Source organism: Oncorhynchus gorbuscha, linkage group LGY (genome assembly GCF_021184085.1).
Source record: "Oncorhynchus gorbuscha isolate QuinsamMale2020 ecotype Even-year linkage group LGY, OgorEven_v1.0, whole genome shotgun sequence".
NCBI classification, from domain to species: domain Eukaryota; kingdom Metazoa; phylum Chordata; class Actinopteri; order Salmoniformes; family Salmonidae; genus Oncorhynchus; species Oncorhynchus gorbuscha.
In genome coordinates this window covers 406,410-550,588 of record NC_060199.1, presented here as the reverse complement: position 1 = coordinate 550,588, position 144,179 = coordinate 406,410, and the positions used below count along the sequence as shown (strand labels likewise).

Below are 144,179 nucleotides of genomic sequence, written 5' to 3'. Positions count from 1 at the left end.
TTACAACAATGTTGACTGCCAACACTGCAAACATTGGCTATTGAGCAAACAATGGATGATTTTTTTTTACTGTTGCTATTACTCAATCCACAATGGACCAGGACTAGAATATTCTCTGCCTCCAGCCAAATGGGATTTGATGACAACGCAAAGACCGTCAATAACCTACAGAACTTGAGACAAATATGGTCAACAGTATTAAGACATGGAATGCATTGAATGGCCAGTGAGTGGAAAGCCCTCCTCACACCTAGAACTTGTTTATTCATCAAAACCCAGCCCTTTCGCACAACCACCAGACTCTGTTCATAATTCCAGCTGTGAAAATAGCAACAAATATTTCTGACACACCCCCGGACCTATAGCGCTAACACCAGCGTTTAGATTTACTATTGTGTAGGTTTGTTAAAAAAGAGTCACTGGTATGACATACTCTGGGATGTGTTATATAATGAATTGGATAACTGTGTTGAGCCCCCTTTTTTTAAATTTTCCCCTAAAATGACATACCAAATCTAACTGTGTCACGTTCTGACCTTAGATCTTTCATTTAGGTCTTTGTTTTAGTATGGTCAGGGCATGAGTTGGGTGGGTTGTCTATGTTCGTTTTTCTATGTTGGTTTTTGAGTTTGGCCTGGTATGGTTCTCAATCAGAGGCAGGTGTCGTCAGTTGTCTCTGATTGAGAATCATACTTAGGTAGCCTTTTTCCACCTGTGTTTCGTGGGTGTTTATTTTCTGTCTAGTGTGTTTTGTCACCTTACAGAACTGTTTCGGTTTTGTTTCTTTCTCTTTGTTATTTTGTTTAGTGTTCTGAGTTTAAATAAATATTATCATGAACACATACCACACTGCGCTTTGGTCCTCACCTCATTCCAATGACAATCGGGACAAACTGCCTGTAGCTCAGGCCCTGAAGCAAGGATATGTATATTCTTGGAACCATTTGAAAGGAAATACTTTGAAGTTTGTGGAACTGTGAATTGAATGTAGGAGAATATAACACAATAGATCTGGTAGAAGAAAATTCAAAGATTTTTTTTTCAAACAGCATATTTGAAATGCAAGAGAAAGGTCCCAGTTCTAGCCATCACTATGGTTGTAATTCCGATGGTGTCCACAAGATGGCATCAGTGTATGTGCAAAGTTTCAGACGGATAACTTGAAGTATGAGCGTTGTCCATGACATTTAGTGTGAAGTCACCCAGAACCATTTGGCAAACCATGAAGGAGAAGTTGCATTCATATTACATTTTTTCTGCAAGAATATCATCAAATCTGTGTACTTGGACTTTGATTTAGCTTTTCCAGTATTAGTAGCCATATTATAAGTTGAACATTTGCAAAACAACCAGTTTTCATAACTTCATGAATATTCTTATAATTTTTGTCCAAAAGGAAAAGGCATGCTGTCGCAAAAGGTTAGCACCTACATTTAGGAGCTCTCCTCAAACAATAGCATGGCATTTTTTTCGCAGTAATAGCTACTGTAAATTAGAGAGTGCAGTTATATTAACAACTATTTAAACTGTCAGCTGATATAAGACATTTATATGTACCGACATTTGTTGTTTCTATAAAATCTGCGATCTTGACACAAGGCGCTGCATGATTTACAACTGTCCCGTTGATGGGACGCCGATCCCTAAGAAGTTTTAAGGGGAAATCTGTAAATGCATTCAGAGAAAAGAAATAATAAGTAAACCCTTCTGGACTAAGTAAACAGATGCATTGTGGTCATAGATTAGGTTGTGTGAAGAAAGGTTTCTAATGTGAAACGGAAATAAAAAGAAGGAAGAGCTACGAAATTAATTTAAAGCTTGTCAATATAATTTTTTGAAAAGATTACAATCTATAAAGCGTAGATTTAAGTGTAGATTTAGGCAGGCATTATAGTTGGAACGGTTACAGACCAATAACCCACAACCGTTTTAGACTTAAGATAAATAAGTTAGCCCTTCTATGTTTGAGTTTTTGAAAGAAACATGCTCTTGTAAGGTTGAGTTAGAGGAGGACATAAAGGATTCTTACAGCCATAACCACTCTCTGAATTCCAACACTAGAGGACATAATGGTGGTTGAGCTGGCAAAAGCAAAGAAAGCCATAGGAATCAATGACTTATCTAATGAAGTTTTGAAGTCACCTGTGTACAGGTAAATGACATGAGGACTGGATGGTTTCTCACTCTGTTTGCAGTCAAACAAGGTGATGTGCCCTTTTAGTAAATGACTTGGCCCAGCAAATCAAACATGCTAATTTATGGGTTAATGTACATGACACAACTCTGGGGATACTAGTGTCCGTAGACAATATTGTTTTCAATTTCTTGCAGAGACTGAGCACGATTTGCAATGTATGTTGAACACTGTCAATCTCTGTTGTACAAAGTAGATATTAATGATCAACCAAGTTAAAACCCAGATGATGCACTTCAGAAAAAAGGGTAGTGTAGGAAATATGAATTACTTTTCTTTGGAGCAATACCCTAAGATATCCTTTTGGATGAATATATGACCTTTGAGGAGGGTATAAAGCCCCTTCTGCAAGTAGAGTGTTGGGGTCTGTTGTTATTTTACATATTCATGGCTCTATAATTAATGTGTGAGTGTGTCAATTATTGAACTATACTGCTGGAATCTAGGGTTGTAAAGAAGCCAAAACAGCTAAGTCTATTCAAAACAGAGCCATAAGATGTTTCCTTGGAGTGTATAAGCTTGCCCCAAATTAAGATGCAATCTCAAAATTATCAAAAACAAGTTAACACTTACTGTAGTTACAAAGAAAAATGGTCAACTGATATATATGACTAAAGCCACAGGTAGTGGGTCGGGTGGTTTGCTTTGATGTGCTTTGTCATAGAGAAACTTATAAGAAGGAATATAAACCTCTTACCAGATCATATCTTATCACAGTCATTAATGTTGAAACCCTAACTTTTTTAAATCTCTGAGATACACTTTACCTCAACCTTTACGGTCTTCTAGTGCAACTCTAAAAATTACATTTCCACTGAGCCATACTCAATGCCACACAGTACGCACAACACAGTCACTCCTTTGGGCCATCACACGTTGTTCATGACACAAGGCAATGAAGGCATGAGCCTAACTGTATGAGTCACTGCCCATGTTTCTAGTCGTCGCATTTGTGCCTTTGTTATGTAGGCTATAGATCGTCATTGGTTATTTAAAAGTGAAGCGTTTTAATTCGAGCAAAACATTTCAGACAGCACTAAAGTCATATAGCCCCAATCTAACGCATTACATCATGCTGTCGACCAGGTGTGTGTGTGTGTGTGTGTGTGTGTGTGTGTGTGTGTGTGTGTGTGTGTGTGTGTGTGTGTGTGTGTGTGTGTGTGTGTGTGTGTGTGTGTGTGTGTGTGTGTGTGTGTGTGTGTGCGTGTGTGTGTGTGTGTGTGTGCGCATGTACTGTATGTGTGCGCCATAATCCATGAGGGATGATTCAGTGCAAGGTAGTTCTGTCTTCACACTGATGTGTACACCGGGTAATGAAATGTTCCCTTCAACTCAGCGTCAGCTATTTTTTGTTTAGCACACACAACCATGGACTGCAAGGGGTATTCTTTCCAGTTGGTTAGCTCCAAGCCTATGGCAGATGTAGTCTCCCAAATAGCACCCTATTCCTTATATAGTGCACTACTTTTGTCAGGGCTCTGGGCAAAAGTAGTGTACTTTATAAGGAATAGGGTGTCATTTGGGACGTAGCCTGAAACATAATTAATACATTATACAACGGGTGGGTCTAATCCTGAATGCTGATTGTTTAAAGCGCATTCCAGACGGTGTCTATTCCTCAAGTTACCACCGGCTAAATCTATGATGTTAATATGCCTATTTACTCTGTTTCTCCATCTGAATCCATTGTCTCATCAACCCAGGCAGGGAAGTTATAAACTTGATCTCCACTATAAAAAATAATCTAGACATTATCTCACATTTCTTTTAGACTAAAATTTCAACAGCAGGAGATTTGTATAAAACTGACTGTGTCTCTCCGACATTTGCAACATTGTTTCAATATTCAAATTCGATCTCCAACTGTCCCATAGTATTGAATGTGTCGGGAGTCGGGACGAGAAAGAGGCAGGCAGCGTTTCTCAGCCATTTGAAATCATGAATCAGTTGGCATAATTTTATGGATATATACAAAGAAATGTCAATAGAAAAAAGGTCAAACGAAGTGCAGCTAGATTGCAGTCTTACCAGCTTCAGTTTGAAGTGATTGTGTTAGCTGTTTTGTTGGTTAGCTCCTCTGATCAACAGTGTCCTGATGAGAGAGCACATTTTCTATGCCAGTCAAAATCGTGCCTCAATAGCTCATTGTTATGGATGTATCCCAAAAATTTTTACTAGAAAAGAGCTTAAACAAATACAGCTACTGTTGTTGTTTTGTCTGCACTGTTTGACGTGACTGTAAATTAGCCATAAGTTCAAATCAATTGTTATTTGTCACATGCGCAGAATCCAGGTGTAGACCTTACAGTGAAATGCAAACAAACAAAAAAATACTTACGAGCACTTAACCAACAATGCAGTTAAAAAAAAAAAAAAAAAAAGTTTCATTAAAAAAATTAAAAATTAAAGAGCAGTAAAATAATAATACAGAGGCCTTATACTGAGACACATCTCAACATCATCTGCTCAGAGGAGACTGCGTGAATCAGGCCTTCATGGTCAAATTGCTGCAAAGAAACCACGACTAAAGGGCACCAATAAGAAGAAGAGACTTGCTTGGGCCAAGAAACACGAGCAATGGACATTAGACCGGTGGAAATCTGTCCTTTGGTCTGATGAGTCCAAATTTCATATTTTTGGTTTCAACCTCCATGTCTTTGTGAGACGCAGCGTAGTGAGACGCAGAGTAGATGAACGGATGATGTCCACATGTGTGGTTCCCACCGTGAATCATGGAGGAGGAAGTGTGATGGTGTGGGGGTGCTTTGCTAGTGACACTGTCTGTGATTTAGCTTAGAATTTAAGGAACACTTAAACAGCATGGCTACCACAGCATTCTGCAGCGATACACCATCCCATCTGGTTTGCGCTTAGTCCCACTATCATTTGTTTTTCAACAGGACAATGACCCAACACACCTCCAGGCTGTGTAAGGGCTATTTGACCAAGAAGGAAAGTGATGGAATGCTGCATCAGATGACCTTACACAGCATGGCCTCCACAATCACCCAATTGAGATGGTTTGGGATGAGTTTGACCGCAGAGTGAAGGAAAAGCAGCCAACACTGTTGGAAAAGCATTCCAGGTGAAGCTGGTTGAGAGAATGCCAAGAGTTTGCAACGCTGTCATCAAGGCAAAGGGGTGGCTACTTTGAAGGATCAAAAATCTAAAACATATTTTGATTTGTTTAACAGTTTTTTGGTTACAACATGAATACTTATTTTCCACCATAATTTGCAAATAAATTCATTAAAAATCCTACAATGGGATTTTCTGGATGTTTTTTTCTCATTTTGTCTGTCATAGTTGAAGTGTACCTATAATGAAAATTACAGGCCTCTCATCTTTTTAAGTGGGAGAACTTGCACAATTGGTGGCTGACTAAAAACTTTTTTGCCCCACTGTATATATATATATTGTTAATCTGTAGTCTAGGACCCTATAAATGTAGATTTGCAGTTGACACAAGTGGTAGGCCTGATCACCGACAACAATGAGACCGCCTATAGGGAGGAGGTCAGGGACCGGGCCATGTGGTGCCCAGGACAACAACCTCAACGTGATCAAGACAAAGGAGATGATTGTGGACTACAGGAAAAAGAGGACCAAGCACCCCCCCTTCTCATCGACGGGGCTGCAGTGGAGCAGGTTGAGAGTTTCAAGTTCCTTGGTGTCCACATCACCAACAAACAATCACCAAGACAGTTGTGATGAGGGCACGACAAAGCCTATTCCCCCTCAGGAGACTGAAAAGATTTGGCATGGGTCCTCAGATCCTCAAAACAAAACGTTATACAGCTGCACCCATCTCTTTAAGGAATCACATGTGGTCATGTGCTAAAGACTAAAGGTGGTAGTAGCCTACAATAAAGAAAAATTCCAGGTAAACAAAGTGTCCAGATAAAAATATTAGATGACTCTTACCCAGACACACGTATCTAAGTTGATGGGTCATGTGAAAGAAACGCTATAACCCCCAGCCACATCTAGTGGTGGAAAAATGACTAAATTGTCATACTTGAGTACAAGTATAAATCATTTCAAATTCCTTATTAAACCAGACAGCACAATTGTATTTTTATTTTATTTTTATATCCAGGGGTACAATGTACTTGTGTTTAGTGAGCCTGCCAGATCAGAGGCAGTATGGATGACCAGGGATGTTCTCTGTTTAGTGAGTCCTCCAGATCAGAGGCAGTAGGGATGACCAGGGATGTTCTCTGTTTAGTGAGTCTGCCAGATCAGAGGCAGTATGGATGACCAGGGATGTTCTCTGTTTAGTGAGTCTGCCAGATCAGAGGCAGTATGGATGACCAGGGATGTTCTCTGTTTAGTGAGTCTGCCAGATCAGAGGCAGTATGGATGACCAGGGATGTTCTCTGTTTAGTGAGTCCTCCAGATCAGAGGCAGTAGGGATGACCAGGGATGTTCTTTTGATAAGTGTCTGAATTGGACAATTTTACTGTCAAAATGTAACAAGTACTTTTGGGTGTCAAGGAAAATGTATGGAGTAAAAGTACATTATTTTCCTTACAAATGTAGTGAAATAAAAGTTGCCAAAAATATAAATACTTAAGTAATGTACAGATAACACAAAAAACAACTTAAGTACTTCACACAACTGCCCAAATGCCTCCACACCAGTACATTAGCATACTTTATATACTGTTACACACGCACTTATCACATAGTATTCTATACATAAGTTAAGGTCATGCAACCTGAGTGAGGTGCACATGTAGAGTACATAAACAGATGCATGCGCCATATATTTATGAGGTGGACACTTGATACGGTCACATGATATTGTTGTGGTGTGTCACAAAATCATGTTACGACCACACATATCAATATGAATTGTATATATCGATATTTTGCTAAGTCTTGCTAAGTGGATGGTCTCTACAGAAGGTATAAACGGTACAGCCGAATGGTTACTTGCATAGTACAAATATCAGAAATAGTGTCAATGTAAATAAAATATACAGTATGTACAAGAACAATATCAGTGATAGACAAGGTGCATACAATCAGGGGTAAAGTGGCTGAGCAGCAGGATAAAAAAAATTATGCAGAAACGTATGGCGTGTGTGTTAGGAGAGAGTAATTTGAATAGAGTCACTGCATATAGTGATGATGACTGGTCAGTCCAAACCACGCATGAATAAGGGAAGCTATATTTGGAGAGCCTGTTTCTGTCCTGCCCTTGACTTTGGTGCAGGGCATGTGATGTCCGTAGCTTCCTCGTAGCAAAACTCCCTGATCTTATCAAAAAGATAGTTTGTCTAGTTGTGTCCAGTCCAGGTGGTGCTTGTACAGGCAGACCGTCTTTGGGAGGAAGGATGTCAGTGTTGCGCAGCAGCTGAAACCTGGTCCCGACTGAGTCCGAACGCTCCTTGGCGACAACACCAGGCTCCAGTGATGTTGACCGTCACAGTGCTGTCCTTCACAACACCAGCAATCTTAGAGAAAGTGTTCACTCTGGTCTTTCTGAAGCGCTGCTGGATGAGGCCAAAGCACAAGTCAGGGGCAAACTTGGTGTGGCCTGTCATCAGAAAGTGAAGGTCCAGATTGTGGTGGAGCTTGTGCATGGTTCACCAGGCACAATACCAGAGCAAACTTGTTCTTGTTTGGCAACTGCAGGTCCACAAGTGTTTTCCGTAGTTGAATAAATGGTGCATGTAGTTGATGACTGCACTGCTGTCTTTGCTTGGTGAAAAAATGGTGCAGCCGGCTAGCTAACAGCAAGCTTTAGCTTGCACTGAAAACAACTTTCTGACCAAATTAGAAACGTATAATATCTGTAGCTAGATTCATACCTGTATACATGGATGAAAGATTAATGGCAGACTGCAACTCCTTTTATAAGACATCCGGTGTTGTTTCCATTTAGTTTGCACAGCTTGTTTGGCTCGTTGTGTTCCACTAATTTCAAAAAGTGTTATGGAACGACGATCGTCCAGAAAGTAGTCCATCACATCATTTTCCCCACTGACATTTGCCGATAGCTCCTGATAAATCCAGGGCAGCAATGTTATTGAGAGCAGTAGCAACATACTTGCAGTTCTCCATGGCTAACATAATATATATATATTTTTTTAAATAGTACGAGCAGCTCATTTTATAGACACAAGATACAATGTCCAGCCCACTCATTATCTCAGCCAATCATGGCTAGCGGGAAGGTTGCTGCTTTTTCTGTGGCTAAACCAACAAGGCTCGTAATTTAACAATTGTATTCGTATTTACAGATGACATACAAGTTTGATATTAAGGCACATGAAAGTTCACATGTTCGAGAAGCCATTTCTGCCAAAAAAAATGTTTAGTTCAAAAGGCTCTCCTGTGAAGTCGTGACTTGCGACATACGCCTAGTTTCCTGAATCGGATCACATATTACCTCGACTAACCGGTGCCCACGCACATTGACTCTGTACCGGTACCCCCTGTATATAGCCTCGCTACTGTTATTTTACTGCTGCTCTTTAATTATTTGTTATTTGAATTAAACATTTTACTTATCTATTTATTACTTTTTCTTAAAACTGCATTGTTGGTTAAGGGCTTGTAGGTATGCATTTCACCTGTTGTATTCGGCACGTGACAAATAACAATTGATTTGATTTTGATATCCCATTACAGGCTCTTCACAGCATCTGTTGGCTCTTCCTAATTTGCTCTAATCTTGAGAAATAGTCACATTGGGAAAAGCCTATAGTGGCCATCTTGGCCTATTTTACTAGCTATGTTAGTAGATCATAATAATTTTTACTGCATTTTTTGGAAATTAGACAAGTGGCTTAGGAAATTAGGTGTGTGCTTGCTGTAATGGTTGGAGATCTAGTAATATCAATGTTAATTTCTGACCGTAGTTAGGCTTCCATCCTATTGGCGACAGATTTTCATGTCAACATTCTAAAATCTGCATAAAACAACATGTAAATTATTCCACCAGAGATGTTTCCATCAAACTGACTTATTGAGAATAAAATACAAAAAATAACTTCCATCGCATTTTCAACTCTACTGATGGTTTTGTCACAAAACTGATGACTTTTCACATTTTTTTATGTTACAGCGTTATTATAAAATGTAACCTCATAATGACAAGGCAAAAACAAGTATTCATACCCTTTACCCTGTACTTTTTGAGGCACCTTTGGCAGGAATTATAGAATTGCGTCATGTTGGGTATGACGCTACAAGCGTGGCACACCTGTATTTGGGGAGTTTCTCCCATTCTTCTCCTCAGATCCTCTCAAGTTCTGCCAAGTTGGATGGGGAGTGTTGCTGCACAGCTATTTTCAGGTCTCTTCAGAACTGTTCGATCGGGTTCAAGTCTGGGCTCTGGCTGCTGGCTGGGCATTCAAAGACATTCAGAGACTTGTCCCAAAGCGTCTCCTCCCTTGTCTTGGCTGTGTGCTTAGGGTCATTGTCCTGTTGGAAGGTGAACCTTCGCCTCAGTCGGAGGTGCTAATGGCTCTGGAGCAGGTTTTCATCAAGGATCAATCTATACTTTGCTCTGTTCATCTTTCCCTCGATCCTGACTAGTCTCCCAGTCCCTGCTGCTAAAAGATATCCCCACAGCATGATTCTGCCTCCACCATGCTTTACTGTATGGATGGTGCCAGGTTTCATCCAGACGTGACGCTTGGAACTCAGGCCGAAGAGTTCCATCTTGATTTCATCAGACCAGAGAATCTTGCTTTAGGTGCCTTTTGTCAAACTCTTATGTCTTTTACTGAGGAGTGGCTTTCGTCTGGCCACTCTACCATAAAGGCTACCATAAAGTCCTGATTGGTGGAGTGCTGCAGAGATGGTTGTTCTTCTGGACGTTTCTCCCATCTCCACAGAGGAACTCTGGAGCTCTGTCAGAGTGACCTTTGGGTTCTAGGTCACCTCCCTGACTAGGACCATTCTCCCCTGAATGCTCAGTTTGGCCAATCGGCCAACTCTAGGAAGAGTCTTGGTGGTTCCAAACTACTTCAATTTAAGAATGATGGAGGCCACTGTGTTCTTGGGGACCTTCAATGCTGCAGAAATGTTTTGGTACCCTTAAGCAGATCTGTGCCTCGGCACAATCCTGTCTCGAACCTCCATGGACAATTCCTTCGACCTCATGGCTTAGTTTTTGCTCTGACACGCACTGTCAACTGTGGGATCTTATATAGACAGGTGTATGCCTTTCCAAATCATGTCCAATCAATTGAATTTACCACAGATGGACTCCAATGCAGTTGTAGAAACATCTCAAGGATGTTCAATGGAACAGGATGCACCTGAGCTCAATTTCAGTCTCATAGCAAAGGATCTGAATACTTATGTAAATAAAGTATGTGTTTATTATTTTCAATAAATTTGCAAACATTTCAAAAAACCTGTTTTCGCTTTGTCATTATGGGGTATTGTGTGTAGATTGGTGAGGCAAAAACATTTATTTCATTCACTTTAGAATAAGGCTGTAACGTAACAAAATGTGGAAAATGGAAGGGCTCTGAATACTTTCTGAATGCACTGTATATAGCAAATGTGCCCACTCTTGTCTTTGCACGTGTGCTGTAGCCAACAGCTACGGGTAGGCTACCTACATAATTAAATTATTATGCTGCGAGTGTGATTATTTTTATTTGTCAATTGGCAGCCAAGCATCAATCATCATGTCAAAAGAATAAGTACCTTGATATTTATTGGAAAGGAACATCAAGCTCATCACTGTGAGCTTTACCAGCCTGTGAAGTTCATCATCAATGATTTAATCTGTAGCCTAATACACTGCATGCTTTCCCAAGTCATAATGGGAGGATCACACCACATATCATTGAGTGACTCCAAGTTTACTTTAATATGGTGGTTATTATACTAGTATTTGCACATACAGTGGCTTGCGAAAATATTCACCCCCCTTCGCATTTTTTCCTATTTTGTTGCCTTTGTATCATTTGATTTAAACAACATGCCTACCACTTTGAAGATGCTAAATATTTTTTTTTGTGAAACAAACAGGAAATGAGACAAAAAAAATGAAAACTTGCCCTGGTCATTGCCCTGCTGGAAGGTGAAACTCCATCCCAGACTCAAATATCTGAATTTCCCTGTATTTAGCACCATCCATCATTTCTTCAATTCCGATCAGTTTTTCAGTCCCTGCCGATAAAAACATCCCCACGGCATGCTGCCACCGCCATGCTTCACTGTGGGGAGGGTATTTTCGGGGTGATGAGAGGTGTTGGGTTTGCGCCAGACGTAGCTTTTTCCTTGATGGCCAAAAAGCTCAATTTTAGTCTCATCTGACCAGAGTACCTTCTTCCATATGTTTGGGGAGTCTCCCACATGCCTTTTGGCAAACACCAATCGTGTTTGCTTATTTTTTTTCTTTAAGCAATGGCTTTTTTTCTGGACACTCTTCCGTAAAGCCCAGCTCTGTGGAGTGTACGGCTTAAAGTGGACTTATGGACAGATACTTCAATCTCCGCTGTGGAGCTTTGCAGCTCCTTCAGGGTTATCTTTGGTCTCTTTGTTGCTTCTCTGGTTAATGCCCTCCTATCCTGGTCCGTGAGTTTTGATGGGCAGCCCTCTCTTGGCAGGGTTGTTGTGGTGCCATATTCTTTCAATTTTTTTATAATGGATTTAATGGTGCTCCGTGGGATGTTCAAAGTTTCCGATATTATTTTATAACCCAACACTGATCTGTACTCCTCCACAACTTTCTCCCTGATCTGTTTGGAAAGCTCCTTGGTCTTCATGGGGCCGCTTGCTTGTTGGTGCCCCTGGCTCTGGGGCCTTTCAGAACAGGTGTATATATTGAGATCATGTGACGGATCATGTGACACTTAGATTGCACACAGGTGGACTTTACTTATTAACTAATTATGTGACTTCTGAAGGTAATTGGTTGCATCATAACTTATTTAGGGGCTTTATAGCAAATGGGGTGAATACATATGCACACACCACTTTTCTGTTTTTAATTTTTTAAGAAGTTATATTTTTCATTTCACTTTACCAATTTTGACTATGTCCATTACATGAAATCCAAATATAAATCCATTTAAATTACAGGTTGTAATGCAACAAAATAGGAAAAATGCCAAGGGAGATGAATACTTTTGGAAGGCACTGTAAAGGTGTTTCTACCGCCATTTATCGCATTTTAACAACAAAAAGATCCCACCATATCGAACCGGCAAATTTTCCGTCGACATGTATAAAATTGGACCGGCATTTCCTGTTTCCATCATCCCAGTCGTGATTATTTTCACGAGTCAGGTAATTCATGAAATGTTTGGAAGGAAACCTGGTTAATGTGCTGAATTGTTTACTATGTTTGATATCATTTTTATTTTGTGTAAAAATCATTAAATGCCAAATGTATTTGAAAAAAAATATTTAAAAAAAATCAGAACAAGGACTTTGCATTTTCTTCATCAGACACCTAGGACAGCTTGGTGACATTGAGCATCATATCTCCTGACTGAATGGTGCAAGATTATGATAATAAAGTGGCCTTACATAAGCATTTAAGATATCTCGGCATTAAAATACACCAGTAGGTATTTTTCCTGTTTTCTATAGTGTGACTAGCTGTTGAAAATATTTCCTAGTCAGACCATTACTCTGTTTCAGCTGGCTGATAGGCATTTTTAGATTGGTTCTGTTTGGCGTAGCACAAACATTTTCAACCAACCTTAAAAATACTTCCTCAATTCCCGACTTGGAAGACAACCAATGTCTTCTAAACGCCCATGTCTAGTTGCAGGGGGTTTGTTAGAATTCCTTATTAAATTGAATAAATGTTTTGGTCCATGAAGTAATGGGTGGGTGTCCACCCCAAGTCCCGCATGTCATGATAACACTCATCTGTCTCGATCAAATAGATAAGATTTGAAATAGACAAGATGGCGGTGTACACATTGTTGGATTACTTCATGGAGCAAAAATGTATTTAATTTAACAACAGGGCATTTCCTAGACATGGACATTTAGTTGTCTCCCCTGTGTGGGATCAACACTCAGTTTTCTATAGAAATTTCATTGCTGAGTTGCCTCTGAATTTGTTCTTTATATTTTTCATAGTCTAAAACAACAACAGCACCCCCCTTATCTGCAGGTTTAATAACCAAAGATTAATCTTTCATTAATTCATTAAGTGACTGTTCTGTTCTAGTGAGATTCTTCTGAATGTAGTTTGTTTGTCTCCTATTTACTGACATGGCTTCTTGTTCGATTAACCTACAATAGGTATTAATCGAGGAGTTGTTTACCATAGGACAGAATTTGCTTTTGGGCTTAAAATGGGTACCAGTTCTTTGATGTGTTTCTTGAGCCGAAGCAGTGTTTTGCGAAAACACATGCTTAAGTTTAATCTTGCGAAGGAATTTAAACAGATCTACTTTCGTATTGAATGGATTATCTGTACATGCAGGTACAAAAGAGAGGCCCTAGCCATTAGACTAATATAATCGTATAAAGACGAAGGTATGAAGAATGGTGCTGGAGGGGATGGCTGACGTTTTACGGGCTTTTAACCAATTGTGCTATTTTGTATTTTTTTTCTCGCATTATTTGTAACTTATTTTCTACATAATGTTGATGCTACACTCTCTTATGACCGAAAAAATCTTCTGGATAGCAGAACAGCGATAACTCACCTCGAACTGGACAAAACATTTTTATTTAATGAGTCTGACGCAAAGGATATAAGGTCCAAATCCCCATCAATCACATGAAGAAAATAAGGAAATACAGAGGGCGGAGATCAGGGTGCCTTGTGAGAATTCATTAATGAATGGTTTACCACTGGAGAATAAACTGGATGAGTTTCCATGCATCGGCTGGACAGAACAGCTAAGTCCGATACGAAGAGGGGTGGGGGGTGTGTGTCTATTTGTCAATAACAGCTGGTGTGCGATGTCTAACATTGAAGTAGTCTCGAGGTATTGCTCATCTGAGGTAGAGTACCTCATGATAAGCTGTAGACCACATTATCTACCAAGAGAGGTTTCATCTATATTTTTCGTAGCCATCTATTTACCACCACAAACCGACTGGCACTAAGACCGCACTCAACGAGCTGTATCAGGTCATAAGCAAACAAGAAAATACTCATCCAGAAGCGGTGCTCCTAGTACCTGAACTTTAATGCCGGCAAACTTCTACCAGCATGTCACATGTGCAACCAGAGGGGGAAAAAAAAAACTCTAGACCACCTTTACTTCACACACAGAGACGCGTACAAAGCTCTCCCTCGCCCTCCATTTGGAAAATCTGCCCATAATTTTTCCTCCTGATTCCTGCTTACAAGCAAAAACTAAAGCAGGAAGTACCAGTGACTCGCTCAATTCGGAAGTGGTCAGACAATGCAGATGCTACACTTCAAGACTGTTTTGATATCACAGACTGGAAAATGTTCCGGGATTCATCCAATGGCATCGAGGACTAAGATTGAGCCCTTCTACACCGGCTCTGACTCTCGTCGGATGTGGCAGGGCTTACAAACTATTATAGACTAAAAAGGTCAACCCAGCCGCCAGCTGGCCAGTGACATGAAGCAAGCAACACTGAAGCATGCATGAGAGCACCAGCTGTTCCAGATGACTGTGTGATCATGCTCTCTATAGCCGATGTGAGCAAGACCTTTAAACAGGTCAACATTCACAAAGCCGTGGGGCCAGATGGATTACCAGGACGTGTACTCTGAGCATGCGCGGACCAACTGGCAAGTGTCTTCAATGACATTTTCAACCTCTCCCTGACCGAGTCTGTAATACCTACGTTTCAAGCAGGCCACCATAGACCCTATGCCCAACAAAGCGAAGGTAACCTGCCTAAATGACTACCGCTCCATAGGACTCACGTTGTTAGCCATAAAGTGCTTTGAAAGACTGGTCAAGGCTCACATCAACACCATCATCCCGGAAACCCTAGACCCACTCCAATTCGCATACTGCCCCAACAGATTCACAGATGATGCCATCTCAATCGCACTCCACACTGCCAGTTCCCACCTGGATAAAAGGAACAACTATGTGAGAATTATATTAATTGACTACAGCAAAATGTTCAACACCATAGTGCCCACAAAGCTCATCACTAAGCTAAGGATCAGAGGTGTGGACTCGAGTCACATGACTTGGACTTGAGTCACAAATATGATGACTTGCAACTCGACTGACTTTAACACCAATGACTCGTGACTTAACTTGGACTTGAGCCTTTTGACTCGAACTGACTTGATACCCTCCAAGCCCAAATATGAAAAATGATGCTTTAAAAAAAAAGTGTGCAGTGCATCAACTCTTAATTTTAACGGATTACAGTTTGAATCGTAAACAGCAGCCAATCAAATTGTGGCAGTTGAGAAAATGTTGCATATGGCAGTGCAGAGGAACGTCGGCGAGTTAATTCAGATGGATCCCTTGGAAAGATGATACCAAAAGTTATTATTTTCAGATATAAAGATTACGCTGTATCAACAAAAAAACGGATTGCAACTTGCAAAAAAAAAAAAGAAGAGCTACAACTGGTTAGGCAGTTGGTAGCCTAAATCCTGCCTGATGTTACTGCTGTTCCTAAAGCCATTGACATATGTTAGCCTAGTGTGTGTGTGTGTGTGTGTGTGTGTGTGTGTGTGTGTGTGTGTGTGTGTGTGTGTGTGTGTGTGTGTGTGTGTGTGTGTGTGTGTGTGTGTGTGTGTGTGTGTGTAAGGTTGGGCGATTGTGTACAAGCCTATGTAACAGTTGTTAAAGTACTTTGTGAATTTAATTTATTTCCTCACATTCCCAGTGGGTCAGAAGTTCACATACACTCAATTAGTATTTGGTAGCATTGCCTTTAAATGGTTTAACTTGAGTCAAACGTATCGTGTATACTTCCACAAGCTTCCCATAATAAGTTGGGTGAATTTGGCCCATTCCTCCTGACAGAGCTGGTGTAACTGAGTCAGGTTTGTAAGGTCTCCTTGCTCGCACATGCTTTTTCAGTTCTGCACACACATTTTCTATAGGATTGAGGTTAGAGCTTTGTGATGGACACTCCAATACATTGACTTTGTTGTCCTTAAGCAATTTTTCCCCAACTTTGGAAGTATGCTGGGGTCATTGTCCATTTGGAAGACCCATTTGCGACCAAGCTTTAACTTGCTGACTGATGTCTTGAGATGTTGCTCCAATACATCCACATAACCTTCCTACCTCATGATGCCATCTATTTTGTGAAGTGCACCAGTCCGTCCTGATGCAAAGAACCCCCACAACATGATGCTGCCACCCCTGTGCTTCACAGTTGGGATGGTGTTCTTCGGCTTGCAAGCCTACCCCTTTTCGCTCTAAACATAACGATGGCCATTATGGCCAAACAGTTCTATTATTGTATCATAAGACCAGAGGATATTTCTCCAAAAAGTATAATCTTTGTCCCCATGTACAGTTGCAAACCGTAGTCTGGCATGTTTATGCTGGTTTTGCTGAGTGGCCTTTCAGGTTATGTCGATATAGGACTCATTTTACTGTGGAAAAAGATACTTTTGTACCTGTTTCCTCCAGAATCTTCACAAGGTCCTTTGCTGTTGTTCTGGTATTGATTTGCAGTTTTCGCATAACGCCAGGGTAGTGGGTTCGATCCCCGGGACCACCCATACGTAGAATGTATGCACACATGACTGTAAGTCGCTTTGGATAAAAGCGTCTGCTAAATGGCATATATTATTATTATTATATTATGTTCATCTCTAGGAGAAAGAACGGTATGACGGCTGCGTGGTTCAATGGTGTTTATACTTACATACTATTGTTTGTACAGATGAACGTGGTACCTTCAGGCGTTTGGAAATTGCTCCCAAGGATGAACCACACTTGTGGAGATCTTCAATAGTTTTTCTGAGGTCTTGGCTGATTTCGTTTGATTTTCCCATGATGTCAAGCAAAGAGGCACTGCGTTTGAAGTTAGGCCTTGAAATACATCCACAGGCACACCTCCAATTGACTCAAATGATGTCAAGTAGCCTATCAGAAGCTTCTAAAGCCATGATACAATTTTCTGTAATTGTCCAAGCTGTTTTAAGGCACAGTCAACTTAGTTTCAATAAACTTCTGACCCACTGGAATTGTGATACAGTGAATTATAAGTGAAATAATCTGTCTGTAAACAATTGTTGGAAAAATTACTAGAGGTGAAAGGAACGCACACCTATTTAGGCATGTCCAACGTTTCAACAGACAAGCTGTCTTCCTCAGGGTATAATGACAAACACTGTGGGGTGACTCATTTATAAAGTGTCAAAAGACACAGACAGGTGTCTGTAATCATGGTCGGGTGTGGCCTGATATCATTGGTTAAATCTCATATATTAAAATAGCATACAAAAAACATGAATGGATAGCATACGATCATAAATTCAATTTGGCTACATAAGCCTACAAACATTTACAACAGCAAAATCACAACAATCACAAGAATGGCTTCAGATCAAAGTCTACGTTGAGACCGGAGGGAGAAAGGGTCTTTAAATTAAAGATCCAGGCAGCCTCCCCTAGGGAGGGTGACATTCGATGCCAATGTTCGATGCTTCCGAAACTGGGTAAGTCGAGTTTTAGCACCTAATGGTGCTACGATGCTCCGAAATTCGTACTTTTAATTCGCACTTTGTTTTACCCACATAATTTTTAGCAGAATGACAAGTTATAAGATAAATAACTGCCCTAGTGGAGCACATGATAACAGCTTTGATTGGAATCTGTTTCCCTGTTTGGGGGTGTTTGAAGGATCTACATGTATAAGTGCCATTGCATTGAGCACAGACATTACACTTGTAGTTTCTATCCAGTAGGGGTGCAAATAGAGGTTGTGCAGGGATATCTTGGAGTGGTAAATCAGAGTTTACCAATTGATCTCTGAGATTTCTGCCCCGCGAGAATACGACCGAGGGAAGGTCCGAAAACACATTACCGATACTATCATCGGATCTTAGAATGTGCCAATGTTTATGAACGATTCCCTTCATTTACCCCTCTCCTTTAATTTTCTTTGTGTCTCAGCCATAGTTCTGTCAAAATCGGATTGTTTTTTGCAAATTCTTTTGATTCAACAGAATTGGCTGTAGGGCAAACTATTTTTCAAGGGAAGGCAAACAATTTTTCAACTATCAGCCCTCAACAAACTGTTACGATCAGTAGGTTTCCTGTAAAAGTCAGTTTATAGAACACAAGATCAGAAGATCAAGAAAACTGATTTGACGTGTATCAGTTTGCATAGTAAATCTCAGATGATCAGAACAGGAGTTAAGAAAAGCATGGAACGCCTGGAGCTGTTTTGCATCACCCCTCCATAGAACAAAAATATCATCAACATACCGTTTCCAAATAATGATGTTAGGCAAGAAAACATTTTTGAGGTTTGAAAATGGACTGTTTCGCCATGTTACCCACATAAAAATTAGCATTGTTACGAGCCATGGGGGATCCCATAGCAGTACCCTTCGTCTGAATAAAGAAATAATTTAGAAACACGAAATAGTTATGTGTGAGTACTATTTCAGCCAATGTTACAATGCATGCACTGGAAGGTAGTTCATTTGGGTCACGTTGCAGAAGAAAATGTTCCATAGCTTCAATACCGCCCTCGTGTGGAATATTTGTGTATAACGACTCAACATCAAAAGTAACTAACAAAGTTAGTTGGTGTCCCTTTTGGTAGGCCGTCATTGTAAATAAGAATTTGTTCTTAACTGATTTGCCTAGTTAAATAAAGGTTCATTCTTGCGAATTGAAGTTAAATTATGAAACACAAAGAGAAGAAAGATACAGTTTTGTATGTTTTTTTTCTTGGTACATTTTTTGGGAAAGCCTGACTTCGCTAGGCATCCATGTATACACACCACTGTTTATCTACTTCGTTCGTCCTTCACTACCCTGGCTGAACAGTCATTGCGTCCTGTGAATCCAAAATCATAAAACTGGCTTTTACTTTGAAAAAAAGTGAGCTTGACCCGGAAAACCATTGCTAAGTAGTCGGAAGAACGTTTGCAGAAAAAGTTTGCAACATAAGGCATGCATCCATAGAGAATGATAGAGGTAGTGGCCAAAATAACATTATAGTACAGGCAGCGCAATTGAGGGCTTCCACCAATTTTAATGTCGTCAACTGGGTGGGACTTCCGACTTCATTGGCTGATCCGTCCTGGTGACCCTATTGGAGTCATGTCCAACCGGGTCACGAGGAGGGCTAAGGCAAACGCGAAAAAGAAAATGGACTACTTCAAAACGGAGATTGCCTCAATGGCGCGGCCTAATTTTTGTCACAGACACTAGTCCTCTATGTATCTCTATGGCTCCAGCCATTACCTCAGTGGGTGCATCCATCGAGCTAGATTGGATTTAGCTAGCTAACGGTAGTAAATGTATTCATCCACGTTTAGGTAAAACGTGACTGTATTGGTGCGTGTAACATTACCTATCCGTTAACTTCGGAAAGAAGCAGAGTCCCTCATTCCAGCTAGCTAGCCAGCCAGAAAAGTTAACGTAACGTTTATTTTCTAAGCTGATAAACGAATGACCTTCTGGCATCTCGCAAGAGGAATATTCTGATAGTTAAGTAGCGTTGTTTTGTTTGTAGATCTCAGAATACCAGGTGTTCCTGTCCGCTAGTTAGCACAATACCGCCCACAGATACGGGTTCTACGGGAAATGGTACGTCGTTCTACGGTTAGTGTACACTGCACCTTACTGCTGACACGCTAGCTAGCTTAGCAACGTTAACCCTGAGCTATAACTTTAACTAAAAGGGGCAAAGCCAGCTAGTCACAGTAGATACTCAGTACAACAGGCAGTGATGTCTACGCTAGTTAGCTAAGGACTCATGTTGCCCTAAACGTGTGAAGTATGTAACGTTAGCTAGCTAGGCCCAAGTAAACGATTGAGGTAGACATTTGCTGGTAGTGTTAAATAAGTATTGTAAACGGTCAAAGGTGATCTTTGAGAATGTATTAATTACACTTTAAATGTGAACTCAGCGAAATGACGTTGCCACGAGCAGCACTGCAGTTATTGACATTGGCGATAACGAACACATTATCGATATACAACACATTATCGATATACAACACATTATCGATATACAACACATTATCTACCCATGAGCACGGATTCGCTTCTCGCTGTTAGTTTGGTAGCCACAGGACCAAAACAACCGAGAAGTTGAGTCTCGCGCTTCAACACTCTTTGCTGTTGCAGAAATGTACCAACTAAGTTGTTTGTTTACTTTCTGCATCTACGCCATGTCGCTGAGTCTACCTTTTAAATACATAATAATGGTATGTAACGTTAACTAGTCATCGTTACTGAACCCTGTAAACCGCAGGTCGACGTTCTCATGTGTCCATGGAGAAGGCGGCCTTTGAGGGGTGGCTGGAGTCGGTCTCCGCCTCTTTCCTCACACTGAGCGACCAGCAGCGCAACCAGTCCCTGGACCAACTCATCTCGCTGAGCGGTGCAGTCCAGCTGCGGCACCTGTCCAACGGACTGGAGGCGCTGCTCAAGCGGGACTTCCTGCGACTGCTGCCCCTGGAGCTCACCTTCTATTTGCTGCACTGGCTCGACCCGCAGACCCTGCTCACCTGCTGCCTGGTGTGCAAGGGGTGGAATAAGGTCAGGCTTTCTCTGTCATGGTGGTTGGATCTCTGGTGGTGTATAAGCAGTACGACAAAGGTCTGTGGCGCATTCAGCAGGACACAACATTTTGGAACGTTCAGATAGAAAAACATGTTATGTAGGACACACATGAACAAGGAATGGCTCTATTCATGTCATTTCTATCTGCAATGTTTGGAAACTGAATGTGGCCCAGGCTTCATGTTATACCCTTTTCACACCATTGTGCTGACCTGAACCATATTGTGCTGGCTTGGTTCTTTTTTCTTTCACCTTTCCAGTGTGGTTCTGTCAACTGTTGGTGGATGCATAACCAGGCCAGCACAGTACAACTCTATGTTTGAAGGGGTATTTGTTAGTAGCTGGTGTGCATGCAATTGAATAAGGCCAGGGTTTCCCACATGTGACACTAGCTAGGTTTCCAGCCAATTGGTGACAGATTTTTATGGGAATATCTTAGAATCAGCATAAAGAAAATGTGCATTCTCCCACCAGTGGTGTGTTTCCACCAAACATACCTGTTGTGGATGACGAGAGGATACAGAATTTTCTTTTTGCAAAAGTTTTCATTTACCTAATAAAAATCAAAAGTTCTCAATGTGTTTCCACCTCCTTTTCAACTGTACTGATAGTTTGGTCACAAACTGTTGTGAAAATGGCAAATGTGCCTACTCTGATCTTGGCGCGTGTGCTCTAGCCAACAGCTGGCAGATACAGTGCAGGTAGACTAGTCTACATGATGTTATAATGGTTGAGAATATTTTTATTTGTCAAGCGTCGATCATCATGCCACCAGAATAAGACCCTCTATTTATTGGAACGGCACATCAAGATCACCGTGCACTTCACCACCCTGTGAAGTTGAACTTATTTCATATGTAGCCTAATAAACTGCATTGTTTGAGTTGTAGTACCACACATCCATATCATCATGTGACTATAAGTTGACTTAGATATCAATATTTGAGCGTAAAGGTGTTTCTGCTACCATTTCTTGCATGATTAATTTTACGGACATAGATGTGTCTATATTTATTAAATTGAACCGAAACTTCCTGTTTCCATCACAGCTGTTATTATTTTTTGAATGCTATGACTTTACTCGCATAACTGGATGGAAATGTGGTTACTGATAATATTTTGGATTGAGAAATGTACTAGTGGTGCAAGTAAGGATCTATTTTAATGTGTGTTATTGAGGTTAACTTTGAACCTTTCCTCCTAAGATTTGCCTCGGTTAGTTAGATTTGACATTTCTTTGGGTTGCTTTGTCCTCGGTTCCGGTTGAACTATATAATCCTTTTGATAACTCCCGTAGGTGATAAGTGCGTGCACGGAGGTGTGGCAGGGTGTGTGCCGGGACCTGGGCTGGCGCATCGATGACTCCATCCAGGACGCGTCCCACTGGAAGGGTATCTACCTCAAGGCCAAGCTACGCATGATGCAGTTGAAGGACCAGGAGGCCTTTGAGACCTCGTCGCTCATCGGGCACAGTGCGCGCGTCTACGCCCTCTACTACAAGGACGGCCTTCTCTGCACAGGTGGGTTATATGCGTATGGTCATTCTGGGGTGTGGTGGAGTGGTCTTCAGTGTTCTCCTACTATCCATTTGGCCAGGTGGCCTTTTTACTCTTTTGCCTGTTAGGTTGAATTTAAGGTTTAGGTGTTAGCATCTGTGAATAATGCTTCAATTGGCACTTTTGTGCAAAATGTAGTATCTGCAACAATCGCTAGTTTGCTGGAGGTCTTTTGTCTTAAAATGTTGTCGTTACATTCATACATGTAATTGTTTAATTCCTCATTGTAAAACTCACATTATTTCGTAGGCTCTGATGACCTTTCTTTAAAATAAAATCTTAAAGCTGCAACCTCGAGCTCCGATGCAATAATTTAATTCACCAACGTTTCGACAGCCAGGCTGTCTTCATCAGGCTATCCTCATTGTAAAATGTACAAATGATCTTGTAGGCTCTGATGACCTTTCTGCCAAACTGTGGGACGTCCGCACCGGGCAGTGCATCTACGGCATTCAGACGCACACCTGCGCCACAGTGAAGTTTGATGAGCAGAAGCTGGTGACTGGGTCCTTTGACAACACTATCGCCTGCTGGGAGTGGAGCACCGGTGCCAAGATCCAGCAGTTCCGTGGGCACACTGGTGCAGGTCAGTGTACCGCTGGGGTCCCTACCTTTCCCAGTTGCTGAGTTAGGGGTGTTACGTCCATTGTTCATTTGGGTTTTAGGAAATAACTTGTGAGTTAGGCATTGTTTCCTAGAGACAGCTGGACTGTGCTGATCTGTGGGTCTTTTGATTGACAGGCAGATATGAACTCTGATTTTATGTGTGGGAGCTACCACTCCAAGTAGCCTCCATAGAGACCTTATCAGTGTCTAAATAGCTCTATTTTACAACAACAACAAATTCTTAAGGCTACGAATGATTGTCACAATTGGCAGAGCCATGTGTGTTGGTGTACTAAAGCCAGGTCTCTCTCCTTGCCTCTGGCAGTGTTCAGCGTGGACTACGAGGATGATCTGGACACGCTGGTGAGCGGCTCTGCCGACTTCTCTGTCAAGGTGTGGTCCCTGTCGGCAGGCGCCTGCCTCAACACCCTCACGGGACATACTGAGTGGGTCACCAAGGTAAACCTGCCTAGCAACCTCCTGTCCTTGGTCATGTTAAGGATCGCTGGAAAATTGAATCGGCATGTTTATGGGTATCCGTTGAGGACCTGGGGCAGAATTTCACAACATGTTTTGCTGATCTTGAGTAGATATCTGGGATGCAAGGTGATTTGTAGATCAGTGATTGTGCCCATTGTCTTGTGCAAATGCCTGTGAAATGGATGAAAGGAGAAGGTTTTGCAGTGTTGCAATCTATAGCAAAGCCATATCAAGCATATTCACAGATTATTTTTGTTTTGTTGCTGGTACATTTTGTTTTGCAAACTGCAAGCTACCCAGTGTTCAATAAGAATACTAGATGAAGGACCCAAACTCGTCTCGCATATTAAGACTATCAAACCATTTCCCCTGCGTAGGTGATTCTTCAGAAGAGTGAAGTAGAATCCATGGTGCACTGTCCTGGCGACTACATTCTGTTGAGTGCTGACAAATATGAAATAAAGGTAATATGGTTAATGTTATCTTCTTTGCATCTGCTGCCATTCAACTTTCATGCAATAATTTAACCCTGTGCTTTTTGTCTTTTGTCACTGTAATACTTAAGATGGCTCCATACAGTGTCCCCCTCAGCACAGTTTGACCACAGTGCTTTTTTCTCTACAGAGATGCATATAAACAAATGAATGTGCGTGTATCATTGGTTATTTTGCAGGTTTGGCCTATAGGCAGGGAAATCAACTGTAAGTGCTTGAAGACCTTGTCTGTGTCAGAGGACCGTAGTGTGTGTCTGCAGCCTCGCCTGCAGTTTGACGGCCGCTATGTCGTTTGTAGCTCGGACCTGGGGATCTACCAGTGGGACTTTGCCAGCTTCAATATCCTCAGGTAAACTGCCCAGGGCCTTGTTTCTATCAGGAAACAGAACTTTAACCCTCAAAACGACCAGGTTGTAAACTACTTGATTCCTTGCTAGACTTGCTGTGAATAAGCCACAAAATCCTCAGAATGTTGGTGTATATGTCTCACAATATCCATGGTAGCGAACAAAAGGAGTTGTGTGGGTGTTCATACATGGAATGTAACGGAGCCCTTCATACCTGCCAACAATCAGTTGCTGAATCTCGTTCTTTCCAGGGTCATCAAAACGCAGGACCCCGCCAACCTTTCCCTGCTCAGCTTCGGTGAGGTGTTCTCGCTCCTCTTCGACACCGACTTCTTGTATGTCATGGACCTGAGGACAGAAAGGATAACGGGTCGTTGGCCTCTGCCTGCCTACAGGAAGTCCAAACGAGGTTCCAGCTTCCTGCCGGGAGTCACCTCCTGGCTCAATGGGCTGGATGGGCGAAATGACTCTGGCCTCGTGTTCGCCACGAGCATGCCTGACCATAGCATTCACTTGGTTCTGTGGAAAGAAAACCGATAAAGAAAGCTATCGGCGAAACCTACGAGAGCTAGATTGTCAATTGCCATGTAAAACCAGGTGCTCTGACTTTCGAAACCCAACATCAAGTTAGATAATGCATGGGCCAAAGTTGTTTTCCCTTTTTTCTCTCGACACATGCTCTCATACACGCATCATGTGACATGCTGTCACCAACCATAAGACACACCGAAACGCTGCTATGAATACAAGGGGAAGAAAGGCCCAGTTCAGAGTGCCAAGGAAGCAGTTGGTGTTAGTCCAACCCTGCCATGGGTCTTCTTACTTTGAAGGAAATACAAGGACTGGGACGGTGGCTGAATGAAGACCGAACTCTCAAAAAACTGCATGGTCTACAACCATTGGACTGACAATTTTACAAAAAACATTGCAAAACAAGTCAGGCTCTACAGCTGTAGACATTTCCCCTGTATTACCATGTATCAGAACTTTTCAACTTCGGACAAGGTTCTTCAAGCAGTTACGAGGCGGGAAGTTGCCTTAACACAATACTTTGTTACACGAAAGTACATCTATGACTTTGGCACAGTTTTTCCTAGACTGTCAACTACCATCCCCATGAGAGTTTTATGTTGAAATGTTCAAAGTGGTTTGGTGCATCGGATTTGTACCATATTCAATGTAAATCCATTGTTTGATAATGCTTTTCTTAAAAGTCAACTTGACATTAAGTTGTGCCTTTTCCTTTGATTTGAATATTCACCTAGGTGTGACAAATCAAACTAGAATTTCATTATTACCAGGCACATTGCAATGAGATAATGAATGTTGTAATTGTATATATATTTTTATTATCTTTCGTACTCTCCATACTATAACCAACCGCATACAATGTATTTCTAAACTTACTAGGCTTGTCATGATACCAACATTTTACAAACCATTTTTACATCAGGCCAAGTATCATGCCGCAAACTAATAATTAGCAACCCGGGATTAGTTTAAAATGGCCCGCGACATGGTTTGTGAAATTATATAAAATGCGCGCGAATCCTGATAGAAAGGGAAAAAAGGGTAATATTTTTTGAATGTTTAGGCCAACTAAAGACTAGACTTTTTTTGTTGTTGCTGTAAAGCATGCCTGTGGAGAAAGGGTGCTCCATTTCACCTCTCTGACATGCCGACCAGGCCAGACACGTCGCGGACGCCGCAAAATAAAGTAGAAATCCATGTTATTCAATTAATCGCCGTTCTCGCTCGCCACCGGCTACGCGCGTGCGCTATCGTGCATAAATGTATTTTGTCCCCCGACACCAAACGCGATCACGACATGCAGGTTAAAATATCAAAAACTTTGAACCAATGACATTAATTTGGGGACAGGTTGAAAAGCATTAAACATGTATGGCAATTTAGCTAGTTAGAACGGCCAACCGAATCGTTTCTAGTCATCTCTCCTCCTTCCAGGCTTTTTTAATCTTTGAACTTATATGGTGATTGGCATCTACACTTACCACGACAACCGGCAAAACATTTCGTCTTTCAATCGCCCATGTGGGTACAACCAATGAGGACCTGCTTCTATAAACCAATGAGATACGACCAATGAGGGCTCTTTAGATCGGCAGGGCTGAACAAGTCGGTAGTATCGTGAAATGGTACAATGGTGTTCTAAAATGTTGGTATTATAAAGATCATCCGTTTTGGTACCTTTTATTACCGTGGTACCGGTATACCGTGCAACACTAAATCCTGCTGCCATTTCCCCTACATGATTCACTTGAATATTTATTGTGAATTGCGGTATTGAAGTATAGACCAGGTAAATGTTTTTTTTTTACAGGATTTGAAGTTAGGAAGTTTGCACAATGTGAATGAGAGTGAGCAATTGGTTTTCAGCTTGGGAGTCAAAGCAAGAGTAGACTCTCAGCTATGTTTTACAGTGACATTCAGTTCAGCAGTGTACTTAGGCCATGTCACTAATTTAAGAGCAAATACCCATCCATGCAGTTTTTAAATGTCCAAATGTACTTACATATGTGATTTTCTCTAAAGGTCACATTGGTTGCTCAGAGGTGAATTTAGCCCAGAGATGTTTTAATACTCTGAAAGCGTATTAAGAGACCAGTTAAGTGGAAAAGACCGGATAGATTTTACACGATGGCTGTTTCTGAAAAATGTAATAGTTGTTAAATGCATGCTTTTTCCATTCTTGTTTCATCAATTCCTTGTACTATTTCTCAAAGATCATTGGGGAGGTCTGAGGGTGGGACCTAGGATCTTCTCCAAAACACATTGAAAGGTAAAGAGGTAGTTGAGGAAACAAGGATGGAGGCAGCAAGGATTTGAACGCTAGTAACATTTTTAGACAGTCTATGCTTCCCTTCTCCCAAGGATTCCTGATTCGCACTCTGAAGTTCTGTAATATGACAAGTAGCTCTCCTGCCATTCTGTTGATGCCTTACTAAGCAGATGATGAATGGTACGGTAAACCTAGACATTTTTGCTGATACAATCTCATGTTTCATTAGTTCAAACAAGGCCTCTGAGGTCAGACCTCTACATGCATTGCCTCACTAAACTGTATTGCACTGTAATAGCATCACACACCCAACCAATCTTTTTTTCACTTGCAATACATCAATCAGCTTAATTCAGGTATGTTGGTTGTATATAACAATATTGCAGTCTTTCAAATAAATGGAAGTTGCTAACCTTAATGATAGTTTGTCTTTTTTCCCCTCCCTATGTGTTAAATAGGGAAATTAGATATGTTTCCTTACCTTGAAAGTGTCTATGTACTAGGATAAACTGTCATTTTTGGCCAACACATTTTGGAGAAAAAAAATCTAAAAAAGGCTTGCTATTTCCTTAGAGAACATGATGTATTGGCTGAGCTGGCCAATCAGTGGTCTCCTGGCATGAATATTTTTAATGACCGGTTTACGCCTACACCATTCTGTTGGGGTACACACACCATTCCAACACAGAAAAGCTGCTTTTAACATGATTGAATTCAGCCCTTAGTTCTGAAACTCCATAAAACCGTCTCATGTTGTGTTAGATCTGCTTTAAAAATGGACCTCTTACAGACATTTTGGAAGAACTGAAAGAATTGACAATTCCGTGGAATTTAATAAGCACTCTGATAAGAGAAGATTCTATAGAATGTCAGCTTTTGCTGACTTGAGGGTAAGACGTTAGAGTAATTACTGCAGGGCAATTTGCAGTAACAGAATTATGCAGAGACTCCGATTTTTCACTTTCAAATGTATGCCAAACAAAAACCGCACAATGACTACTTTGAACAATTTACACAGTAGAATATGTTCTTCCAAGAGTAGGTGATCCTAGCGAATCCCCTATTTGTAAAATATCTAAATGAGAACCATTGATTTCAAAGTTAAATAAACCATAGAACTCTATGCACAAGGATGACCCTAGCTCACACAGGAAGCAGCGCTAGTGACCTAATCCAGGCACTTGTCATGTCCTGTCTGGACTACTGAAACTCACTGTTGGCTGGGCTCCCTGCTTGTAACATCAAAACCTTGCAACTTATCCAGAACACTGCAGCCCACCTGGTGTTCAACATTCCCAAGTTCTTCCATGTCACCCTGCGCCACTGCACACTTCACTGGCTTCCAGTCGACGCTCATATCCACTACAAGAGTGACTGCTTCTCCCTACCTTCAGACTATGCTTAAACCCTACACCCCAACCTGAGTGCTACGTTCTGCCACCTCTGGTCTCTTGGCCCTCCTACCCCTACAGGAGGACAGTGCCCAGGCCAAGCTCTTCTCTGTCCTGGCACACCAATGGTGGAACGAGCATCCCCCTTAAGCTAGGACAGCAGAGTCCCTGCCCATCTTCTGAAACCCTACCTCTTCAAAGAGTATTTTAAATAAATACATTACTACATTACTGAGCTACATTACTGTAGCTCTCCTCAGATCGAGTTTAGTTTTAGTTTAGTTTATTTTATTTTTACAGGGACAGTGCACATTAATCAACGTTTCAGTAAAAGTGCCGGTTTTAGCCAGCCGGCTAATTTTCAACCGCAGTCCCTGGGCAGGTTATTAAAAACAATTACAATATAGACAATAGCAACATAGGACAAGCAAGACATAGCATACAGACAGAGCAACATAGGACAAGCAAGACATAGCATACCGACAGAGCAACATAGAACAAAAAGCAGCAAAACAAAATTCATAAAAGCAACAAAGTGTTTCCACACCTCACAAGCTACAGACAACAGACAACATGGAAAGCGGCAACACACAGCTAGGGACCATGTTCACAAATCTGATTGACCTTTAGCCAGGTCTTCAAGCATTTTGTGAAAGTGTGATATGTGGTGCAGTTATGTGTGTCTGATGGCAGTGTATTCCAGACATGGGAAGCTCTCACAGAGAATGCAGATTTACTAAAGGTGCTTTTCCTTAGGGGAACTATACAGTCACCTCTCATGGCAGACCTTGTGGATCTGCTGCCATATGTCTGGGTTTTCTGTTTAACAAAAATATTGAGTGGGGGGGAGCCAGGCCATTAAGGATCTTGAATACAAGACATGCGTCGGTGTATTGCACAAGATTTTCCCAACTCAAGAGCTCATGCTTTCTAAGGATGTGACAATGATGATGGCTATTGGGCTTCCTATCAAGCACTTTGAGAGCCTGTTTGTAGACAGACTGAATAGGTTTTAATGTTGTACAGCAAGCTTGGGCCCAACTAGTCAAGCAGTATGTTAAGTGGGGGAGTATCATAGAATTGAAGTACAGTTTTGCCACCTCTGTAGTCAAACAATTTCGTATAAATCGGAAATTAGCTAGGTTGAATTTGGTTATTTGAATTACCTTTTTCACATGCTTTTTAAAAGAGAGGTTGGAATCAAGTATGATGCCAAGGTACTTAAAATCGGATATCACCTGGAGCTTCTCCCCTGACACATAGACATCTGGCTCAGTAGCATCTGTTGCCCTCTTTGTGAAGAACATGCAAACAGTTTTTTTCACATTGAGATGCAAACACGAGTCACTGAGCCACTTTGTAACCTGGACCATTACAGTAGTGAGTTCTTGTGCAGCTTGTTGTTTGCTCTTTGCATGCACATATATCACTGTATCATCTGCATACATTTGAACTTCAGACCCAGTACAGACAGAAAGCAGATCGTTAATGTACAGGCTGAACAGGAGGGGCCCCAGTATGGACCCTTGGGGCACGCCCACATCATAGCTATGAGTGGGCGACAGCTCATTGCTCACTCTGACACACTGAGTTCTGCCTTGAAGGTATGATTTCATCCATCTCAAGGCATCAGGGGAAAAGTTGAACTTGGACAATTTTGTGATGAGAATCTCATGGTTAACAGTATCAAAAGCCTTCCTTAGGTCCAGAAACACAGCCCCAACAGCACCCCCTTTGTCCATCTTGGACTTCACATTTTCCAGAAGAAAGCAGTTGGCCATTTCTGTGGAGTGTTTCGCTCTGAAGCCAAACTGCATGGAGTGTAATGTGAAGGGGCTGTTGTTGAGGTGGGCAATCAGTTGTTCTGCTACACACTTTTCAACAACCTTTGACACCACAGGTAGTATACTAATGGGCCTGTAGTTACTCACGTCAGCAGGGTCGCCTGATTTAAAGATGGCTGTTATTATGGCCGACTTCCATACCCTTGGAAACACACCGAGACCAATAGATGTGTTGGTGACCTTAGTAATGGGGCCAATGAGTGACTCTTTGTAGTTTTTAAGAAAGGTAGAGTCCATCCCAAACACATCTTTGGCTTTAGAGTTCTTTAGTGAGCTAATCACCTTGTTCACATTTGACTCAGAAACCTCCCTTATGATGAAGACAGGTTGAGTGTCATTCACTAGCACTGAGCCCAATAAATCAGTGGAGGGGTTCTGTGTCAGTAACCTGACAGAGTCAATAAATTAGGAATTGAAGGCTGTTGCTATTTCAACTGCATCCTGTGTTAGATTGTTATTCACCATGATTTCTAGTCTTTTTGCAGTGTTACTATGGTCTTTCCCTGTTAACTTTTTTAGATTCTCCCATATCAATTTAGAATTTCCCTTTGCTTCACCAATTATGTTAATAAAAAAGTTTGCCTTGGCCTGTCTGATTTCTTTTATCACCTTATTTCTCAACATGGTAAACCTACGTCTGTCATGCTCCAATTTAGATTTTAGGGCTGTTTTTAGAGCATAATCTCGTTCTTTCATCAATTTCCAGATTCTCCATTTAGCCAAGGAAGAGTGCTCTTTTGGCCAGGTTTGGATTTGATTTTCTTTAGGAAGCCATTTATTGTAGTCTGGATTGTGGATAGAAAAACCTGACTATCAGCTTCCACGTCTGTATAGGACAAGAGATCATTCCAGTTTATTCCCTTAATTGCTTTTTCAAAATAGTTTAATTCACTCTTAGGTATTCTGAGTTGATCCGGCTTTCTAACAGTAGAGAGGTTAAACCTGCTCTTAGACAGCTTTCTGGCTATAAGTGTCAGATTATGATCAGACAGTCCAGTAACCATATTGAATGATTTAGTCACTCTCTCTGGTTTATTACTGAACACCAAATCAATCTGTGTTTTAGAGCAACAAGTCACCCTGGTTGGCCCTTTAACTAGCTGTGTAAGGTCAAAGGTATTAGTGATACGTTTGAGCGTTTTCCTACAACACTTGTCTTCATAATTAATGTTAAAAATCTCCCATTAAGATGACCTCTTTCCCAAAATCACATTCCCTAAGCATGGTATTAAACTGATCAAAAAACACGCTTTTGGTGGAAGGTGGCCTATACATTCCAATGAGGGTAAAAGACATTTGGGGAGACAGTGTAACGTTCAGGCCGATACATTCTAGTTCATTATCACATGACCACTCAATTTGTTTACATCGGATATGTTCTTTAATGTAAATCATCACACCCCCTCCTCTTCCTTCAATCCTGTCTCTCCTGAAAACATTGTAGCCAGGCACAATCAAAGCAGCATATGGAGAGTGTTTATGGAGCCATGTCTCTGAGAGGCAGAGGAAGTCAAGGTTGGAGTCTGTGAGTAGATGTTGAATTTGATCACTTTTTGGAATGACACTACGAATGTTCAAGTGCCCCCCTAGTAGTCCCTTGGGCTTAGCTCGTGGGTCCCAGATGACTTGAGAGTGATTGACACATTGAAAAATATTACATTTTTTGTGTTTTCTGACGGCTGGGTTTAGGTCGTTTTGTTTCGTTTTGATTAGGGGCAGTTCGGTAGCGCAATTAACAATCCCTCCCACCTGCACTGGATGCGGGGAACTAATTAAAATAGCTTGCGTACCAGAAGCAGAGTCAGGGATCGCATATAGCGAGTGGTTCCATGTTTTCCTGCTTAACTGCTCACAAGTGAACCGTGAAGATATCGCTGCCGATCATAGGTCTTCAGTACTGACCGAATGGTTTTCTTTTGTGTAGAAATGGCTTTTCTACTTCTCAGTCTCTATTGGTAGCTAGCTTCATGGCTAGCCCATCAGACTCAGTTAAATCAAATGCTATGTCACATGAATACAATAAGTATAGACTTTACCATGAAATGCTTCCTTACGGGGCCTTTCCCAACAATACCGTTAAGTAAGAACATTTGCAAATGGATAAAGAAAATAGTAACACAATCCCAAGGCTATATATACACAGAGTAAAGGTACAAAGTCAGTATACTGGTGTATGAGGTAGTTGGGTTGATTGATTTGAGGTAATATGTACATGTAGGTTTGGTTAGGTGATTGATTGAAGTACTATGTACATGTAGGTAGGGGTGAAAAGCAGAAAGTCCAGGCAGCCATTTGATTAACTGTGCAGCAATCTTATGGCTTTGGGTATAAGCTGATCAGGAGCCTTTTGGTCCCAGACTTGGCGCTCCCGTTCCGCTTGCTGTGTGGTAGCAGCAGAGAGAACAGACCAACTTGGGTGGCTGGAGTCATTGACAATTCTTAGGGCCTTCCTCTGACACTGTCTGGTATAGCCTTCCTGGGTGACAGGTACCTCGGCCCCAGTGATGTACTGGGCCGTACGCACTACCCTCTGTAGTTTTTTTAGTTTTTTATTTCACCTTTATTTAACCAGGTAGGCTAGTTGAGAACAGGTTCTCATTTGCAACTGCGACCTGGCCAAGATAAAGCATAGCAGTGTGAACAGACAACACAGAGTTACACATGGAGTAAACAATTAACAAGTCAATAACACAGAGAAAAAAGGGGAGTCTATATACAATGTGTGCAAAAGGCATGAGGAGGTAGGCGAATAATTACAATATTGCAGATTAACACTGGAGTGATAAATGATCAGATGATCATGTACAGGTAGAGATATTGGTGTGCAAAAGAGCAGAAAAGTAAATAAATAAAAACTGTGGGGATGAGGTAGGTGAAAATGGGTGTGCTATTTACCAATAGATTATGTACAGCTGCAGCGATCGGTTAGCTGCTCAGCTAGCTGATGTTTGAAGTTGGTGAGGGAGATAAAAGTCTCCAACTTCAGCGATTTTTGCCATTCGTTCCAGTCACAGGCAGCAGAGTACTGGAACGAAAGGCGGCCGAATAAGGTGTTGGCTTTAGGGATGATCAATGAGATACACCTGCTGGAGCGCGTGCTACGGATGGGTGTTGCCATCGTGACCAGTGAGCTGAGATAAGGCGGAGCTTTGCCTAGCATGGCCTTGTAGATGACCTGAAGCAAAGTGGGTCTGGCGACGAATATGTAGCGAGGGCCAGCCGACTAGAGCATACAAGTCGCAGTGGTGGGTAGTATAAGGTGCTTTAGTGACAAAACGGATGGCACTGTGATAAACTGCATCCAGTTTGCTGAGTAGAGTGTTGGAAGCAATTTTGTAGATGACGTCGCCGAAGTCGAGGATCGGTAGGATAGTCAGTTTTACTAGGGTAAGCTTGGCAGCGTGAGTGAAGGAGGCTTTGTTGCGGAATAGAAAGCTGATTCTTCATTTGATTTTCGATTGGAGATGTTTGATATGGGTCTGGAAGGAGAGTTTGCAGTCTAGCCAGACACCTAGGTACTTATAGGTGTCCACATATTCAAGGTCGGAACCATCCAGTGTGGTGATGCTAGTCGGGCATGCGGGTGCAGGCAGCGATCGGTTGACAAGCATGCATTTGGTTTTACTAGCGTTTAAGAGCAGTTGGAGGCCACGGAAGGAGTGTTGTATGGCATTGAAGCTCGATTGGAGGTTAGATAGCACAGTGTCCAATGACCGCCTTGCGGTCGGATGCCAAGCAGTGATGCAGCCAGTCAAGATGCTCTCAATGTTGCATCTGTATAACATTTTGAGGATTTGAAAGGGAAGAGGCATTGTCATGCCCTCTTCACAACTGTGTTGGTGTATTTGGACATTGAGAAATTTGAATCTCTGGATCGTCTTCACTACAGCCCTGTCGATGTGAATGGGAATGCGAATGGGAATGCTCAGCCTCTGTTTCCTGTAGCCCGTGCTGCAAAGCTAACTTGGCTAGCTCACTTTGAGGCGAGTTAACCTCATTAGCATACCCCGATTGTAACACTGTAGCATTGCTAGCTCCCGTCTCTCGTTAGTTAAAACATCTCACAGCGGAATACACTAACTGGTCGCGGAATACACTAACTGTCCCGACGTGGTTTCCTTCAGCCAGCACTGAGCTTGAAATGGCACACTTTCACATCAAGGTAGCTGCTAATTATTTAGTGCATTACTATGCTCAACTATCTAACATTAGCGGTGAGGCTTCTAACTAGCTAGCTTATGGTGGCAAGCTAACCACACTAGCACATACGGTTGCATAAGCATGGCTAGATAACTTGGACATTAGTTCTCTACCTGCTAAGATGGTAGCGTTGCTAGCTCCCTTGTTTGTGTTGACTAGACTGACCAGTTTAGCCTCATGGCATTACGGTTGTGGGAAATTTTCAGCTTGAATTCAAATGCACCACACTGTTCCCATTTTTATTTTATTTAACCAGGAAAGTTTGGCTAGGACTGTGCTAGCTATAGCTTACCCATAGCCCCACTAGTTCAAGGCTGAACGAAGTACTGCAGGCATAGTCATAATAGCGGTCAAACAAGGAAATGGTTCCAATGGTTTTTCCATCATTCATTTTTTTTCCATAGAAACACTTAAGGGCTGTGTTTCCTGTAGGCTTACCCTGGTGTGACGTTTTGATAACCGTATAAATCTTTCTAGGACAATCTGTCTTTCGCCATTCACTGTGGCCTTTTTCCCTCTGACTTATTGTGCAAGCAATCAGTCAAGCCAGCTCTGAGACACGCTGCTCAGGCTTTCCCGCCAGAGGGCGCTGCCACTATAGACAACAAGGCAGGAGAACTCTAGCCATATTCACTTCTCCGTTCTACAGCAGAACAGGTTTCCAGGGCTCACTGTGAAACCCCCTCAGCCCTTTTTAGGTTCTGAGGAGCATTTTGGCAAAGGCGACTTGGCTCTGTTATTAAGGAGAACACCCTCCATTGAGCTAAACATCTGTTGATATAGTAATTATAGTAATTATTTACGGCGACCTCTCCAGGCGTCAGAGCCCCAGACAGCTATATGGTACTCCCGAGTCCAAAGCTTCAGCTTTTCCTCATCCCGGTATTACTGTGACTGGTTCATGGAACCGGGCCACTGCCTGCCATGCCTCCCTATCTTACCGTAAGATCGGGAGGCATAGCAGGCAGTGGTCCGGTGAGTGGCTTTGGTGTAAAATACGGTTCAAAAGTTGAACGAGCACGAGATGGCGCGAAACAGAGTCAAGAGAGAAGAAAATTGTCAACGACAGCTCCGCAAGTGCAAAGGTCAGTCAAGAGCACAAATTAAACTTGAGAGCTTGGAAGTGTGACTTTGAGCGAGCATAACATCAGTCACAGATCGAAAAGAAAAAAGTATTATAACAGTACATATTAAAACATGTTAAAAATAAATGTGAATGCATTAAATTGTCCACCAGAAAGTCTACTTTTCATTGTCAAGTCTTGGCATCTTTGGGTTTGGATTTCAGGCAGGGGGGGGGATTAAGGCGGGTGTCAGTCTAAAGACCTTAGATTGGTCACTTTCACTGGAATGATGGACGAACTAACAAATTCTTGCCAATGGCCAGTCCAGTGTTGTGATTGGCTATAACGAGCCGTCTGTTTAGTTAGCGGTTTGATCAGTAAGTGCTGAACAACTTGGGAAACCCAGCAGCTTGATAACCAAGTAAACTGAGAAATACATTCTAATAGGTTTACTATACCTTCAGTTGAGTGGAATCTACTTGCTAAAGTTAGCTAACTTTTGTCTGTAAAACGAAAAGCAGACGGTCATCTCTAGCAAACACCATAAAACAAGTACATTAATTGCACGCAGGAGCCATTATTTAAGGGTATTATGGCCAAGGACACACACACAGCTCATGGGAATTATATGAAGACACAAAGGGGAGGATCTGCTACCTGCTACAGTTCATTCAGTTTATAACCAGTCCCAAATAATATAATGTAAACTGACATACAGTATGATAAACCAGCTAAACTCTGATTAACATGTCAGAATCAGCTTTATTTGCACTTTACCCTAATTGGTCCTGGATAAGATCATCTGCTAATTGACTAAATTTGTTATTTAAATAATGATAGTGCAGGGTGCATAGTCTGGACGCAGAGTGCAAAGTCCATGCATGAGTGGACCAGGTGGACAGTTGGCGAGGGCCACGTCACAGGGGAGAAACTGTTCACGTCGTGATTGACCTGAATCGTTTGCCAAAGGGCAGTCTTTGAAAGAGCGGGGTGGAAGGGGTCGGCGATGATCTTTCCTGCACTCTTCCTTGCGATGGAGTTGTGCAGGACCTCGATGGAGGGCAGGTGGCTGACCCTCTCAGCAGACCGGACGATCCGTTTCAGTGATGGAGGAAGTGAGGAGGGACTCTGATGGTCATTTAGAACTGAATTGGTACACAACACTCAAAGGAGGACTGAGGACAAAACACCACCATGCATTCACCAAACATTGCACTGAGGAAAACATATTTTGTAATTTTCTGAATGGGAACTACCATCGTCTATCAATTACAAAATCCCAAATGATTTATATTTGACATGGGACATTTGATTGAATAATCAGTAATAGAGGAGTCAAATCACATAGGGAGTCTCATCAGATCAGAATATCAGCAATCTGTGGAAAGAGCACAAGTAGAACAAAGAAGTGCATCATTCAACATAAGATTCCACCTAAAACAATGACATGAGCTCTCTGCTCAACTCCTCACTTCCCCTATACTCGCATCCTTCTTAAAACCCATTGGAGGGGCAAGGAACCTTGGGTTGTCTCCTCCAATGGGGTTTTAGAAGGAGGCGTGATGGTCAGTCCTTGCATCCATAGCTCGATGAATTTGAGTGGTTACATTTCTCCAGCCATATCCCTCAGCTTTTTAAGAAACAGGGGGAGGAGAATACTTTGTTATTGTTTCAACTGCTGATTGTCGCTTAAAGAAACACACAAATGAACATAAGTATGTTTAAGCATATCAAATCAAAATCAAATCAAGATTTTGTGACAGATGTCCTTGACCACCCTCTGGCTGTCCTCCAGACATCGGTAGCGCTGGAAGCTGTCCCAGGTACTGTTTATGGCCACGACACCTCCCTCAGAACCAGTTTCGATTTCCAGAGGGTCTAGTTTGAGAAATAGACACCTCACATGTCATCAACTGGCAGCTTCATTAAATAGTACCCATAAAACACCAGTCTCAGCATCAACAGTGAATAGGTGACTAAGGATATTCCATGTGAGAAATTGCCAAGAAACTGAAGATCTCGGGCAGATGCATTATATATAAACCCCAGAACACCCAAACAATTGAAATAAACCTAGAACACTAAACAAAAAATTAAACATGTTTCCTAGGCCAATTGTAGGTGTACTTTGTGCCTCGTGTCAAGAACACAATGACAAAAACATCAAGGACATTCTGTGTGAGGACCCTGAATGTTTTAATGGAGTATGGATGGACATATGGGTTACATTTTCCAACCGGAGGATTCAACTGTGAAGATTTTCACAGACAGCAGCCACAGCCCCCTTTATCAAACAAAACACGGGAGTTTCTCCTCCGCTGCATATGAGAGAATGGCTTAAGATACGGCTTGGGCTATGCCAGATCGAACACGCCCTGAGTGGGACAACACTGCCCGGGTATGCGTTGGAAGAGGAAGTGTGTAGGCGAGATGATTTTAAAGCCATAACAATCTCTTCAATGGCGTTGTTACGCACACCTCTATGAAGAGGGAACGCAACACCCTGCTACAACTCAACGTGAAGTGAAAGAGGTATGGGACTGTAGGTGTAAGGATGACAAAGGCAGAGAGAGTGGTACCGTTTACTAGGAATTTATTCCATCACATGGTAATATGGGGAAAGGGGGCTGGACGGAACCAAAGCAATGAAAGTAAATGTAAAAGCCCCCTCTCCTATCTAACCTGCCCAACCAAAATACAGGGGGTGGTCCACCCAGGTCTTACCTAGTGTGCCTAGAAAGTGAATATACTATGGGTATATGCATTTCCGCGGGCCTCTTGCCTAAGCACTCCCTAGGTGCCTTCCCCCCTGGGAACAAATTAAACAGAATATTATAAACGATTTCACAAACACACTGAGAAACACAGGACATCAAATAGGCTCTGACTGAGCAACAAACTCACACAGAACATGCCAAAGCTGCTCCCATATACAACAAACATAGTACATACCAACTGCTTGAGAAACAACCAACCTATACTATAACCATTAACCTCCTCTCTCAGCAATCCTCTTTCTGCAATGAATCTCCCAACAATTCTCTCTCTCTCTCTCTCTCTCTCTCTCTCTCTCTCTCTCTCTCTCTCTCTCTCTCTCTCTCTCTCTCTCTCTCTCTCTCTCTCTCTCTCTCTCTCTCTCTCTCTCTCTCTCTCTCTCTCTCTCTCTCTCTCTCTCTCTCTCTCTCTCTCTCTCTCTCTCTCTCTCTCTCTCTCTCTCTCGGCTTTTATCTCTCTCTCTGGCTTTTATAACTGGGGAAGGAGTCTAATGGGATACAGCTGTAACTTGACGAGGGAGCGGGGTCAGCTCCAATTAGCCGTGGAGTCGACCAATCAGCTGCTTGGGGGATTTCAGGAAGCCATCTCCTGAAACACACACTCAAATACACAAACTACAACACAGAAACTGGGGAACGTAACAGGCGTATAGTCCAGACTCCAAAGTGATAATTTTAGCATGTGCCCAATTCAGTAGTTCAAATGCAACAAAATTAGTTTGTATATATTTTCAAAAGCCTGCATGGATGTGAAATATTATGTGTCTTTAGGTGGGGTGATTCCCATATATTCCTGGCCATTATGAAACAGTTGGACAATCTTTTCCAACATCGTGAACAATTACGCCGCTGGGCAATTCTATCCTTAAGCCACAACCAGGGCCTAATTGCAAGAAGGTTGATCTATCCAGGGAAAGACAACTTACGGAACGTGGAGTGTGCAGGATATCTTGCGAGGAAGAGACAAGGTCTGATCAGGTCACAGCTTGAAGATGGAGAATTAGAAACGGATGGATGTCTGGGTTAATCATATAGCTGCCCCCTTTATCTGTAAGAAAGGAATAGTACAATTGCTTAACTAATTATAACATGTTTAAAAAGGTCTGTACTAAATATTTAGAATTAAATAAAGGGTTTTAAAATTGTATCTCACCTTTTAACAAAAGGAATCTATATTTTCTCTCTCCCAGTCTGTCTCAGAGAAAGGCTTTCAGGAAAGACGTGTGTGTGTGTTTCAAAACAATGTTATTTTCAGGTGTGTGTCTATGCGTGTGCGTATGTCTTCAATTGTGCTTGAAACAATTCAAAATTAGGGGTCATCTACATATAAGCCTCTCAAAACACACGTTTTACCCTGAGGATGGGGGTTACGTGTGTGTGGGTTGTGTGTGCGTCTCTTCAATTGTGCTTGAAACAATATCGGATCATTAGCACACAGGTTGTCTCCAAAAAAAGGAGCTCTATTTCAAACATGCAAAGATATATATTTGATACAAATACCCTGTTACAAACTGGTGTTAAAATATCACTTCTCATTGTGTACATTTCAAGGTTTCACAAACATAAAACTATCTAATGAATGTTTCTCTGACTAACACACTGTTGAGTTCCCTATTTACTAAAGAACAATCACTAAGACAAAACACAAAGAGTTTTATATAATCTGTATAAAAAAATAATGAAAAAGAATGGAATCCCCAATTACATAATATACAATGAACTACTGACTTTTTCATTTGTAAGTCATAATTATAACCCAAATGAAACCTTTGCTTAATATAGCCATTTATATAACCATGATAATGTGAGTTACCAATGATATAGCCCTGGTTGAGCTTAAAACGGATCAGAACTAAAAATATTGAAATTACTTATGGTAAAACGATTGTAAAACTCCACTTTAGACCCACCAAAACCTATCTACATATTATTAGTATTATATATATATATATTTTTTTATAAACATAATACAAATAAATTAAAATGGTTATGGAACACAACCACCATCTCGACCCTAACCGATATGTCTCATACTATGTTGATGTTAATGGGTTCCCCGGCTATCATGGCCCCGACCATGTACGGTTCGGGGATAGGAGGCATATTTCGTAACCTCTTTAGGATGGTTTTACCGTTTATGAAGAGAGGCCTCAGCATGGCCAAACCATATTTAAAATCAGCGGCTAAAATATTATAAGTGAGGTTGTAGCCAATGCTATGACCAGAAGGGCTTCATCAGATCCCGAGTATCAAGAAGGCTGTTGTCTCGAAGGACTATATTGTGTAAAAGCTCGGGCAATTTCAGGATGTTCGCTACCTGCAAATCGCATATCGTCCAAAACCATCAGATTGTTTTTATGAGGAGTTAGAAGTTCATCGTCAGACAGGGATGCGGGTCCTTCAACAAACTTGATTTTTATTTTCTTCAACAGCTCATCATACAAAGACTGATAACATGAATAACACCACACAATATTGTCAGGTTTCTGAGATAATACATGTTCATCAGAACTCTGTAAAATACTTGTTACAAAACCAGTGTTACCACTATTGGATGGGCCTGCGATTAAGGCCGTAAATGGTAGTCGCAACCTGGGATCGAAACCTTCTACCGCAGCCATTATATCTTAAGGGTTAAGGACAGGACTTGTAACATAAGTCAGTAGCCAAAGGGCAAGGTGGTCCTGTCAGGTAAAAGCAGTCTCTTGTCATAGACTACCTGGAATCTTTCAGTAAGTGGGGCATTCCTTAGATGGAAACCCTTTTTATCCCTAACACTATTTTTTGTAGTAGTTCAAAATTTCCAATTCACTATTCGGGTCATTTATGAACCCCTCGACCAGGCGTGTGATTGATTCCAAGTTAACATGTGGGGCATTTTCATAGTTTTGAGTCACGGCTTTGGCTTTCAACACCACGTGAATGTCTTTAGTCCTAAAAGCATAGCTTTAGGGACCACAGGAGGACCACTCTGTGATATGGTCACCATCTTCGAGTTCACTCGTTAAACCACCCAGATAGTTGCTAAGAGGGGGGTTCCAATCACTCTGTTTACTTGCATGGACCACAGAGTCTGTGTCATGATAAAGAACACGACTCTGCAACTGTTCCATGAGCGTGTACAGTTCAAGTCGACCATAGGCCGTGGTAAATGCTACAAGAAACACATTTACATTACCCGGGGGTAGAACCCACTTCTTGTATTGTCTCCATTGCACCAGTGCAATGTCTTGACTCAAAAATTAAAAAATGTGAAATTTCACATTGTTCCAATAAAACAAATTCCAAAAATTCTTCGGGGAAATTCTCTGGGAAAGTTTGCCCCAAATTGAGTTGAAGTACAATTTCGACAGATTTATTTTGGTTTTGTTGACCTCTATTCTGTCAGAGACAAAACCTATACCTTCTCTGTCGTGATAGTCCTGAATGTACCTGTCTTTGCTCTCGATCTGTGACTGATGCAGGATAGCCTGAAGCCATTTGTCTTTGCTCTCGATCTGTGACTGATGCAGGATACCCTGAAGCCATTTGTCTTTGCTCTCGATCTGTGACTGATGCAGGATAGCCTGAAGCCATTTGCTTGCATCTCAAGAAGGTCTTGATGTGCTCTTCAAAAAGAGTGTCTGATTTCCTGGAAAAGTTCCACACTTCAAAGATTTTGGCCACACGATACCCCATCTCTAGAGCCTTAGAGAATTCAACGGTGACCCATAGGGCTCTTTCTTGATCTGAATGATCACAAGGGTTTTCCTGGTTGTTGTTTTCACTGCAGGTGCGACAAGGGTAAAGAAAAGTTTTCCTTGAGGTCCCTTGTAAGGCACACTGGCAGAAACAAACCCCGGGGAGGGTAAACTGTTGCTTTAATAATCAGATCAAAATAGTTTTGGGGTAAGTCAAAGTCACAGTGAATAATTTCAGGATGCCCCACAGGATAGCATGAGGTATTCATTACATGAGGATAAAGGGATGTAAAATCTACATATCCTATTGTCTCGTCGGGTTGTGCATTGGTACGGCCTCCATACAAGGCCTGTCATGGTTCCAAGGGTTCTTTCTGGTGTGTCAAAGCTGGAAAGGAAGGCTCGAACACGGGGATCAGACTTTTTGAGTTTGGGCCACCCATGCTCCCACATCACATTCACTTTACACCCATAAGTAGCCTGTAAAGACTCCAATTGGTCTTGGAACTCCTGGTACATATCCCCAAAAGTATTTTGGGTTAGGACACACATGGCCTGGGGCACAAATTTACAACCGTGGAAGAAACACCCGTTGTACTCAAACACTGTCTCAACACCGTCAATCTGTGTGTATCCATCTACGTGATACGGCCCAACAGCCTTCTCCCCACTATTCAAAGCATGTTGAATAAAAATGTTTTTATCCTGGGCCAAGCACTCCAACCATTGAATGGACCCGCTAGAGTATGACTTGAATTGGCGTCGGTAGTTGTCAGGCGATGTAATAGCAATAGATGCTGGAGGTAAAAAATGGGCACGTTTTCAAGCATGCCGATGCAATAGTTGTACAACTCCAGAGGTCAATGCCTGCATCTTTGATTACCTCTTCTCTGAATCTGAGGCATCCTTCACGAAGTATAACCACATCATTGTCACAGTATGACTCCATCTCTTTATGGAAATCAAAGGTGTTATGATATACTGTCTCATACCATGTCATGAATCTCTCTCACTCTTAGGGAGACATTTGATCACACCTGTACATTTCAGGGCTGGGATAAGATCCAATATAATGTAGATTCTCCTCAGATGTGAAGAAATGAGGAAACCAACCTTTCACAGAGTTTTCAAAACCCAAGGCCTCAGGCATTTGAGCCAATCTCACGGGTAAGAAACTTAAACTGTCAATGTATCTCTGGTTGAAGGCGGGGTCTACAAAACACAAGATTTTACTACCTTGCGCTATGACACTGGGTGCAATGCCTTGTTGTATCAGGGGGTTCAAAAGAAGATAGGAATCATAGGCTCTAGAATTGTGAGCTATAAACGTGAAGTTTCTGCACTAGGGTTTTCTGAAGTGTTTTAGAAAGAGTACTGCACAATTGGGTCCCTCTGCCGACCACTTTTCACCCTTGAAAGTCATGGTAGATACAAAAATAGGCAAATGAACCCCTGATTGCTGATTAGTCTCAAAATCATAAAACACATTTCTCTGAATGTTTATCTTCAGCCAAGGGCTGAATATAACACTCGTGTGGCACTTCTTGAACCACTTCAGCGTCTCTGCTTTTCAAAGGCCCTTTACAGATTGGACAATGTATGATTCCACACACATGCGGTTTAGCGCTGTCTATTTTAAGGTTGTCATTGCATTGGCATTTCTTGTTAATGTCACAACTGCTTACAGATGTACATGCCTTGGGGTGCCATGTTTCAATTTTGTGTTTTTCGTAGCAGTATGCCGAACGACATGTGCGTTGACAATCCACACACACATGTACCATGATCATATTTTAACTTGCACAATCAAGTTTGATTTTAAATTAATTCCCCATAGCCAGCAACTTTCTTCGTGCAAAGGTTGCATGTTCAGATCTCATCACGGACAACTTTAGCATTTTAGCTAACTTTGCAACTACTTACTAGTTTAAAACTTCTTAAGGATGTAGCAGAATACAGTTCCCTGGCAGGAACACCACTCAACGGAGTTTCAGAGCGCCATCTATAGTTTTTGATAAAACTCAAACTGTCATTAAACTTTCATTAAAATACACATTCAAGGTAGTGAATTAAAGCTACACTCGTGGTGAATCTATCCACCAAGTCAGATTTGTAAAATACTTTTCGGCGAAAGCATGAGAAGCTATTAACTGATAGCATGTACCCCCAAAATACTGCAACGTCACCTAACGACAGATTTTGCGGTAGCCGGGGCTACCCAAAACGCTACCCAAAACGCAGAAATAAAATATAAAACATTCATTACCTTTGACGAGCTTCTTTCTTGGCACTCCTAGATGTCCCATAAACATCATTTTGGGTCTTTTTTCGATTAAATCGGTCCATATATAGCCTAGATATCGATCTATGAAGACTGTGTGAACAACAAAAAAAATTGCGTTTTCTAACGTAACGTCATTTTTTAAAATTAAAAAAGTTGACGATAAACTTTCACAAAACACTTCGAAATACTTTTGTAATGCAACTTTAGGTATTAGTAAACGTTAATAAGCGATCAAATTGATCACGAGGCAATGTATATTCTTTAGCTGTCCGTCTGGAAATAATGTCCGGGTAAATCTCAACCAAAATATCCGGTCGGAGACCTGAACAAATGGCTTGTCTCTTCTTCGTTTGACCAAGAAACAAAGCCGAGGCAAATGACAAGACTGTTGACATCGTGTGGAAGCTGTAGGTATTGCAACCTCAGCCCCATTTAATGTGGTTCGCCTTTAACAATGGGTTGACGTGGCGGATGGATATATTTTTCCATTTTCAGTGATCATTTCACTTTTCGATGAAACGCACGTTCTGTTATAGTCACAGCCGTGATTTAACCAGTTTTAGAAACGTCTGAGTGTGTTTTATCCACACATACTAATCATATGCATATACTATATTCCTGGCATGAGTAGCAGGGCGCTGAAATGTTGCGAGATTTTTAACAAAAAGCTGCGAAAATTCGCAACAGCCTGAAGAGGTTTTAAGGGTTGCATCGGACATGTTTCATCCAGACATAGAGTGCCCCCCCCTTTCGTGTATAGCCTGTATGACATGATGGACACACATATGGCGCTCCTAAAAACGCTGTGATGTTGGTAATAGCATAATAATGGGCGTTTTGCACATAAAAGTACAGAAGTACCAGGATTGTGAACGTTTATGAGATATGCCCTTTTATTGTTTATGATTTCTGATCGCATGAGACTATCAAGTTTCCTTCTCTGACCCCCTCCACCTAAGGGTTGACGTACGATTTGTACAATGAGCTCTAAGGTCCTATCAGCTATGATGGAAAAATTACATTGAACAAGTCGTTCCAGCAGGGCTATAAACTGTTCAAGATCTGCTGCGCCATTGGGCAAAACAAGAGATAAAGTGTTTTGCATACCATCTCCACAAATTTCAAGCGTAAGACATCACGAGGTTCGGCAAAATCTGTTGTCCTCTCTAAAAGTTTGCTCAGCGTATCCAAGATCATCACATAAAAAACTGCATAATCAAGGTTCTGATTCATCCATGTGAAATTAAAAAACTGTCGAATCTCTGTATTGCTGAACTTATTTCGGTACATAACACGAACACTTCTATCAATACCATCGCCACTCTGATTTATGACACAATTTTACAATTCCTTAAAAACATTGTGTGGCTGCTCTGACTCCTCGGACATGGGAGTTAAAGGAGGTGTGTGTGTGTGTGTGTTGGATGGTGTTGACGATGATATGCTCTCATTCATTTTGTTAATTAAGGATATGAGTTCTGCTGGGATCTGCGATAACAGGTTTTCATCTGTCGGAATTATTGATGAATCTGTTTCATTAATTTGATTAACCATATGAATGAGTTCTACTGGGATCTGCGATAACAGGTTTTCACTCTAGCAGGTCCATTCAATGGTTGGATTACTTGGCCCAGGATAAAAACATTTTTATTCAACATGCTTTGAATAATGGGGAGAAGGCGGTTGGGTCACGTAGATGGATACACACAGTTATGTCTTGATTGTATTACACCTGGTTCCCATTAAGTTATTATTATTTCCCCCTCTGGTTCCCATTATGTTTTGTGTGTGATTGTTACTGGTTTTGTGTTAGTCTTTTGTGTTAGGGTTATTTATCCCTGCATGGATTTATTGGCTGATCATTTTTTCAGAGTAAAGTACGTTATTTTACTCAGCTCTTTGTCCTGCGCCTGACTCCGTCCTTACCTCTGCACAACTGACACATGACAGAATCACGCACCTTTTTAATGGAGTCAGCAGGTGCACCCAGTCCTCTGGTACCAGTGGAGGAACACGTCCAGCAGCACGCGACGATGCTCTAACATCTTGGCACAGCCATGGATCGCGTGCTGCTTGTGGGTTTTTTCCCACAACCCCATCAACTTCACTCCAACCAACACCACAACCCACACCGCTGTCCACCCCTCCGTCACCTGGACCCAGTGGGATTCGGCTATCGCTCCCGAGCGCATATGATGGGACGGCTGCCGGGTGCCAGGGGTTCCTGCTCCAGTTGGAGCTCTACCTGGTGACCGTCCACCCAGCTCCCTCGGGATACGAGAGTGTATCAGCCCTCATCTCCTGTCTGTCGGGGAAGGAGCTTGAGTGGGCCAATGCTGAATGGGGAGGTATAGACGCAGTGTTGGTCCGCTAAGAGGATTTCACACGCCGCTTCCTGGTGGACTTCAATCTTCCACCTGCTGGGGAAAGCTTTTTCCATCTCAGACAGGGGATGAGGAGCGCACAGGAATTCGCACTGGGCTTCAGGACCCTGGCTGCCAGCGTGGAATGGAATGAGAGGTCCCTGATCGACCATTACCAATATAGTCTACGTGAGGACGTTCGTCGGGAGCTGGCCTGCAGGGACACCACCCTTACCCTCGACCAGCTGGTGGATTTATCCATCCGGCTGAATAACCTGTTGGCTACCCCCGGATGTCTGGATCGGGGTCCGTCCATTCCATCCCCCAGTGTTGCTCTAAGGGTGACCAAAGGGGGAGCTGTTTCCTGCACTACCTGTGGCCTCCGAGAACACACTGCTGGTCGGTGCTGGAGAGGTTCCCCAGGAAGTCGAGTATCATCCCAGGTGAGTATGCACCCAACTCACCCATAGCTTCCTGTTGTGCACATGTCTTTTTCTATAGAATTTTCTGAGTTTTCCCCACATTTAGTACCACCTCTGGGCACAGCATTTAATACCACCTCTGGGCACTATGAGTACCTGTAGACGAGATTTTCAGGGACCTGCACTGGCAGGGTGTAGTGGTGTAAATAGATGACATTCTAATATACTCCGCTATACGAGCAGAGCATGTGTTTCTAGTGCGCAAGGTGCTTGGTCGACTGTTGGAGCATGACCTGTACGTTAAGGCTGAGAAATGTCTGTTCTTCCAACAGTCCTTCTCCTTCCTAGGGTAACACCTGTCCGAGTCAGGGGTGGAGATGGGGAATGACCGCATTTCAGCCGTGCATGGTAAAGGAGGTGCAGCGGTTCTTAGGGTTTGCCAACTGCTACCGGAGGTTCATCCGGGGCTTTGGTCAGGTAGCGGCTCCCATTACCTCTTTGCTGAAGGGGGGACCGGTGTGACTGCAGTGGTCAGCTGGGGCAGATAAGGACGTGAGAGTGTATGTTTCCTCCTGCTCGGTGTGCGCCCAGTGCAAGGCACCTAGACACCTGCCCAGAGGGAAATGACAACCCCTACTCGCTCCACAACGGCCGTGGTCACACCTATCGATGGATTTCGTGTCAGATATCCCTCCGTCACAAGGGAACACCACGTTTCTGGTTGTTGTGAATCGGAGTCCTGCCGTCTCATTCCTTTGCCCGGTCTCCCTACGGCCCTACAGACTGCGCAGGCCCTGTTTACACACATCTTCTGGCACTATGGGGTACCTGAGGATATAGTGTCTGATCGGGGTCCCCAGTTCACATCAAGGATCATGAGTGCGTTCATGGACCGTCTGGGAGTCTCGGTCAGCCTGACCTCAGGGTTTCACCCCGAAAGTAATGGGCAGGTGGAGAGAGTTAACCAGGATGTGGGTAGGTTTCTGCGCTCTTATTGCCAGGACCGGCCGGGGTAGTGGTCGGCTTTCATCCCCTGGGCAGAGATGGCCCAAAACTCCCTCCTCCACTCCTCCACTAACCTGTCGCCGTTTCAGTGTGTACTAGGTTATCAGCCGGTTCTGGCACTGTGGCATCAGAGCCAGATCGAGGTCCCTACACATCAATCACATTAAACAGCTTCAAAGGAACAGATGCAGTATCTGGTTAAATAAACACCCTTCCCCTACCGTGAGAAAGGAAGGCAAGATGTCCTGCAGCATTCCCATATATGGGCATACACACCTGACCCATCAAGTAGGGTCATAAATCACACCGTTGACGTGTGCCGTCTACTGTATTCTCTCTCATAGGTGAAAGTGCACAGATCTGGGGAAGAGTACCAAAAAATGTCTGCAGCATTGAAGGTCCCCAAAAACACAGTGTCCTCCATCATTCTTAAATGGAAGACGTTTGGAACCACCAAGACTCTTCCTATAGCTGGCCGCCCGGCCATACTGAGAAATCGGGGGAGAAGGGCGTTGGTCAGGGAGGTGACCAAGAACCCGATGGTCACTGACAGAGCTCATGAGTTCCTTTGTGGAGATGGGAGAGCCTTCCAGAAGGACAACCATCTCTGCAGCACTCCACTAATCAGGCCTTTATAGTAGAGTGGCCAGACAGAAGCCATTCCTCAGTAAAAGGCACAAAACAGCCCGCTTGGAGTTTGCCAAAAGGCACCCAAAGGACTCTGACCATGGAAAACAAGATTCTCTGGTCTGATGAAACCAAGATTGAACCCTTTGGCCTGAATGCCAAGCGTCACATCTGCAGGAAACCTGGCACCATCCCTACAGTGAATCATGGTGGTAGCAGCATCATGCTGTGAGGATGTTTTTCAGTGGCAGATATTGGGAGACTAGTCAGGATCAAGGTAAAGATGAATGGAGCAAAGTACAGAGAGATCCTTGATGCGCTCAGGACCTCAGACTGAGGTGAAGGTTCACCATTCCTTACAGGACAACAACCCTAAGCACACAGCAAAGACAAGGGAGGAGTGGCTTCAGGACAAGTCTCTGAATGTCCTTTAGTGGCTCAGCCAGAGCCCGGATTTGAACCCGATCGATCATCTCCGGAGAGACCTGAAAATGGCTGTGCAGCGACACTCCCCATCCAACCTGACAGAGCTTGAGAGGATCTGCAGAGAAGAATGGGAGAAACTCCAAATACAGGTGTGCCAAGCTTGTTGCGTCATACCCAAGATGCGAGGCTGTATTTAAAAAAACAAAACTGTTTTTCCTTTGTCATTATGTGGTACTGTGTGTAGATTGAGGCAGAAAAAAAGTATTTAATCCATTTTAGAATACGGCTGTAAAAAAACGTGGAAAAAGTCAACAGGTCTGAATACTTTCCAAATGCATTGTATGTAGAAGGGTGAGTGACTGTGTACTGTTTTGGCAGAGTCAGTGTACAAAAGTGTGCCACATAAGAACAGACTCACACACACAAGAGACACCCAAATGAATCCCCCAAGACAATGCTCTTTTGGAATCAGTCCTGGCCGCTGCATTTGTTAATGACCAAGCTGAAAAACGAGGCCAAATCAGGATGTTCAGCCCCCCTTTACATATCAATCACGCTATAACGCTGAACTTCAGCGATACAGGTTGAATCCAGCCCTTTGGCTAAGATCTGGCAACGGAAATGTTAGCTGTTGTGTGCTAAACGCTCTGAGGCTTGGGCAGAGGAACAATGGCTGTTTAATGAGGGAGATAATGCACTCATTTAGCTAGAGACAGAGAAAGGCTTGCCAAGGGACAGGGCACTCAATGGCCAGCTTATGCTCCATCTACCAGTAATCATCTGTACTAGTGAGTAGGTGTTAAAGGAATTTAACAATTCCTATATGTTCATTAACCAATTTAATTATAACAAAGCATAACACTGTCCGTTTCATAAAATAGACAAAGATCAGTCTCAAAATCAATTAATAGCGTTTATTCCCGAGAGCTCTGAACATAATCACAATGTATATTAGTTTATATATCACACATAACGTTCATAGCGTCTTAAAATGTCCCTCCTCCTCTCCGACAAGGACAAAGCTGCTTCAAAAGTCCAGTCCAACCCACTAACACACATTACACACTATATCTGGATTAACTCCTGAAGTTTCACCACAGTTTATTACCACTTAGCTGACAGTTCCAGTCCCCCGCAGATACGGAAAACCCGGAGGGGCTCTCGCTGTCTTATTCTATCTCCACAGATACAGTGGGGAGAACAAGTATTTGATACACTGCCGATTTTGCAGGTTTTCCAACTTACAAAGCATGTAGAGGTCTGTAATTTTTATCATAGGTACACTTCAACTGTGAGAATCACATTATGATTTTTAACCTCTCTGCGCTCGGAAAGTGTCTCACATGTATCGAAAGCCTAGAATCTTGCTAATCCAACTGCATTGTCAGATTTAAAAAAGGATTTACTGCGAAAGAATACAATGCGATTATCTGAGCATAGAGACCCATAAAAAAAAAACATTTCAACCAGCACAGGCGTAACATAATCACAAACTGCATTAAAATAAATAGTTTACCTTTGACGATCTTCCTCTGTTTGCAATTCCAATGCTCATTGTTACACAATGAATGATCTTTTGTTTGATAAAATCCATTTTTATAGCCTAACACGAAACATTTTGTGAACCACTTGCGTCGTGAATTCTGTCTCATCCCATTATCGACGACACATTCCAGGTAAATAACCCACACAGAACGTGACTTTTCCAGTCATGTTTGGTTTCACTGCAATCAACTGGTTTGTTTGTTTGTAACACAATCAAACCTTATGGGCCATTTCGCTGGATGTATTGACTGAAAGAAACCGATTTGAAGACAACAAGTCATGACATCATTGTGCACCAATGATTTGCCCGCTGTTTCGCTGCTTGACTGTCTTTTAACCCAATGACCACTGATCGTCTTGAAATCTTGCTGGGTAGATAGCCAATGATCTGAGCTAAACGGCAATAGTTCATGTTTATGTGTTGCAAGACCAACGTAACGAGAGTCATTCGCTATTGAAGTTTCGTACCGGAAGGAGAAACACATATTACACACTGCATTGTTTGGTAAACGCACAGATTCAGCGGTTTATATGTCAATAATTATAGCGACTAAGTCAGGGAAAGCTAAATCTAAGTCTAGATATACAGATGTACACACAATTTTAGAATAAATTGATTGGGAAAGTGAGACAGAGATTGTTGTAGGATGATTCATTTAGCGATTGTGGAGGAATATTTTTTGAACGGGAGAGGACATCGTTTTGGACTGGTAAATTCTTATTATGCTAATGCCCTTGTTTGAAATTAATAATATAAAATATTATTTGTGATTTTTTTTATTTTTAGAAGCAATATATAAACATGTAATGCCATGAAATGTGAGATGCGTGTGTCTGCCTCCCCACCCCAACCCACATGAAATAGCCTATTTGAGGCTGTTGAGGGGAGGGCAGGCCCACAACAATGGCCAAAGTGAAATGGAGACAGTAGATACAGCTGGTCTGTCATAATATAATAGAGACAGTAGATCTAGCTGAAATGTAATAATATAAAATAGACAGTAGATCTAGCTGGTCTGTCATAATATAAATGAGACAGTAGATCTAGCAGGTCTATAATAATATATTCAACCTTATGTTCCCTGTACTCTATATATATATGTTTATTATACCTGTTGATACAGGGCTCATATGTGAAACTATTCTAACTGAACATTTTCTTTCACAGTGACACTGACTCCGAATGGGAGTCTTATCCGGTGTCCTGTGTGAATTTAAGTATGCTCTCTCTAATTCTCTCTTTCTCTCTCTCGGAGGACCTGAGCCCTTGGACCATGCGTCAGGACTACCTGGCATGATGACTCCTTGCTGTCCTCAGTCCACCTGGCCTTGTCGCTGTTCCAGTTTCAACTGTTCTACCTGCGGCTATGGAACCCTAAACTGTTCATTTTTACTCTTGAGGTGCTGTCCTGTTGCACCCTCTACAACCACTGTGATCTTCAACCCGGCACAGCCAGAAGAGGACTGGCCAACCCTCATAGCCTTTTTCCTATCTAGATTTCTTCCTAGGTTTTTGCCTTTCTAGGGAGTGTTTCCTAGCCACCGTGCTTCTACACCTGCATTACTTGCCGTTTGGGGTTTTAGGTTGGGGCTATATAAATTGATTTGATTTGATAGAGGACTGAGGGTCTTCCAAATATTGAAAGTGTGTAAATAGTTACTCATGTTATTTTGTAAATGTATATATATATTTTTTGTCCATATACATTTTTAATCAATAATTATTTTTTTCCCATAATTTTTTTTTTTTTTGGGGGGGGGGTGTTAGAAAACCATTTTGGTATTTTGTATATAGTTATTTGTTTCAAAATATATACATTCACCAATTTGGCCACTTGGGTACATTTGGGCTACTTGTGTGGGACACCTGGGTGAGTTCATGATAAATGTCATGTAGCACACTCATTTTGGAAGTTATCATTCTGAAACTTTGCACAAGTACTGTTGCCCTCTTATATTTTTCACTGAAATTGTCCCCATCATCCTATCTGAATGTTTGTTTTATCTTGTTCATTTTAAAGATGATAATACAAAAATAAAAAAATTAACGTATGGTTTTTTAAATTGTTTTATCTAAACCAGAGCTATTGTGTTATATTCTCCTACATTCAATTCACATTTACACAAACTTCAGAGTGTTGTCTTTCAAATGGTACCAAGAATATGCATATCCTTGGTTCTGTGCCTGAGCTACAGGCTGTTAGATTTGGGTATGTCTTCAGGCGGAAATTGCACAAAGTAGGGGGGAGCTCTAAGAGGTTTTATTGCATGACATAAGTATTTGATACATCAGAAAAGCAGAACTTAATATTTGGTACAGAAACCTTTGTTTGCAATTACAGAGATCATACGTTTCCTGTAGTTCTTGACCAGGTTTGCACACTGCAGCAGGGATTTTGGCCCACTCCTCAAAACAGACCTTCTCCAGATCCTTCAGGTTTCGGACTTTCAGCTCCGTGCAAAGATTTTCTATTGGATTCAGGTCTGGAGACTGGCTAGGCCACTCCAGGACCTTGAGATGCTTCTTACGGAGACACTCCTTAGTTGCCCTGGCTGTTTCGGGTCGTTGTCATGCTGGAAGACCCAGCCACGACCCATCTTCAATGCTCTTACTGAGGGAAGGAGGTTGTTATAATAATAATAATAATAATAAATGCCATTTAGGAGACGCTTTTATCCAAAGCGACTTACAGTCATGTGTGCATACATTCTACATATGGGTGGTCCCGGGGATCGAACCCACTACCCTGGCGTTACGAGCGGCATGCTCTACCAACTGAGCTACAGAAGGACCAAGGCCAAGATCTCGCGATACATGGCCCCATCCATCCTCCCCTCAATACGGTGCAGTCGTCCTGTCCCCTTTGCAGAAGAGCATCCCCAAAGAATGATGTTTCCACCTCCATGCTTCACGGTTGGGATGGTGTTCTTGGGGTTGTACTCATCCTTCTTCCTCCAAACACAGCGAGTGTTTAGACCAAAAATCTCTATTTTTGGCTCATCAGACCACATGACCTTCTCCCATTCCTCCTCTGGATCATCCAGATGGTCATTGACAAACTTCAGACGGGCCTGGACATGCGCTGGCTTGAGCAGGGGGACCTTGCGTGCGCTGCAGGATTTTAATCCATGACGGCGTAGTGTGTTACTAATGATTTTCCGTGTAGTTCTGGGCTGATCCCTCACCTTCCTCATGATCATTGATGCCCCACGAGGTGAGATCTTGCATGGAGCCCCAGACCGAGGGTGATTGACCGTCATCTTGAACTTCTTCCATTTTCTAATAATTGCGCTAACAGTTGTTGCCTTCTCACCAAGCTGCTTGCCTATTGTCCTGTAGGTCATCCCAGCCTTGTGTAGGTCTTCAATTTTAACTCTGATGTCCTTACACAGCTCTCTGGTCTTGGCCATTGTGGAGAGGTTGTAGTCGGTTTGATTGAGTGTGTGGACAGGTGTCTTTTATACAGGTAACGAGTTCAAACAGGTGCAGTTAATACAGTTAATGAGTGGAGAACAGGAGAGCTTCTTAAAGAAAAATTAACAGGTTTGTGAGAGCCGGAATTCTTACTGGTTGGTAGGTGATCAAATACTTATGTCATGCAATAAAATTAAAATTAATTACTTAAAAAATCATACAATGTGATTTTCTGGATTTTTGTTCTCGATTCCGTCTCTCACAGTTGAAGTGTACCTATGATCAAAAGTACAGACCTCTACATGCTTTGTAAGTAGGAAAACCTGCAAAATCGGCAGCGTTTCAAATACTTCCCACTGTATATAGCTGGGTAGGTTCAAACATAGGTTAAGAAGTCTCTTTGCTTTCTTTCAGTACACACATACATTCCTTCTTCCACAATGGTTATCATTTTCAATCACCCCTTGTCCATGTTACATAACTTCTTTCTTATGAACTAACATTATTAATTAGATATAACCTCTTTCTTATGAACTAACATTATTAGATATTGCGAAACAGGGTAGAATTCAGTTAGTTATAGTTGTAATTTAGTCATTATTCATACAATTCATAACAGTAGGACAAAGCACTTAAAAAAGTATTTTTATTAAGTGTGAGGAGGGTTACAATTGTTGCAGACTGTGTTTGGCAATGTATTTACACTGCATAACAGTTTAGGCAGGCTGCACAAGTGGGGCAATTATGCTTGCTAAATGAGCTGGTAAATATACCCAATTTCCTTGAGTGGGAGGGCTGGCCATCTTGGCTGTAAGTGGTTGTGGTGAGTCACAATTAGCCTATATGAAAGATAAGTTGTATAAAATGAATCATTTGCACGTAATTTCTTGGCCTGCATATCTAGTAAAAGTTTGGGTACGTACTGTTGGTTTGCCTTCATGGTAAATTTAACTAATAAGACGTTTCTATTTAGCAATAATCCTCAATGTTTTAGGATTGCAAAACTACAGTATTCAACAAGATGACTATCATGTCTTCAAAGACAGAGCTTGTGAACTGAGCACATCTGAGCACTAGATGGTGGTAGAGGTGTGGTTGCGTGCACTGGATATTTCTCAGCCAGGTTTTCAAACTGAACAGGTCTCACCATGGGGGATTATAGTTTCTAAATCAAGTGTCAACTCCCTCCAATCAGAAAGTATTCACACCCCTGGACTTTTCCCACATTTTTCTGTGTTACAGCCTGAATTGAAAATAGTTTAAATTGCGATGTTTTTTGTCACTAGCCTACACAAATACTCCATAATGTCAAAGTGGAATAATGTTTTTATACATTTTTACAAATTCCTAAATGTCAAGCTGAAATAACTTCAGTATTCAACCCCTTAGTTTTGTTATGGCAAGCCTAAATAAGTTCAGTGACTGAGTGTATTGATACACCATCCAAAGTGTAATTAATAATTTCACCATGCTCGAAGGGATATTCAATGCCTGCTTCTTCAGGTGCCCTTCTGTGCGAGCATTGTAAAACCTCCCTGGTCTTTTTAGTTGAATCTGTTTTTGAAATTCACTGCTCGACTGATGTGTGGGGTACGGAGATGAGGTAGAAAAAAAAATGAACACTATTATTGCACACAGTGAGTCCATGCAACTTGTGACTTACAAAGCATTTTTACAAATTCATAGATGTAAAGCTGAAATGACTTATTGAATCAAGTATTCAACCCCTTAGTTTTCTTATGTCAAGCCTAAATAAGTTGCAGGCGTCCTTCCTAACTCAGTTGCCAAAGAGGAAGGAAACCACTCAGGAATTTCACCATGACCTTTTGCACACATTGTATATAGACTGCCCATTTTTTTTCTACTGTGTTATTGACTTGTTAATTGTTTATTCCATGTGTAACTCTGTGTTGTCTGTTCACACTGCTATGCTTTTATCTTGGCCAGGTCGCAGTTGCAAATGAGAACTTGTTCTCAACTAGCCTACCTGGTTAAATAAAGGTGAAATAAAAAATAAAATAAAAAATGAGGCCAATGGTGAGTTTAATGGCTGTGATAGGAGAAAACTGAGGCTGGATAGAAAACATTGTAGTTACTCCACAATACTCTAATTGACTGAGCCTGTACAGAATACACATATTCCAAAACATGCATCCTGTTTACAATAAGGCACGAATGTAATACTGCAAACAATTTGGCAAAGCAATTAACACTTTGTATTCAGGACAAAAGTTATGTTTGGGGCATATCCAATACAACATCATTACTGAGTAGTACTCTCAATATTTTCAAGCATAGTGGCAGCAGTATCATGGTATTGGTATGCTTGTAATCTTTAAGGACTGGGGAGTTTTTCAGGATAAAAAATAAACTGAACGGAGCAAAATCCTAGAGGAAAACTTGTCTGATTTCCACCAAACATTGGGTGATGAGCAGCACAATAACCTAAAACACAAGGCCAAATCTACACTGGAGTTTCTTACCAAGAAGACAGTGAATGTTCCTGAATGTCCAAGTTACAGTTTTTACTTAAATCTATTTGAAAATCGATGGCAGGACCTGAAAATGGTTGTCTAGCAATGATCAACAGCTTGAAGAAATTTGAAAAAGAATAATAGGCAATTGTTGCACAATCCAGGTGTGGAAAGCTGTTCGAGATATACCCAGAAATATTCACAGCTGTCATCGCTGCCAAAGGTGCTTCTACAACAGTATTGACTCAGGGGTGTGAATACTTATGTAAATAAAATATATTTCTACATTTCATTTTCAATACATTTGCAAAAAATTCTAAAAATATGTTTTCACTGTCATTTTTAGGGCAGTGTGTGTAGACGGAGAAAAATACATTTTTAATTCAGGCTGTAACACAAAATATGGAAGTCCAAGAATATTTTCTGAAGGCACTGTACAAATCAAGCACTTCTGAAGGTGCTACCTTGATTAAAATGCTAGTTATTGGTGGATAAAGAAGGAACCTAAACAAAAGTACAAAAATACCCAAGTGCATCAATGATGATTGATTTCATTTGATTTAATGCAATAAACATGTACAAAGTATGTTAAAATGTTTGAAAAAAGCATATCTGTGACAGTTAACAATACAGCATATCAATACAAATACAGAGGAGGACGACGTCTCAACATGGCTAGGCCACAAGTTACAGGCAACATGTTTTGGTCTCATGGACAGAGCACAGTAGTGTCAGGTTTCGGCTAAATAATGACGTTTTGAGAACGTTATAGTATTCCTCTCCTCACACCTATACATAGATGGAAAAAAAGAACACACTCATGACAAAAATCCCCACACATTGTGTTATTTATATATTTAAATATAAATGTAGAGTAACCCGTGTTTTGTTTGTAACATTGTTGCTTTGTATAGTAACTGAGGGTTGAGTGGTTTACTCACCGATACACAGAACAGATTTGGTAAGTAAGATTGTACCATCTGGGTTCTAAAAAGCTTTACAATCCTCCACCCATTTAAAAAAAAGTTTTACATGCTTTGTACATATTTCAAAGAAATATAATTTTATACACGAGTATATTTACACTATATGTGTATATATTCATTCACAATCACATGGCGTAGTCATTCTCTAGATAAAGGACACGGAACGGTGAGATACAGTCGTGTGGGTGGGAATAGTTGATTGAGCCTGAAATACAAAGCACACTGCACTTGGATTTCCATGTGGGACTGAAATCTAAAAGGATGTAGCTTTTAGCAAAAACATTGAACTCGGCACTGTAGAAGTAAAAAATAAAAGTAACTCTCCATTTAGTGTTTATCAGATTTACATTCAACTGACCCAAACCTCCTGCCTAAAAAGTCATTTTTTATTTTTTTAAATTGCATAAAGGATAAGAACTAGGGAAGAGAGGGGCAATGACGTGGTTGGCCTTAAATGCTATGACCTATAGACAGCGTGTTGGGTAAGGCGTGGGCAATACTGTACATTATAAATGCAAATAACCCTGTTTTGATCCAGTAGCTTTCGGGCAGTTATTATAAAACCCTCATTCACAAGTTAAAGAAACAGTTAACATGACCCTTTGCTTCGGGACATTTCACCCCTGCGAGAAAGGCCCCACATGGTACGCACCACAACTTTAATTCTCCCGGAACAATGGCAAAGTGTGCTGACAGTAGGTATATGGGCCAGCCTAAATGGTCCAAAAATGAACTGAGGGACCCTTCAAATAAACCATGAATTTTATCCCAATACCTTATTACAGTAGCTCACCTGCTTAGAGGTATGTATCAACAATTTCCCTTCTTTTGAGAACACCCAAAAAGAACAGCCACGGAAAAATACTCAGCAAAGTGCCTACTCATCTACACAGACCAGACAGAGTGGGAGTCGTTTCTGCATTGAACAGAAACGAACAGAGGAGAATTGAGGCTACTAGTCCAATGTACATCAGGGCAAGCAGACAAACAGTCAGACATGTGGGCATGAAGGACTCCGGTCCACTGTTTAGTGGAATACGTAAAAACAGTCTACACCAGAGTATGTTCAGGTACCATTGTCTGAGGCAGAATGAGCTAATGCCACCACTACTGGAGAAAAGACTGACACGAAACAGCACTTTTCTATCAATGGTTGAACCTAAAGCAAGCACAAATTCCAGACTGTTCCATGTAACAGACTAAGGGGGGCTTTCTTGAAATGGAAACAATAATAAAATGGTACATACATATACAGAATTGTTTTTAAAATACTGGATAAAGTAGAGTGACAGTACATTCTTCTTTTTGCAATACTCCTCTATAGCTACATCTGCATTGACCCACTAGTTCAATCATACAGCCAGTACGGCTTATAAGAGAAAGACAATGACAACAATCATTACTTCTAGCATTAAGGCAAAGTCTAATTCGCGGTTGTAAGGGCTAGACCAGTTCCTTCATAGAGTCACTCCAATGTGGGGAACCCGAGGGGCCGTGTCCTAATTTGAGATATGCATAAGTAATTCACTTTCAAGTCTCCTATGAACATCGGTACACAAATTCCGCAAAAAGTTTGAGTAAAATTGGAGCATCTGAAGTTAGGATTCAGCCGATAGATTCCAATATGGTGACAGACTTTAATGTGGGGACCTACTTGACTCCAAAGGAGACTTGTTTTTGGTTGAAACACTTGTTTGTGTTAGCAGCTGTTGTGAGACAACTGGCTCTTTAGCATGGCAAAGCTAATCAGAAGCTAAGCCCAATTCTAGCCAACTGCAGTCATTTCTGACACAGTGTGGAAATAAGAACCCTAGAACTTCAAATTCTAGACCCGTGGATGCTTTCTGTTAAGAGACAATTCTTCGACATCATCCAATCAACTTTCAGAATTGAAGCAGATTGCCTCTAGTATTAAGTAGAGGGTACTGCACTATAAACTGTTTCATTTACACAGCTTAAAGGAAGACAAACAAACTGATAGACAATAAAGTCAGAGGCCATTAAAAAAAACAGGAAACAATTTAGGGAAAATAAACACCAGAGAAAGCTTTTGATGCCATCAAGTGGAGACTCTGCTAACCTCCTACAATCAATCCACTACCATAAAAATCCTCACTAAAAACAAAGATTACATTTAAAACCTAATAAAAATAGCTATTATACATTTTTCATACCGTTCAATCTGGGTAGAGCGATTAATAGTTTAATTATTGATTTCAACTGGAAGGCACATACATAAGGCAATAAAAAGTGTTGCAAAGCATTTGACATGCCTTTCTCCAAACACAAGAAAAGGAAATATAAGAGGGCGATTATTGCTGCATTGAAAAAAATATAAAATGATCTATAACTTAACATGATATCAAGAAGAATCGGAATAATAATAACAATATTAATAGTAATAACAAAATAGTGCGAAGCATGAACAGGCCCTTTCAAGCCAGAGTGGAAATCAACTTTGTAAATTAAATTGTGCACTTCTTCTTTTCGCGTTAGGTTGAATGTGTTAGCCAGGGGTGCAGGAAATAACTCCCACTTCAGTCTCCAGTTTCAAAAGAGTAGTGGGGACTTCACTGACTGACTGCCCTTTCACATACATTATATTCAAAAGTATGTGGACGCCCCCTTAAAATGAGTGGATTCGGCTATTTCAGCCACACCCATTGCTGACAGGTGTATAAAATTGAGCACAGCCAAGCAATCTCCATAGACAAACATTGGCAATAGAATGGCTTTACTGAGGAGCTCAGTGACTTTCAACATGGGACCGTCATAGGATGCCATCTTTCCAACAATTCAGTTCGTAAAATGTCTGCCCTGTTAGATCTGCCCATCAACTGTAAGTGCTGTTATTGTGAAGTGGAAACGTCTAGGAGCAACAACGGCTCAGCCGCGAAGTGGTAGGCCACAGTGATGAAGTGCGTAAAAATCGTATGTCCTCAGTTGCAACACTCAGTATCAAACTGCCCCTGGAAGCAACGTCAGCAAAATAAGTGTTTGTCCGGAGCTTTATGAAATTGGTTTCCATGGCCGAGCAGACTCTAGAGCAGTGGAAACTGGAGTGATGAATCACCATCTAGCAGTCTGACGGACAAATCTGGGTTTGGCTGATACCAGGAGAACGCTACCTGTCAACTGTTAGTTTGGTGGAGGAGGAATAATGCTCTGGGGCTGTTTCAAGGTTTGGGCTAGGCCCCTTAGTTCCAGTGAAGGGACATCTTATTGCTATAGCATAAAATGACATTCTGTGCTTCCAACTTTGTGGTAACAGTTTGGGGAAGGCCCTTTCCTGTTTCAGCATGACAATGCCCCTTGTACACAAATCGAGGTCCATACAGAAATGGTTTGTTGAGATCGGAGTGGAAGAACTTGACTGGCTTGCAAAGAGCTCTGACCTCAACCTCATTGAACACATTTGGGATGAATTGGAATGCCGACTGCGAGCCAGGCCTAATCGCACAACATCAGTGCTCGACCTCACTAATGCTCGTGGCTGAATCGCAGGAACAGCAATGTCTTCCCGTGGCTGCAAATGGTGTAAAGTCTTCCCAGAAGAGTGGAGGAATGTTCCAACATCTAGTGGAAAGCCTTCCCAGAAGAGTGGAGGCTATTATAGCAGCAATGTTCCAACATCTAGTGTAAAGTCTTCCCAGAAGAGTGGAGGCTGTTATAGCAGCAATGTTCCAACATCTAGTGGAAAGCCTTCCCAGAAGAGTGGAGGCTATTATAGCAGCAATGTTCCAACATCTAGTGTAAAGTCTTCCCAGAAGAGTGGAGGCTGTTGTAGCAGCAAAGGGGGGTACCAACTGTATTTTAATGTCCATGATTTTGGAATGAGATGTTTGACGAGCACATACTTTTGATCATGTAGTGTAAGAGGCTGGATGTCCACAGCAACACCATATACTTTATCATTATTAATATTATCATCAATTGCTACCATTTCTACCTTCATTGAAGAATATGTGTGCGTGTCTTAGTTAGGGCTGGGGTAGGGATGGGAGGTCCCAAAGGCAACATGTGTGTGTTTATGAGTAGAAGGTGAGGACGCTCTGGTGGTTTCCGCGCACCAGGAGGAGGGGAGGCAGATCCTTGGACAGAGTCTCCAGCCAGGACATGTAGAGAGCACTGGACACTGCTCCCTTTCTGGCCAAGGGCATGCTCCTGTAGATCGAGAGAGAGTGTGATGTGATGAGTGACAGAAATAGCCCTATCCATTTGCATCCTTTCAAATCTCACCCTCGTGCCCCGTATATCAACAGCACAATAAACTCAATACCACACATATACTTCAATAAAGTGCAGTATGACTAACAGAGCATTGAAACACCCTATTCTACACATCCATTAATGAGACACAAAATGGAGGACCAGTGACACTGAGGACAATGGGTTTTTCTATTGCTGGAGGTGAGGAGAGCAGTAGTGCTGTGGTGTTGTGAATAGGATAGGACAGCAGGGACCGAAGCAGAGCCAAGCCAGTGGTGGAAAGAGACAACACTAGGGTAATTAACCCACAGCGCTACTGAATGAGTGCGAGTAGAGTATTGTGTGTGTGTGCCCATGCATAGAGAGGGAAGGATGAGTAAGGAAGCAGAGGGAGAATAAATGAGAAGCAGGACGATGGGAGGAAAATGTAGAGGGGGAGAATTGGAAGAGGTAAATGTAGCAGAGACAAAAGAAGATGAAGAGTGGATTGAGAAAGAGAAGGTAGAGCAACAGAGAGAAAAGATAAAAGAAGTGTCAGGGAAATGGAGAGAAGACCTAAACGAGACGAGGAGGGTGACAGAGGAGAGCGAGGGAGTGTGAGGATGGCTGGCGTCTCAGTTTACTGGGCACCCAGCTGATTCACTTAGTGGCTGTTATTACAATTTACATTTTAGTCATTTAGCAGATGCTCTTATCCAGAGCAACTTACAGGAGCAATGTGGGTTAAGTGCCTTGCTCAAGGGCACATTGACATATTTTTCACCTATTCGGCTCGGGATTCAAACCAATGAACTTTCGTTTACCAGCCCAAAGCTCTTAACCCGCTAGGCTACCTGCCGGCCCCAAACATGAGGCCTCAATACTTCTGTGCCACACACACCACACAAAAAAAGAAATCCTCTTAAATATACTTGCATGACAATGAGGTTAGCTGTGCTTGAGTGCTCCTTCAGCAGTTCGTTCAGTCTGATCTGACGATTAGTCTGAGAAGAACCAAAACAAAAACACAGGTTAAAATGGATACACGTTACGAGATTACCATCTAAAGCAGCAGCCACACTTTGCTGTAGGATAGGCAGATATGGGAGCACTTTCATCCCCATATATCTCAAAGACATTGGGCACAATACCCGACTCTGGAGGACCCCAATTTAAAATGTTTTATAGGCTTGATTCTATTTGGCTCCTAGCATCCTACAGCTAGCCCCTACCACTTCCATGTTCACAGATCTGAAATAACTGGATAGGAGTAAGTAATATGGTGATGGCTAGAGTGGTTAGATTTACCTTGGCCCTGTAGAGCTCCAGCTCGTTGTCGGTTATCCTCCAGGGCTCGCTGGCCTTCTGTGCCTCCGCCGTATCCTGCTCCATGTCGTCCTCCTTCAGCCGGTATGGCTCGATCATCTCTTCAAAAGCAGTAACACTGCAAAACCATAGGGGATCAAAGGTTAGTAAACGATTAGTTAGAAACTTTAGTACACACGCACAGTATATATAACAGGCCAGTATATTTGAGTATATACACTGAGTGTACCAAACATTAGGAACACCTTCCTAATATTGACTCACACCCCCCAAGAGCCAACACTGTCATGATTATTGAAGGTGTCAAAGTTCAACCCAATGCTATGTGAGGGCATAGGTCATCACACAACAGTCGTCATCAGAGAGGTCTACACTCGGTCTGATATCATTTCAACGCAAGAGGAAAAGGTGGAACTCAAATGAAGATGAATTCTTTGTCTGTTCCAAATGTATCATCATCAAACAGCTTAGTGAAGAGATTCTCCGGCTGCTACCTCAACTGTGGAAAAACAAGATGTAATTTGTAAGTACTTGGATGCAACTCAGGCACACAGAATGTCAGTTCTGAATGCCTCATACAGCCAAGGGGTTCGATGAGTCTGGCAGGACTGACCTGCTCCAAACCACTGGACAGATGGCAAGCTTAACTCCGCAGCCAGTGGGAGACACTGGCAATGTGAAGGACTCCCTCCTGCCCACAGTTCTATCCAACTAATCTAATATTAGCACTATTGTCACTCACGTTGGATTTAACGACATTCACTTTTGGCAATCTGAGGAACTGAAGAAGAGCTACAACATTCCCTTGAACACCCTTCTTTGCACAGGAAAGAGAGCAGTCATCCCTAGTCCCCTGCCGTGCTATAGAAGGGGGTTCGAAAAACGTTACAGCTGCCTCGCTGCCCTAAATTAGTTCCCGAAGAAACTCTGTAAAGACAGGAATGTCTCCTTTTTTGACAAATGTATCTTGCTGTGGGAGCAACCAACACTCTTTAAAAGTCATTCACCCTGACCGCAGCTGTTCCAGGATTATCTCCAACATAGCAAACTGCTTAAGAGACTGATGGTCTAGGTTTGATAGTGCTCCAGTCCTCCCTGTCATACTAAGCAACAGAGGACATGGAAATCATATTATATTCCAGAGAAACGGAAGTGCAGTAAATGTAATCTAATTTATGTTTAAGTGTTACCTCCGAGGGTATTGTCTGCAATAATTATATGCACATTTAATTCCACTGTTTGCATTGAAATAGCCAACTGTGGGCAGCCCACTCACCACCATTGATCCAAATGTAAATGTCACTGACATGTCTAACTCAAAATCAGCCTTTCAGAATAGCACTAAAAACAAACCAGAAAATGAATAAAAATAGCCCATATTAACATATAAACTCAGCAAAAAAATAAAAGTCCATTTTTCAGGACCCGTCTTTCAAAGATAAATCCAAATAACTTCACAGATCTTCATTGTAAAGGGTTTAAACATTGTAAAGTGTTTCCCATGCTTGTTCAATGAACCATAAACAATTAATGAACATGCACCTGTGGAACGGTCGTTAAGACACTAACAGCGTACAGACGGTGATGTCATAATGGGGTCGGTTGACAGTGCTGAGCACATCAGCACATGGTAAACATTCATGAAACATTTTTGATTCCCATTTAAAATCATAAATGTGGTGAATTTGTAAATACTATATATATATATATATATATATATATATATATATATATATATATATATATATATATATATGATGAGTTGTCTTCACTGACTTCGTGGTTTTGTCTCTTCGAGTTTATCGTCGAAGGAATGAGTGTTACACTGAGGCCTGTGCTCTGGAGCGGGATCGATTTGGAGGTGGGGGCTCCGTCATGGTCTGGGGCGGTGTGTCACAGCATCACCCGAATGAGCTTGTCATTGCAGGCATTCTCAACACTGTGCATTATAGGGAAGACATCCTCCTCCTTCATGTGGTACCCTTCCTGCAGACTCATCCTGAAATGACCCTCCAGCATGACAATGCCACCACCCATACTGCTCGTTCTGTGCGTGATTTCCTGCAAGACAGGAATGTCAGTGTTCTGCCATGGCCAGCGAAGAGCCCAGATCTCAATCCCATTTGCATGTCTGGGACCTGTTGGTTCGGAGGGTGAGGACCCCCCTTTGTTCAGGGACACATTATTCCATTTTTGTTAGTCACATGTCTGTGGAACTTGTTCTGTTTATGTCGCAGTTGTTGAGTCTTATGTTCATACAAATATTTAGACATGATAAGTTTGCTGAAAATAAACACAGTTGACAGTGAGAGGATGTTTATTTTTTTGCTGAGTTTAGTATGTAGCCTGAGAAACAAGGTTCAATGAAATGTATTATCAGAAAACATTAATTCTGGCCATCTCTGAAACACACTTAGATAATTAATTTGATGCAATAGTAGCTATACATGGTTATAGAATATACAGTGCATTCGGAAAATATTCAGACCCCTTCACTTTTTCCACATTGTTACATTAGACTTATTGTAAAATGGATTAAATAAATGTTTTCCCTCAAACACACAATACCCCATAATGATGAAGCGATGCTCCACATCCAACCTGACAGAGAGGATCTGCAGAGAAGAATGGAAGAGAAACTGGAGTTGAAATTGGAGAGAAACTCCAAACAGGTGTGCCAAGCTTGTAGCGTCATACTGTTACAGGAATTATATTCCTCTATTTTTTAATACCCAAATAAAATGACTCACTCTGTCAATTCATAAGAATCTGTATGACTCTTATTTGTATAAAATGCACAGAGACCAGTCTTAAAGTCAACCAGCAGCTTTTATTCTCGAGAGTACTGCCCATTATACATTTTACCACAGGTTATAAACTGAAAATGACGTCATTAGTTTTAGTACTAGCCAGTCTCATCTCCGCTCCAGTACAATGGCTTTATGGTTCTCACATAGTCTCTCCCTATTAAGATCATTTATGGATAGAGCCAAGATCTGCCTGTGTAGATGAACATTCTAACCAGTCTGGCTATAAGTTCATTCATTTCTACCATGGAACAGACAGACATTGTTCTAATTCTTGATTATATTTACACACGTTATATTCAGTACTAGGATTATAAAGAAAATTCATACATATACAGTAATATAATAGTATTCTGATTAGTCAGTCCTGATTCTAATGTATACATAAGCACATTTTTTATCAATAATGACTAATTAACACATACCCAAGTAGACTCAAGGCTGAAACTGCTGCTAAAGGTGCTTCAACAAAGTACTGAGTAAAGGGTCTGAATACTTATGTAAATGTGATATTTAAATGTTTTATTTAAGATATTTAAATAAAAAGACTCAATGGTTGCTAAATTTAAATAAACGTTTTTTCCCTTGTTATTATGGGGTATCATATGTAGATTGATAAAACAACGTTTAATCACTTTTAGAGAAAGGCTGTAACGTAACATTTTGAAAAAGTGAAGGGGTCTGAATACTTTTGTAATTCACATAAACGGAGGAGGTATTGCCATGTACAGTGGCTTGCGAAAGTATTCACCCCCTTGGCATTTTTCCTATTTTGTTGCCTAACAACCTGGAATTAAAATAGATTTTTAGTATCATTTGATTTACACAACATCCCTACCACTTTGAAGATGCAAAATATTATTTATTGTGAAACAAACAAGAAATAAGACAATAAAACAGAACTTGAGCGTGCATAACTATTCACCCCCCAAAAGTCAATACTTTGTAGAGCCACCTTCTGCAGCAATTACAGCTGCAAGTCTCTTGGGGTATGTCACTATAAGCTTGGCACATCTAGCCACTGGGATTTTTCCCATTCTTCAAGGCAAAACTGCACCAGCTCCTTCAAGTTGAATATATTCCGCTGGTGTACAGCAATCTTTAAGTCATACCACAGATTCTCAATTGGATTGAGGTCTGGGCTTTGACTAGGCCATTCCAAGACATTTCAATTTTTCCCTTAAACTACTCGAGTGTTGCTTAGGGTCATTGTCATTATGAACCTCCGTCCCAGTCTCAAATCTCTGGAAGACAAACCAGTTTCCCTCAAGAATTTCCCTGTATTTAGAGCCATCCATCATTCCTTCAATTCTGACCAGTTTCCCAAGTCCTTGCTGATGAAAAACATCCCCACAGCATGATGTTGCCACCATGCTTCATGGGATGGTGTTCTGGAGTGATGTGAGGTGTTGGGTTCGCGCCAGACATAGCGGTTCCTTGTGGTCCTGTGTAGCTCAGTTGGTAGAGCATGGCGCTTGTAACGTCAGGGTGTGGTCCTGTGTAGCTCAGTTGGTAGAGCATGGCGCTTGTAACGCCAGGGTAGTGGGTTCGATCCCCGGGACCACCCATACGTAGAATGTATGCACACATGACTGTAAGTCGCTTTGGATAAAAGCGTCTGCTAAATGGCATATATTATTATTATTATTATTATTATTGATGGCCAAAAAGCTCAAATTTAGTACCTTCTTCCATATGTTTGGGGTGTCTCCCATATGCCTTTTGGCGAACACCAAACGTGTTTGCCTTTTTTTTCTTTAAGCAATGGCTTTTTTATGGTCACTCTTCCATAAAGCCCAGCTCTGTGGAGTGTACGGCTTAAGAGTGATCCTATGGACAGATACTCCAATCTCCGCTGTGGAGCTTAGCAGCTCCTTCAGGGTTATCTTTGGTCTCTTTGTTGCCTCTCTGATTAATGCCCTCCATGCCTGTTCTGACAGCGGGATTTTGTGAATTTTGACAGCGGGGTGGGCAGCTGTCTCAATAATCTTTGGCCAGGTTTGTTGTTGGAGAAACATATTCAGTATTTTTCCATTTTTTAATAATGGTTTTAATGGTGCTCTGTGGGATGTTCAATGTTTTGGATATTATTTTATAACCCAACACTGATTCAACTGTGACAGACAAAATGAGAAAAAAAATCCAGAAAATCACATTGTAAGATCTTTAATTTATTTATTTGCAAAAATATAGTGGAAAACAAGTATTTGGTAAATAACAAGTTTATCTCAATACTTTGTTATATACCCTTTGTTGGCAACGACAGAGGTCAAACGTTTTCTGTAAGTCTTCATAAGGTTTTCACACACTGTTGCTGGTATTTTGGCCCATTCCTCCATGCAGATCTCCTCTAGAGCAGTGATGTTTTGGGGCTGTTGCTGGGCAACACAGACTTTCAACTCCCTCCAAAGATTTTCTATGGGGTTGAGATCTGGAGACTGGCTAGGCCACTCCAGGACCTTGAAATGCTTCTTACGAAGCAACTCCTTCGTTGCCCGGGTGGTGTGTTTGGGATCATTGTTATGCTGAAAGACCCAGCCACGTTTCATCTTCAATGCCCTTGCTGATGGAAGGAGGTTTTCACTCAAAATCTCACGATACATGGCCCCATTCATTCTTTCCTTTACACGGATCAGTCGTTCTGGTCCCTTTGCAGAAAAACAGCAACAAAGCATGATGTGCCCCCCCCCCATGCTTCACAGTAGGTATGGTGTTCTTTGGATGCAACTCAGCATTCTTTGTCCTCCAAACACGACGAGTTGAGTTTTTACCAAAAAGTTATATTTTGGCTTCATATGACCATATTACATTCTCCCAATCTTCTTCTGGATCATCCAAATGCTCTCTAGCAAACTTCAGATGGGCCTGGACATGTACTGGCTTAAGCAGGGGGACACGTCTGGCACTGCAGGATTTGAGTCCCTGGCGGCGTAGTGTGTTACTGATGGTAGGCTTTGTTACTTTGGTCCCAGCTCTCTGCAGGTCATTCACTAGGTCCCCCCGTGTGGTTCTGGGATTTTTGCTCACCGTTCTTCTTATCATTTTGACCTCACGGGGTGAGATCTTGCATGGAGCCCCAGATCGAGGGAAATGATCAGTGGTCTTGTATGTCTTCCATTTCCTAATAATTGCTCCCACAGTTGATTTCTTCAAACCACGCTGCTTACCTATTGCAGATTCAGTCTTCCCAGCCTGGTGTCCTTTGACAGCTCTTTGGTCTTGGCCATAGTGGAGTTTGGAGTGTGACTGTTTGAGGTTGTGGACAGGTGTATTTTATACTGATAACAAGTTCAAACAGGTGCCATTAATACAGGTAACGAGTGGAGGACAGAGGAGCCTCTTAAAGAAGAAGTCACAGGTCTGTGAGAGCCAGAAATCTTGCTTGTTTGTAGGTGACCAAATACTTATTTTCCACCATAATTTGCAAATAAATTCATAAAAAATCCTACAATGTGATTTTCTGGATTTTTTTTCTCATTTTGTCTGTCACAGTTGAAGTGTACCTATGATGAAAAAATTACAGGCCTCTCTCATCTTTTTAAGTGGGAGAACTTGCACAATTGGTGGCTGACTAAATGTCCCACTGTATGCACGCACCACTTTTCCATTTTTTAGAATTTATTGAATCAAGTCTTTTTTTCATTTCACTTCACCAATTTTGAATATTTTGTATATGTCCATTACATGAAATCCAAATAAAAATCTAAATTACAGGTTGTAATGCAACAAATATGAAAAATGCAAAGGGGGATGAATACTTTTACAAGGTATGTCCAGAGTCATATTCCTTTTAGGCTGAGAGATTATCTCATGTCAGATGATGTGGAAATAATATGGCTACAGGTTCATCTGCCTCACAGTAGTTTAGATCTAATGTTGAATAATGTGGCTATTGGGAAATTTGAGGAGAGTAAACTGCTGGGTGTAACTCTTGATAGCAAGCTGTCATGGTTAAAATAAATCGACTCATTGGTTGCTAAAATGGGAAGAGGTTTGTCCAGGCGTTGTTCTGCCGTCTTGACATCTCATATGACCAGACTGGTCCTACTGGTCCTACTATAGTTGTCACACCTGGACTACTGCCCAGCTGTGTGGTCATGTGCGGAAAAAAATGGACCTAGGCAAATTGCAGTTGGTCCAGAACAGGGCAGCACATATCACACTTAGATGTACATGGAGGGAAAATGTCAGTCTCTCCTGGATCAAAGTTGAGGAAGGCTGGACTGCATAACTATTGTTCTTTGTGAAGGTACCGAACTGTCTGTTCAAGCAGTTAGCACACAGTTCAGACACTCATCGGTACAAGACATGCAATACAAGACAGTAGCCTCTTCAGTTCCCAGGTCCAAAAAATAACACCTTACTGCACAAAGGGAGAGCCATTAAGAGAGAGCCATTTGATATATGTGGTATTGTAATTTGCACTGTGCTATGTATTAGACTTAGATATTGTGTGTATGTATTGATGCCTCAAGCACTGTGATGCCTTAGACCGATGCGCCACTCGGGAGGCCTTGGCTTTTTGCCTTGACATTTCAATTTAGAACCACAACCCGCCCGACAACCTCAGAACTGTCATATAAGGGAGAATCAATCTTGAGAGAAAAACAACATACTTCTCTTTCTTGGGCTTGGTGTTGATGTCTCCTAGTACGTTGATGTCGGAAAAGTCTATCCTGAACTTGCTGAGCAGGGTGGCCATCCTGAGGAGGAAATGTAAAAACAAACATATAACACTAAGGCAGTTTTCATGCCACTTCCATCCAAGAGCTTTGGAGAGACCGCACAAGCCACCGAGGGCATCAAGAAGCCATTTGAAAGGATTGCTGCTGTTTGAAGTAGCACAGAGAACAGGTGCGAGCTGAAATCAATATTTTCCAGATATTTGAGAGAGAAAAAGCTGTGGTGGCTGTTAAGAGGCTTTCTCTTTATGACACTCATTTCCCTAGTTTTTTATTTCTAATCAAAAGACGGGGATAACTTCTCCTCAAAACATCTTCAGCGAATCCAAACATGTCATGTCCGAGTAAGTACATTGACTTTTATATACAATGACTTTCATATCAAAGGGATACTTGAACCCTCAATTCCATGCAGAGTTTGGATGGGATATTATTGCAATAATGAGGTCCAATTATTGAACAAAGTCCAAAAATATAGTTTTCCAATACTGAAACTATATTTTAAATTAGCAAGGAAATGTCTGTTCCTGGTTTTACAAGTAATGAATGCACAAACATATGGCATGTGACACACACACACACACACACACACACACACACACACACACACACACACACACACACACACACACACACACACACACACACACACACACACACACACACACACACACACACACACACACACACACACACACACACACACACACACACACACACACACACACACACACACACACACACACTCTAAAATGGAAGGCCTGGGTTGCCAGTGCTAATTCTAGCCAACAAAAGGAGGCAGGAGGCAGCTGTGAGGGACAATGAGAGTGAGGGTCAGGACATTTGTGTTGCCGCCACAATAACACAGAGAGAAAAGAGAAAGAAGAAAGACAGATGAGTGGGAGAAAGAACAACAGAGAACCTAACCTGCTTCTGTGAAGCAAATACAACAAATTGTTATATAGAAAATCATGCAGATTTAATGTGGTGGTGGAACAAGGTGGGTTTAATCCTGACTGTGTCAGTCAGTGACTAAGCTGTATTTTTAGAAGGCAATGTAGCAGAGGGCTAAGAGCAGAGCTCATCCTTTGAACCTGTAACACACTGATCTTATTTAGCATTGGAGGAATTAGGGGTTTGAGGGAATTTGCCAGACAGACCTAAATCTAGGATGTAAGATAATATAAAAATGTTTTACTCAATATGGAATGTAAAAAATGGAAGAAGAGGAAAACGCATATAGTATTACAATTTACACTATATATAGACATTATCGTTCAAAAGTTTAGGGTCACTTAGTAATGTTTAACATCAAATTGATCAGAAATACACTGTAGACATTGTTAATGTTGTAAATGACTGTCATGGCTGGAAAGGGCAGTTATTTTAATGGAATATCTACATAGGTGGAGAGGACCATTATCAGCAACCATCACTCCTGGGTTCCAATGGCACGTTGTGTTAGCTAATCCAGGTTTATCATTTTAAAAGGCTACTTGATCATTACAAAACCCATTTTGCAATTATGTTAGCACAGCTGAAAACTGTTGTTCTGATTTTTTTTATTTCATCTTTATTTAACTAGGTAGGCCAGTTGAGAAGAAGTTCTCATTTACAACTGCGACCTGGCCAAGCTATTTACAGATGGGCTATGTACAGGTGCAGCGATCGGTTAGCTGCTCAGATAGCTGATGTTTAACTTAGTGAGGGAGATATAAGATATAAGATTTTTGCAATTCGTTCCAGTCATTGGCAGCAGAGAACTGGAAGGAAAGGCGGCCAAAGGGGGTGATGGCTTTGGGGTTGACCAATGAGATATACAGTGGGGCAAAAAAGTATTTAGTCAGCCACCAATTGTGCAAGTTCTCCCACTTAAAAAGATGAGAGAGGCCTGTAATTTTCATTATAGGTACACTTCAACTATGACAGACAAAATGAGAAAAAAAATCCAGAAAATCCCATTGTAGGATTTTTTATGAATTTATTTGCAAAATATGGTGGAAAATACGTTTGGATCAAGGAATAACCCGCAGAAAGAGCGACATCATTGATATATATGGAGAAAAGGGTCGGCCCGAGAATTGAACCCTGTGGTACCCCTATAGAGACTGCCAGAGGTCCGGACAACAGGCCCTCCGATTTGACACACTGAACTCTGTCTGAGAAGTAGTTGGTGAACCAGGCGAGGAGGTAATTTGAGAAACCAAGGCTGTTGAGTCTGCCAATAAGAATACAGTGATTGACAGAGTCGAAAGCCTTGGCCAGGTTGATGAAGACGGCTGCACAGTACTGTCTTTTATCGATGACGGTTATGATATTGTTTAGTACCTTGAACGTGGTTGAGGCGCACCCATAACCAGCTCAGAAACCGGATTGCACAGTGGAGATGGTACGGTGGGATTTGAAATGGTCAGTGATCTGTTGGCTATCGAAGACTTTGGAAAGGCAGGGCAGGATGGATATAGGCCTGTAAGCTTGGGTCTAGAGTGTCTCCCCCGTTGAAGAGGGGGATGACCGTGGCAGCTTTCCAATCTTTAGGAATCTCGGACGATACGAAAGAGAGGTTGAACAGACTAGTAATAGGGGTTGCAAAAATGGCGGTGGATAATTTTTAGAAAGAGCGAGTCCAGATTGTCTAGTCCAGCTGATTTGTACGGGTCCAGGTTTTGCAGCTCTTTCAGAATATCTGCTATCTGGATTTTGGTGAAGGAGAAGCTGGGGAGGCTTGGGCAAGTAGCTGCGGGGGGTGCGGAGTTGTTGGCCGGGGTTGGTGTAGCCAGGAGGAAAGCATAGCCAGCCGTAGAGAAATGCTTGTTGAAATTGTCGATTATTGTGGATTTATCGGTGGTGACAGTGTTTCCTAGCCTCAGCGCAATGGGCAGCTGGGAGGTGGTGCTCTTATTCTCCATGGACTTTACAGTGTCCCAGAACTTTTTGGAGTTAGAGCTGCAGGATGCAAATTTCTGTTTGAAAAAGCTAGCCTTTGCTTTCCTAACTTCCCTGAAAAGTTGCATATCGCGGGGACAATTCGATGCTAGTGCAGTACACCACAGGATGTTTTTGTGCTGGTCGAGGGCAGTCAGGTCTGGAGTGAACTAAGGGCTATATCTGTTCTTCATTTTTTTTTGAAAGGGGCATGCTTATTTAAGATGGTGAGTAAATTACTTTTAAAGAACAACCAGGCATCCTCTACTGACGGGATGAGGTCAATATCCTTCCAGGATACCCAGGCCAGGTCGATTAGAAAGGCCTGTTCGGAGAAGTGTTTTAGGGAGCGTTTGACAGTGATGAGGGGTGGTCGTTTGACCACGGACCCATTACGGATGAAGGCAATGAGGCAGTGATTGCTGAGATCCTGATTGAAAACAGCAGAGGTGTATTTGGAGGGCAAGTTGGTCAGGATATTATCTATGAAGGTGCCCATGTTTACAGATTTATGGGTGTCCCGGGTAGGTTCCTTGATAATTTGTGTGAGATTGAGGGCATTTAGCTTAGATTGTTGGACGGCCGGGGTGTTAAGCATATCCCAGTTTAGGTCACCTAGCAGAACAAACTCTGAAGATAGATGGGGGGCAATCAATTCACACATGGTGTCCAGGGCACAGCTGGGAGCTGAGGGGGGGGGGGGGGGTCTATAACAGGCGGCAACAGTGAGAGTTTATTCCTGGAGAGATTCATTTAAAAAAATTAGAAGCTTGAACTGTTTGGGCATAGACCTGGAAAGTATGACAGAAATTTGCAGGCCATCTCTGCAGTAGATTTAGGTTATGGTAGGGTGCGGGTACAGTGGCGGTAAACCCGGGCATTGAGTGATGATGAGAGAGATTGCATCTCTAGTTATGCTAGGTGAGGTCACCGCATGTGTGGGAGGTTGGACAAAATAGGTATCTGAGGCATGTTGAGTGGGGCTAGGGGCTCCGCAACAAAAATAAACGATGATTACTACCCTAAACAACAGTATACAAGGCATATTGACATTAGAGAGAGACATAAAGCAATCACAGGTGTTGATTGGGAGAGCTAGCTAAGTCAACAGCTAAGACAACAACAACAGGTAAATGGTGATGAATGGGCAGAGGGGGTCAGTTAACTACACACAGGGCTTGAGTTCAAGGCTGGGACCGACAGATCAACAAAATGGAGTACCGTGATTAATGAAAAGTCCAGCTGGCATCAGCTATGTAGCCAGATGATCATAGGGTTCAGTGAACAGCAATAGATGAAACAAGGAAGCCATTAGGTAGTCGTTACTACGCTAGCAAGCAAGACACACAGCGTACATAAAGATAGCAGGCCGGGGCTAGCAAAAGCGTCTTCACCGACGTCCGGCAAAGGCCGGTTGAGGGCACAACGGACGGAATTACGTCGGCAGACCAGTCGTGATGGATCGGTGGCGCTCCGTGATTAAAGAAGCAATAAAACTGGCCTTCTTTAGACTAGTTGAGTATCTGGAGCATCAGCATTTGTGGGTTGAATTACAGGCTCAAAACGGCCAGAAACAAATAACTTTCTTCTGAAACTCGTCAGTTTATACTTGTTCTGAGAAATGAAGGCTATTTCATGCAAGAAATTGCCAAGAAACTGAAGATCTCGTACAACGCTGTGTACTACTCCCTTCACAGAACAGAGCAAACTGGCCCTAACCAGAATAGAAAGAGGAATGGGAGGCCCCGGTGCACAACTGAGCAAGAAGATAAGTACATTAGTGTCTAGTTTGAGAAACAGACGCCCCCACAAGTCCTTAACTGGCAGCTTCATTAAATAGTACCTACAAAACACCAGTCTCAACGTCAACAGCGAAGAGGCGACTCCGGGATGCTGGCCTTCAAGGCAGAGGTGCAATTAGCCTTTTAAAATTATAAACTTGGATTAGCTATTGGAACACCAGAGTGATGGTTGCTTATAAATGTGTGTTGACATTTCTAAGTGACCCCAAACTTTTGAACAGTACATATATGGGTATATTATACATACAAACATATATACACACACACATATATATACACACACACACACATATATACAGTTGAAGTTGGAAGTTTACATACATACCATAGCCAAATACATTTAAAGTTCTTCACAATTCCTGACATTTAATCCTAGTAAAAAGTCCCTGTCTTAGGTCAGTTAGGATCAATACTTTATTTTCTTCTATTTCTTTCATCACATTCCCAGTGGGTCAGAAGTTTACATACACTCAATTAGCATTTGGTAGTATTGCCTTTACATTTTTTAACTTGTGTCAAACAAGGGATGCCTTCCACAAGCTTCCCACAATAAATTGGGGGAATTTTGGCCCATTCCTCCTGACAGAGCTGGTGTAACGGAGTAAGGTTTGTCGGCCTCCTTGCTCGCACACGCCTTTTCAGTTCATAACGATGGTCATCATGGCCAAGAAGTTCTATTTTTGTTTCATCAGACCACAGGACATTTCTCCAAAAAGTACGATCTTTGTCCACATGTGCAGTTGCAAACCTTAGTCTGGCATTTTTATTGCAGTTTTGGAGCAGTGGCTTCTTTCTTGCTGAGCGGCCTTTCAGGTTATGTCAATATAGGACTCATTATACTGTGGATACATTTACATTACATTTAAGTCATTTAGCAGACGCTCTTATCCAGAGCGAATTACAAATTATAGATACTTTTGTACCTGTTTCCTCCAGCATCTTCACAAGGTCCTTTGCCATTGTTCTGGGAATGATTTGCACTTTTCGTACCAAAGTACGTTCATCTCTAGGAGACAGAAACGTGCATCCTTCCTGAGTGGTATGACGGCTGCGTGGTCCCATGGTGTTTATACTTGTGTACAATTGTTTGTACAGATGAACGTGGTACCTTCAGGCGTTTTGAAAATTGCTCCCAAGGATGAACCACACTTGTGGAGGTCTACAATGGCTTTTCTGAGGTTTTGGCAGATTTTCCCATGATGTCAAGCAAAGCGGCACTGCGTTTGAAGTTAGGCCTTGAAATACATCCACAGATAGACCTCAAATTAACTCAAATGATGTCAAGTAGCCTATCAGAAGCTTCTAAAGCCATGATACAATTTTCTGTAATTGTCCAAGCTGTTTTAAGGAACAGTCAACTTAGTGTATTTAAACTTCTGACCCACTAGAACTGTGATACAGTGAATTATACGTGAAATAATCTGTCTGTAAACAATCGTCACCACACTGTCTGTGTGGGTGGTCCATTTCGGTTTGTCCGTGATGTGTATGCCGAGGAACTTAAAACTTTCCACCTTCTCCACTACTGTCCCGTCGATGTGGATAGGGGGGTGCGCCCTCTGCTGTTTCCTGAAGTCCACGATCATCTCCTTTGTTTTGTTTTGTTGACGTTGAGTGTGAGGTTATTTCATGGACCCCACACTCCGAGGGCCCTCACCTCCTCCCTGTAGGCGTCTCGTTGTTGTTGGTAATCAAGCCTACCACTGTAGTGTCGTCTGCAAACTTGATGATTGAGTTGGAGGCGTGCTCGGCCACGCAGTCATGGGTGAACAGGGAGTACAGGAGAGGGCTGAGAACGCACCCTTGTGGGGCCCCAGTGTTGAGGATCAGCTGCGTGGAGATGTTGTTTCCTACCCTCACCACCTGGGGGCGTCCTGTCAGAAAGTCCAGGACCCAGTTGCACAGGGCGTCTTGGTTAATGACGATTCTTACATAGGTATTCCTCTTGTTCAGATGGGTTGTGTGTAAAGTGTATGTACATTTCCGACGTGTATATACACATACATATTCCAAAGTCGTTGCAAAATGGCTTAAGGACAACAAAGTCAAGGTATTGGAGTGGCCATCACAAAGCCCTGACCTCAATCCTATGGAAAATTTGTGGGCAGAACTGAAAAAGAGTGTGCGAGCAAGGAGGCCTATAAAACTGACTCAGTCACACCAGCTCTGTCAGGAGGAATGGGCCAGAATTGTTGGAAGCTTGTGGAAGGCTACCTGAAACATTTAACCCAAGTTAAACAATTTAAAGGCAATCCTACCAAATACTAATTGAGTGTATGTAAACTTCTGACCCACTGGGAATGTGATGAAAGTAATAAAAGCTGAAATAAATCATTCGCTCTACTATTATTCTGACATTTCATATTCTTAAAATAAAGTGGTGATACTAACTGACCTAAAATAGGGAATTTTTACAAGGATTACATGTCAGGAATTGTGAAAAACTGTGTTTAAATGTATTCACACGCACGCACACGAAGTATGTGGACACCCCTTCAAATGAGTAATTTGGCTATTTCAGCCACACCTGTTGCTGACAGTTGTATTAAATTGAGCACACAGCCATGCAATCTCCATAGACATACATTGGCTATAGAATTCCCTTACTGAAGAGCTCAGTGACTTTCAACTGTAAGTGCTGTTATTGTGAAGTGGAAACGGCTAGAAGCAACAACGGATCAACAGCGAAGTGGTAGGAGACACAAGCTCACAGAACGGGACCACCGACTGCTGAGGCACGTAAAAATTGTCTGCCCTCAGTTGCAACACTTACTACAGTGTTCCAAATTACCTCGAAGCAACGTCAGCAGAACTCTTCGTCGGGAGCTTTATGAAATGGGTTTCCATGGCCGAGCAGCTGCAAACAAGCCTAAGATCACCACACGCAATGGCAAGTGTCGGCTGGAGTGGTGTAAAGTGTGCCGCGATTGGACTCTGGAGCAGTGGGAATGCATTCTCTGGAGTTATGAATCACACATCACCATCTGGCAGTCCAAAAGACGAATCTGGGTTTGGTGGATGCCAGGAGAAGACTACCTGCCCCAATGCATAGTGTCAACTGTAAAGTTTGGAGGAGGAGGAATAATGTTCTAGAGCGGTTTTTCATGGTTCGGGTTAGGCCCCTTAGTTCCAGTGAAGAGAAATCTTAACGCTACAGCATACAATGACATTCTAGACGATTCTGTGCTTCCAACTTTGTGGCAACAGTTTGGGGAAGGCCCTTTCCTTTTTCAGCATGACAATGCCCCCGTGCACAAAGTGAGGTCCATACAGAAATGGTTTGTCAAGATCGGTGTGGAATAACTTGACTGGCCAGCACAAAGCTCTGACCTCAACCCCATCGAACACCTTTGGGATGAATTGGAAAGCCGACTGCGAGCTAGGCCTAATCGCCCAACATCAGTGCTCGACCTGAGTAATGATCGTGGCTGAATGGAATCAAGTCCCTGCAGCAATGTTCCAGCATCTAGTGGAAAGCCTTCCCAGAAGAGTGGAGGCTGTTATAGCAGCAAAGAGGTGACCAGCTATAATAATGCTAATAATTTTGGAATGAGATGTTCGATGAGCAGGTGTCCACATACTTTCAATACATTCCCATTGGTAGTATAGATCTACAGCGAATAGAAAGCTAAATAGATCTGTAGTGAATAGAATGTCACTCACGCTCTGCGGTCGTGGTCGATCCTGTTGATCTTGCCTCCTATGAAGACGCGGATCTTGCAGTCCTTCCACTTCTTCTTGTTGGTGAGCAGGTAGGGGATGAGCAGGGTAAGGCCTGGCACAGTCACATTACAGAGACACAGTCAGTCACTACTCTGTCTTTGGTGCAATGCGGCAACACCAGTCTCTTCTTACTGATGTGCAGAGTTATGGTCGCGCTTTAAGGTCTCTTTAAATGTTTCCAAAGTGTCTACATGGCTGTTGTGCCTACTCCATTCATGTTGGTGCAATGTTAGTCTCTTGTCCAATGTAAATTTGTCTAATTTCTCAGTGGCATGTTACTCTCGTTGCATATGTTACTCACTGGTGATATTCACGACCAGTAACCAGTAATATTCTCAACCAAAGATATATTCTAGTTCCGAGTGCAGCACGCTTTAGACTGCTAAGACCTCTTCCTGAATTGACTGTCCTCAATACAGTGTTTGTCAAACTCCAAGTTGCTCTGGAACAGCAACCAATAGGCACAAAGTAACCAGAAACCACCCCCTTGGTGGTCTGGAGGGCCAAACTTACCACCATCGTCAAAGAGCCACCACACGTCCACGGTGCCCTTTCCCTGTTTCCTCTTGAACAGCTGACTGGCGTCCAGCAGCCTCTGGTCAGCCACGTTCAACCTCTGGGGGCTCTTGTCTGTGTGGCAGAAAAGTGCTATGTCAGACACTAAGATCAAGACAGGACAGGAAGCTGCATCCTCAAAGAGGGAGATGACTTAGCTAGGAATTCCTCTGTGTGACTCAGACTGGGCCCACATTCATAAAGTGTCTAGGATCTGTTTGGTCTTTCAGATCATAATGAATAAGACTATACGGACAAGGGGGACCTGATCCTAGACAAGCACTATGGTCATTAGCAAGACAGCCTAAATAGATCTGGCACCAGGCTGTGTGGGTGTGTGATAGAAATCAAAGGAAGTGGGGATCTTATGTGGCTTTTATCTAACAGTCACGGTACAATGGAAACGATCTCTTAAGTGGGGCTCAGTGTAGTGTGGGCTCAGTGTAATGTGGGGCTCAGTGTAATGTAAAGTGTGGGCTCAGTGTAATGTAAAGTGTGGGCTCAGTGTAATGTAAAGTGTGGGCTCAGTGTAATGTAAAGTGTGGGCTCAGTGTAATGTAAAGTGTGGGCTCAGTGTAATGTAAAGTGTGGGCTCAGTATAATGTAAACTGTTCTGCTCAGTATAATTCAACCATGCTGGGCTTTATGAACATTTGAACATGTGGGCTCAGTGTAATGTATAATCTGGGCTCAGTGTACAGCCAGAAGTGTGGGCTCAGTATAATGTAAACTGTGGGCTCAGTATAATGTAAACTGTGGGCTCAGTGTAATGTAAAGTGTGGGCTCAGTACTACCTGACATGATGGCTCAGTTGCTGTCCCCAGTCCACCTATAATGTGCTGCTGGGCTCAGTGTTTAAACTGTTGGGCTCAGTATAATTTGACCATGCTGGTCATTTAGTGAAATTTAAACATCTGGGCTCAGTGTAATGTAAAGTGTGGGCTCAGTGTAAGCCAAAGTGTGGGCTCAGTGTAATGTAAAGTGTGGGCTCAGGTTTAATGTAAGGTTTGGGCTCAGTATAATGTAAACTGTGGGAGTGTTTTGTGGGCTCAGTGTTGTAAACCTGGGCATTGTTTGCTGTTTGGGCTCAGTTTTAAACTGTGGTTTCAGTGTAAGCACTTTGAGGCTCAGTATAATGTAAAGTGTGGGCTCAGTATAAATAAATTTGATTTGATTTGATTTCAGTGTAATGTAAACTGTGGGCTCAGTGTAATGTAAAGTGTGGGCTCAGTGTAATGTAAAGTGTGGGCTCAGTATAATGTAAAGTGTGGGCTCAGTATAATGTAAACTGTGGGCTCAGTGTAATGTACGGTGTGCAGTCAGTGAGTGTCTTTATTGTAACATTCCCTTCTCTACTATCTGAGTGCATGTCTGTGACTTGGCTAAGGTGACAGAATGGATATCAAACAGATGTACCTGAAAAGCACATGACAATTACAAAAGGAGAGCGAGACACAGGCAGAGAGGGAGAGAGAAAAACAGACAAACCCAAAGAGCAGCCTGCTAGAAAGGAACAGATTGAGACAGTGACAAAGTACTGAAGACTGTCACCTCTGCAGAGAGAAGAAACAGGCACTTAGGACTGAGGAAGTTCAGGAAAGAAAAAATTGAAAGAAAATACAACATCAGGGCACACACACACACACACACACACACACACACACACACACACACACACACACACACACACACACACACACACACACACACACACACACACACACACACACACACACACACACACACACACACACACACACACACACACACACACACACACACACACACAGCTAAGAACAAAGAGGAAGACCCTCTCACAGTGCCACAGAGCAGATGTACACACACAAAGCTAAGAACAAGAGGAAGACCCTCTCACACTGCCACAGAGAAGATGTATACACACACGCATGTGCAACGGCGCTTCAGAGACTGTGCTAGAGCTACAGGTAGACGGATTGAGTTAGGAGCAGAAAGAGGACAGGAGGAAAAAACAGTTATTCCCAGAGCCAGGCAGCTAGCAAGGCAGTTAAGACTACTAGATGACAGAGTAACAAAGAGTGAGAGACAATGTGTGCATGAGGGTGAGGGCAGGAGAAGAGAAAAAGAAAACCAAACTCAACCAGGTTCAACGGCTTTTTGAATGCTCATGACAGAGTGAGAACAAGAAACATGTTGTATTCAAATACGGTTACGTGACAGACAAAGAATGAGTATGTGTGCAAGTGAGTGAAAGTAATAGAAGGAGAGAAAAGGAAAAGTAAGGCAACTCAAAAAGGTGGACTGCCTGCCTTTTTTCAATAGGGGCTTCGTTGCGGCTTTGCATTCGTCATCGTCATCTGGATCATGTAACAAAAAATAATTTAAAAAAGAGCGAGAGAGAATGGAGAGGTTAACATTTTTGCTGCTGTCGCCATGATGGAAAACATGTGTCAATAGCACCGCTACAATGAGGGGTCTGTTCTGGGGGTGGTGTGTCAGGGGGCCGCTGTCATTTATCCCTGCGCTAAACGAGATGGAATAGGCTCCAATGGAAAAGGCATCAGCGGTAACACACAAGCACACACACTTGGGGTCCCTCAGGAAATAAATGTTGAATCCAGGCAGTGGTTAGAAATTGTGTAATCGGAAAACTCCACCACTGCCTTAGTAGTGGATGAACACTTTGTACATTTCTTGGGACACGCCAAAGTTAGCGAAACCAGTGTTTATAGCCAGGACACACTCTTTAGTCTTCACAAAGACAAAAATTATTGGCTGCAAATTCAACCATTTGAGAAACACTGCTTCACGAAAACTTGACAGTTTAACCCACAAGAGTCTAAACCAAGTCTAAGCCGGGGGATTGGGGGGGGTTGTTCTACTAATCAATATACAATTGTTTGAAGGGAAGGGCATACCAAAGAGTATTTAGCTGTTTGATTTAGAATTTTAAGACACCTTGAAGTAAAAACATTTTTTTGGATTGAAAATGTATTTTGGCCTTACTGCTATTAGCCCAAACAAACACATTAAATAACAGATTCACTCACTACATGGATAGTCCCCCAAAAATCCAAATAAGTTTGTTCTCTAGTGTCTGCCCTATATCTGAGAGATGTAAGAAATATCAATATTTTTTTGGTTGCTGTTGTTGACATGTTTTTAACACATTTTTTGGCACTAAACAGTCTCCATATATACTTCCATAAATTCTTTCGACTGGTACCACGGGACCTTCAGACGAGTCTTGTGAGGCCAGTGGGCGTCTTAGAGCAAAACAACTGACGTGCATGTTCGTGAGAGTCTCACCTTTCCACAGAGGGATCATACTAGTGTGTAGCCCAGACTTGGACGCTACAGGCAGAAGTTGGCAGATCGGCTGTACTAACTTCAGACAAGTCCTAAGTCAGGTCGTAGAGCAAACGGAGAACACCATCGTGTCCGTGAGAGACTCATCTTTCCATAGACATAATCATTTGTAAGCCAAACCGTTTCCAGAAGATGAAATGACTGATTTTCGGGATCTCTCATAGAGCGGTGTGTCAGACTATTTCTGCAGATGCGTAAATGCAGCATAGGGGGATGCAGTGGATTGAGTCGCATTCAATGCACAAAAAAACATCTCTAGTTTTAAACTGACAGATTTTACAGGGATATTTTATTATGCTAATTAGAATTCTGCGGGGACGCAGACATCAACCTTAGAGGGTTAAAACATACAAAGCCTTGGCCTGAATCCCTCACTACTAAACTATTTTGGAGAGGTTTTCTGGTCGAGGTTCGCAAGTGTGAGAAGATGGAGAATAATGTTGTGGAAAATGACTAAATAAATAAATAATCTGGACAAGTTCTGAGAAAATAATAAAAGGTTCCGGCATTAAGCATTGCTTAGTGCTAAGCCGATTACAGAAATGACCATCTTCATTTGACTGTTTTTGTCACTTGGCCCACTATGTTCACTATGTAGTGAACACCAGGGTTTCCTTTAGGGAAAACGTGGTGCCGGACAACGTGACCAGGAAGATTTTAATTTACCGACCGGACCCATCATTTTTATTTTTATTTACCAGCCATTTGAGAAATTGCATTTGGTGCATAACCTATTAGGGCGCCCATGATCAGAATTACAGAAATCACATTTAGATTATGTTAATGAATCTTAACAGAACACGGAACTCTGTAAACATTTGCCAAAATGCAATTAGCGTGAAAAGACCATTCTAAACAGGTCACCTGATAAAGGTTCCATGTGTAACAGACAAACATCTCTTTTAGAAACTTCTCTGTTAGAAAAATCTGAAGATGCAACAACTAGGATGGGTTGCTAATACGACAAGGATTGTGCCTTTGGCTTCTGGACAACGAAAGAAAGTTGATACAAAAACCAATAGAATAGGAGAGAAATGGCATAGCGGTGGGTTCAATAGAGGAGTAAATGGACATACATTTGCCAAAATGATGTAATTACTCCTGTTTCTACAGAAACGGACTAATATTTTTTTTCACCAGAAAATACTAGCCACAGAGGATCATTAGCTCAGAATTCCTCAACTTGGGCAGCGTGTGTGGCAATAGGTCTTGGGCAGCGTGTGTGACAGGTCAGAGGATCAGGTCTTAGCTCATTGGGCAGCGTGTGTGGAATAGGTCAACTTGGGCAGCGTAGGTCTTGTGGCAATAGGTCTTGGGCAGCAATAGGTCTTGTGTGTGGCAATAGGTCTTGGGCAGCGTGTGTGGCAATAGGTCTTGGGCAGCGTGTGTGGCAATAGGGCTTGGGCAGCGTGTGTGGCAATAGGTCTTGGGCAGCGTGTGTGGCAATAGGTCTTGGGCAGCGTGTGGCAATAGGGCTTGGGCAGCGTGTGTGGCAATAGGTCTTGGGCAGCGTGTGTGGCAATAGGTCTTGGGCAGCGTGTGTGGCAATAGGTCTTGGGCAGCGTGTGTGGCAATAGGTCTTGGGCAGCGTGTGTGGCAATAGGTCTTGGGCAGCGTGTGTGGCAATAGGTCTTGGGCAGCGTGTGTGGCAATAGGTCTTGCTGATTTATGGAGTGGCGGCAGTCAATGAAAAGCATCTAAAATGTGTGTGAAATACAGTGATGGAAAAAGTACTCAATTGTCATACTTGAATAAAAGTAAAGACACCTTAATAGAAAATGACTCAAGTAAAGTCACCCACTAAAGTACTACGTAAGTAAAAGTCAAACTATTTGGTTTTAAATATACTTTAGTATCAAAAGTAAATGGAATTGTTAGAATGTACTTAAGTATCAAAAGTAAAAGTGTAAATCGTTTAAAATTCCTTATATTAAGCAAACCAGACAGGACAATTATTTTTTTATTTTTAACTGATAGCCAGGGGCACACTCCAACACTCAGACATCATTTACAAATGAAGCATTTGTGTTTAATGAGTCTGCCAGATCAGAGGTAGTAGGGATGACCATGGATTTTCGCTTGATAAGTGAGTGAATTGGACAATTGTCCTGTTCTGTTAAGCATTCAGAATGTAATGAGTACTTTTGGGTGTCAGAGAAAATATATGGAGTAAAAAGTACATTATTTTCTATAGGAATGTAGTGAAAGTTGTCAAAGTAACAAGTAAATTACAGATAACCCAAAACACTTCTGAAGTAAAAATACTTTAAAGTACTACTTAAGTACTTTACATCACTGGTGAAGTAAAATTTAAAATCTCCCAGAATGCACAGCTGTCTCCCGCCAATTCATCGTTTCAATGTGAATGGTTTGCCCATTGATTTAAAAAAATCACTTCCCCATTACATGTCACCAGTAGTGAATGTACAGTTAATTCCATACATTTCTGTTAATGCATGTCTTAATTACATTCATTTACAGTTCTCGTTATCTGAGTGGAAACGTTGTTTGCAGAGTTCACAACATGATACACTTGTGAAAAACAAGTTTCTTTATTTCATAATCGTCATTTCTTACATCTTCTTTTGTTTGGAGGGCTCCATGTGAGCACGTGTCTGGTTTTTCTGTACTTATAAATGTTGATGATTGTGTGGATCTGAGCACCCATAGAAGTACCTGGTCTGCTGCACAGTAATGTGTTTTTAAATTATCATGCGAATGATAATACGGTGCCTTAAGTATTCAGACCCCTTGACTCTTTCCACATATTGTTACTTTACAGCCTTATTCTAAGATGGATTTAAAATAAACTCAGCAATCTACACACATTTGGATATAAGAGCAACGTCAACTCACCAACATTACGACCAGGAATACGACTTTCCTGAAGCAGATCCTCTGTTTGGTCCACCACCCAGGACAATGGATCGGATCCCAGCCGGCGACAAAAAACAATGGTGCCGCAGAAGGGGCAGACGGAGCGGTCTTCTAATCAGGCTCCGTAGACGGGCACATCGCGCACCGCTCTCGAACATACTACTAGCCAATGTCCAGTCTCTTGACAACAAGGTAAACGAAATCTGAGCAAGGGTAGCATTCCAGAGAGACATCAGAGATTGTAACATTCTTTGTTTCATGGAAACATGGCTCACTAGGGATACGTTATCAGAGTCAGTACAGCCACCTGGTTTCTCATCGCACTGACAGAAACATGGCTCACACGTCATCAGAGTCAGTACAGCCACCTGGTTTCTCCAGAACTGACAGAAACATGGCTCACTAGGGCTCTCAGAGGTACAGCCACCTGGTTTCTCCAGATCGCACTGACAGAAACATGGCTCACTAGGGATACGTCATCAGTGTACAGCCACCTGGTTTCTTCACGCATCACACCGACAGAAACAAACACCGCTCTGGTAAGAAGAAGGGTGGGGTGTATGCCTTATGATTAACGAGACGTGGTGTGATCATAACAACATACAGGAACTCAAGTCCTAGAATTCCTTACAATCAAATGCCGACCGCATTATCTACCAAGAGAATTCTCTTCGATCATAATAACTGTCGTGTATATCCCCCCAAGCAGACACATCAACGGCCCTGAAATAACTTTATTGGACTCTATGTAAACAGGAAACCACATATTCTGAGGCTGCATTTATTGTAGCTGGGGATTTTAACCAGGCTAATCTGAAAACAAGGCTCCCTAAATGTTATCAGCATGTCGAATGCACGACCCGGGCTGGCAAAACCATGGATCATTGTTATTCTAACCTCCGAGACGCACATAAAGCCCTCCCCACCCGACTTTCGGAAAATCTGACCACGACTCCATTTTATTGCTCCCAGCCTATAGACAGAAACTAAAACAGGAAACGCCCGTGTTCAGGTCTGTTCAACGCTGGTCCAACCAATCGGATTCCACGCTTCAAGATTGCTTCAATCACGTGAACTGTGATATGTTCCGCATAGCGTCGGACAATAACATTGATGAATACGCTGATTCGGTGAATGAATTTATTAGCAAGTGCATCGGTGATGTTGTAACCACAGCGTCTATTAACTTCTTTGGGGTAGGGGGCAGCATTTTCACCTTTGGATGAATATCGTGCCCAGAGTGAACTGCCTCCTACTCAGTCCCAGATGCTAATATATGCATATTATTATTAGTATTGGATAGAAAACACTGAAGTTTCTAAAACGGTTTGAATGGTGGGAAATGGAAGGTTTGTGGGAAATCAGAGGTTTGTAGTTTTTAACTCAACCTATTGAATACACTGGGATATTGGTTATGTTGCACTTCCTAAGGCTTTCACTAGATGTCAACCATCTTCAGAACGTTGTTTCAGGCTTCTACTGTGATGTGGATGGGAGCTCCTGGAGTCAGTGGTCTGCCTACAGCCTCGTTCTCAGTCACACGCTTTCACTTGAGAGGCAGCTGTCGTTCCATTGCTTTTCTACAGACAATGGAATTCTCCGGTTGGAACATTATTGAACTTTTATGATAAAAACATCCTAAAGATGGATTCTATACTACGTTTGACAAGTTTCTTCGACCTGTAATATAACTTTTTGAATGTTTCGTCCGAATGGACCAGATCGCGCATTTGGATTTGTTTACCAAACGCCCTAACAAAAGAAGCTATTGGACATGAATGGACATAAATGATGGACATTATCGAACAAAACAAGCATTTATTGTGGAACTGCGATTCCTGGGAGTGCATTCTGATCATCAAAGGTAAGTTAAAATTTATAATGCTATTTATGAATAATGTTGACTACCCAACATGGCGGATATTTCTCTGGCTGGTTTGGGCTCCGAGCCCAAAGTTTTAAAAAAATCTGACACAGCGGTTGCATTAAGGAGAAGTGTATCTATATTTCCATGTCTAAAAATTGTATTTTCATCGACATTCATAATGAGTATTTCTGTGAATTCATGTGGCTCTCTGCCTAATCACTCCATATTTTGGAACTACTGAACATAACACGCCATTGTAAAATAAGATCTTTGGATATAAATATTAACTTAACCGAACAAATTATACATGCATTGTGTAACATGAAATCCTATGATTGTCATCTGATGAAGATCATCAAAGGTTAGTGATTAATTTTATCTCTATTTCTGCTTTTTGGCTGGAAACATGGCTGGGTTTTTCAGTGAGTTGGTGGTGACCTAACATAATCGTTTGTGGAGCTTTCACTGTAAAGCATTTTTGAAATCAGACACTGTGGCTGGATTAACGAGAATTTGATCTTTAAAATGGTGTTAAATACTTGTATGTTTGAGAAATTTGATTTATGAGATTTCTGTTGATTTGTATTTGGCGCCCTGCAATTTCATTGGCTGTTGGCGAGGGGTTCCAGTCCTAGACAGGTTAAAACATTCCCCAACCAGAAACCGTGGATTGATGGCAGCATTCGAACCACTGCTTTTAATCAGGGCAAGGTGATTGGAAACATGACCGAATACAAACAGTGTAGCTATTCCCCCCGCAAGGCAATCAAACAAGCTAAGCGTCAGTATAGAGACAAAGTAGAGTCGCAATTCAATGGCTCAGACACGAGACGTATGTGGCAGGGTCTACAGTCAATCACAGACTACAAAAGGAAAACCAGCCCCGCCGCGGACCACGATGTCTTGCTCCCAGACAAACTAAACAACGCTCCTCAAAGCTAACTTTGAGGACAATACAGTGTCACTGACACAGGCCGCTACCAAAACTTGTGGGCTCTCCTTCACTGCAGCCAACGTGAGTAAAACATTTAAACGTGTTAACCCTTGCAAGGCTGCCGGCCCAGCGACATCCCCAGCCGCGTTCTCAGAGCTGTGCCAAGGCACAGAAGGGGACCAAAACATTTCTGCAGGATTGAAGGTCCCAAAGAACACAGTGGCCTCCATCATTCTTAAATGGAAGACGGTAGGAAACACCAAGATTATCCTAGAGGTGGTTATCCCAGCCAAACTGAACAGTCGGGGAAGAAGGGCCTTGGTCAGGGAGGTGACCAAGAACCTGGTGGTAACTCTGACAGAGCTCTAGAGTTCCTCTGTGGAGATAGGAGAACCTTCCAGAAAGACAACCATCTCTGCAGCACTCCACCAATCAGGCCTTTATGGTAGAGTGGCCAGGCAGAAGCCACTCTTCAGTAAAAAGGCACATGACAGCCCGCTTGGAGTTTGCCAAAAGGCACCCAAAGGACTCTGACCATGAGAAACAAGATTATCTGGTCTGATGAAACCAAGATTGAACTCCTTGGCCTGAATGCCAAGCGTCACGTTTGGAGGAAACCTGGCACCATCCCTACGGTGAAGCATGGTGGTGGCAGCATCATGCTGTGGGGATTTTTTTCAGCAGCAGGGACTGGGAGACTAGTCAGGATCGTGATGAACGGCGCAAAATACAGAGAGATCCTTGATGAAAACCTGCTTCAGAGCGCTCAGGACCTCAGACTGGGGCAAAGGTTCATCTTCCAACAGGACAATGACCCTAAGTACACAGCCAAGACGTCGCAGGAGTGGCTTCGGGTCAAGTCTCTGAATATCCTTGAGTGGCCCAGCCAGAGCCTGGGCTTCAACCCGATCAAACATGTCTATATAGACCTGAAAAAAAATCACTGTGCAGCAACGCTCCCCATCAAGTCTGACAGAGCTTGAGAGCATCTGCAGAGAAGAATGGAAGCAACTCCCCAAATACAGGTGTGTCAAGCTTGTAGCGTCATACCCAAGAAGACTCGAGGTTGTAATCGCTGCCAAAGGTGTTTCAATAAAGTACTGAGTAAATGGTCTGAATACTTATGCAAATGTGATATTTCAGTTTAATTTTTAAAAATAAATTAGCAACATTTTCTAAAAACCTGTTTTTACTTTGTCATTATGGGTCATTGTGTTTAGACTGAGGAAAAAAAACTGTTGAATCAATTTTAGAATAAGTCTGTTTTATTTATTTAACTTTTTATTTAACTAGGCAAGTCAGTTTATGAACAAATTCTCATTTAGTCTAAGGCACTACATCTCAGTGCAAGAGGCATCACTACAGTCCCTGGTTCGAATCCAGGCTGTATCTCATCCGGCCACGATTGAGAGTCCTATAGGGCGGCCCACAATTGGCCCAGCATCGTCCGGGTTTGGCCGGGGTAGGCTGTCATTGTAGCTAAGAATTTGTTCTTAACCGACTTCACTAGGTAAATAAATAAAATATTGTTATTCATCCTTAGGTCTGAAAATAAATCTACATTATTTTTAGGCCATATCGCCCAGGCCTACCCACAGGGTCACGGACATGGGACTCCCTATGGGAGGATTCCATTAAACGTGACGTTAGTGGCATAAATAGAATTCCATGTCGGGAATCAACTAAAGATCCCAGCCTGTCTGTAAGACATGTGGGAACAGTTTCCCTGTTTATTTGTCCACAGTTTAAGGAGGCAGCAGACAGACAACATTTTGAAGCCATCTGTGTGTGAGCACATGCGTATACATGCATGAGATGTTTTCGTGTATGTGTGTGTACATGCACAAATGTGTGTGTAAACAAACAAGGAACACACTCTGTAGTAAAGCCATCTGTGTGCTGTGGACAGACTGGGCCCAGTGGGAAGGCTGGGGGTCACAGTGTCAGAGTCCACTTCCTCTCTGAGTAGAGGGGGATCTAGAGGGGGATCAGCGTGTGGCGGTAAACTGCTTTCAGAATTCTTACATCTGAAACCCCTTCCTCAAGAGCCAAAACAGCACGTTCACATTGTGATTTCACAAAAGCCTAATTTTCCATATCTCAATGTGAAGTTGTAAAAAATTAGGTGACCAACCTTCCTGCTCCTTCAGAGCTGAAGAGTGTTTCCGTCCTGCACAGCAATCTTGACCTCGATTAGCCGAATCAGGTATGTGCGCACAACCACTGGTGTAAAAAGGCACTCACTGTTTATATGTGGGTTACTTTAGAATGACACCTGACCTTTCTGCATGGCTGGGCTGTTCTGGACACTGGTGGCCTTGGACAAAGGCTTGGACGAGTCTCCGTCAGAGTCCTTCATGTTGATGGACACCACCACATCCTTCATTCCTGACGTCTTCTCCTGTGACGACAGCAGGTCATCTGTGAAACCATTAACCATGTTTACTGGACATTCTGTTAATGTTTGTTAACAAATGACCAGTGAAGATAAACTATTAGCCTAGAGCAAAAATAACATCTTGTAAACGTCAAAAACCAATTACCTGGAAAATAGCATGGGCTTTGTAAGTGGAATACAACTTAAACAAGAGTCATTTTTATGTCCACTAAACACAGATGTGGATGGTAACTCTTAAAATGTAGGAAATAATCTTGATGATGGGATTATTTGGTGGGTAAAAGGCAAACAGTGTGTTCTGAAATGGTGGCTGAGCCATTTGGGCCAATTTAGGTGAATTTGGGTGGAAAAGCAGAGTCGCCGCCCACTACTGGCCATGGTACAAGCCAGGTCAACTCACTGGACTAAGGAAGATGAATAGAACTAGAAAGCAGTAAAAATCCCACAGACAAGCAAAGACTTGAGTTTTATTTGAATGCTGGTGTTATCAACACGCATTGCATTGACTCAGAGTTATTGGTGAACGAATGGTACGTGAGAATCTACTCTTCAACCAAGAAATGATCAGAAAATGTGAACCTGTAATCAGTGAAGAGGAATAGGAAGGTTAACAGGGAGTGACTGCGTGAGAACAAATCAAAGAGCCTATAATCTGCAGCTGGAAATGAGGTTCATCAGAAAATGTTTAACAACCACACCTCAATTGGATGCTCTCGATTCCCTGTGTAGTTGAAAATTGGCCCAGACACAATCGTCGCGCTGAACAAATTAACATGACATGGCAAAATACTAGTGCTGAATTAATTTTCTCAATAACTGAATAAAGTTTTAGGAGGAAACAAATGAGACAAGCTGATAAGATTAGTCGTTTGTGTGTGTGTGGGTGGGTAAGTACATCATGTAATTTGGTATGAAAGTGTTTCACCTTGTTCTGAGATGTGGGATACGTCTAGTCCCTCCTTCAGTCTGAAGACCACGGAACCGTACTGGAAGTCAAAGGCATCGCTGAAAGGCACAAACAAACGCACTCTGTTTGCATTTTACAGGAAGACGCTTGACACTGAGCAGGGCCTGTGTGTATGTGTACAACAAACTACATTAAACGTGCAGTTTTTCACTCAGACTAAACACGCATACGCACTTTAACAAGGTTACCGCAAACAAACAAGCTAAGAACTCAAGCCGCAATGAAAGAGGCCAAGTTTCGAAGGACAACGTTAAATGCCTTACTGGTAGAGATGGGATCTTCACAGACCATGTGAAAGCATGACTTCGCCCATTCTATAAAACTGCATTGATGTAAGTGTATAGTAGAAGCTAGCATGAAATGAAAACTAAAGAGCACATTGTTGTGAGTATTAGCGTAGGTTTTAATATGCAGGGGCTGAACCATCTCTAACCTTCCAATCTAATACAATAATCCCTACACTTTACGCCAGGACTGATTCAGTCTAAATCCATTGGTCATCATCTCATAACCAAGTTATCTGTATTTGTGTATAACATTTTACTTTTCTATAATTTCTCTATTTTCTTTCTCTCTGCATTGTTGGGAAGGTAAGTAAGTAAGCATTTCACTGTTTATTTTTTAGGCAAGTCAGTTAAAAACAAATCCCTATTTACAATGGTGGCCTACCAAAAGGCAAATGGCCTCCTGCAGGTACGGGGGCTGGGATTAAAAATAAAAATAAATTCAAATATAGTAGAACATACACATCACGACAAGAGAGACAACACAAAGCTACATAAAGAGTCCTAAGACAACATAGCATGGCAGCAACACATAACACAGCATGGTAGCAACACAACATGGCAGCAGCACAACATGGTAGCAGCACAACATGGTAGCAGAACCTGGTACAAACATTATTGAGCACAGACAACAGTACAAAAGTCAAGAGACAACAACACATCACATAAAGCAGCCACAACTGTCTGTAAGAGAGTCCCTGATTGAGAAAACTGTCCAGTTCGACCTTCAACAGAATGTGACTGGCAGAACGGCTGTTGTATGTGGAGGATGAGGGCTGCAGTAGATATCTCAGTTAGGGGGGAGTGAACAGGTGTTGTATGTGGAGGATGAGGGCTGCAGTAGATATCTCAGATAGGGGGGAGTGAACAGGTGTTGTATGTGGAGGATGAGGGCTGCAGTAGATATCTCAGTTAGGGGGGAGTGAACAGGTGTTGTATGTGGAGGATGAGGGCTGCAGTAGATATCTCAGATAGGGGGGAGTGAACAGGTGTTGTATGTGGAGGATGAGGGCTGCAGTAGATATCTCAGATAGGGGGGAGTGAACAGGTGTTGTATGTGGAGGATGAGGGCTGCAGTAGATATCTCAGATAGGGGGGAGTGAACAGGTGTTGTATGTGGAGGATGAGGGCTGCAGTAGATATCTCAGATAGGGGGGAGTGAACAGGTGTTGTATGTGGAGGATGAGGGCTGCAGTAGATATCTCAGATAGGGGGGAGTGAACAGGTGTTGTATGTGGAGGATGAGGGCTGCAGTAGGTATCTCAGATAGGGGGGAGTGAACAGGTGTTGTATGTGGAGGATGAGGGCTGTAGTAGATATCTCAGTTAGGGGGGAGTGAACAGGTGTTGTATGTGGAGGATGAGGGCTGCAGTAGATATCTCAGTTAGGGGGGAGTGAGGCCTAAGAGAGGGTTGTATAAATAAGCATCAACCAGTGGGTCTTGTGACAGATATACAGAGATGACCAGTTTACAGGGGAGTATGCAGTGATGCAGTGATGTGTCCTATAAGGAGCATTGGTGGCAAATCTGATGGCCGAATGTTAAAGAACATCTAGCCGCTCGAGAGCACCCTTACCTGCCGATCAATAAATTAAGTTTTCGTAATTTAATGACTAAGCTTGTTATCTTCACAACCCATCTCATGTTCAGGTGCTTTAAAACAATGACTGTTCTAAATCGGGCATCTTTGTGGATGGCCTTTTGATGAGGTGGCTTGCAAAGCCCCTGTTTTACTCACTGAATCATGTGGATGTAGGTCTCCACGTTCATCATGTCTCCGTCCCTCCAGTCACTCTTGTAGCCAATCACCAGAGTGTTGGGCCTCAGGCGACCCAGTCCGGCAGCCTTGGGTAAAACAGAGGGGGAGAACAGGTCAGACCAACCTAAAGCCACTACTAAATAATCCCTATCTGTAGATCAAGTTGACAGGGTGCTACACCTCCCAAAAGATCAGCTTACACAATCGCTATCAAACATGAAAAAGTCTGTTTGGCCAGCAATCATAACATTAAAGTATATCACCTGCATTGGGGTTAATTCAATCTTGATCCATGGATATTTTTTAAAATTCTAGTTTTCCAAGTCATTTGACAATTCCATGGAGTTGAACTGGAATTGACCTCAACTCCACACCACAATGGGTTTCAATATATTATCATGCACTTTGACTCAATGTGCTTGAACTTCAGGAAAAAAATAGTAAAATTTAGCATAAATCCAAAGGCATGTGTTTCTAGGGAAACCAGAGTGGAATTCAAATATAAACTCAGAAAAAATAAAAACGTAATCTCAGTCAACTGCGTTTATTTTCAGCAAATTTAACATATGTAAATATTTGTATGAACATAACAAGATTCAACAACTGAGACACAAACTGAATAAGTTCCACAGACATGTGACTAACAGAAGTGAAATGATGTGTCCCTGAACAAAGGGGGGGGTCAAAATCAAAAGTAACAGTCAGTATCTGATGTGGCCACCAGCTGCGTTAAGTATTGCAGTGCATCTCCTCCTCATGGACTGCACCAGATGTGCCAGTTCTTGCTGTGAGATGTTAACCCACTCTTCCACCAAGGCACCTGCAAGTTCCCGGACATTTCTGGGGGGGAATGGCCCTAGTCCTCACCCTCCAATCCAACAGGTCCCAGACGTGCTCAATGAGATTGGGATCTGGGCTCTTCGCTGGCCATGGCAGAACACTGACATTCCTGTCTTGCACGAAATCTCACACAGAATGATCAGTATGGCTGGTGGCATTGTCATGCTGGAGGGCCATGTCAGGATGAGCCTGCAGGAAGTGTACCACATGAGGGAGGAGGATGTCTTCCCTGTAACGCACAGCGTTGAGATTGCCTGCAATGACAACAAGCTCAGTCAGATGATGCTGTGACACACCGCCCCAGACCATGACGGACCCTCCACCTCCAAATCGATCTCACTCCAGAGTACAGGTCTCGGTGTAACGTTCATTCCTTCGACGATGAACGCGAATCCGACCATCACCCTGGTGAGACAAGACCGCAACTCGTCAGTCAAGAGCACTTTTTGCCAGTCCTGTCTGGTCCAGCAATGGTGGGTTTGTGCCCATAGATGACATTGTTGCCAGTGATGTCTGTTGAGGACCTGCCTTACAACAAGCCTACAAGCCCTCAGTCCAGCCTCTGCCTATTGCAGACAGTCTGAGCACTGATGGAGGGATTGTGTGTTCCTGGTGTAACTCGGGCAGTTGTTGTTGCCATCCTGTACCTGTCCCGCAGGTGTGCTGTTCGGATGTACCGATCCTGTGCAGGAGTTGTTACACGTGGTCTGCCACTGCGAGGATGATCAGCTGTCCGTCCTGTTTCCCTGTAGTGCTGTCTTAGGCGTACGCAGTACGGATATTGCAGTGTATTGCCCTGGCCACATCTGCAGTCCTCATGCCTCCTTGCAGCATGCTTAAGTCACGTTCACGCAGATGAGCAGGGACCCTGGGCATCTTGCTTTTGGTGTTTAACAGTCTGTAGAAAGTCCTCTTTAGTGTCCTACGTTTTCATAACTGTGACCTTAATTGCCTACTGTCTGTAAGCTGTTTTAGTGCATGTTCATTAATTGTTTATGGTTCATTAAACAAGCATGGGAAACAGTATTTAAACCCTTTATAATGAAGATCTGTGGATTTTTACGAATTATCTTTGAAAGACAGGGTCCTGAAAAAGGGACGTTTCGTTTTCTGCTGAGTTTATATAGAACAAAAATGTTGTACGTGTAAAAAAAAACTACAGCAGATCCTACCGCTTCCACCAATTGCAGTGTTTGTCTGTTCTCACCTGTAACAGATACTGGGTGCCCTGTCTCATGTCGTCGGCAAACACAGGGGTGTAGAAAGCCTTGGTCTCGTTTTTCAGCAGCCAGCGCTGGTAGCGCGTCTGGTCGTTGGACAGCTCTTTGAAGTTGGGTCTTCTGGAGCCCTGTGGACAGAACACACACACATAGATGAGAACAGTCACGCTAAAGGCCAAGTGTAGCATTTAGCAACTCATTAACAAACGTAGATGTAGTTCCACCTTGCACAGTCAAAATCACAGGTGGAGGATATATTTACAGTACCAGTTACCGTCAAAGGAGCTTAAGTTTTCCTGGAAGAAGCCCCCATTCAAACAGCCTTAAAAGGTCATGGAGTCTACAGAGAGAGGGGCTTTAGCGTAAAAAGCAGCCCATTTTTACCATTGGCTGGTGTCGGAGCACTCACTTTTTTGCCAGTGTTAATGGAAGAATAGAGAAAGTGAGAGTGTGTGTGTTTATGAGAGAGAAAGAGAGAGCGTTGTGGGCACAGCGCAGGGACGATTACATTTCTCCAGTCCCACACCGCTTTAATGGAACGCTCATTTTATTGCCCCCAGGTAACGCACACATGAGGGATTTAGATGGGGGAAAAAGTTGCTAATAGTCATGAAAAAAATGGGAAAAAAACAATCGCTAATTGAGCAACGACTCAATCAACATGAAATGTGGATTTGAAAGTAAACGGGATTAATATGAGCAACACAACCAACAAGGTTCAAAACAATAGGGCAGCCACTGTGTTCTGTTTCCCGCAAATTGGTTCTAATGGGAGTCAATAAAGCCCTTAGTCACCGGTAGTTAACTAGAAGTAATTATTTATTTTTATTTTATTTCATTTCACCTTTATTTAACCAGGTAGGCAAGTTGAGAACAAGTTCTCATTTACAATTGCGACCTGGCCAAGATAAAGCAAAGCAGTTCGACAGATACAACGACACAGAGTTACACATGGAGTAAAACAAACATACAGTCAATAATACAGTATAAACAAGTCTATATACAATGTGAGCAAATGAGGTGAGAAGGGAGGTAAAGGCAAAAAAGGCCATGGTGGCAAAGTAAATACAATATAGCAAGTAAAACACTGGAATGGTAGTTTTGCAATGGAAGAATGTGCATAAAAATAAAAACAATAAAAACAATAAAGACATAAAAATAATGGGGTGCAAAGGAGCAAAATAAAAAAATAAATTAAATACAGTTGGGAAAGAGGTAGTTGTTTGGGCTAAATTATAGGTGGGCTATGTACAGGTGCAGTAATCTGTAAGATGCTCTGACAGTTGGTGCTTAAAGCTAGTGAGGGAGATAAGTGTTTCCAGTTTCAGAGATTTTTGCAGTTCGTTCCAGTCACTGGCAGCAGAGAACTGGAAGGAGAGTCGGCCAAAGAAAGAATTGGTTTTGGGGGTGACCAGAGAGATATACCTGCTGGAGCGTGTGTTACAGGTGGGAGATGCTATGGTGACCAGCGAGCTGAGATAAGGGGGGACTTTACCTAGCAGGGTCTTGTAGATGACATGGAGCCAGTGGGTTTGGCGACGTGTATGAAGCGAGGGCCAGCCAACGAGAGCGTACAAGTCGCAATGGTGGGTAGTATATTGGGCTTTGGTGACAAAACGGATTGCACTGTGATAGACTGCATCCAATTTGTTGAGTAGGGTATTGGAGGCTATTTTGTAAATGACATCGCCAAAGTCGAGGATTGGTAGGATGGTCAGTTTTACAAGGGTATGTTTGGCAGCATGAGTGAAGGATGCTTTGTTGCGAAATAGGAAGCCAATTCTAGATTTAACTTTGGATTGGAGATGTTTGATATGGGTCTGGAAGGAGAGTTTACAGTCTAACCAGACACCTAAGTATTTGTAGTTGTCCACGTATTCTAAGTCAGAGCCGTCCAGAGTAGTGATGTTGGACAGACGGGTAGGTGCAGGTAGCGATCGGTTGAAGAGCATGGATTTAGTTTTACTTGTATTTAAGAGCAATTGGAGGCCACGGAAGGAGAGTTGTATGGCATTGAAGCTTGCCTGGAGGGTTGTTAACACAGTGTCCAAAGAAGGGCCGGAAGTATACAGAATGGTGTCGTCTGCGTAGAGGTGGATCAGGGACTCACCAGCAGCAAGAGCGACCTCATTGATGTATACAGAGAAGAGAGTCGGTCCAAGAATTGAACCCTGTGGCACCCCCATAGAGACTGCCAGAGGTCCGGACAGCAGACCCTCCGATTTGACACACTGAACTCTATCAGAGAAGTAGTTGGTGAACCAGGCGAGGCAATCATTTGAGAAACCAAGGCTGTCGAGTCTGCCGATGAGGATGTGGTGGTTGACAGAATCGAAAGCCTTGAGCATTGCATTGAGATTAGTAATCTAAGATTAAGGGTATGCTATAAAATAAGAGTGAAACATTGTGAAATGGAGCCAAAATGGCCCTGTTGTGTGCTATGGTACAGTTATGTGATGGAGCCAAAATGGTCTCCAGGTAGGCAAAGTCTCTGGCGACTCACCGTGCGCACATGGCCGCAGATCATCAGGCCCACGTTCTTGGTGAAGGCGTGGACCAGGTGGAGCAGAGCCGGACGGGAGTTGGGGTATCCCGTCATCACCAAGCACTGGGGTCTGTGGTAAAACGTAGTCAATACAAAAACAGCATTTAGCTAGTATCCATGCTAACAGTAAATGGTACACATACTAGGGACACCAATATCTAACCCAAGGATGGCCAACCCTCCTCATGGAGATATTGTTAATCAAAGTTCTAATGAGCAGCTGATTTAGTAGATTTCGGTCAGTTTAGCGCAGAGCTGAAACTAAAACATGCACCCACTACCTCTCCAGGAGGGTTAACCAATGGCCACCTCTTGGCCACTGACTTTTTTCACGAGCTCACATGCACACAGTGCTTCATCTCACTCAATGTCTTCTAATGACCTTGAGAGCAGAAGTTTTCATCAAGAACAAGAACAGACTCGGATGGAGTAACGCACATCAAATTAAAGCTATGTTAAGCGCATGGGATTAATAAGAGAGCCAGAAGGGTGGAAACGAGAAGTCCAGGAGTAACACGTTTGAATTCTGAAGACAATATCAGATGCTCCATAATCCCTCACCTCCGATGTATTGCCATGGGAACACTTCCAGGGCGAATTGCGCATTCTGAAAAGCATCCACAGCAACTCTTACAGTCCTTGTGTGAGCAGGTGAACAATAGAGCTAGAGATAGTCGTGTTGTGGCTCGGACAAGTTCTGAGGGTGACCTGATGGAAAGCTTTTCCTATATCAGTGTTTCTGAACAAGACCCTGAACGAGAGTGTATGTTTGATTAAAATCAAGGTAAGCATCCATTTGATATTGTATCACTAGAACACTAGTACTAAAATATGTCTGCCCCCTTGTTTGTGTGATTGAGGCAGTGCCCACGTCTTCGAGAAACACGGTTCTATACTCCAACTCCCATGCTCTACACCGTTGCTATATGATGACAGATGCTAGGTTTTCGAGAATAGACTAATTTAGTCTCACACTTTTGTCCTCTGAGGCAAGGCAGTGTTCAGGATGCCAAGTATCTGCCACTGTTGTCCCAGGTGTGCAGTTACACAACCCTCTCCAAGGGGATGCGTCATGCCGAGACGGAGAGATGGGCCTGCTGTAGCCTGACTGGACAAACAGCAATGTCCTCCCCTGCCACCCGGATGCAGTCAAGCCTGCTGCAGCCTCCCCGGATCAGCACACCTCAGTGGGCATGTGTTAGTGACAACTTGCCATGCAACATCGAAGGGTAATTAAGTGAAGAGTTGTTCATCTAATTTGCCCATCAGATACTGTTAGAACTAACAGGGCAACAGCCTTTATGACAACGTGAATGAAGGACATTTCCTGAATACTGAACATTTTCCCCAGTAAATACTGAAAAAGTAGCATAATGAAACACCAGGAAGGGCGCTGGTAGTAAAACTAAGGTGGTTTATTGTTAAGAATATAGCCTTTCTATGGGCCACTGCATTTCAAAGACCATACCATTCCTTTGGTCTAAGTAGTGTGTGTGTGTGTGTGTGTGTGTGTGTGTGTGTGTGTGTGTGTGTGTGTGTGTGTGTGTGTGTGTGTGTGTGTGTGTGTGTGTGTGTGTGTGTGTGTGCTAAAGTGTGTTCTATACCTGAAGTTCTTGATGTGGTCCTCAACACTGCTGAGGTGCAGACTGTGGGTCAGGGCCTGATGGTATGTTAGAGCCTGGGTCGAGGAGCCCCAGTTCACATCTGGAAGAGAGGACAAACATAGTCTCAAACATAGTCACATTCTCGAGTCAGGTGGCCATTAAGCCAGTAAGGCCAGTGGAACAAGTTCCATGCAGTGTGGGAGTCAGTAGGGATGCTGTGCATGAGTGTGTAGAGCTGTGTGTGAAGCTGTGACTCTGCGTGTGTGAGAATGTGTGTAAGTCTGTGAGGGAGGGCATGTGTGTGTTTATAGCTGCATGTCAAATGGAGTGTGTGACTCTATTTGTGTATGTGTGTTCATACAAGTGTGCCTCTGTGAATGTCTAAATTGGTATCTGGTGCTCCCCCCTGGGGTTTCCAGTGCAGGTCAGGTTTGTTTACCCAGAGCCAGCGGTTCCATATGGGGACTTCCAATCGACCATCTTAACCCTGTGGGGACCTCAACAGTCTAGTCCTCAGCTTGCTCCAGAATAGAATCAGCACAGCCAGGCCAGAGAGCCTGAGCACTAACACAGTGGACCATCTTAACCCTGTGGGGACCTCAACAGTCTAGTCCTCGAGCGTATGTAACTGCATGTATCCGCACCCTCACCCTCCCAGTACTAGACATTTAAAAGCCCCCCATTTAATGTCACGCTGCCTTGCGTGGGTGGGAAGTTTAAGAGAGGTTAACAGGAGAATGAGCCAGCCCTTTGGCAAATCACCATAGAAACATCGGAGGGAATGTCTATTAATGTACAAGGTAGAAATAATAATTTATAAATCCGTATGCTAATTAACAGACTGAATGACGAAGTTGACAGAATATTTTTGTGGAAACATATGTTCTACCCTGCAAATAGAGCCGAGAGCCATTGTTTTTGACAACCCACATCCTGCCTTCCCTCTAAGCAGCAAGCCCTCTGATTCAAATGTAACGGACCTTAACACAGCATCACATTGTGAATAGCTGGTTCATTTTGGCTGTAGTCATACTGCCCGTTTCCACAACCCTGCGTTTAGTTATAAATACATTTCAACCATGTTGGCCTGGGCTGCACTGCAGCAGAGGGTGCACAACAAAAACATACTTGTAATGCAAATGCTTTACCACTTCACCAAAATACATGTATGCATCAGCAATAAAAAAATAAATATCAATAGTGGGGCCTGATTCACATTGTGTTCAAAGCATTTTTGTTATTTAACTAGGTAAGTCAGTTAAGAACAAATTCTTATTTTACAATGAAGGCCTAGCCTGGCCAAATCCTCCCCTAACCCGGATGACGCTGGGCCAATTGTGCCCCGCCCTATGGGACTCCCGATCATGGCCGGTTGTGTTACAGCCTGGGATCGAACCAGGGTCTGTAGTGACATCTCTAGCACTGAGATGCAGTGCATTAGACCACTGCGCCACTCGGGAGTGTTCAAAGCATCTCTGGGCATCAGGGGACTGTCAGTGCATTGTGCTAATGTGGCTTAGTCATAAAGGTTGATATTTCAGTGGAATAGGAAAAAGAAGTGGTGAGGTATAATTCACAGCGATTGACCTCTTTTGGGGGCATTGCTATATTTTTTCAATTAAAGGGTAGGCTAATTCATGAAATAATATGGTAATGATCTTTGTAAAGTAAGATAACCGTAAGCCATGTTAGCCAAGTTTCTCAATGAGCACCTATCTTGGCAAAATAACACTAGTCGATGTTGAGCCAAGTTTCTCAATGAGCACCTATCTTGGCAAAATAACACTAGTCGATGTTGAGGCAAGTTTCTCAATGAGCACCTATCTTGGCAAAGTAACACTAGTCGATGTTGAGGCAATCCAAGATGGCCGACTTGGCCTGGTCTTGAGTCACTCACCGGGCTTCTTGTAGCTCACGTAGATGTAGAGGCCCATGACAATAACGTTGGTCATCAGGGCTGCCCACCAATTGATGACGAACATGACCACGCAGCACAGCACAGCTCCAGCCAGGGACACCCACATGTTGTAGAACTTGAAGCTGGGGCGCCACCCTAAGGATCAGAGAAACGTTAGGTGGACTCCCTTATAAGGACCCTCGTAAAACTGCACTTTGGGGGTCAGTAATACCAAGGGGTGCCAGCATATGGCCTTTATCCTTATTGTAAAAGACCGTAGAGAGGTTAGAATGGGTTATATATCCACATTTAAGGAATAACATAAGAACATGGAGGTAGAATCCAAAAGGTTAGATCGAATCTGCCACTCGTGTCTATGAAGAAATCAGCAAGTGTCTATGGAGAGCTGCTTACCATAGCTGAGAGCTCTTGTTCATTTACGACTTGCATTACTTCTTCACATATTCCAACAAACGTCATCGTTATAAGTGAAATTACTGAATCATAAAAAATGGGCGGCGGCTTAATATAGCAACATCACTAATTTAAGGAAAGAGCATGGATATGCACTTGGATTACAAATGGTGTAAAAAAACATTGCACAATAATGTTACATCCACTACTGGATCCCAGTTAATTAGATACTAAAGAGACTAGACTAGTGGGAGTTTAGTAAACTGGTACAATGGGGCACAGTTTAACTGTGCGCACGGTTACACAGTGACAAGAACTACAAAAACCACAGGACATAAAGGGTACATTGGAGTGACGTCATTCTAGAATGACAGTAAAGACCTTGATTTCTTGACACCAATAGAATGACAGTAAAGATCTTGATTTCTTGACACCAATAGAATGACAGTAAAGATCTTGATTTCTTGATTAACAGAAAAACAAACATCAATAGAATGACAGTAAAGATCATTTGTCTTTTCCATCATGACTAAGGCACAACTGATGACCATTAGGTACAAAAAAATGACAGTAAAGATCTTGATTTCTTGACACCAATAGAATGACAGTAAAGATCTTGATTTCTTGACACCAATAGAATGACAGTTGACACTGAGTGGACATCATCCAGCGTAGATCTAAGTGACATTTAGTGACACTGTGCCATCAGGCCAAGCTAGCCTCACTACTAAACCCCTGAGGTTTGACTCCTACACAAATCACATCAGTCAGACATGGGTCAAATCCAATATACAGAATGTGTTGCATTGAATAATAAGCAGCAGTACATGTTGTTTCCCAGCAGTATTGCTTTCAACCAAGTGTCTATCAAACATTTGCATAATACTGAGAGCCATTGAGACAATCCCATTTCTTCCAATTTACTTCCTTAAGAATAAAACTGTGGGCCTTATCATAAAGATCGCAGTTGCCATTCTTTAATAAAACAATTGTCCAGTTATGACAATGTTCCCATAACTCAGTCATGTCATTACATCTGTTATCTCAAGCTTTAAGCTATTTGGGGAATGGAAAGATAGATGCGACTCGATGTAACACATACCAGTGGAGCAATGCATTCACTAAGAATGACAGAGTGAGGACTGCCCCCACCTATAAATCATTTGTTTGAAAGTCCTATTTCCTATTAAATCTCACCTTCAAGCCTAATGACTTTACTGTTAAGACTCATGACTTCATTCTGGCCATAGTCAGGACCTTCTGGGCTGTTTTTCGGTAGCATTGAAATTCCAGATTTTCTGCAGATATAACTTTTCCTCAGTTTTGTTGTTGTCCCAAAAGGACTTACCTGGAGAGTTGGCCAGAGAGGCGTGGAATACAGAGAAGTTGATGAGAGCATAGGAGGCCAGGAAGAAGTTGGAGATGATGGGTGCAATAACGTTCAACTGGGCTAAAATAAAGACAAAATCATGGCAGTTTAGTTGTTCATAGGGAACTGTCCATAGACTTTCAATAGTAAACATTAGGACTAAATTATACTACTAAATGACATATTACTGATGTACTACTGAATGATATACTGACATAATAGTGAATTACATTTTCATGACATACTACAGAATGTCGTATTGTGAATAAGTGTCATTGTTAGATGTCTAAACCTGGACAGCGTAATTACCAATGAGGATGAAGGCCAGAGCGATGCAAAAGGTGAGGATGTAGCCGCGAAGGGGCTCGTTGTTCTTGCCATATCCCTTGGCGAACATCTCAAGGCCGGGGTAGATGTTGTCTTTGCATAGAGCCTGGAGGAGAAGGAAAAACCATTGGAATTGGACACCGCTATACTAATCAGCAGATGGGACACTAGATGATGACCTGAGGAACATTGGGATACAAGATCACAACCTTGCCTTTGATTTGTGTCTATGGGACAGTAACTGTAACAGGACATGTGCATAAACTCTGACAGCTATTCCATAATGTAAGGTTAATTTGGTAAAAGCATAACGTGACTAGCAGGGACAGATTAAGGAAGCAGGATCTGAGGACAGAGTCTACCTGGAACACTTTGGGGGCGCTGACCAGAGAAGCCAGGGCAGAGGACAGAGTGGCGGAGAAGATTCCGGCGGTGATGATGGGGCTGAACCCGGACACGATGCTCATGACCTAAGGAAAAGGCATGATACCGGTTAAACAGCTGAGCCCATAAGGCCAGACCTATCTTCGACAACTTCTGTCCAACCCGGGACGAAGAGGACTAAGTATGTACGTTTCTTCAAGTTCCCCTCACCACTCAACGGTGATAACAATTGCCACAAAATGGCTGCCATTCTAGGTGGCAAACATCACCCAATCAGACATGCACAATATATACACAAAGCATGTGGACACCCCTCCAAATTAGAGGATTCTGCTATTTCAGCCACACCCGTTGCTGACAGATGTAGAAATATGAGAACACAGCCATGCAATCTCCATAGGACAAACATTGGCAGTAGAATGACCTAACTGAAGAGCTCAGTGACTTTCAACGTGGCACAATCACAGGATGCCACCAATCCAACAAGTCAGTTGGTCAAATGGCGGATGAGGAATAATGATAATAATACTTTTTTATGGTTTGGGCTAGGCCCCTTAGTTCGAGTGATGGGAAACGCTACAGCAGACAATGGCATTCTAGAAATTCTGTGCTTCCAAATGTGGCAACAGTTTGGGGAAGGTCCTTTCCTGTTGCAGCATGACAGTGCCCCTGTGCACAAAGTGAGGTTCATACAGAAATGGTTTGTCGAGATCCGGTTTGGAAGAATTTGACTGGCCTGCACAGAGCTCTGACCTCAACCCAACTGAACACCTTTGGGATGAATCGGAACGTTGAATGCGAGCCAGTCATCATCACCCAACATCAGTGCCGACCTCACTAATGCTTGTGGCTAAATGGAAGCAATTCCCCGCAGCAACGTTCCAACATCTAGTGGAAAGCCTTCCCAGAAGAGTGGAGGCTGTTATAGCAGCAATGTTCCAACATCTAGTGGAAAGCCTTCCCAGAAGAGTGGAGGCTGTTATAGCAGCAATGTTCCAACATCTAGTGGAAAGCCTTCCCAGAAGAGTGGAGGCTGTTATAGCAGCAATGTTCCAACATCTAGTGGAAATCCTTCCCAGAAGAGTGGAGGCTGTTATAGCAGCAATGTTCCAACATCTAGTGGAAAGCCTTCCCAGAAGAGTGGAGGCTGTTATAGGAGCAATGTTCCAACATCTAGTGGAAAGCCTTCCCAGAAGAGTGGAGGCTGTTATAGGAGCAAAGGGGGAACCAACTCCATATTAATGCCCACGATTTTGGTATGAGATGTTCGACCAGCAGGTGTCCACATACTTTTGTAGTGTAGTCATGTAATGTACCTGGAAGTCGTTCTGGAGTCCGTATCTGCAGTTGTACTGACCATCATCACCCTTGCAGAAGGAGAAGTCATAGCCAAATTTGCAGGCGGCGTCAGTGCAGTTGGCCATGAACTGTGCGCCGAGTGTGTCATTGCCGTTTCCTGTGGCGTCTCTCACAATGCAAGAGCCTTTAATGAGAAACGAGACAAACTGTCACAAACTCTCTATCTGTAATATGTATAATTTATTCGGTCTTGTTCAGGACAAATGAGAAGAAATTCCACATACCAGTAGAAATGGCAACCCCCAGGTAGACAATGCCAGTGATCAGAATGGCTAAGAGTGTTCCTCTTGGAATGGCCAGTTGTGGGTCCTGTGAATATAAAGAAATGCCTAGTCCCCCACACTGATTTCATATCAAGTCCCACTTTTAATCAAGACTAAATGAGTTCCATTGACTGTATCCTTTTTATATGAATTGGGATCTGCTTGTTTTGTTCTAAACAATGACCTGGGGTCCTTACAGAAAGATCTCCTGAGATGTTGGCGCCGGCCAGAATGCCAGTGGCTGCAGGGAAGAAGATGGCAAAGACGGAGAAAAACGACTCTGTGCCTCGGAAGTCCGGACCCATGTTCTCCATCATAATCGCACCTTTAGAGCAGGAGAGCGGGGGGAAAGAGAGAGAAAGGAGAGGTGAGCAGATCAAGAGAGAATGCAAGAGAGAGCAATAGTTACAAAGCATGCAGTGCGTATCTTAGGACAGTCAGACTCGATCAGTTGATCAGTGAGTTGGAATCAGGTCGCAAAGTGAATTACAAATAATCCAATTGGTTTGGTCTTGTGATTTCATTTAAAAAACTCTAGTACAACTTTGATTAGCCAGTACGTCATACTGCATACAGTAGTCATGTAGGTCATGAGTTCAGATTATAATTATAGCTCCACAACGAAACCACCGGTACTGTGTCAATCTAATTTCACTTGACACGTTTTAGACTGTCTTTACTTTTGCTTGACAGTAATGTCAGTTTGTGTTGTGTAAAGGGAGAACCAAACAGGGTCATACTGTCGTAGCCAAAGAAGCCCTGCGACTCCTTGGACTTGAGTGGGATGAAGGAGCCAATGAAGTAGTTGAAGATGGCCGTAATCAGAACGACCAGCAGGAATATCTGAGCCTGTGGACAGAATGAACATGTTAATTACAGTCAGAAGTTTACATACACTTAGATTGGAGTCATTAAAACTTGTTTTTTAACCACTCCACACATTTCTTGTTAACATAGTTTTGGCAAGTTGGTTAGGACATCTACTTTGTGCATGACACAAGTCATTTTTCCCAAAATTTTTGCTGACAGATTATTTCACTTATAATTCACTGTATCACAATTCCAATGGGTCATAAATGTACATACACTAAGTTGACTGTGCCTTTAAACAGTGTCATGACATTGGCCTCTTTGGGTATAGCAAGCCCGCCCCCCTCTCCCTGCCTCCCCCTTGCCTCCTTCAACTAGGCTGCTGTGGTCAGAGGTCATAAATTCCTGAGAAGACCTTATGGACACACAGTTATAGAGAGTTGCTTTTCATGGAGACAAAGGAAATCCTTCCACCTCACAGAACTTGAGGTACGAACAAATTTCATGTTCTGGAGAAAGTGTAAAAGATCGGTGAAGAATTATAACTTTGTTATCTGAATACTTTCCTTGGTACCCTGACTTTCTAGTTAATTACAGTTACATGATTATTCAGTTTAATCATGTAATACTAATTACAGGAAAAACTAAGTCTTCAATTTAACTAAACTGAGTCTTCAATTTAATGATAGTAAAGACACGACAACAGCTTGGAAAATTCCAGAAAATGAGTCAATTGGAGCTATACCTGTGGAAGTATTTCAAGGCCTACCTTCAAACTCAGTGCCTCTTTGCTTGACATCATGGGAAAACCAAAAGAAATCAGCCAAGACCTCAGCCAGGAGCAATTTAAAAACGCCTGAAGGTACCATGTTCATCTGTACAAACAATAGTACGCAAATATAAACACCATGGGACCACGCAGCCGTCATACTGCTCAGGAAGGAGACGTGTTCTGTCTTCTAGAGATGAACGTACTTTGGTTCCGAAAAGTGAAAATCAATCCCAGAACAACAGCAAAGGACCTTGTGAAGATGCTGGAGGAAACAGGTACAAAAGTATCTATATCCACAGTAAAACGAGTCTAATATCGACATAAGGCCGCTCAGCAAGGAAAAAGTCACTATTCCAAAACTGCCATTAAAAAGCCAGACTACGGTTTGCAACTGCATATGGGGACAAAGTTCGTACTTTTTGGAGAAATGTCCTCTGGTCTGATGACACAAAAATAGAACTGTTTGGCCATAATGACCATTGTTATGTTTGGAGGAAAAAGGGGGATGCTTGCAAGCTGAAGAACACCATCCCAACCGTGATGCACAGGGGGTGTTATGGGGGTACTTTGCTGCAGGAGGGACTGGTTCACTTCACAAAATAGATGGCATCATGAGGGAAAGAAAATTATGTGGATATATTGAAGCAACATCTCAAGACATCAGTCAGGAAGTTTGGTTGCAAATGTGTCTTCCAAATGGACAATGAACACAAGCATACTCCCAAAGTTGTGGCAAAATGGCTTAAGGACAACAAAGTCAAGGTATTGGAGTGGCCATCACAAAGCCCTGACCTCAATCCTATAAAACATTTGTGGGCAGAACTGAACAAGTGTGTGCGAGCAAGGAGGCCTACAAACCTGACTCAGTTACACCAGTTCTGTCAGGAGGAATGGGCCAACATTCACCCAACTGATTGTGGGAAGCTTGTGGAAGGCTACCCAAAACATTTGACACAAGTTAAACCATTTAAATGCAATGCTACCAAATACTAATTGAGTGTCTGTAAACCTCTGACCCACTGGGAATGTGATGAAAGAAAAGCTGAAATAAATAATTCTCTCTACTATTATTCTGACATTTCACATTCTTAAAATAAAGTGATGATTCTAACTGACCTAAGACAGGGAATTGTTACTATGATTAAATGTCAGCAATTGTGAAAAACTAAGTTTAAATGTATTTGGCTAAGGTGTATGTAAACTTCAGACTTCAACTGTACACTTTCAACACACCTCCCAACTAGCATTAACCACAAAACAGAGCAATGTATTTCATCTAGCCTACTGCACAGTGTACATCAATGTCTGCATTCAGTCAGTCTGGAAGGAATTGTGCTTATTTGAGGTCAATTTCAGCTTGACGTCAGAGATGAGTTTTAGTTCAATATCACCTTAAGTTCTAGATAGAAACCATGACTGAGGGCTCTATTCAATCAAACCTAGTTGTATGTTAAAATCTTACCTTAGCTTCCCATTCCATTCCTGCCATGGAGATACCCAGGAGAAGGATGATGGTGATGGTGCCGATGATTCGGATGTCATTGATCTCATCTGTCATAATGCAATCCACGCTCTGAGAAATCACAGGAGAATACTAACTTCACTGTCCAGACCAAGAGGTAGGAGAAACACTCAAATTCATAGCTGGCTGTCGGTGTTCAGCTACGTTACTGTGATACTGGCTAGTTGAAAAAGCATTGCAAATATTTTGCTTTACTTTTATTTTCAACTTCTTTACAACTGAGTTTGAAACTTAACTCGCAAAATGGAATGTAAAATGCAACATACATTTTTTTACCAACCCCATCTAAAAAGGCGGAAAAACATCTGACCAAATGTTATTACAAAAAAATAAAAACATTACTGAAATGCAAAACAAATTCAGGGGCATGAAATTCTGATGAACAGAGAAAACAATTCATTATCCTCTGACCAATTTCATTCAGCTTACACTTGACGCCAATGGCACGCTGCAATCAGCAAAGTGTAAAAAAACCTGCCCTCATCTGTGACTAAGGATTAACCAATAGGCCGTGTGGGGGTTGCTTAAAATACTTCAACGATCTCGAAGGAGAAGAGTCATCATTTTTAACTTTGCATGAGCTCCCCCTAAATAAATAGTGGGTTTTCAGTCCAACAACCCAATAATAAACACTGAACATCAGGAGACCCAAAGCCTCACCGCTTATTAGAGATGTGGAAACAATGGTGTTAAAAAGTAGGCTTTTTCAGCAGTATTTTTGAATCTTCAACCTTTTGAGGGAAAACCAAATATTTAATCAAAATGAAAAAAGTAACAAATAAAACTGAAAGATGTTGATCTTGGATGATGCCGTGGGGAAGGTGACTTACTCCGAGGAGCTCCACAACCGTCTCGGCGAAGCCCACCACGTACATGGCGACAGCCACAGCGTTGGCAAAGGCAAAGATCAGACCAATGGAGCCGCCAAACTCTGGCCCCAAACTTCTGGATATCAGATAATATGCCCCTCCTGCAAGGAGACAGTTGGACGAAGCATTTACATTTAATTAGTCTCGGAAAGGCGAAACATATAAACACATATTGTTTAATCAAATAACTGTATTATGTAGGCTAGCCTACTGAATTTGCATACATCAGGAAAACTAACTGCAGGACAGCCTAGTACACTCATCTCAACGACACCCTTAAAACAACATATCTGCTCAAACGAGTGGATAGGATGGAGGAGCTCCAAGATGGGAGCCAAATTAATTGACATATTTAGCTGCACAATGTGTTTGTAGTGTGACAGGCTGAGTAGAGATCCTCGTTGATCTCTCTTTATTCAACCTCTCTGCTGATAGCTTTGGAGAGCACCTCAAGTGCTCATACAGACACAAGTGGGGGACAAGACAAAGGAAGGACCCAAAACGACTTTGTCCACCCACTCATGAGGGCATGAGTGGGTGGACAAATTAATGTGGGGTCATGCTTGAGCACATGGGGGATATTTTGCTGGCTCTATTCATTCCACCTACACTCAAATCTAGTTTTATTGGTCACATACACATATTTTAGCAGATGTTATTGTGGGTGTAGCGAAATGCTTGTGTTCCTAGCTCCAAAAGTGCAGTAATGTCTAACAATATACAACATAACACACAAATCTAAAGTAAAAGAATAGAGTCAATAAATATATAAATATTAGGATGAGCAATGTCGGAGCGGGTTTGACTAAAATACAGTAGAATAGAATACAGTATATACATATGAGATGAGTAATGTCGGAGTGGGATTGACTAAAATACAGTAGAATAGAATACAGTATACTGTATGAAACAGACCATAGCCTTTTTGCATTCCACCGAAGGGTAATGGATCAGCCTACTTCAAAAGAAAATCAATTCAGGAGGAGCGGATGTTGAAATTAGATAGTGTGCGTGTTTTGGTTACTCTGCTGCTCGAGACAAAACAATAGCCACTATATGGAGCCTCTCTCGCCGCCTGTTGCCCGAAAACAATCTGGCTGCGGTAGACTGGAAACCTTATGAAAATGAATCGAATAGGCGTCTCCAGGAGGAGTACACTACAGAAAACACAAATATCCTTTACTACAATATGATTTCATCACCAGCGCATTTGAAAATGAATCTAATCCTTTGTTTTCCTCTGCCCTCACCCATGTGGAGAGTGTCCTAATATCCATTTCAGACTTCCCTGCCAGCACTGGTCTCTTTCAGTGACTTGAGGGAGAACTGCTGCAAATTTAGAAACACAATACTGAATTTCCCCTCATGCTGCGACAACTGGGACCAACGTGTGGACAGTGTTTCCCCCCTCCTTCATTCGACTCCAAATAAATCAGGGAACATCTCATTGAGGCCCTCAACTGATAATACATATTCCGTTCCATGGATGATGGTACTGATAGCCAAGTCCAGCTGGTAAAAATCACACCTGTAATTCCATATCCAAACACAGGAGACTAAGCAAATGCCACTGATCTGTGGGACGCAGGCGTGGAAACGCCTAGGAGCAACAATGGCTCAGCCGCAAAGTGGTAGGCCACACAAGCTCACAGAACGGGACTGCCACGTGCTGAAGAGCGTAAAATTTGCCTGTCCTTGGTTGCAAGACTGCCTCTGTAAGCAACGTCAGCACAAGAACTGTTCGTCGGGAGCTTCATTAAATGGGTTTCCATGGCTGAGGATGCGTTAGCTGGAGTGGTGTAAAGCTTGCCGCCATTGGACTCTGGAGCAGTGGAAACATGGAAACATGTTCTCTGGAGTGATGAATCACGCTTCACCATCTGGGTTTGGGGGATGCCAGGAGAACACTACCTGCCCCAATGCATAGTGCCAACTGTAAAGTTTGGTGGAAGAGGAATAATGGTCTGGGGCTGTTTTTCATGGTTCAGGCTAGGCCCCTTAGTTCCAGTGAAGGGAAATATTAACGTTACAGCATACAATGACATTCTAGAAATTATGTGCTTCCAACTTTGTGGCAACAGTTTGGGGAAGACCCTTTCCTGTTTCAGCATGACAATGCCCCTGTGCACAAAGCGAGGTCAATACAGAAATGGTTTGTCGAGATTGGTGTGGAAGAACTTGACTGGCCTGCACAGAGCCCTGACCTCAACCCCATCAAACATCTTTGGGATGAATTGGAACACTGACTGCGAGCCAGGCCTAATCGCCCAACTACTCCATATTAATGCCACCTGAACAAGTTTAATTGAATTTCTTGCATTGTGAATGTAATTTGTTCATTGTGTCATGTCTTCTTTCCATTGGCTGATGCATTGTGGGAATTTGTATTTAATCCCTGTGCGTTGTTGTTGTTTGGACAAGACAGACAGGTAACAGGTTGGCATGATGCCGGGTTTACAGGCATGATTGGAACCTGGGTTTTCTTTTGAGTTTATTAGGCCTACCTTTTTGTTCATTGTCCTGTTTATTGTTTTTTGTAAATACTTGTACAGTCGCCAGCTTAGTATCTTCACGTTTGCTAATAAAAACCCTTACTCCGGGCAAGAAAAAACATCTTACTCGTATGCCTCCTCACTGTTCTAATCCAACAGCATGGTCAACCTCACAAATGTCAAAAGTGGGATCAATTCCGTCACAGTGAGGAGTGCAGACAAATTCTACAAGATGGAGGTCGACAACGTGACAGGGGAGTCGCAGGATGCGGCTAATTACTTATGGTTCTGTCTGAACGCCGAGGGCGACCAGATTTGGGCGACTGCTGAGCTGGTGGAGTGCATCATCGAGGACTTAAGTATGTGCCTACCCAGCCAGGAATCTGTTAGCGAGGCTAGGCCAGGTAGAGCCGATCTTAGTAGAGGTGCTGGAGGTCGACCTACCGATAGGGGGGGCTGTTCCTGAGCCGGTGATGGTTCCACTGTCCAAGCTGTTGTCTCCTGTGCTGCTGTGCACTCCTGGAGGAGAGGATGAGCATTCCCTGTCTGTTGGTGAGGTCCCTGATCTACCTGTCCCTGATCTACCTGTCCCTGATCTACTGCTCCCTGATCTACTGCTCCCTGATCTACTGCTCCCTGATCTACCTGTCCCTGATCTACCTGTCCCTGATCTACTGCTCCCTGCTCTACCTGTCCCTGCTCTACTGCTCCCTGATCTACCTGTCCCTGATCTACCTGTCCCTGATCTACTGCTCCCTGATCTACCTGTCCCTGCTCTAACGGTCCCTGCTCTAACTGTCCCTGCTCTAACTGTCCCTGAGCTACCTGTCCCTGATCTACCTGTCCCTGATCTACTGCTCCCTGATCTACTGCTCCCTGATCTACTGCTCCCTGATCTACCTGATCTACTGCTCCCTGATCTACCTGTCCCTGATCTACTGCTCCCTGCTCTACCTGTCCCTGCTCTACTGCTCCCTGATCTACCTGTCCCTGATCTACCTGTCCCTGATCTACTGCTCCCTGATCTAACTGTCCCTGCTCTAACTGTCCCTGCTCTAACTGTCCCTGCTCTAACTGTCCCTGCTCTAACTGTCCCTGATCTACCTGTCCCTGATCTACCTGTCCCTGATCTACTGTCCCTGCTCTAAATCTAACTGTCCCTGATCTACCTGTCTCTGCTCTACCTGTCCCTGATCTACTGCTCCCTGATCTACTGCTCCCTGCTCTACCTGTCCCTGCTCTAACTGTCCCTGATCTACTGCTCCCTGCTCTACCTGTCCCTGCTCTACCTGTCCCTGAGCTACCTGTCCCCACTCTACCTGTCCCTGATCTACTGCTCCCTGCTCTACCTGTCCCTGCTCTACCCGTCCCTGCTCTACCCGTCCCTGATCTACTGCTCCCTGCTCTACCTGTCCCTGCTCTACCTGTCCCTGCTCTACCTGTCCCTGATCTACCTGTCCCTGATCTACCTGTCCCTGATCTACCTGTCCCTGATCTACTGCTCCCTGATCTACCTGTCCCTGATCTACTGCTCCCTGCGGTCAGTGAGTCTGAGCTGCAGCGGTGTGATGTTTCTAACCTGTCAATGGAAGGGGCTGTTTCTGAGCCAGAAAGGAATGAAGGAAAGGAATGCACCGACCTTACTGTTACTGCACCAGAAGCACATTTATCAACATGTGTGCTGGTATGAATACATAAAATATGTTTATGAACTGAACATTTCCTGCATTGTGAACGTTCTTAACCTCTTGGTCCTACCTGGCACGCAGGCGTCCCATCTAGACCTCTGGAAATGCAAATGCGCTACGCTAAATGCTAATAGTATTAGTTAAAACTCAAACGTTCATTAAAATACACATGCAGGGTATTGAATTAAAGCTACACTCGTTGTGAATCCAGGCAACAAGTCAGATTTTTAAAATGCTTTTCGGCGAAAGCATGAGAAGCTATTATCTGATAGCATGTAACACCCCAAAAGACCCACGGGACGTAAACAAAATAATTAGCATAGTCGGCGCTACACAAACCGCACAAATAAAATATAAAACATTCATTACCTTTGACCATCTTCTTTGTTGGCACTCCTAGATGTCCCATAATCACTATTGGGTCTTTTTTCCGATTAAATCGGTCCATATATAGCCTAGATATCGATCTATGAAGACTGTGTGATAAACGAAAAAAAAATAGCGTTTCGTAACGTAACGTCATTTTTTTAAATTCAAAAAGTCGACGATAAACTTTCACAAAACACTTCGAAATACTTTTGTAATGCAACTTTAGGAACTTTTAACTTTATTATTCATCAGGAGGCGATGTCAATTCTATAGGTGTCTGTTTCGAAAAAATGTCTTGGAGAGAGCTCGACCAAAACATCTGGTCGGAGACCGGAGGGAATCGATTCCCTTGATTCGGTTAGACCAAGAATCAATTGCGAATCAAATGACAAGACTCTAGACAACGTGTGGAAGCTGTAGGCACTGCAACCTCGGCCTCATTTAATTCGATTCACTTTGAACAATTCCTTGAAGTCGCGGATGGATATTTATTTCCATTTTCAGTGATCAAATCAAATCCAATCAAATTTATTTATATAGCCCTTCGTACATCAGCTGATATCTCAAAGTGCTGTACAGAAACCCAGCCTAAAACCCCAAACAGCAAACAATGCAGATGTAAAAGCACGGTGGCTAGGAAAAACTCCCTAGAAAGGCCAAAACCTAGGAAGAAACCTAGAGAGGAACCGGGCTATGTGGGGTGGCCAGTCCTCTTCTGGCTGTGCCGGGTAGAGATTATAACAGAACATGACCAAGATGTTCAAATGTTCATAAATGACCAGCATGGTCAAATAATAATAAGGCAGAACAGTTGAAACTGGAGCAGCAGCACAGTCAGGTGGACTGGGGACAGCAAGGAGCCATCATGTCAGGTAGTGATCAGATATTCCTGCACTTTTCGATGAAACGCACGTTCTATTATAGTCATAGCCGTGATTTAACCAGTTTTATAAACGTCTGAATGTTTTCTATCCACACATACTAATCATATGCATATACTATATTCCTGGCCTGAGTAGCAGGGAGCTGAAATGCGCGATTTTTAACAGAATGTTCGAAAAAGTAGAGGGTCGACTTAACATTGGCTAGTGCATTGTGGGAATGTATTATTTAAACCCTGTCATTATTGTTGTTGTTTGGACAAGACGAGACAGACAGGTTGGCATGACGCCGGGTTTACAGGCATGATTGGAGCCTGGGTTTTCTTTTGAGTTTATTAGGCCTACCTTTTTGTTCATTGTCCTATTTGTTTTTGTAAATACCTGTACAGTCTCCAGCTTAGTATCTTCACGTTTGCTAATAAAAGCCTTATTACTCTGGGCAAGAAAAAACACATCTTACTCGTATGCCTCCTCACTGTTCTAATCCAACAGCATGGTCAACCTCACAAACACATTTACTTGAAGAACATTGCAGATGCCAAGTTTGATAACATAATGATGGTTTATGTTGTTGGTGCCACCATGGAAGATGGCAGGATCTGGTGCGTCCAGACCATTTTAAACATGTCGGTGAGTCTCTGTTCTGTGGCGCACGAGGTGATGAAGTTACACTTTTATGCAATTCAATACTAAATGTTTGCCATCAGATATCTTAATGGCTTTCTGCCAGAAGTCAATGTTCTGGATGAGTTGTCTGTGCAGCTTCCATTTTTTCCCCCCTGTGGTTCCTACTAGCATTTTTTTCTCCTTCTCCCCTCTGCTCCATGTACAAATGCTGCTATTCCTTCAGAAAAGCATGCATCACAACTTTGTTCATTTGCACAATCTCTCTTTTTCACTCTCAGACAGTCCTAGCTAAATTCTAGCTTGGGAAATTGATCTTTGCTAAGAATACATGTTTCTTTTTGACCATTTTAATTGAAAACCATACCAGTAAGGTACTTAATTGTTACCCAGAAATGATTTGATATTGAGATAAAAATGGCTGCATTGGACCTTTAAAGAAGCAAAGGATCATACCTCCTCGTACAAAGCCGTTAGTCGCAATCGCTGAGGTCGAAAGGCCAGTGATGGTGGTCACAACTGTTGCCATGAGAACGATCACACAGGAGAGAACTGAAAGGAAACGGAGGACAAGATTAACTAGTGACAAAGCAAAATCAGCATTAACATTTCGACAAACTCCTACGAGGAGAATAACTGCAATAATGAGCATCAATAAGCAGCCCATTTGCTTGTTCAGCCTCTCACTCATATTCACACATGGGTTAGTGTTAGAAGGACTGTGAATCGTAGCGGCGCCACTACAAAAACAAGCTAGTGTGTAACAGTTGCCTGCATGTGTTGCCGTGTGGCAACATTTAGCATCTGGATGGTAAATGGTCAAAAGGTGATGGGAGAAAGAGGGGTGGTTTGGTGGGGTGGCTGGGGGTTCGGGTTGACGTTGTGTGTGAATTAAAACAGTAATTCACATGAACTCCCAAGATCTACTCCATGGTGTAGTCTTACCAATTCCCGCCTGGCCCACGATCCATGACATGCGGATGAAGAGCATCACGCCCCAAATGTTCAACATGCAGCGCACCTGCACAGAGGAAGGGGTGGCAGTTAGGATGCATGTGAGGTAACCGGAACACTTCACTCAAGAAAGCACTTTCCAACGACCTGGCCTTGGAACATGGCTGGTGGGAATCAAGGCCAAGACTTTCTTGATGCAGGATCACAGTTTGACCTGAATGAATGTGAATGTTAAAATTACAAACCTAGTGAAAGTAGTAGTTTTGCCCTGTTATCGACAAGCACCAAGATTGCAACTTAATGTTAGAAGAAATGTTTAAACAGTGATTTAAGTCCTGATTGAAGCCCTTCTCTTTAAAAGATAACATTTGAAAACCTGGCCAAGGCTGGTGGAAGGAAAAAGTCAACTTTTAATGACTAGCCTCATTTAAAATCAAATCACTGTCAACCTCAAAGAACATTCATCAGTATCTACCACAGTGTTATCAATTTCAGTGCAAATATCTTGTAATTGAGTAGTATAATAAACTCATTGATTAGCATCATACCCACCATGAAACTTTTCTCTAGTCAGAATTTGGAATACAGAACCAAAGTAGGTGTGGCACAATTACCGTGTACCCGAAAGTTATGGATGAAGATCGTCATGAAAGTCAAATAAGTCATAACCCTATTTTTGTATTATTTTGGAACGAACTGAAGACAGGACAGCCAGGCGTTCGTACGGTTGAGTTTGTTTCTTCAGTAACATGGACTCCAAACAACATGATGAAACTTTGTTGCTCCTTGCTGAAACAATTAAGGTGTTGTAGCGAACAAGTCTTGGGTTTCTCGGCAACACCCCCTCTCCCTGTAGCAGCAGCAGCAGCACACATAGAAAGAGAGATGTGCTTGGAACATGTAACCCTGGCAATTTGACATGTAAACCCACTCGCAGTGGCCACCTGGTATTGTGATGCAATCATTTCCATGGTAATGTAAAATATTAATTCAAATGATGTCACATCAGATTCCACCTGCACTGATCGGTCTTGTATCTCGCAAAGGACAATGGGATTGAGCTAACGTAGTCCGGCTACAATGGACTGCCACAACATCCAAAACTATTACCTAGGTGACATCAAAGATCTAAGATTTTAAAAAATGGGGGGGTTGCCCCATTTTCATCTTGCTAAGGAATATTGTGCTTCAAATGAACAGTATTTCTGAAGTTTGACTATGGGCACGAAAGCTAGCATTTATAATTTTTTTTATTTTTAATTTTATAACCTTTATTTAACTAGGCAAGTCAGTTAAGAACAAATTCTTACTTACAATGACGGGCTAGTGGGTTAACTGCCTCGTGGGTTAACTGCCTAGTGGGTTAACTGCCTAGTGGGTTAACTGCCTTGTTCAGGGGCAGAACAACAGATTGAATCCCCGAGCTGACAAGGTAACAATCTAGCAACCTTCCGGTTACTGGCCCAACGCTCTAACCACTAGGCTACCTGCCGCCCCAACTTGTCAGCAACAGTGGAGCCAGTCACTGAAATGTCCTTTGACTGAAACAAACCAGCTACCTATTTAGTGCTGCACACACAATGTTAAATCTTCCAACAAATGCTAGCTATCAAACTACTGTAGTTAGTAGTGATAATGCTTACATTGATTTTCATGAAGCAGCTGTTCTTCTACCACAAGTTATTGCAGTAGCCTCCTGAGTCAGCTGCTGTGCTCAGCTGAACCAACAATACTATCATGGAGAAACATGCTGATCTACAGACCGATTTCTGATAACACTCAGTTCCTCTTAATTGTGGGGCTGCATGTCTACAACTTCAGGGTCATTTAAACAGGCTTGAAAGCTTTTTATGTCAGTGAAGGAAGCGCTAGTTACAAGGAAGCGCTAGTTACAAGAGTTAGCTACACAGTGGATCAAGTCACTGCACTGACAACCAACGTCCTTGAACAGAATGTGTTTTTATTTTCTCACAATTACAAACTATTAACTGTCACAACATTTGTAATAATTTCTCTAGCTAGTTATTCTGCCTATTTCATGGAGAGTCAAATGAGCGCGCAGAGCTATAAAACAAATTAGGAACCGAGTTTGGACACCTACTCATTCAAGGAGTTTTCTATTTTCTACATTGTAGAATAATAGTGAAGACATCAAACCTATGGAATCATGTGGTAACCAAAAAAAAGTGTTAAACAAATATATTTAGATTCTTCAAAGTAGCCACCCTCTGCCTTGATGACAGCTTTGCAAACTCTTGGCATTCCCTTAACCAGCTTCACCTGGAATGCTTTACCAACAGTCTTGAAGGAGTTCCGACATACGCTAAGCACTTGTTGGCTGCTTTTCCTTCACTCTGCAGTCCAACTCATCCCAAACCATCTCAATTGGGTTGAAGTCGGGTGATTGTGGAGGCCAGGTCATCTGATGCAGCACCCCATCACTCTCATTTTTGATCAAATAGCCCATACACAGTGTTAGGTCATTGTCCTGTTGAAAAACATATGATAGTCCCACTAAGTGCAAACCAGATGGGATGGCGTATCGCTGCAGAATGCTGTGGTAGCCATGCTGGTTAAGTGTGCCTTGAATTCTAAATACATCACCATCAAAGCACCATCACACCTCCTCCTCCATGCTTCATGGTGGGAACCACACATGCAAAGATCAACCGGTCACCTACTCTGCGTCTCAAAGACACGGCGTTTGGAACCAATAATCTAATATTTGGACTCATCAGACCAAAGGGACAGATTTCCACCGGTCTAATTGCTCGTGTTTCTTCCCTGCAGCAATTTGACCATGAAGGTTGATTCACGCAGTCTCCTCTGAACAGTTGATGGTGAGATGTGTCTGTTACTTGAACTCTGTGAAGCATTTATTTGAGCTTCAATTTCTGAGGCTGGCAATTCTACCTCTGCAGCAGAGGTAACTCTGGGACTTCCTTTCCTGTGGCGGTCCTCATGAGAGCCAGTTTCAACATAGCGCTTGATGGTTTTTGCGACTGCACTTGAAGAAACTTTCAAAGTTCTTGAAATTTTCCAGATTGACTGACCTTCATGCCTTAAAGTAATGGACTGTTGTTTCTCTTTGCTTATTTGAGCTGTTCATGACATAATATGGACTTGGTCTTTTACCAAATAGGGCTATCTTCCAGCAGCATACCACCCTGCAGCTTACTGCTGGCTTGCTTCTGAAGCTAAGCAGGGTCGGTCCCTGGATGGGAGACCAGATGCTGCTGGAAGTGGTGTTGAAGGGCCAGTAGGAGGCACCCTTTCCTCTGGTCTAAAAAAGAAAATATCCCAATGCTCCAGGGCAGTGAGTTAGGACATTGCCCTGTATAGGGTGCCATCTTTCAGATGGGATGTTAAACGGGTGTCCTGACTGTCTGTGCTCACTAAAGATCCCATGGCACTTATCGTAAGAGTAGGGGTGTTAACCCCTGGTGCCCTGGCTAAATTCCAAATATGGCTACCTAATCATCCTTAGCTTACAATTGGCTCATTTATCCCCCCTCCTCTCCCCAGGTCGTTGCTGTAAATGAGAATGTGTTCTCAGTGAAATAAGGGTTAAAATAATTCTAATTCTATATACCATATTTATTTACCAATATTTAATTTTTAACAAGGCACACCTGTTAATTGAAATGCATTCCAGGTGACTACCTCATGAAGCTGGTTGACAGAATGCCAAGTGTGCAAAGCTGTAATCAAGGCAAAGGGTGACGACTTTGAAGAATCTCAAATATAAAATATATTTTGACTCGTTTAACGCTTGTTTGGTTACTACGTGATTCCATATGTATTACTTCATAGTGTTGATGTCTTCACTATTATTCTACAATGTAGAAAATAGTCAAAATAAATAAAAACCCTTCAATGAGTAGCTGTGTCCAAACTTTTGACTGGTTCTGTATGTTTTAATGTTTTGAATTGTGGATTTCTTTGTCACCTTTATTTAACTAGGCAAGTCAGTTAAAAACAAATTCTTATTTACAATGACGGCCTACTCTGGCCAAACCCTAACCCGGATGATGCTGGGCCAATAGGTCGCCCAATCATGGCCGGTTGTGATACAGCCTGGAAGCGAGCCAGGGTCTGTAGTGACACCTCTAGCACTGAGATGCAGTGCCTTAGACCGCTGTGCCGGTCTAAAATGTAAAGTACTTTTAACTACATCCATGACAGCTAGTAGAAACAGTTTATTTCAAGCCATTTCCTCTTTGTTTGAAGTTTTCTGACAGATGTACAGCACAGTTAGTTCTTTCTCATGATAATCTCTGTTTCTTGTCACCCAGCTTGTATTTTGACATCTAAAAGCCTTCCTTCCTCTCACCCATCTGACCGTTGTAAAAAGCAGCAGGAACTTGTACCACATTTATTTAGGACTGTGACAGTCATGGAATTTGGGATGACTGTTATTGGCCAGCAAAATGATCGTGGTCACTGTAGCCGTTAGAATAGCATGTGTTGCCATGGAAATACAAATAATAGAACGGGTTTCCCCGTTCAAGCCAATGATGACATAATAGGTGGACTGACTGGCATTGCGTGTGTACCCATAAAAGCAAAGCAGGTAGTAAAAGCAGGAAGCGTACCCATCAATATTTGCTGCATTGTCTCACGTCAGATGGTGATGCTCGTCCCGCAACCGATTTGTCTTGTAGGACGTAGAACTCGTATTCAAATTTGAATATTGAGCATCCACTGACTTGCCTAGTTAAATAAAGGTGAAATAAATACAAAATGTAATGTGTGACAAATTCCTACAACCCTGGCAGATTCTTACACTAGACTCTCAGAAACATTTTATGGCCTGGACAGACCACGAAGGATTAAACACCAAAGGATTTCTTGCTAGTTGCACAGAATCTTGAGTAGACTCACATCTCAATTATTGAGGTTCCTCTTTGACTGCTATAGGACTGCTAAAATACAATTAAGATAGCCAAGGGAATCTTAAATTGAATGATACGTTAACTTAATACTAAAAGAGACCTAGTCTGATTGTGGGGTCATGAAGGAATTTCTCTGTACTTTGAATGAGAGGGCAGAAAAATATACTATGGTCAAAATCCTGACTTGAAATTCATGTACACCAAGTCAGGATTTCCGTTCACGCCATTGAATATTGTGTTCAAGAATAACTGGAGGACAATGCATTCCCTACAATGTCATATCCACAAAAAGAGAAGTGCTTATGATGCAGTAGCATGTAGACGCAAAGAGAAACGGCTGAAAGTAAAGACACACATAAAAATGGAGGCAGAGATGCAGATGGAAATACAGGGATATTGATGGGGAAACGTCACATTGTGTCACATAACAAAAAGGTAAGCAGGACTCGGGAGATGCAAAAAGGTAAAACAGTCTGTCGGTTGACCACTTACCAGCACCCCTTTGATCCACCCGAACTTGACCGCTCCCTTAGGCTCGGCCGCCTCCTTGGCTGCGGCCTCCTCGGCCGGTGACAGCTCATCCCCGTTGGCGAAGCCATCCTCAAATGGCTCCTGGAAACAAAATGAGACAGACCGCTATGTTCAGCATGCACAATGGAGAAAGACATCTGACTAACAACATCTCTGAATTCAACCGTGGTTCAATGTTTATTCATTTCTAGAAACAATCTACTAGACTTGTATTTTACAGAACATTTATTCTCTCACACAGACACTGATTAATCTGTCCTCGTATCGGCTGGAGAAGGTCAAACACAGTAAGCATCCCTCCTGTGCAGAGACAATGCAGTGACGTGGGTGGCTGTCCCACCAAGTCAGTCTCTCAGGGCCCACCAATACAAGTTATTCCATCTATGTGTCCCAGGACGCTCCCAGCCTGCAGCCCAAGAACAGGACATCAATAATCTGCTCCCAGACATTATAAACCTGCATCAGGACATCAATAACCTGCTCCCTAACATTATAAACCTGCATCAGGACATCAATAAGCTGCTCCCAGACATTATAAACCTGCATCAGGACATCAATAATCTGCTCCATAACATTATAAACCTGCATCAGGACATCAATAATCTGCTCCCAGACATTCTAAACCTGCATCCTACACCGCCAACTCCCTGAGGAACTTAAAACGCTCCACCTTCTCCACTGCTGTCCCGTCGATGTGGATAGCGGGGTGCGCCCTCTGCTGTTTCCTGAAGTCAAAGTCTCCTTTGTTTTGTTGACATTGAGTGAGAGGTTGTTTTCCTGACACCACACTCCTAGAGCCCTCCAGGACCCAATCGCACGGGGGTGGTTGAGACCCAGGGGCTCAAGCTTAATGATGAGCTTGGAGGGTACTATGGTGCTGAATGCTAAGCTATAGTCAATAAACAGCATTCTTACAGGTATTCTTGTAGGTATTCCTCTTGTCCAGATGGGATTGGGCAGTGTGCAGTGTGCAGTGTGATGGCGTTTGCATCGTCTGTGGACCTACTGGGGTGGTAAGCAAATTGAAGTGGGTCTAGGGTGACAGGTAAGGTGGAGGTGATATGGTCCTTGACTAGCCTCTCAAAGCACCTCATGATGACAGAAGTGTTACAGGGCAATAGTCATTTAGTTCAGTTACCATTGTATTCTTGGGTACAGGAACAATGCAAGGCCGGCAGCCTTGCAAGGGTTAACACGTTTAAATCTCTTACAGTCCACAGTTCTTGGTAGCAGGCTGCATCGGTCCTTCTGTATGTAGCTCAGTTGGTAGAGCATGGCGCTTGTAACGCCAGGGTAGTGGGTTCGATCCCCGGGACCACCCATACGTAGAATGTATGCACACATGACTGTAAGTCGCTTTGGATAAAAGCGTCTGCTAAATGGCATATATTATTATTATATTATTATTATTATCGGTGGCACTGTATTATTATCAAAGCGGGGAAAGGTGTTTAGTTTGTCTGGAAGCAAAACGTTGATGTCCGCGACTTGGCTGGTTTTCCTTTTGTAATCCGTGATTGTCTGTTGACCCTGCCACATATGTCTCATTTCTGAGCCATTGAATTGCGACTCCACATTGTCTGTATACTGACATTTTCCTTGTTTGATTGCCTTGTGGAGGGAATGACTACTCTGTTTGAATTCTGCCATATTCCCAGCCGCCTTGCAATGGTTAAATGCGGTGGTACACATTTTCAGTTTTGCGCGAATGCTGCCATCTATCCACGGTTTCTGGTTTAGAGTAGGTTTAAGTCACAGTGGGTACAACATCTCCAATGCACTTCCTTATAAACTCACTCACCAAATCAGTGTATATGTCAATATTGTTCTCTGAGGCTACCCGGAACATATACCCAGTCGGAGTGATCAAAACAAATCTTGGAGCGTGGATTCCAAATTGGTTAGACCAGCGTTGAATAATCCTTAGCACGGGTACTTCCTGTTTGAGTTTCTGCCTATAGGAAGGGAGGATCAAAATAGTTGTGGTCAGATTTGCCGAAAGGAGGTGGGGGAGGGCCTAGTATGCGTCGCAGAAATTAGAGTAACAATGGCCCAGTGTTTTTCCAGCGCAACTGCTACAGTGGATATGCTGATAGAATTTAGGCAGCCTTTTTCTCAAATTTGCTTTGTTAAAATCCCCAGCTACAATAACTACAGCCTCAGGGTAATTGGTTTCTAGTGAGTCAAGTGAAGTTCCTTGAGGTCCGTCGTAGTATCGGATTGGAGGGGGGATATACACAGCTGTGGCAATAATCAAAAGAGAATTCTCTTGGGAGATAATTTAGTTTATTTTTTATTTTTACAGGGACAGTGCACATTAATCAACGTTTCAGTAAAAGTGCCGGTTTTAGCCAGCCGGCTAATTTTCAACCGCAGTCCCTGGGCAGGTTATTAAAAACAATTACAATATAGACAATAGCAACATAGAACAAGCAAGACATAGCAACATAGGACAAGCAAGACATAGCATACAGACAGAGCAACATAGGACAAGCAAGACGTAGCATACAGACAGAGCAACATAGAACAAAAAGCAGCAAGACAAAATTGATAAAAGCAACAAAGTGTTTCCACACCTCTCAAGCTACAGACAACAGACAACATGGAAAGCGGCAACACACAGCTAGAGATTATGATCACAAATCTGATTGACCTTTAGCCATGTCTTCAAGCATTTTGTGAAAGTGTGATATGTGGTGCAGTTATGTGTGTCTGATGGCAGTGTATTCCAGACATGGGAAGCTCTCACAGAGAATGCAGATTTACTAAAGGTGCTTTTCCTTAGGGGAACTATACAGTCACCTCTCATGGCAGACCTTGTGGATCTGCTGCCATATGTCTGGGTTTTCTGTTTAACAGAAATATTGAGTGGAGGGGGAGCCAGGCCATTAAGGATCTTGAATACAAGACATGCGTCGGTGTATTGCACAAGATTTTCCCAACTCAAGAGCTCATGCTTTCTAAGGATGTGACAATGATGATGGCTATTGGGCTTCCTATCAAGCACTTTGAAAGCCTGTTTGTAGACAGACTGAATAGGTTTTAATGTTGTACAGCAAGCTTGGGCCCAACTAGTCAAGCAGTATGTTAAATGGGGGAGTATCATAGAGTTGAAGTACAGTTTTGCAACCTCTGTAGTCAAACAATTTCGTATAAATCGGAAATTAGCTAGGTTGAATTTAGTTATTTGAATTACCTTTTTCACATGCTTTTTAAAAGAGAGGTTGGAATCAAGTATGATGCCAAGGTACTTAAAATCGGATACCACCTGGAGCTTCTCCCCTGACACATAGACATCTGGCTCAGTAGCATCTGTTGCCCTCTTTGTGAAGAACATGCAAACAGTTTTTTTCACATTGAGATGCAAACACGAGTCACTGAGCCACTTTGTAACCTGGACCATTACAGTAGTGAGTTCTTGTGCAGCTTGTTGTTTGCTCTTTGCATGCACATATATCACTGTATCATCTGCATACATTTGAACTTCAGACCCAGTACAGACAGAAGGCAGATCATTAATGTACAGGCTGAACAGGAGGGGCCCCAGTATTGACCCTTGGGGCAATACGGTCGGCATTTGATTGTGAGGAATTCTAGGTCAGGTGAACAACAGGACTTGAGGTCCTGTATGTTGTAACAATTACAACGTAAGTCATTAATCATGAAACGCCTTTCTTCCCAGAGTGATGCACTGAGAATCCAGGTGGCTGTACTGACTCCGACAGCATATCCCGAGAGAGCCATGTTCTGTCAACAGAGTACGTTACAATCCCTGATGTCTCTCTGGAATGCAACCCTTGCCCTGATTGTCAACTTTGTTATCTAGGGGCTGGACATTAGCGAGTAATATACTCGGAAGTGGTGGGTGGTGTGCACGTCTCCGAAGTCTGACCAGAAGACTGCTCTGACTCCCTCCACGTTGTTTTGGGTCGGCCTCTGGAATCAGTTCAAATGCCTTGGGTGGTGCGGACAAAGGATTCACATCGGGAAAGTCGTATTCCTGGTCGTAGTGCTGGTAAGTTGACGCCACTCTGATATCCAATAGTTCTGTATCCCAGCTGTATGTAATAACACAAGATTTTCAGAGCTAACAATGTAAGAAATACATTAAAATACAAAATACTGCAATCTTTCCTAAGGACTAGAAGCGATGCAGCCATCTCTGTCGGCGCCATTTTTCTCACCTTATGGAACTGCGGGAACAGTAGACACACACATACACACAATTAAATGTTTTAAATGTAACCTTTATTTCACTAGGCAAGTCGGTTAAGAATAAATTCTTATTTACAATGACGGCCTACACAGGCCAAACCTGGACGGCGCTTGGCCAATTGTGCACTGCCCTATGGGACTCCTAATCACAGCCGGATGTGATACAGCCTGGATTCAAACCAGGAAATGGTGTGACGCCTCTTGCCCCATACACATGATAAGTGACACACACTACACACACGTACACATGGATGCTGTATTGTAGATATGAGATAGTTGAGGAGTGATCCTGAGGGAAAACACTTCCTGCTTTACGGGCACTGAACAAAAGGACGACCCCAAACAACATTTACACATGTATAGTAGTGATGAGGAAAACAATTTGATGGTTACATATCGACGATAATCGACGATATATTATTTTGACAATATCGCAATATTATTCTTTCACTTGTTGGCTGTACCTGCACCAAAACTCCACCTTATTTTTTCTTCTTAGCTTGTTCTCAATCTTCTTTTTAAATAGGGAGCCAATTTGTTTTCAGCAGTTTTATTTCCCTGACTGATCAAAACTTGTTTTCTCATATTCTCTCTCTGCAACAGACATATGGTGATCAATATGTTTGGAATATCGAATTGCAATAAAATCACAGTATCGAGTTGCAATACATATAGAATCGCGAGAATCCCAATACATATTGTATCAGCACCAAAGAGACAATATCGTATTGTGAGGTCCCTGGTAATTCCTAGCCCTAATGTATAGGAATATGCTCACTCGCCACTGGCGGGGTGGAACAATATGTGACCATCGCCTTGCATGCAAACGTCCGTCTGGCTGTGTGCTCACTAGGGCACTGACATTCTGCCAGGGTTCGATGCACCACTCAGGCCCAGAGAGAGGGCCAGACAGCAGAGTCACGCTTAGCCACGGTTCCATAGTCACTGTTTTGGGAGGATTTTAAATAAACATAGGAAAAGGATACATTTAATAAAAACTATGTATGGGTGACCTTGGGTTCATTGATCGCCCCAGTCCGCAGCGTGACCGTGTCGCAGAACAGATACAGGCAGGCTGATACAGCAGGGGTATTTGCCCTTCATATTCAGTTATCAGGACAGTGATTTTTGCCCAGCTCCGGGAACTTTGAAACATTGACTCATCATGCTAGTTATTGGATGGGCACATTTGTTGGTCAGCATTATAAAGTTGCAAAACAAAGCGCTACCATCCCACGATCATTACTTTAATCTGCCTTACATCCTGCCCTTTAATCATAAATGACATAGTTACTCACTTTTAACTGTTTGTGACGTTATGCTGCAATAGCTACTATCGCACAATGAAGAATGACTTCAAATGTTCTACCTGTATTTTTTTCAACTAAGTACTGTATATTGAATTAAATGATGGATGAGAGTCATACAAATGAGATTAAGCTAGATGTGGTCTATACTCACTCCATGCGTCACCTGCAGCAGTTTGCACTCTGTACATGTCTCTTGAGAAGAGGTGAACATCTCCTTCTCACACCACACTTTCCCTTGGGGTCTTATGCCTTCTTTCTCAGCATTCTGAGCTCCTCACTCAAGGACAACCCCCTTCCCGTCACTTCTCATTTGTCTTGGCAACCCCTGTGCTGACTGAAGTAGCACTCAGCCACTTAAAAAGAATAGCCTACCATGAGTGTTTGTGTATTATCTGATGGGAAAGAGAATTCTGTCAGAAAGCTCTGACACCATCACACAAAATGTAATCCCCCTTTGGGTTTTGAGTATACAGAGATTAAACAGCTGCTGGGGGGATGAAAACTATGGGGGAAACTGTACCATCTACTCTAGCATGTCAGGTAGGTAAACTGAGGTCTAGTTCAAATACAATGGGTATATAAATAGGTGTATAAATTATACAAGAGATCGGCACCTCTGGCATGTACCCCAGCATATGAAGGGTTGGGTTGTGTGGATAGGAGGGCGGGGCTCAGCATTTGCTGCACCAAGGCCATCTGTCAACAGGTGCTCCCTGCCTGCGTCTCCTGACAATGACTCGGCAGCCTCGATGGGGTCTGGCGGTGGCAAGTACACTGGGCTATTGGAGGAGATGAGAGATTCTAGGAAAATAAAAAAAGGGTCAGTATAGTCGGTTGGCTCGGGTGTTGTCAACGCCCATCTGTGGGGGACCAGGGAGGCGCTGCCAGGGGGCAGGTGAAAGGGGGAATGTGGGGGACCAGGGGGAGGGGGGCGCTGCCAGGGGGCAGGTGAAAGGGGGAATGTGGGGGACCAGGGGGCAGGTGAAAGGGGGAATGTGGGGGACCAGGGGGCAGGTGAAAGGGGGAATGTGGGGGACCGGGGAGGCGCTGCCAGGGGGCAGGTGAAAGGGGGAATGTGGGGACCAGGGGGACCAGGGAGGGGGAATGTGGGGGACCAGGGGGCTGAAAGGGGGAATGTGGGGACCAGGGAGGCGCTGCCAGGGGGCAGGTGAAAGGGGGAATGTGGGGGACCAGGGGGCAGGTGAAAGGGGGAATGTGGGGACCAGGGAGGCGCTGCCAGGGGGCAGGTGAAAGGGGGAATGTGGGGGACCAGGGGGCAGCTGAAATGTGGGGACCAGGGGGGGAATGTGGGGACCAGGGAGGCGCTGCCAGGGGCAGGTGAAAGGGGGAATGTGGGGGGACCAGGGGGCAGGGAAGGGGGAATGTGAAAGGTGGGAATGTGGGGACCAGGGAGGCACTGCCAGGGGCAGGTGAAAGGGGGAATGTGGGGGACCAGGGAGGCGCTGCCAGGGGCAGGTGAAAGGGGGAATGTGGGGGAGCCAGGGAGGCGCTGCCAGGGGGCAGGTGAAAGGGGGAATGTGGGGACCAGGGAGGCGCTGCCAGGGGGCAGGTGAAAGGGGGAATGTGGGGACCAGGGAGGCGCTGCCAGGGGCAGGTGAAAGGGGGAATGTGGGGACCAGGGAGACGCTGCCAGGGGGCAGGTGAAAGGGGGAATGTGGGGGACCAGGGAGGCGCTGCCAGGGGGCAGGTGAAAGGGGGAATGTGGGGACCAGGGAGGCGCTGCCAGGGGCAGGTGAAAGGGGGAATGTGGGGACCAGGTAGGCGCTGCCAGGGGGCAGGTGAAAGGGGGAATGTGGGGACCAGGGAGGCGCTGCCATGGGGCAGGTGAAAGGGGGAATGTGGGGACCAGGTGTGGACAAGCATAGGGAGAGTGGGATGAACAGCAAACATATTGAGCTATGAGAGACTCTACTACTGCCTCAATAGGTCTGCCTAGTCAGACTGCTGTAAGTAACCAGCCTCCTCTAAAACAAAAGGAGCTAGCCTCAGCTATGATGATAGCAGTGAAATTAGAATTTGGCAGTCACCAGCTCACACAGAAGACATCCTCATAAAAAGCAGACAAACTAAAACGCTTGGTATTTGCTCTCATCAAAGGAGGACGAGATCAGGAAACTAACAAACATTATCCATGCGTTCCACCATTAGGTCATAGCACATACAATAGATGAGCTACTTGTCAGGGGCAAGGCTCAGAGCGTCAGGAAATGAGTCATGCATCCCATCTCACTCTCATCCCATCTAATTCTCTACTCCAGCTTCAGAATAAAAGATGATCTTGCGTGTTGGCTAGCTCATCCTAGTCTGGGACTATTGATTCTTCAGACTTCACTACAGCAGCATTGCATTACCCAGCCTTTCAGTGAGTCTAAAAAGTAACTACATTCTATAGGGGTTTTACAAAGCTGGTAAAAAATTCACACATCTAAACCCCATGGCCATTTCCTCTAATCACCTTTGGGACGCTAACAACTAGAGCTGGAAAACTTACCAGTACCTTGTTGACTAGGAGCACAGTCTTCAGATATAAACGGGACCTTGTTGACTAGGAGCACAGTCTTCAGATATAAACGGGACCTTGTTGACTAGGAGCACAGTCTTCAGATATAAACGGGACCTTGTTGACTAGGAGCACAGTCTTCAGATATAAACGGGACCTTGTTGACTAGGAGCACAGTCTTCAGATATAAACGGGACCTTGTTGACTAGGAGCACAGTCTTCAGATATAAACGGCACCTTGTTGACTAGGAGCACAGTCTTCAGATATAAACGGGACCTTGTTGACTAGGAGCACAGTCTTCAGATATAAACGGGACCTTGTTGACTAGGAGCACAGTCTTCAGATATAAACGGGACCTTGTTGACTAGGAGCACAGTCTTCAGATATAAACGGGACCTTGTTGACTAGGAGCACAGTCTTCAGATATAAACGGGACCTTGTTGACTAGGAGCACAGTCTTCAGATATAAACGGGACCTTGTTGACTAGGAGCACAGTCTTCAGATATAAACGGGACCTTGTTGACTAGGAGCACAGTCTTCAGATATAAACGGGACCTTGTCAGTCAAGTACAGTGCCGTGAAACAATACTTGCCCACTTTGATTTTCTCTCATTTTGCATACAGTGCCTTCGGAAAGTATTCAGACCCCTGGACTTTTCCACATTTTGTTACTTTACAGTCTTATTCTAAAATTGATTTACTAAAAACAATTCCTCAGCAATCTACACACAATACCCCATAATGACAAAGCGAAAACGGGTTTTGACATTTTTGCAAATATTTATTTTCTCAAATACCTTATTTACCAATGTATTTAGATCCTTTGTTATGAGACTCGAAATTGAGCTCAGGTGCATCCTGTTTCCATTGATCATCCTTGAGATGTTTCTACAACTGAATTAGAGTGCACCTGTCCCACAGTTGAAAGTACATGTCAGAGCAAAAACCAGGCCATGATATTGAAGGAATAGTCTGTACAGCTCTGAGACAGGATTGTGTCAAGACACAGATCTGGGGAAGGGTACCAAAACATTCCTGCAGCATTGAAGGTCCCCAAGAACACAGTGGCCTCCATCATTCTTAAATTTGAAGAAGTTTGTTGTGTTGAGAGATGGAAGAACCTTCCAGAAATACACTCAGGTCTTTATAGTAGAGGGACCAGGCAGAAGCCACTCTTCAGTAAAGAAGAGTTTAGAGTTTGTCAAAAGGCACCCAAATACTCTCAGACCATCAGAAACGAGATTACTTGGTCTGATGAAATCAAGCTTGAAGTCTTTGGCCTGAATGTCAAGCGTCACGTCTGGAGGAAACCTGGTACCACCCCTATGGTGAAGCATGGTGGTGGCAGCATCATGCTGTGTGGATGTTTTTGTGCCAAGCTTATAGCGTCATACCCAAGAAGGCTTGAAGCAGTAATCGCTGCCAAAGGTGCTTCAACAAAGTACCGAGTAAAGGGTCTGAATACTTATAGAAATGTATTATCAGTTTATCATTTTTTGATGCATTTGCAAAAATGTATTAACCTGTTTTTGCTTTGTAATTATAGGGTATTGTGTGTAGATTAATGACGATTTATTTTTTTAATAAGGCTGTCTCATCAAAATGTGCAAAAGTCAAAGGGTCTGAATACTTTCCGAATGCACTGCATGTTTGTCACTGAATGACACCTCATATTAGATAAATGGAACCTGAGTGAACAAATAACATTTGGATAATTCATTCATGTATTTTATAAACAAGATATGCAACTCCCAATGCCCCTGTGTGTAAAAGCAATTTCCCCCTTATACTAAATAACTGGTTGTGCTACTTATAGCTGCAACAAAACGCTTGTTGATCGGGCTCTCACGTCGCTGTGGAGACATTTCTCTTCCATGCAGAACTGCTTTAACGTTTTGAGCTGCTTGTTTCTGCCACAACATCACAGTAGGGTTTAGGTTTGGACTTTCACTAGTTCATTTTAAAACTTCAAATGTGTTGCTTTTTTTTGCCAGACATAACATCCAAAAAGTTCAACGTTCGACTCATCTGTCCATAGAACCTTCATCCAGGAGTCTGAAGATTATCCAGGTGCTTTTTTGGCAAGAATGAGTCTTTGGACTATGTGGGTTCCGTTATGTTTGGCGAAAACCAAACTGCATTCCACAGTAAGAACCTCATACAACATGGTCCAGCATGGTGGTGGTAGTGTGATGGTTTGGGGTCAGCATGGTGGTGGTAGTGTGATGGTTTGGGGTCAGCATGGTGGTGGTAGTGTGATGGTTTGGGGATGCTTTGCTGCCTCAGGACCTGGATTACTTGCCATCATTGAATGAACCATGAATTCTGCATCAGAAAATTTTACATGTCAAAATGTAAGGCCATCCGCCAGTGAGCCGAAGCAGTGAGCATTCAGCAATACAATGATCCAAAACACACAATCAATTCTACATTAGAATGGCTGAAAAGTAAAACATTTAAAAGTTTTGGAATGGCCTAGTCAGTCCAGACCTAAAACCCATTGAGATGTTGTGGCATGACCTGAAATTAGTAGTTCTTCATGAAAGAGTGGGCCAAAATTCCTACACAGCAATGTGAGAGAATGATCAACAACTACAGGAAGTGTTTGGTTGGAGTCATTGCAGCTAAAGGAGGCATAACCAGTTATTGAGTATAAGGGAGCAATTACTTTTTCACACAGGGGCATTGGATTTTGAATACCTTTGTTTATTAAATCAATAAAATAAGTATCAAAATGTTGTGTTATTTGATCACTCAGGTTCCCTTTATCTAATATTTGGTTTTGGTTGAAGGTCTAATAATACAAAGTGTCAAAATAAAGAGAAAATCAGAAAGGGGCAAATACTTTTTCACGGCACTGTTGAATGTTAACAGATAGTGAATTAAATGAACCAATGATGATATCTTGATAGAGCAGGTGGTCGGAGTGTCAATTACGTTGAAGATGCTAATCCCTGTGCACATTATAGGCAAATTCTGTCCTAATTGAGCATTTCATGGGAACAAGTCATCCCATTATGGGCAGCAGGTAGCCTAATGGTTAGAGCGTTGGTCCAGTAACCAGCAGGTAGCCTAATGGTTAGAACGTTGGTCCAGTAACCGAAAGGTTGCTAGATCGAATCACCGAACTGACAAGGTAAAAATCTGTCGTTCTGCCCCTGAACAAGGCAGTTAACCCACTGCTTCTAGGCCTTCATTGTAAATAAGAATTTGTTCTTAACTGACTTGCCTAGTTAACAAACCTCCAAACAAGCTTCAATGCCATATAACACTCCTTCTGTGGCCTCCAACTGCTCTTAAACACTAGGAAAACTAAATGCATGCTTTTCAACCGCTCGCCCGACTAGCATCACTACTCTGGACGGTTCTGACTTCACATTAAGCCTCTCCAATCCAAAATTAAATCTAGAATCGGCTTCCTTTTTCACAACAGAGCCTCCTTTACTCGCGCCGCCAAACACCCTCGTAAAACGGACTATCCTACCGATCCTAGACTTCGGCGATATCATTTAGAAAATAGCCTCCAACACTCTACTCAGCAAACTGGATGCAGTCTATCACAGTGCCATCCGTTTTGTCACTACAGTCCCATATACCACCCACCACTGTAACCTGTATGCTCTAGTCGGCTGGCACTCGCTACCTGTTCGTTGCCAAACCCACTGGCTCCAGGTCACCTATAAATCTATGCTAGGTAAAGCTCCACCTTATCTCGGCTCACTGGTCATGATAACAACATCCACCCGTAGCACGCGCTCCAGCAGGTATATCTCACTGGTCATCCCCAAAGCCAACACCTTCTTTGGCCGCCTTTCCTTCCTTGAACTTTTATTTAACACAGTGTCCAAAGGGCCAGATGTATACAGAATGGTGTCGTCTGCGTAGAGGTGGATCAGGGAAGAGCGACATCGTTGATATATACAGAGAAAAGAGCTAATAGAAGTAATGCGTTACTAAATCCACTTCATTCATGCAGTAACGTTAATGTACAGTCAGTAAGCATTTACACCGGGGGGGGGGGGGGGGGGGGGGGGGGGGGTACCGGTGGCAATAAATGAGTAATACCAAAAGCTTACCTTGACTTGGAAGAGTTCCAGTGTTGTGTTGGATAGTCATAGCCAGCTAGCTAACATAGCATCCTTCTGTTTGAGCAGGGTGTTTCAGTAAGCTGAACTTGCTAGCTGCATTTGCTAAGTAAGTGAAACTGAAGAAAAAAAATGACAATCTATTTTTTTCTCTATTGCTTCTCCTTAATTTTGGAGGAAAAAAAATGTGTTCAACTATTGTCTTTCTCTTTGAGTCAACTACTCACCACATTTTATACACTGCAGTGCTAGCTAGCTGTAGCTTATGCTTTCAGTACTAGATTCATTCTCTGATCCTTTGATTGGGTGGACAACATGTCAGTTCATGCTGCAAGAGATCTGATAGGCTGGAGAAACCCCCCCCGGAAGTTGTCATAATTAGTGTGTAAGTCTTTGGAAGGGGGTGAGAACCATGAGCCTCCTAGGTTTTGTATTGCAGTCAATGTACCCAGAGGAAGACGGAAGCTAGTTGTCCTCTGGTGCTACCCTACAAAGTGCTGTTGAGGCTACTGTAGACCTTTGCAAAATAGTGTGTTTAATTAAATTGTTTGGTGATATGTTTAGTATAGTTTTCTCTAAAAAGGAAAACTTCAAAATAATTTTGTATTATCCATGTTGCTAGGCAACGAGTGGTAGCAGCAGACATTTGCATGCCACAGTCATGGAAGTTCAACAATAATCCCTTTTTTGGCATCAGTGACCTGAACAGCTAGATGAGGAACAATATTTTATGTTTTTAAACCACTAGCGCATGTCACTGGTTCCATTTTGCAACAATGTAATCAAGGTCTGCTGCTCTTGCCACAGAGTTTAAAACAGGAGAACGACTAGACCCCTTGAGTGATGGAATGTGACCTCTCGGGTCTGGAGCACCCCAGGAGGCACTTTCTCATGTGACCATCCATTAGATTCATCTCTTTCAACACCATTTACTAGGGCCAAACTACTTCCCTATGCCTCTACCACTGATAACTAAGTTCGCAAAAGTCAAAAGAGTATGCACAAGAGATGCTCTCACTTGGGACTGAAGGGCCTGAATTATATGTGGTCCGAAAGCAAACCAACAATCGTAATGCCATATAGACCATGAACTGAAACTCAAGACAAGCTGATTGAGATTTAGGGTCCAGTGTAAACCCTCTGGGTCTTGTGAAATTCCCAGCCTTGGTTTATTTTTCAAGCCCAGTGCAGGGAGGATTGCGGGCAACCCCATAGGCCAACTTCCTCATTCCACATGTTATCTACCCTTTCTGACCAGTGTGACTGTAACTAGAGCCAAGGGGCACCATCAACCATATTATCAGGATTAAAACTAAGGTGCAACAGAAATCCTCAATTCAATTGCATGTGTTAATTAAAATATTAGCACGACTAAGCGATGTGGAATTGTTTTAAAAAGGTCATACCAAGAATGTTTTTGCAATTTGATTTGGAATTTTAAGACCCCTTGAAGTAGCTAACAGGCTAAATCGCCGTGACCCCAACCAACCTCTCTACTCACTAGACTCACTACTCACTCTCTACTCACTCGACTAAGCATGCCTCTCCTTAATGTCAATATGCCTTGTCCATTGCTGTTCTGGTTAGTGTTTATTGGCTTATTTCACTGTAGAGATTCTAGTCCTGCTCACTATACCTTATCCAACCTATTAGTTCCACCACCCACACATGCGATGACATCTCCTGGTTTCAATGATGTTTCTAGAGACAATATCTCTCTCTTCATCACTCAATACCTAGGTTTACCTCCACTGTATTCACATCCTACCATACCTTTGTCTGTACATTAAACCGTGAAGCTATTTTATTGCCCCCAGAAACCTCCTTTTACTCTCTGTTCCAGACGACCAATTCTTATTGCTTTTAGCCGTACCCTTATCCTACTCCTCCTCTGTTCCTCTGGCGATGTAGAGATGAATCCAGGCCCTGCAGTGCCTAGCTCCACTCCTATTCCCCAGGCTCTCTCTTTTGATGACTTCTGTAACCGCAATAGCCTTGGTTTCATGCATGTTAACATTAGAAGCCTCCTCCCTAAATTTGTTCTATTCACTGCTTTACACACTCTGCCAACCCGGATGTTCTAGCTGTGTCTGAATCCTGGCTTAGGAAGACCACCAAAAATTCTGAAAATGTAATCCCAAACTACAACATTTTCAGACAAGATAGAACTGCCAAAGGGGGCGGTGTTGCAATCTACTGCAAAGATGGACAGAACTCTGCAGGCTTACTATCCAGGTCTCTACCCAAACAATTTGAACTTCTACTTTTAAAAATCCACCTCTCTAAAACAAGTCTCTCACCGTTGCCGCCTGCTACAGACCACCCTCTGCCCCAGCTGTGCTCTGGACACCATATGTGAACTGATTGCCCCCCATCTATCTTCAGAGCTCGTGCTGCTAGGCGACCTAAACTGGAACATGCTTAACACCCCAGCCATCCTACAATCTAAGCTTGATGCCCTCAATCTCACACAAATTATCAATGAACCTACCAGGTAACTCCCCAAAGCCTTAAACACGGGCACCCTCATAGATATCATCCTAACCAACTTGCCCTCTAAATACACCTCTGCTGTCTTCAACCAAGATCTCAGTGATCACTGCCTCATTGCCTGCATCCGTAATGGGTTAGCGGTCAAACGACCTCCACTCATCACTGTAAAACGCTCCCTGAAACACTTCAGCGAGCAGGCCTTTCTAATCAACCTGGCCGGGGTATCCTGGAAGGATATTGATCTCATCCCGTCAGTAGAGGATGCCTGGATATTTTTTTTAAATGCCTTCCTAACCATCTTAAATAAACATGCCCATTCAAGAAATTTAGAACCAGGAACAGATATAGCCCTTGGTTCTCCCCAGACCTGACTGCCCTTAACCAACACAAAAACATCCTATGGCGCTCTGCATTAGCATCGAACAGCCACCGTGATATCAATTTGTAAGTCGCTCTGGATAAGAGCGTCTGCTAAATGACTTAAATGTAATGTAATGTATATGCAGCTGTTCAGGGAAGCTAGAAACCATTATACACAGGCAGTTAGAAAAGCCAAGGCTAGCTTTTTCAAGCAGAAATTTGCTTCCTGCAACACTAACTCAAAAAAGTTCTGGGACACTGTAAAGTCCATGGAGAATAAGAACACCTCCTCCCAGCTGCCCACTGCACTGAAGATAGGAACTACTGTCACCACTGATAAATCCACCATAATTGAGAATTTCAATAAGCATTTTTCTACGGCTGGCCATGCTTTCCACCTGGCTATTCCTACCCGGTCAACAGCACTGCACCCCTCACAGCAACTCGCCCAAGCCTTCCCCATGTCTCCTTCTCCCAAATCCGTTCAGCTGATGTTCTGAAAGAGCTGCAAAATCTGGACCCCTACAAATCAGCCGGGCTAGACAATCTGGACCCTTTCTTTCTAAAATGATCTGCCGAAATTGTTGCCACCCCTATTACTAGCCTGTTCAAACTCTCTTTCGTGTCGTCTGAGATTCCCAAAGATTGGAAAGCAGCTGCGGTCATCCCCCTCTTCAAAGGGGGGGACACTCTTGACCCAAACTGCTACAGACCTATATCTATCCTACCATGCCTTTCTAAGGTCTTCGAAAGCCAAGTCAACAAACAGATTACCGACCATTTCGAATCTCACGATACCATCTCTGCTATGCAATCTGGTTTCAGAGCTGGTCATGGGTGCACTTCAGCCATGCTCAAGGTCCTAAACGATATCTTAACCGCCATCGATAAGAAACATTACTGTGCAGCCGTATTCATTGATCTGGCCAAGGCTTTCGACTCTGTCAATCACCACATCCTCATCGGCAGACTCGACAGCCTTGGTTTCTCAAATGATTGCCTCGCCTGGTTCACCAACTGTTCACCAACTACTTCTCTGATAGAGTTCAGTGTGTCAAATCGGAGGGTCTGCTGTCCGGACCTCTGGCAGTTCCTATGGGGGTGCCACAGGGTTCAATTCTTGGACCGATTCTCTTCTCTGTATACATCAATGAGGTCGCTCTTGCTGCTGGTGTGTCTCTGATCCACCTCTACGCAGACGACACCATTCTGTATACTTCTGGCCTTTCTTTAGACACTGTGTTAACAACCCTCCAGGCATGCTTCAATGCCATACAACTCTCCTTCCGTGGCCTCCAATTGCTCTTAAATACAAGTAAAACTAAATGCATGCTCTTCAAACGATCGCTACCTGCACCTGCCCGCCCGTCCAACATCACTACTCTGGACGGCTCTGACTTAGAATACGTGGACAACTACAAATACTTAGGTGTCTGGTTAGACTGTAAACTCTCCTTCCAGACCCATACCAAACATCTCCAATCCAAAGTTAAATCTAGAATTGGCTTCCTATTTCACAACAAAGCATCCTTCACTCATGCTGCCAAACATACCCTTGTAAAACTGACCATCCTACCGATCCTCGACTTCGGCGATGTCATCTACATAGCCGTCTTTGTATCAAAGATAATTGCGTAATTATCGTATTTCGCCGTCCTAACGTAGTCTTCACTAGCCAGCTAGCTAACGTCCACTGATTAGCTGCACTGGAGAAACTATTACACTCAACTGAACGACTTGATTAGTGTAGTGTTAGCTAGCTACATAGCTGTCTTTGCTGTCTTCGTATCATCGTATCCAAGATAATTGTGTTGCTTAGGTTTAGAGTCTGTAGTCTTAGAGTGATTATCTTAATTTACCGAGGTTAGCTAGCCAGCTATTTGTCGTCCTTAACGTAGGTGACTCTGCTAGCTAGCCAACGCTAGCCAACGTCTTCTGTATAGAACTCAACTACCCGGTCGCATTCACAGGTAGTATCACATTTTCACTTCATTTCATTACAGTACAACGGTTTGATTTGTTTGATCGTAGCTAGCTACTTAGCTAGCTACATAGCCGTCTTTGTATCAAAGATAATTGTGTAGTCTAGAGCGATTTTCTAGGTTCGCTAGCCAGCTATTGTCGTTCTTTTAACGCAACGTAACGTAAACAACACTGCTAGCTAGCCAGCTAGCCCCCGAATAGCAACACTGCAGAAACTATTACACTCAACGGAACGACTTGATTAGTGTAGTGTCAACAACGCAGCCACTGCCAGCTAGCCTACTTCAGCAGTACTGTATCATTTTAATCATTTTAGTCAATAAGATTCTTGCTACGTAGCTTAACTTTCTGAACATTCGAGACGTGTAGTCCACTTGTCATTCCAATCTCCTTTGCATTAGCGTAGCCTCTTCTGTAGCCTGTCAACTATGTGTCTGTTTATCCCTGTTCTCTCCTCTCTGCACAGACCATACAAATGCTCCTCACCGCGTGGCCGCGGCCACCCTACTCTGGTGGTCCCAGCGCGCACGACCCACGTGGAGTTCCAGGTCTCCCGTAGCCTCTGGAACTGCCAATCTGCGGTCAACAAGGCAGAGTTCATCTCAGCCTATGCCTCCCTCCAGTCCCTCGGCTTCTTGACACTGACGGAAACATGGATCACCACAGACAACACTGCTACTCCTACTGCTCTCTCTTCGTCCGCCCACGTGTTCTCGCACACCCCGAGAGCGTCTGGTCAGCGGGGTGGTGGCACCGGGATCCTCATCTCTCCCAAGTGGTCATTCTCTCTTTCTCCCCTTACCCATCTGTCTATCGCCTCCTTTGAATTCCATGCTGTCACAGTTACTAGCCCTTTCAAGCTTAACATCCTTATCATTTATCGCCCTCCAGGTTCCCTCGGAGAGTTCATCAATGAGCTTGATGCCTTGATAAGCTCCTTTCCTGAGGACGGCTCACCTCTCACAGTTCTGGGCGACTTTAACCTCCCCACGTCTACCTTTGACTCTTTCCTCTCTGCCTCCTTCTTTCCACCCCTCTCCTCTTTTGACCTCACCCTCTCACCTTCCCCCCTACTCACAAGGCAGGCAATACGCTCGACCTCATCTTTACTAGATGCTGTTCTTCCACTAACCTCATTGCAACTCCCCTCCAAGTCTCCGACCACTACCTTGTATCCTTTTCCCTCTCGCTCTCATCCAACACCTCCCACACTGCCCCTACTCGGATGGTATCGCGCCGTCCCAACCTTCGCCCTCTCTCCCCCGCTACTCTCTCCTCTTCCATCCTATCATCTCTTCCCTCCGCTCAAACCTTCTCCCACCTATCTCCTGATTCTGCCTCCTCAACCCTCCTCTCCTCCCTCTCTGCATCCCTTGACTCTCTATGTCCCCTATCCTCCAGGCCGGCTCGGTCCTCCCCTCCCGCTCCGTGGCTCGATGACTCATTGCGAGCTCACAGAACAGGGCTCCGGGCAGCCGAGCGGAAATGGAGGAAAACTCGCCTCCCTGCGGACCTGGCATCCTTTCACTCCCTCCTCTCTACATTTTCCTCCTCTGTCTCTGCTGCTAAAGCCACTTTCTACCACGCTAAATTCCAAGCATCTGCCTCTAACCCTAGGAAGCTCTTTGCCACCTTCTCCTCCCTCCTGAGTCCTCCTCCCCCCCTCCTCCCTCTCTGCAGATGACTTCGTCAACCATTTTGAAAAGAAGGTCGACGACATCCGATCCTCGTTTGCTAAGTCAAACGACACCGCTGGTTCTGCTCACACTGCCCTACCCTGTGCTCTGACCTCTTTCTCCCCTCTCTCTCCAGATGAAATCTCGCGTCTTGTGACGGCCGGCCGCCCAACAACCTGCCCGCTTGACCCTATCCCCTCCTCTCTTCTCCAGACCATTTCCGGAGACCTTCTCCCTTACCTCACCTCGCTCATCAACTCATCCCTGACCGCTGGTTACGTCCCTTCCGTCTTCAAGAGAGCCCGAGAGTTGCACCCCTTCTGAAAAAACCTACACTCGATCCTTCCGATGTCAACAATTACAGACCAGTATCCCTTCTTTCTTTTCTCTCCAAAACTCTTGAACGTGCCGTCCTTGGCCAGCTCTCCCGCTATCTCTCTCTGAATGACCTTCTTGATCCAAATCAGTCATGCTTCAAGACTAGTCATTCAACTGAGACTGCTCTCCTCTGTATCACGGAGGCGCTCCGCACTGCTAAAGCTAACTCTCTCTCCTCTGCTCTCATCCTTCTAGATCTATCGGCTGCCTTCGATACTGTGAACCATCAGATCCTCCTCTCCACCCTCTCCGAGTTGGGCATCTCCGGCTCGGCCCACGCTTGGATTGCGTCCTACCTGACAGGTCGCTCCTACCAGGTGGCGTGGCGAGAATCTGTCTCCTCACCACGCGCTCTCACCACTGGTGTCCCCCAGGGCTCTGTTCTTGGCCCTCTCCTATTCTCGCTATACACCAAGTCACTTGGCTCTGTCATAACCTCACATGGTCTCTCTTATCATTGCTATGCAGACGACACACAATTAATCTTCTCCTTTCCCCCTTCTGATGACCAGGTGGCGAATCGCATCTCTGCATGTCTGGCAGACATATCAGTATGGATGACGGATCACCACCTCAAGCTGAACCTCGGCAAGACGGAGCTGCTCTTCCTCCCGGGGAAGGACTGCCCGTTCCATGATCTCGCCATCACGGTTGACAACTCCATTGTGTCCTCCTCCCAGAGCGCCAAGAACCTTGGCGTGATCCTGGACAACACCCTGTCGTTCTCAACCAACATCAAGGCGGTGGCCCGTTCCTGTAGGTTCATGCTCTACAACATCCGCAGAGTACGACCCTGCCTCACACAGGAAGCAGCGCAGGTCCTAATCCAGGCACTTGTCATCTCCCGTCTGGATTACTGCAACTCGCTGTTGGCTGGGCTCCCTGCCTGTGCCATTAAACCCCTTCAACTCATCCAGAACGCCGCAGCCCGTCTGGTGTTCAACCTTCCCAAGTTCTCTCACGTCACCCCGCTCCTCCGTTCTCTCCACTGGCTTCCAGTTGAAGCTCGCATCCGCTACAAGACCATGGTGCTTGCCTACGGAGCTGTGAGGGGAACGGCACCTCAGTACCTCCAGGCTCTGATCAGGCCCTACACCCAAACAAGGGCACTGCGTTCATCCACCTCTGGCCTGCTCGCCTCCCTACCACTGAGGAAGTACAGCTCCCACTCAAGCCCAGTCAAAACTGTTCGCTGCCCTGGCCCCCCCAATGGTGGAACAAACTCCCTCACGACGCCAGGACAGCGGAGTCAATCACCACCTTCCGGAGACACCTGAAACCCCACCTCTTTAAGGAATACCTAGGATAGGATAAGTAATCCCTCTCACCCCCCCCCCCCCTTAAGTTTTAAATGCACTATTGTAAAGTGACTGTCCCACTGGATGTCATAAGGTGAATGCACCAATTTGTAAGTCGCTCTGGATAAGAGCGTCTGCTAAATGACTTAAATGTAATGTAATGTAATGTTTTTGTGCTGGTCGAGGGCAGTCAGGTCTGGAGTGAACCAAGGGCTGTATCTGTTCTTGGTTCTGCATTTTTTGAACGGAGCATGCTTATCTAAAATGGTGAGGAAGTTACTTTTAAAGAATGACCAGGCATCCTCAACTGACGGGATGAGGTCAATGTCCTTCCAGGATACCCGGGCCAGGTCGATTAGAAAGGTCTGCTCACAGAAGTGTTTTAGGGAGCGTTTGACAGTGATGAGGGGTGGTCGTTTGACTGCGGCTCCGTGGCGGATACAGGCAATGAGGCAGTGATCGCTGAGATCCTGGTTGAAGACAGCGGAGGTGTATTTGGAGGGCCAGTTGGTCAGGATGACGTCTATGAGGGTGCCCTTGTTTACAGAGTTAGGGTTGTACCTGGTGGGTTCCTTGATGATTTGAGTGAGATTGAGGGCATCTAGCTTAGATTGTAGGACTGTCGGGGTGTTAAGCATATCCTAGTTTAGGTCACCTAACAGAACAAACTCTGAAGCTAGATGGGGGGGCGATCAATTCACAAATGGTGTCCAGGGCACAGCTGGGAGCTGAGGGGGGTCGGTAGCAGGCGGCAACAGTGAGAGACTTATTTCTGGAGAGAATAATTTTCAAAATTAGTAGTTCAAACTGTTTGGGTATGGACCTGGAAAGTATGACATTCCTGCTTCCTTCCTCTCAGGCAACAGAGTTAGGAAGGAAGCATCTTTGTAGTGACTGGGTGTATTGATACACCAGCCAAACTGTATTTAATAACTTCATATTCAATGTCTGCTTTTCTACTTTTACCCATCTACCAATAGGAGCCCTTCTCTGCGAGGCATTGGAAAAGCTCCCTGGTCTTTGTGGTTGAATCTTTGTTTAAAATGCACTGCTCGTGGGGTACAGAGGTAGTCATTCCATGCAACTTATTATGCGACTTGTTTCGCAACCTTTTACTTCGGGCTTTATTTTGGCTTGCCATAACCAA

The 144,179-nt window shown here is 43.1% G+C and overlaps 2 protein-coding genes across 6 annotated transcripts; one reads left to right on the top strand and one right to left on the bottom strand.

The window, feature by feature from the left end:
* Nucleotides 1-17,640: 17,640 nt before the first annotated feature.
* LOC124016645 (F-box/WD repeat-containing protein 2-like) lies at nt 17,641-26,246 on the top strand. Of its 3 annotated transcripts, none has more exons than XM_046332181.1 (8): nt 17,641-17,768; nt 20,546-20,832; nt 22,154-22,376; nt 22,804-22,998; nt 23,344-23,477; nt 23,876-23,962; nt 24,172-24,341; nt 24,591-26,246. In XM_046332181.1, the coding sequence occupies exons 1-8, from the start codon at nt 17,753-17,755 to the stop codon at nt 24,877-24,879; spliced, it is 1,401 nt and encodes a 466-aa protein (XP_046188137.1). In that variant the 5' UTR covers nt 17,641-17,752; the 3' UTR covers nt 24,880-26,246. The 3 variants fall into 3 exon arrangements, with proteins under 3 accessions (XP_046188137.1, XP_046188139.1, XP_046188138.1); XM_046332183.1 differs by lacking the exon at nt 17,641-17,768 and adding an exon at nt 19,417-19,875; XM_046332182.1 differs by lacking the exon at nt 17,641-17,768 and adding an exon at nt 19,418-19,890.
* A 35,149-nt stretch (nt 26,247-61,395) lies between these two features.
* LOC124016644 (solute carrier family 12 member 2-like) lies at nt 61,396-122,788 on the bottom strand. Of its 3 annotated transcripts, XM_046332178.1 has the most exons (26): nt 122,673-122,788; nt 117,277-117,352; nt 116,788-116,883; nt 110,239-110,378; nt 109,349-109,459; nt 107,045-107,153; nt 106,502-106,629; nt 106,266-106,350; nt 105,999-106,165; nt 104,661-104,768; nt 104,281-104,404; nt 103,951-104,052; nt 102,189-102,344; nt 100,292-100,391; nt 98,646-98,757; nt 96,130-96,270; nt 94,062-94,168; nt 91,997-92,076; nt 90,954-91,094; nt 81,936-81,983; nt 79,606-79,722; nt 79,033-79,144; nt 70,577-70,663; nt 63,136-63,271; nt 62,764-62,831; nt 61,396-61,803 (listed from the first exon to the last, which is right to left on the bottom strand). In XM_046332178.1, the coding sequence occupies exons 2-26, from the start codon at nt 117,341-117,343 to the stop codon at nt 61,668-61,670; spliced, it is 2,778 nt and encodes a 925-aa protein (XP_046188134.1). In that variant the 5' UTR covers nt 117,344-117,352; nt 122,673-122,788; the 3' UTR covers nt 61,396-61,667. The 3 variants fall into 3 exon arrangements, with proteins under 3 accessions (XP_046188134.1, XP_046188136.1, XP_046188135.1); XM_046332180.1 differs by lacking the exon at nt 70,577-70,663; XM_046332179.1 differs by lacking the exon at nt 81,936-81,983.
* Between the last annotated feature and the right edge of the window lie 21,391 nt (nt 122,789-144,179).

Excerpts from the sequence above, each read along its gene's own strand:
- LOC124016645 (XM_046332181.1), top strand. Across the intron at positions 23,478-23,875 it reads ATACTGAGTGGGTCACCAAG|GTGATTCTTCAGAAGAGTGA; the intron begins GTAAACCTGCCT and ends TCCCCTGCGTAG. Across the intron at positions 23,963-24,171 it reads CTGACAAATATGAAATAAAG|GTTTGGCCTATAGGCAGGGA; the intron begins GTAATATGGTTA and ends GTTATTTTGCAG.
- LOC124016644 (XM_046332178.1), bottom strand. The coding sequence starts at position 117,343 with ATGTTGAACATTTGGGGCGTGATGCTCTTCATCCGCATGTCATGGATC. Across the intron at positions 104,769-105,998 it reads GACTCCAGAACGACTTCCAG|GTCATGAGCATCGTGTCCGG; the intron begins GTACATTACATG and ends CCTTTTCCTTAG. Across the intron at positions 104,053-104,280 it reads TCTGGCCTTCATCCTCATTG|CCCAGTTGAACGTTATTGCA; the intron begins GTAATTACGCTG and ends TCTTTATTTTAG.